The sequence below is a fragment of the Ranitomeya variabilis genome, chromosome 1, assembly GCF_051348905.1.
Source record: "Ranitomeya variabilis isolate aRanVar5 chromosome 1, aRanVar5.hap1, whole genome shotgun sequence".
In the NCBI taxonomy this organism is placed as follows: Eukaryota; Metazoa; Chordata; class Amphibia; order Anura; family Dendrobatidae; genus Ranitomeya; species Ranitomeya variabilis.
The window spans coordinates 383,594,211-383,738,389 of NC_135232.1; the positions used below are offsets into that span (position 1 = coordinate 383,594,211).

General features: G+C 44.4%; 1 protein-coding gene across 1 annotated transcript; it reads right to left on the reverse strand.

Annotated features, from left to right (window-relative positions):
• Positions 1-11,206: 11,206 nt before the first annotated feature.
• Positions 11,207-97,610, reverse strand: LOC143760658 (cytochrome P450 1A3-like). The gene is made up of 7 exons (XM_077249043.1): positions 97,519-97,610; positions 80,575-81,386; positions 77,193-77,316; positions 71,963-72,052; positions 71,296-71,419; positions 52,213-52,299; positions 11,207-12,402 (listed from the first exon to the last, which is right to left on the reverse strand). Exons 2-7 carry the CDS (start codon positions 81,370-81,372, stop codon positions 12,120-12,122), a joined length of 1,506 nt encoding a protein of 501 aa, XP_077105158.1. The 5' UTR covers positions 81,373-81,386; positions 97,519-97,610; the 3' UTR covers positions 11,207-12,119.
• Positions 97,611-144,179: the final 46,569 nt, after the last annotated feature.

Here is a 144,179-nt window from a genome sequence, read left to right on the forward strand (position 1 = left end):
AGGATTCAGACATCAGAATAGGTTGTGTTATTATTGTGGCGACGCTTCTCATGTCATTTCAGTCTGCCCTAAGCGGACAAAAAGGATCGATAGTTCATTTACCATCAGTACTGTACAACCTATATTTCTGTCATCGGTGTCCTTGATCTGCTCATTGTCATCATTTTCTGTCATGGCGTTTGTGGATTCAGGCGCCGCCTTGAACTTAATGGATTTTGAATTTGCCAGGCGTTGTGGTTTTCCCTTGCAGCCTTTGCAGAACCCTATTCCTTTAAGGGGGATTGATGCTACACCTTTGGCTAGAAATAAGCCCCAGTTTTGGACACAGGTGACCATGCACATGGCGCCAGCCCATCAGGAAGATTGTCGATTTCTGGTGTTGCATAATTTGCATGATGTTATCGTGCTGGGTTTTCTGTGGTTGCAGGTACATAATCCTGTGTTGGATTGGAAGTCTATGTCTGTGACTAGTTGGGGTTGTCAGGGGGTTCATAATGATGTTCCTTTGATGTCAATCTCCTCTTCTTCCTCTTCTGAAATTCCAGAGTTTTTGTCTGATTTTCAGGATGTATTCGATGAGCCCAAGTCCAGTTCCCTTCCACCGCACAGGGACTGTGATTGTGCGATTGACTTGATTCCCTGCAGTAAGTTTCCTAAGGGACGACTTTTCAACCTGTCTGTGCCTGAACATACCGACATGCGGAGTTATGTTAAGGAGTCTTTGGAGAAAGGGCATATTCGGCCATCTTCTTCACCGTTGGGAGCAGGTTTTTTTTTGTTGCTAAGAAGGATGGCTCCTTGAGACTTTGTGTTGATTATCGCCTCTTGAATAAGATCACAGTCAAGTTTCAATACCCTTTACCTTTGCTTTCCGATTTGTTTGCTAGGATTAAGGGGGTTAGTTGGTTTACAAAGATTGACCTTCAGGGGGCATATAATCTTGTTTGTATTAAGCAGAATGATGAATGGAAAACTGCGTTTAATATGCCCGAAGGCCATTTTGAATACCTTGTGATGTCATTCGGGCTCACTAATGCTCCATCTGTTTTTCAATCCTTCATGCATGATATCTTCCGGACTTTTATTGATAAATTCTTGATTGTATATTTGGACGATATTTTGATTTTTTCCGATGATTGGGAGTCTCATGTGGAACAGGTCAGGATGGTATTTCAGATCCTTCGTGGCAATGCTTTGTTTGTGAAAGGGTCTAAGTGTCTCTTTGGGGTGCAAAATGTTTCTTTTTTGGGCTTTATTTCTTCTCCCTCATCTATGGAGATGGATCCGGTTAGGGTTCAGGCCATTTATGATTGGATTCAACCCACATCCGTGAAGAGCCTTCAGAAATTTTTGGGTTTTGCAAATTTTTATCGCCGTTTCATTGCTAACTTCTCCAGCGTGGTTAAACCCTTGACCGATTTGACGAAGAAAGGCGCTGATGTGGCGAATTGGTCCTCTGCGGCTGTCTCTGCCTTTCAGGAGCTTAAACGCCGATTTACTTCTGCTCCGGTGTTGCGTCAACCGGATGTTTCTCTTCCGTTTCAGGTTGAGATTGACGCTTCTGAGATTGGGGCAGGGGCCGTTTTGTCTCAGAGGGATTCTGTTGGTTCCTTGATGAAACCGTGTGCCTTCTTCTCCCGCAAGTTTTCGCCTGCTGAACGCAATTATGATGTCGGCAATCGGGAGTTGTTGGCTATGAAGTGGGCGTTTGAGGAGTGGCGACATTGGCTTGAGGGCGCTAAGCACCGTATTGTGGTCCTGACCGATCATAAGAATCTGATTTACCTCGAGTCTGCCAAACGGCTGAGTCCTAGACAGGCTCGATGGTCTTTGTTTTTTTCCCGTTTTGATTTTGTGGTTTCGTATCTTCCGGGTTCTAAGAATATTAAGGCTGATGCCCTTTCTAGGAGTTTTTTGCCTGATTCTCCTGAGGTCCTTGAACCGGTCGGCATTCTGAAAGAAGGGGTGGTCCTTTCTGCCATTTCCCCTGATTTACGGCGGGTTCTTCAGGAATTTCAGGCTGATAGACCTGACCGCTGTCCTGTGGGGAAATTGTTTGTTCCTGACAGATGGACTAGTAGAGTGATTTCTGAGGTTCACTGTTCTGTGTTGGCTGGTCATCCTGGTATTTTTGGTACCAGAGATTTGGTTGGTAGGTCCTTTTGGTGGCCTTCTATGTCACGTGATGTGCTTTCTTTTGTGCAGTCCTGTGGGACTTGTGCGCGGGCCAAACCTTGTTGTTCCCGTGCTAGTGGGTTACTTTTGCCATTGCCAGTCCCTGAGAGGCCCTGGATGCATATTTCTATGGATTTTATTTCTGATCTTCCGGTTTCCCAGAGGATGTCGGTTATCTGGGTTGTTTGTGACCGGTTTTCTAAGATGGTTCATTTGGTGCCTTTGCCTAAATTGCCTTCCTCTTCAGAGTTGGTTCCATTGTTTTTTCAGCATGTGGTTCGTTTGCATGGTATTCCGGAGAATATTGTGTCCGACAGAGGTTCCCAGTTTGTTTCTAGGTTTTGGCGGGCCTTTTGTGCTAGGCTGGGCATTGATTTGTCTTTTTCCTCTGCATTTCATCCTCAGACAAATGGCCAGACCGAGCGAACTAATCAGACTTTGGAGACTTATTTGAGATGCTTTATGTCTGCTGATCAGGATGATTGGGTGTCCTTTTTGCCATTGGCCGAGTTTGCCCTTAATAATCGGGCTAGTTCTGCTACTTTGGTTTCGCCTTTTTTTTTGTAATTTTGGTTTTCATCCTCATTTTTCTTCTGGGCAGGTTGAGCCTTCTGACTGTCCTGGTGTGGATTCTGTGGTTGACAGGTTGCAGCAGATTTGGGCTCATGTGGTGGACAATTTGGTGTTGTCTCAGGAGGAGGCTCAACGTTTTGCTAACCGTCGTCGGTGTGTTGGTTCCCGGCTTCGGGTTGGGGATCTGGTTTGGTTGTCTTCCCGTCATGTTCCAATGAAGGTTTCTTCCCCTAAGTTTAAGCCTCGGTTTATTGGTCCTTATAGGATTTCTGGGATTATTAATCCGGTGTCTTTTCGATTGGCGCTTCCGGCCTCTTTTGCTATCCATAATGTCTTCCATAAATCTTTATTGCGGAAATATGTGGTGCCCATTGTTCCCTCTGTTGATCCTCCGGCCCCTGTGTTGGTTGATGGGGAGTTGGAGTATGTGGTTGAGAAGATTTTGGATTCTCGTTTTTCGAGGCGGAGGCTTCAGTACCTTGTCAAATGCAATGGTTATGGCCAGGAGGATAATTCTTGGGTTTTTGCTTCTGATGTCTATGCTGCTGATTTGGTCCGTGCCTTTCATCTGGCTCATCCTGATCGGCCTGGGGGCGCTGGTGAGGGTTCGGTGACCCCTCCTCAAGGGGGGGTACTGTTGTGAATTCTGCTTTTGGGTTCCCTCTGGTGGTAGTAGGTGGTAATGCAGTGGTCCCTGGGTTGCAGTCCTGGTCAGGTGTGTCTGCTGATTGCAGTTCTGACTGGGGTATTTAGTTGTGCGGGATTCATTTGCCCTTGCCAGTTGTCAATTGTTGTTGGGAGGTGTTGGACCTCTGCCTGGTTCCTCCTGACTTTCTGCCATATCAGCAAAGATAAGTGTCTGGTTTTGTTTCTGTGGCACACATGTTGTGTGCTTCATAATTCAGTGCTATTCTTTTGTGTTTTTTTTGTCCAGCTTAGATTGTGTCAGTATTTTCTCAGTCTTGTTGGATTCTCTGGGGTTGCAGATATTCATTCCACATCTTTAGTTAGATTGTGGAATTTTTTGTATTATCTGCGGTGGATATTTTTGGAAGGGTTTTATTACTGACCGCCTAGTATTCTGTCCTATCCTTTCCTATTTAGCTAGAGTGGCCTCTTTTGCTAAATCCTGTTTTCTACCTGCGTGTGTCTTTTCTTCTCCTACTCACAGTCATTATTCGTGGGGGCTGCCTATCCTTTGGGGTTCTGCTCTGAGGCAAGGTAGTATTCCTATTTCCATCTATATGGGTATTTAGTCCTCCGGCTGTGTCGAAGTGTCTAGGGTTTGTTAGGCACACCCCACTGCTACTTCTAGTTGCGGTGTTAGTTCAGGATTTGCGGTCAGTACAGTTTCCACCTACTCCAGAGAAAGTTTCATGCGGCTCCAAGGTCACCGGATCATAACACCTAACCCTAATTGCAACCCTAACCCTAATTCTAACCCTAACCCTAATTCTAGCCCTAACCCTAAGTGCAACCCTAGCCGTAAGTGCAACCCTAACCCTAAGTGCAACCCTAACCCTAAGTGCAACCCTAACCCTAAGTGCAACCCTGAGTGCAACCCTAGCCCTAAGTGCAACCCTAGCCCTAAGTGCAACCCTAGCCCTAAGTGCAACTCTAACCCTAAGTGCAACCCTAAGTGCAACCCTATCCCTAAGTGCAACCCTAAAAATTCAAAAATTGAAAAGTGGGGCGTGCAATATTATTCGGCCCCTTTAACTTAATACTTTGTTGCGCCACCTTTTGCTGCGATTACACCTGCAAGTCACTTGGGTTATGTCTCTATCAGTTTTGTACATCGAGAGACTGAAATTCTTGCCCATTCTTCCTTGGCAAACAGCTAGAGCTCAGTGAGGTTTGATGGAGATCGTTTGTGAACAGCAGTTTTCAGCTCTTTCCACAGATTCTTGATTGGATTGAGATCTGGACTTTGACTTGGCCATTCTAACACCTGAATACGTTTACTTGTGAACCATTCCATTGTAGATTTTGCTTTATGTTTGGGATCTTTGTCTTGTTGGAAGACAAATCTGGGTCCCAGTCTCAGGTCTTTTCCAGACTACAACAAATTTTCTTTAAGAATGGTCCTGTATTTGGCTCCATACATCTTCTCATCAATTTTAACCATCTTCCCTGTCCCTGCTGAAGAAAAGCAGGCCCAAACTATGATGCTGTCACCACCATGTTTGACAGTGGGGATGGTGTGTCCAGGATGATGAGCTGTGTTGCCTTTACGCCAAACATATCATTTGGCATTGTTGCCAAAAAGTTCGATTTTGTCCTATGGACAAACTGTCCCACCTCAGCTGTAGATCTCTGTAGTTCATCCAGAGTAATCATGGGCCTCTTGGCTGCATCTCTGATCAGTCTTCTCCTTGTTTGAGATGAAAGTTTAGAGGGACGGCCGGGTCTTGGTAGATTTGCAGTGTTATGATACTCCTTCCATTTCAATATGATCGCTTGCACAGTGCTCCTTGGGATGTTTAATGTTTTGGAAATCATTTTGTATCCAAATCCGGGTTTAAACTTCTCCACAACAGTATCACGGACCTGCCTTTTGTGTTCCTTGGTCTTCATGATGCTCTCTGTCCTTCAAACAGAACCCTGAGACTGTCACAGAGCAGGTGGATTTATGCGGAGACTTGATTACAAACAGGTGGATTATATTTATCATCATTAGGCATTTAGGACAACAATGGATCATTCAGAGATCCACAATGAACTTCTGGAGTGAGTTTGCTGCACTGATAGTAACGGGGTCGAATAATCTTGCATGCCCCACTTTTCAGTTTTTGAATTTCCACAAAAATTTAAAATAACCAATAAATTTCATTCATCTTCATAATTGTGTTCCACTTGTTGTTGATTCTTCATCAAAAATTTACATTTGGTATCTTTATGTTTGAAGCATGATATGTGGGAAAAGGTTGAAATGTTCCAGGGAGCCGAATACTTTCGCAAGGCACTGTGTTTTGATGATGGCTGGACCGTACATGGCAAACACTTTCTACCTAATGTGTTCCCCCTGTTTCCTTGTTTCTCCCTGTTTCTCCCTGCCAAAAGTTGCACGAGTATAATGTGAGTGTCATGCAAGTACAATCCGATTTTTCACACCTAGCATCCGATTTATATCTGAATGCTGTGCGATTGCTATCTGATTGCAATGCGATTTTAACATGAGCTTATACATAGACATAATGTCATTTACCAATCGTTTTCAAAGGAAATATTTGTCAAAACACACAAATATATAAAGTGGGGAAAATAAGCATTTGATCCCTTGATGATTTTGTAAGTTTACCCACTGACAAAGACATGAACAGCCTATAATTTTAAGGGTAGGTTAATTTTAACAGTGAGAGATTGACTATCAATCTCAATGACCTCCAGCAGGCTGCAAATCAATCTTAAACACATGTGATAATTAGTTTTTCAGGTGATTCTAATTAAAGGAAAATACTTAAAAATGATGTTCCACATTATTAAGCAGGCCACAGTTTTCAAGTAACATGGGAAAGAAAAAGGATCTCTCTGCTGCCGAAAAGCATCAAATAGTGCAATGCCTTTGTTAAACAGATGATAACATTAGATATTTCCCGAAAACTTAAGCGTGATCATCGTACTGTTAAGAGATATGTGACTGAATCTGAGCACAGACGTGTTTGTGCTGATAAAGGCATAATGAGGAAGGTTTCTGCCAGGCAAGTTCATCGGAATAAGAGAGCAGCTGCTAAAAAGCCATTACAACCCAGCAAACAGATATTTGAAGCTGCTGGTGCCTCTGGAGTCCCTAGAACCTCAAGGTGTAGGATCCTTTAAAGGCTTGCTTTGGTTCATAAACCTACTATTCGGCCACCCCTAAACAGTGTTCACAAGCAGAAACAATAGCAGTGGGCCCAGACATACATGAAGACTAATTTTCAAACAGTCTTGTTTACTGATGAGTGTCGAGCAACCCTGGATGGTCCAGATGGATGGAGTAGCGATTGGTTTGTGGATGGCCCCCATGTCCCAACAATGCTACGACATCAGCAAGGAGGTGGAGGAGTCATGTTTTGGGCCGGAATCATGGGGAAGCAGCTGGAAGGGCCCTTTAAGGTTCCTGAAGGTGTGAAAATGACCTCTGCAAAGTATATAGAGTTTTTGACTGACAACTTTCTTCCATGGTATAAAAAGCAGAAACGTGCCTTCAGGAGCAAAATCATCTTCACACATGACAATGCATCATCTCATGCTACAAAGAATACCTCTGAGTCATTGGCTGCTATGGGCATAAAAGGAGATAAACTCATGGTGTGACCACCATCTTCCTCTGACCTCAACCCTATAGAGAACCTTCGGAGTATCATCAAGCAAAAGATCTATGAGGGTGGGAGGCAGTTCTTATCAAAACAGCAGCTCTGGGAGTCTATTCTGACTTCATGCAAAGAAATACAAGCAGAAACTCTCCAAAAACTCACAAGTTCAGTGGATGCAAGAATTGTGAAGGTGATATCAAGAAGGGGTCCTATGTTAACATGTAACTTGGCCTGATAGGATGTTTTGGAGTTAAATAGCTTTTTTGTTCAGTGAATGTGACCTCCTAATGCTGCAAATTCCAGAAATGAGCATTTTCAGTTCTTTAAAACATATCAAATGTTTAGAAATTCTACTGTGCGTAATAATTTGGAACAGTGCATTTTGAGTTTTTATTCATTTTGGAGATTATACTGTTATCATTGGGAGGTTTCTTCAATAAAATTTGATGTATACTCTAACGTGTGATGACTTTTATTAGACTGACTGTCATTTGCACCGACCATTTAGGAAACTCCGAGAAAGATATCATTTGCATAGTAATTTGGAACATGGTGTAGAAGAAAAGCTGGCAATTCATCTGCTGTGTACTGTAGAATCACTGCAGGAATCGACAGGATTGAAAAGATGGATTACATGCAGTAAACACATATAGAATAGATAAATATATACTGTAGATGTCAGTGACAAATACAATTAGTGCAGTGTGTGCAAATTACTGTACATGTATTTAATTAATAATTGATTATTTTTCTTAAACAAATGGTGTGGGCTCCCGTACAACTTTTGTAACCAGCAGAGGGAAAGCCGAAGGCTGGGGGCTGATATTTATTATCATACCGCTGCTGCCGCCTCCTCCGTCCTGTCATACTTACCTGTCTTCAGCATCCTGGCGCGCCTCTCCTTCTGCAGCGTCTTCCCCTCTGCGCTTGCTCCCGGCCTCTGTTTCTCGTGCGCGCGCGAATACCAGGTTCAGAGCTGCGCGTGCGCACTTCTAATCTTCTGTCGGCGTTCCTTTCCATCCTCTCTATGGTTCTGGAGGACAAGTACCCGGAAGTCGGCGCTCCTTATCGTCCTCTCTATGGCTCTGGAGGACCCAGAAGTGCCACGCTGCTTTAAGGTATTTAAACTGCTTCCTGCCATCCCTCTGTGCCTGGTGATCATTTGTTTCTTCAAGTGCTCCTGGCCGCCCTTGGCCTCTGTGAGTTCGTTATCCTCTGTCTTTGGGTTAATCTTGTCTTTCCAGAACCCTGCCAGTTCCTGTCTTGCTGCAGTACCTCCGTCAGTCCCTGTGTCACTGCAGTACCTTTGTCAGTCCCTGTGCTGCTGCAAAACCTCCGTCAGTCCCTGTACCGCTGCAGTACCTCCATCAGTTCCTGTGCCTCTGCAGTGCTTCGGCATTGTCTGTGTTTCTGCAGTGTTCCCACTATCCTTTTGTCCCTGTCATACCCGCCGGTTCTGTTTCTCTGCAGTACTCTCCTATCCTGTGGTCCTACCGTCTGCGCCACTTCTTGGTCTTCTCCCATCCCGGTCCTTCAGCTTCTGTGGCGATAGTCCCTCATGGGACTGGCCCTAACTCTCCCTGTATAGGGGGCGGTCTATCTGGTCAGCTCATCCATGGGGGGTTCGTCGTTGCGGTCTAGAGGGTCCACTTTCTGTTTTCCCTCTTTGAACCGTCACATTTATAGCCTAGGAAAGGGGTAGTACTCATGGACCTTCCCAGTCTATTCGGATCTGCTCACAACTGTATACTTAGCCTTTACTGGCTTTTAAATTGGGGGACCCTCAAAAACGATATAGGATCCCCCTATAATTAATAACCAGCAAAGGCTATGCAGACAGCTGCGGGCTGATAAAAATAGCTTAGGAAGGGGCCATGGATACTTGCTCCCCCAGGCTGAAAAAAATCAGCTCTCAGCCGCACCAGAAAAGGCACTTAGCCTCTCTCTTCCCACTTGCCCTGTAGCGATGTCAAATGGGGTGATGATTGTTTGGTGGTGTTGATGTCACCTTTGTATTGACAGGTGACATCAAGCTCCGAGGTTACAAATTGAGAGGCGTCAATAAGACGCCCCATTACTAACCTCATAATCTCATTGTATGAAAATACAGACACCCAGAAAAAAGTCATTTAATTGAGAGAATGACACAGAATAATCTTTTTAAGCCATACTTATGACCTCGCCCATTCACCCAATGCCCTTGTTATCTGCAATAGAGTTTTAAAAAAACAACAATATTCCACAACTTTCCACTGAGATGATGCTAATCTATTTGTCCCACAATGTCAGAAAGGTGAAGTGAACTTGCAAGACCTGTCTGAAGGCACGACGAGCAGGAGAACTTTCTCGCAGTGCCGTCACATAGGTAATAAAAGTTTACAGGAAGACACTGAGCACAAGGTGCTCAGTGTCTTTGCTGGATGACAGGCTGTGTGGTGGCATCATGCAACCATGCAGCCTGCTATCTAGATGTAGCAGAGCTAGACCCATCATGGGACAAATGGATTAGCAGCATCTATGCGGAAAGGTGAGGAATATGTTGTTTGCTTTTTTAACTCTTTTGCAATGAAGAAGTCATTGATGGAATGGGCGAGGTCGTAAGTATGGTTTAGTTAAGATTATTAAAGGAGTCTGTGTCATTCTTTCAAATAAAGGACTTTTTTCTGGGTGTCTGAGTTTTCATACAATGTGACTGTGGTTAGTAATGGGGGCATTCTATTGATGCGTCTCCATTACTATTCTCGGGGCTTGATGTCACCTGACAATACAAAGGTGACATTAACCCCTCTAACTATCACCCCACTTGCACGGCTACAGGGCAAGTGGGAAGAGAGAGGCCAGAATTGGCGCATCTTAGAGAAGCGCCTTTTCTGGGGTGGCTGAGAGGTGATGTGTTTAGCCTGGGGGGGCAAGTATCCATGGCCCCTTCCTAGGCTATTAAAATCAGCCCCCAGCTGTATGCATAGCCTTTGCTGGTTATTATAGGAGGAACCTATGTCATTGTTTTTTAGGGTCCCCCATTTTAATAGCCAGTAAAGGCTAAGCATACAGTTGTGAGCTGATATTAATAGCCTGGAAAGCTCCATGGGTATTACCCCTTCCCAGACTATAAACATTGGCCTTCAGCCATCGGCTTTCCTCTGCTCTTTACAAAAATTGCGTTGGAGCCCACACCATTTTTTTCAGAAAAATAATCTTTTATTAATTAAATACATGTACAGTAAATCTGAACACACTGTACTAATTGCATTTGTCACAGACATCATGTGAGTGCTGTGCGATTTCTTTCTCGCACTCATAGGCTTGCATTGGCGAGTCTAGGATGATATATGCATATCAAATACGCCTGCAAAAATATACATTGATGTGAGCTGCCCCATAGATCAACACTGGTCCGAGTGCTATGCAATTTTTTCTCACATAGCACTCGCCCGTATTCTATGATAGTGTGACGCCGGCCTTACTGTTGAACTATGTGTTACTTTGTAATGTCTGTACATGTCCTCACTTAATTTTAAAGTGCTGCATAATATGTTGGTGCTATATAAATAAAATTATTTTATTATTATTATGTAAGTAAAAAACTGTATCATTGAAAATGTCTTCTCGTCTTGAAAAAAACAAGATCTCATATGATTCTGTCAGTGGAAAAATAAAGAAGTTAAAACTCTCAGAATATAGCGATGCATAAACAAATAATACAGTTTTAAAATATTGCTTTCAGTGTTCAAAAGTACTAAAGCATAAAAACACAGTATAACTTGGTTATCACTGTAAGGCCGGGGTCGGGTGCAATGCGAAAAACTCGCGAGAGTTTCTTGCATCAATACCCGGCACTGCCGCCGCCACTCGGGACCAGAGCGTGCCAAGACACTCGCGTGAGTTTCTCGCACTGCACAGGCAAGTGTGACCCCAACCTAATACTACTGTGCCGAAAACAAAGACGGCTTATCGCTTTTCATGCAAAGTAAATGGTAAAATATAAACAGAATTACTGAGTTGCTGAGTTTTGCTCATTCTGTGCCTCAAAAATATTAATACAAAGCAATTATAAAAATGTTAAATAGTCCAAAATGGAAATAATAAAAACTTCAACTTATTCTGCAAAAAACATGCATAATGTTTACCAAAAAAAAGAAAGTTGTAATCCTCAGAATATATTGACAAAAATTTATACAATTTTATTTTGTGAAAGTAACAAAATAATACACTATAGAAATCTGGTATTACAGTAATCACACTGATTTGAAAATAAAGCTGTCTTCTCACATACACAGCATGATGTATGGCATAAAAAAATGTCCTTGAATCCGATAAGAACAAGGAATACCACTGCATGAACAGGTGTGTCCAAACTTTTAATTGGAAGTCTATAAAAAATAAACATGAAAGTATACACTATGATTTATACTCCTCAACCCTAAATTTATAACAACAAAAAGAAAACGTTAAATAATTATGGAAATCAGAAGATTGATAGACATGTTAATGATATACAAATTATGTGAAACTTAAAGCTAAATTTTAGACATCTTGATTCATTAAGTATTGTGCTTCATTTGTTTTTTTTCCTTTGTTTTCTAGAATTCTATGACTTCCTTTTTGGTTTTTATTCAGTGTTCTCATTCCCCTTGTTTGATGCTGTTAAAATAAAAATACCTATACTCTCCCCCGATGCCAGCACCGTTCCATTGGCATTCGCAGTTGCATTCCCGGGGCTCACATGTGGTTGTTATTTCATGTGAGCCCTGCACCTAATCAACGCTATTTTCACTGTCCCCACCTTTGGATAAATAGAAAATTAAGAGGAAGTCAAAGAGCAGCCACAGCCCTGACTTGATGTTGATGTTCAATATGTCTGAAGGCGGAAACAGTGAAGCCAGCATTAATTGGGTACAGGGCTTTTGTGACATAACAGCCCCGGGAACTCGAGTGCTGACATCGGAGGTGAGTATAGGTGTTTTTATTTTAACAGCCCCAAACATTCAGAATATAAAATGGGTGTCCGAGCAGTGGATCACCCATTTAAGAAGTGTATATTTCAAAATTATACTTTGATTAGACTATGTAACGCTAATAACGTTTTACAGCTTTCATTACATATTTTTTTGGCTTGAGATTCATTCCTTTATTTGGTGTGAATGTTATTTCATCTGATGACCTCTTTTCCAGTTGCAGTTTTTGCAAAATAATTGTTAACATTAAAAACAATTCATTTCTTGCAAGTTCTTCTCCCAGACATTTACGGACACCGATTCCAAAAAGAATGACATTTTGAGCAATTACTTTGTCTAGTTTTCCATCTTTATCCAAAAAGCGCTCTGGTGTAAAACATTCTGGATCTGCCCAAAGAGTTCTACAACACAAGTAAAATTCAAACACGGTTTTAGGCTGCTTTCATTAAAACAATTCAAGTCAAAATGAAGTAATTTGCATTATATTAACCCCTTAGTGACAAAGTCAATTTTGACCTTAATGACCTGGCCAAATGTGGTAAAAACTCTGGAGCGCTTCAACATGTGCCAGTGATTTTGTTTTTTTTGTGACACATTGTACTTTATGTTAGTGGTAAAGTTAGGTCGATATCTTTTGGGTTTATGTCTGAAAATTGCAGAATTTTTGGAAAAATTTAGAAAAATTAGCAATTTTAATTTTTTATACTTTCAATCTTTATATCCTTATGCTGCACTAATGAAATAATAAGCAACATTTCTCATATGTCTACTTTACATCTGCATCATTTTTCAAACATAATTCTATTTTGTTAGGATGTTAGAAGGGCTAAAATTTAGTGGCAACTTCTAATTTTTTCATGGAATTTACAAAACCTTTTTCTTTAGAGACCTATTCAGAGTTAAGTGGACTTTGGGGAACCTATGTATTGGAAACTTCCCAGAAGTGAGATCATTTTAAAAACCATACCCCTTAAATACTTCAAAACTTCTGTCAGGAATTTTTTAAACCCTTCAAGTGATACACAGGAATTAATGCAAAATCAAATTTAAAAAAAATGCAATTTATAGTTTTGCTTTAGCCCCAATTTTTTTCAGTTTTATATCAGTTTTATAAGAAACATCGCCAAAATATGTACCACACAATTTTTTACCCAGTTTATTCTGAGCGCACTGATATCTCACATGTGGTCAGAAACGTCTGTTTGGACAAATAGCAGAGCTCAGAAGGGAAGGGAAGGGAATTTTGGAACACACATTTGCATGAAATAGATTACAGGTACCATGTTGTATTTGCACAGTCCTTAAGGCACCCAAACAGATGAATAACCCCACAAGTTACCCCATATTGGAACCTACATCCCTCAAGGATTTTATCCAAGGATATGGAGAGCATTTTGAACACACAGATACTACGCAGAATTTAATAAACTTAGGTAGAAAAATATTTAGAATTGAGAGTCCTCAGTGGTTGATACCTTTTAATGGCTAACTGAAAAGATGGTAACAAATTGCAAGCTTTCGAGACTACATACGTCTCTTCATCAGGCAAAGGCTAAAACAAATTCTGAGGAATCACATATTTATGCACAACATAGTATAGAAAAAAAAAAAAAGGGAGAGGGGAAACAAAAACCATGGATAAGCCAGGTGACATGAAGCAGAATTACCATGGGTGATAAACAGTTACGTCCATAAATATTGGGCCAATTCTTAGATAAGGATTGTTTTATTGTCCTGTGATTAGGGTCTGGTTCTGTTGTGATGACCCCACATGGTCTGATGGGCAAGTTCATTAGTTGATGTAAAAAGACATAAATCCGTGTGACACATTCATTCCTGCATTTAGAGTGTCAAAGGTCGTCATCAGTTTATATTCCCAGACTCTCCTGTCTTTCTGCGATTTGAAGTTACCCTTTAATACCCCTCCGTCACATACAACTGATCTGACAGGCGCTTCTCTTTTACTTTCATTTCTCCTTCCTCACCAGATTGTGAGGAAAGCCCCTCCCTCCAGGTAGTCTCCTGTCTCTTGAAGGTCTGTGAAACCTGATATCACAGTTGGATTTCAGAGCTTCAGGGGAGAGGATATAGCTGCACAGATCTCTCAGGCTCATTGTATGTGAATACGTCACATTCAGTAAGGTTGGTATTTTATGTTTTTATTCATCACAATAGTTTATTTAGCTTGTTTTATGAATGTATAGCACAAAATGTGAGGATATTTCATAGAAATAAGGGAGATTTTATAAAAGAAAGTGTGCTGCTCAAGCATATACAGTAGTTCCCTAACATATTCCTTCTCTTGCTTCAGATTATCTGCTGAAATGGAGAGGAAAATGTACAATTTATCCAAACAACTTGATGTTGAGGAAGTAACAAACATGCTGTTAGATGATAGAGACCTCACACTGAATGAGGATTTAGGAGAGGAAAGTGAGATTGATTCTCATGATGAGGTGGAAGAATGTGTCCTGGATTCTGAAACAGAGCAAGATGGTGACAGTGGTGAGGATGAAGAAGTTGGATCATATTATATTGGAAAAGATAAAAATACTAAATGGAACAAGAAGCCATTCCAGAAAAAACGTAGGGAACCTTTAAACATTATTACTCACCTTCCTGCAGTAATAGGAACTGCACGTAATGCAAAAACTGCAGTTGAATGCTGGAACAGTATATTTACAGATGACATTCTGGACTCTATTGTCACATATACCAACCAATATATAGACATTATAAAGGACAAGTACATCTGCAACAGAACCATCAAGCCCACAGATGAAATAGAACTGCGTGCTTTTTTTGGATTACTGTACCTTGCAGGAGCTTATAGGGCAAATAGACAAAGTTTGGAGGAACTTTGGGGTAAAGATGGGGATGGAGTTGAAAAATTTAGCCTTGTTATGTCCATAAACAGATTCAAGATTCTAATTCGTTGCCTTCGGCTTGACGACAGAACTACCCGAACCGAACGCAAAACACATGACCGACTTGCTCCAATTCGTGATATATTTCAAAGATTTGTTGTAAACTGTAAACAAAGTTATTACCCTGGAGAGAATCTCACTATTGACGAAATGCTCCCTGGTTTTCGTGGTAGATGTGCCTTTCGTCAATATATTCCATCAAAGCCAAACAAATATGGAATAAAAATTTATGCCCTTGTTGATGCCAGTAAGACCTACACTTACAACCTGGAAGTTTATGCAGGAAAACAACCAGAAGGTCCTTACTGTGTGAGCAACAAACCCATTGATGTTGTAAAAAGACTGGCTGAACCATTATTTGGATCGGGTCGCAATATTACAGCTGACAATTGGTTTACAAGTTGTGATCTGATTGATTATCTGAAAATTCAGAAGCTGTCATATGTGGGAACTGTAAGAAAAAACAAAAGGGAATTGCCGCCACAGTTTGTAAGTGTGAAAGAGAGACAACAGTACAGCAGTATGTTTGCATTCCATAATGGAAAGGCTTTAGTTTCCTATGTACCACATGCCAAAAAAATCGTACTTCTTTTATCAACACTTCATGATGATGCTGCCATCGATCCTGGGACTGGGGAAGAAAAAAACCCGGAGATAATTACATTTTACAATGCCACCAAAGGGGGTGTGGATACAGCAGATCAGATGTGCTCCACTTTCAACGTCAGCAGAAACATCAAACGCTGGCCAATGGTCATATTTTTTGCTATGTTGAATTTGGGTGGTATAAATTCACAAGTGATTTATCTTGAAAACAAGCTTGAACCACTCCGTAGACGATTGTATCTGAAAAAATTGGCCCATGAACTAGTACTTGGAGAGCTACGCAGGAGAAGCGTGAAAACAATCGGTATCCCCTCTCGCCTTCAAGTTCAGCTCAAAAGGTTCCGCCCAGAAGATGATGGTGAAAAGTCACCATCTGCACCACCTCACAAAAGAAGGAGACGCACCACCTGCCAAACAGAAAGCGGAACCAGAAGGCTTTCAAATTATGAATGTCTCAAATGTCATAAAGCAATTTGCCTGACACATGCAAAAATGGTGTGTAATTCTTGCTATTTGCTCTGCAAGTGTGACTTTTCTGGGGAAACCTCAGCATCTACTTCTGATTGAATATGTTTTTAATAGTACTTAAGGTACCTTAAAATTAAGTTTGTGTTCAAAAATTTTCTTTGTACATTTTTTTGAGAGAGTCGAACTGGGGACTATGAAAAGTTTGTATTTCATAGTTATTAGTTTTATGTTAAGTAAATGGTTTTTTTTGCAACTGATTATGTGTAGTCTCTTTTATTACATCCCTATGAAGGTCACTGATCACTTTTAGAGCACTGAAATTGCAAACATTAGATATTATAGGTATTTTTCCAGCAGGCGCCTGACAGGCACATTGTATGTGAACTCGTTAGTCCGAATATTGTATGTGACGGAGGGATACAAGTAATTTCATGTCCATAATGTTATGATTTGGGAGACAGAAATGTATTGCCACAAGTATATCCATTCTTTTTTCTCTTATTGTATGGCGGTGAGCGTTGATCCTTGTTCTCAGTTTCTGCCCTGTCTCCCCCACATACAGACCCCCAGTTGGACATTTAGTACAAATAATTAGGTACACCACATTAGAGATGACGCAGCTGAAAGTACCTGGGATCTTGTAGTCCTGATGTGAATTGGGGATCTTTATCTTCTCCGTGGTCATCATAAATGGACAGGTTTTACATTTTTTCTGGTAGCAAGGAAAGGTACCTGCAGCTGTTGGAGAGGACAGGGAGCTCTTGACAATGATGCTTCTTAGATTTGGGGGCTGCCTAAAACACAGTAGTGGGGGGTCTGGAAAAATTGCTTGTAGTCGGGCATCTTTTTGCAGTAAAGGTTGTAATTTCCGTGCAGCTCCCCTTAGCGCCTCCAGATTTGGATTGTAGGTAACTACTAGAGACTTAGGTAGTCATATTGAAAATGTTCATTTTTTTCACAAAAATGTTGCTTTTGCCCGAATTTTTAACTTTTGCAAAAGGTAACATGAAAAAGTGGACCACAAAGATTCTTCTGCCAATACTCCACATGTAGGCCAAACATTCTGTTTGAAAACACATCAGGCCTCGAAAAGAACGAACAACATGGTATTTGGAATGTAAATTTGGTTTGAATAGATTGCAGACAGCATGTTTCATTTGCAGAGCCCCTGAGTTGCCAAAACATCAGAAGCCCTCTACAAGTGACCCTATTTTGGAAAGTACATCCATCAAGGAATTCATTTGTGGGTGTGTTGAGGTTGTTGAACCCATAGATGCTTCACATAACTTTTTAACATGTGGATGTGGAAACGAAAATTTTGAATTTTTTGGCTAAAATGTTGATTTAACCCTAAATAAGTAATTTTCACAATGGATAATAGAAAAAAAACAGACCTCATAGTTTATTACACAATTTCTTCTGAACAAGTAGTTTCCCTGTAAGTGGCCAAAAGCTGCTGTTTGGGCACATTGCATGGCTCGAAAAGGGAAAAGCGCTATTTGAATTTTGTAGCGTTAATTGATGTGGAATAGATTATGAATGCCATGTCGAATTTGCGAAGCCCCCGACATTCCAAAATAGCATAAACCCCCACAATTGAATACATTTTGGCAATTAGACCCATCAAGTAATTTATCTAAGTGTGTATCCAGCATTTTTAACCTACAGGTTATTCACTAAACTTTATAACATTGGACCTAATAATTTGTTATGCAATTTTCACTGAACGTGACAGTGCCCCCTATGTAGTTGTGCACTACTGCTTAAGCACACATCAGTATTCGGATGTGAAGGAGGGATACTTGACTCATAGAGCACAGATTTCATTTGAATAGATTGTGGGCTCCACTAGCTGAGCCCCTGACATGACAGAACAGTAGAAACCCCCACAAGTGACTTCATATTGCAAACTTCACTGCATAAGGGATTCATCAAGAGTTGTAGTGACAATGTTGAACACACATATGCCTCACAGAATTTTATAATATTGGGTGTGAATATATAACATTTTAGTAGTAAAAAGGTATTTTTTTATTTGTTGCAAATTTGTCACTTATACAAGAGTTAATAGATGAGACTGGACCCCAAAAAATACTGCACAATTTCTCACAAACGTGTTGATGCCCGATATGTCACCAGATATTGCTGTTTGACTACACGCCAGGGCTGAGAAGGAAGGCTTTTGGAGTCTTAAAAAAGTTTGCGGACAACGGTTGGTGAGCCTCTAAGGTGCAAGAACAGCAGAAAAAAAAACAAAATTGATCCCGTTGTAGAATTTGCACCTCTCAATTAATTAATGTACGGCTGCAGGGACTATTTTTAACATCCATGTAGTGTTTAATTCTGGAGAATCGCAAGTATGCCAGTTTAGTGACCATACACTGTGCCCCCATAATGTGTAGAGCCCCCATATATTGCAGCATTTTCATACATTGTGCCCAGCTTGTGCATTTGGAGACACACACCCCGTAAATTGCTAATTGGACTTTCCCCGCTGCAATAATGCCAAGCAAATGGCTGCTTACTGCGGTTTAGGTACACTGTGGGGCTCAGAAGGAAAGGGACAATTAATTTTGAGAGCATAGATTTCACTGGATTCTATTTGAGGGGCTGGGAGCTGTGTCGCATTTCCAGAGCCTTTGTTCCACCAGTAACGTGGGAACCCTCTATATTTCCAGAGACAGATGATGGACCTGAGTGGGGGCTGGATTTGTGTAGGATAATTTAGGGGTTTTATTGGTAACATTTTGAGGTACATAACATTTTATGATTGCTTTCAGTTAGAAGCAAGATCATATTCTTGTGTTCAACGCTAAGCACTTAAATCAGGGTTTCTGTGTAAATCCCACAAAAATGTGATTCAGAAAAAACCTCCAATGGAACCACTTACTCTAATGAGGCAGATGGAGACACTTCAAAAACAATATAAGGAAAGAAAAAAATGCCAGATAGGGGAAACATATAAAATACAGTAACTCTTTGTTGAAAAACCCAAACTTAGGAGAGGAAAATTAGAACTTTTTTTAATAAAATGATGGTGCAACTTATAGTCGCCTTCCTGCCAATGTATAAAACAAAGGAGTATGGAGCACAAAATGCATAGTGTGAAGTAGATTTTCCTGGGCCCATTCAGGATGTGGGTTCCAAGGCCTAATGGGGTGCATTTGACTGACTATGCAGTAGGGCTCGCCTTCCTGTCAATGTATAAAACAAAGGAGTATGGAGCACAAAATGCATAGTGTGAAGTGGATTTTCCTGCGCCATTCCACTATGTGGGCTCCAAGGCCTAATGGGGTGCATATGACTGACTATGCAGCAGGGCTCGCCTTCCTGCCAATGTACAAAACAAAGGAGTATGGAGCACAAAATGCATATTGTGAAGTGGATTTTCCTGGGCCCATCCACTATGTGGGTTCCAAGGCCTTATGGGGTGCATATGACTGACTATGCAGCAGGGCTCGCCTTCCTGCCAATGTATAAAACAAAGGAGTAAGGAGCACAAAATGCATATTGTGAAGTGGATTTTCCTGGGCCCATCCAATATGTGGGTTCCAAGGCCTAATGGGGTGCATATGACTGACTATGCAGCAGGGCTGGCCTTGCCGCCAATGTGTAAAACAAAGGAGTAAGGAGTACAAAATGCATATTGTGAAGTCGATTTTCATGGGCCCATCCACTATGTGGGTTCAAAGGCTTATTGGGGTGCATATGAATTGGTAGCAGGGCAGGCCTTGAATTCAATGCATCACTTTTTCAGGAGTCCCCCCTGGACATCTTATGAAAGGGGTATTGTGGTGCGTAGTAATTCTTGGCAGCCCATCCACTCACAGCATAGGCTACAACAGCTTAGGAGACCCACTGTTTCATAATGACCCTTTATAAAGATTAATGCCACCTGATGCACCAGTAAAAATAGCCTCTGTGACTTTAAGAGTCCCCCTTCATAAATGAAACAAGATGGGTCTGCTTATGTGTCACACACCACATGGCCAGCTAGGGGTGTTAAATGTTACAATGACATTTCCCAGTGAATGCATTTGTAGTGGTTGAAAGCAATGTTAAAGTTGAAAAAACGCTTCAAAAATGCTGATTCTGAACTAAGCCTAAATGGGAGAGGAAATTTTCGGTCTGGGGTTAAATATTTGGCCTTACAGGCAAGTTATTAACCTGCAAAGGCTGTACCTTGACATATTTCCAAGCAAAACCCGTTTTGGTTTCGTTTTCATGTGTTTTTTGTGGCACCGGGAGAAATGGCATGAATCTCAGAAAAAAATGATTAAAGCTGTGAACTAGGAGTCAGGAATGCTTCCAGGGGCGATCCCCATGAGGTTCCTGTGTGAGCAGTGTTTCCATCATTTTCAGATATTTTTAGACCTTAAAAGTACCCTTGGAGGGATCGCGGTAAAAATATTCGGGTCTCCCATAGACTTACATTGGCTTGTAGTGCTGGCCGAGTACCCGAGTATTCCAATTTGCTCGACCCGAGCAATGAGCACCCAAGCATCTTAGTTCTCGCCCATCACTAGAAACAGCCTGCTTTATCCCAGGTTGTCATTTTGTGGCAGTGATATGAGTCTTTGTGCAGACCTAACGCGCATTAAAAAAAATTATATTTTCATTTGCTGAATGAGATACAACCCGCCGTATCCCACATTGTCATGTTGTGGTGGTGTTATGAATCTGTCTGCAGACCTAATGGGCATTAAAAAAGTTCTATTTTTTCTGTTGCTGAATATGATACAGACCACCATATACCACATTGTAATTTTGTGGTGGTGATATGAAGCTGTCTGCAGACCTCAAGCACAATAAAATATTTATTTTTTTCCATTGATAAACGTGATACAGCCCTCTATATCCAACCATTTCATTTAGTGGCGCTGAAATTGCTCTGTCTGTAGAGCTGTTGCACATCAAAATTATTTTATTTTAATTTTTTTACAAACATGAAATAGAGGCTGAGATCTCAGTCTGAATTTGTTTTGAGCCTATCTTCTGATTTATGTGCATCATTGGCATCCTATTCCTCACGGGCATCTTTTATACCTAGCTTGAGACGTGCCTCTGTTACACCTTCCTTCTGACGAGCATGAAACGCTCTCTGGTAACTGATGTTAGGTAGATGAGTAATAGTTGTAGGCTGGATTCTGGATCTCAAACTTCCTATAGCCGCCCTATTATTGATCCTGTTGTACGTTCCCATTCCTGCCCCCCAAAAAATTCCTGTCACTAACAATAGGGCACATTTCACTTTTAAATTGTAGCATCTCATCAATGTTATACAGGGCTTATTGACAGGCCCAAAAAAATTCTTCTGTTACTAATGTCATGCAGTAGGGGACATGTCACTTTTAAATTGTTTGGAGCATCTACTCAATCTTATACAGGCCTTATCGACAGGCCCCCAAAAATTCTTCTGTTACTAGCATAATACAGTAGGGGACATGTCACTTAAATTGTTTGGAGCATCTAGTCAATGTTATACAGGCCTTATAGACAGGCACAAAAAAATTATTCTGTTACTAAAGTCATACAGTAGGGGACATGTAATTTTTAAATTGTTTGGAGCATCCACTCAATCTTATACAGGACTTATTGACAGGCCCCCAAAAATTATTCTGTTACTAACGTCATACAGTAGGGGACATATGTCTTTTAAATTGTTTGGCGCATCTACTTAATTTTATACAGGCCTTATCGACAGGCCCCCAAAAATTATTCTGTTACTAATGTCATACAGAAGGGGACATGTCACTTTTAAAATGTTTGGAGCATCTACTCAATCTTATACAGCAAAAACCACAACAGGAGGAAAAAAAAGAGGAAAAAACCTCCACTATTCTAGAAAAAACACCACAGAAAAACAGGCAAAGGTGCTTACCTGTCTAGGCCTCAAATCAAATGCACTCTCATGGTGCAGTGGGCCCCAAGTAAAGATGGCGACTACACAGGTGTGGTAATTAGTGTTGAGCATTCCGATGCTGCAAGTATCGGGTATCGGCCGATACTTGCTGTATCGGAATTCCGATACCGGGATTCCGATACTCTTGTGGTATCGGGTATCGGGTATCGCAACAACATTAATGTTAAAATGTGTAAAAGAGAGAATTAAAATAAAAAATATCGCTATACTCACCTCTCCGACGCAGCCGGGACTTCAGCGAGGGAACCGGCAGCGTTGTTTGTTTAAAATTCGCGCTATTACTTGGTTACGTGAATTCCCGGCTTGTGATTGGTCAGGTCGGCCACGTTGCCGGGACGCGGACCAATCACAGCAAGCCGTGACGAAATTACGTCACGGCTTGCTGTGATTGGTCCGCGTCCCGGCAATATGGCCGCCCTGACCAATCACAAGCCGTGACGTCACGGGAGGCTGGACACGCGCCCATTTTAAAATGAGCGCGTCCAGCCTCCCGGCTTGTGATTGGTTGACCGCGGCGCAACCAATCACAAGCCGTGACGTCACGGGAGGCTGGACACGCGCCCATTTTAAAATGAGCGCGTCCAGCCTCCCGGCTTGTGATTGGTTGACCGCGGCGCAACCAATCACAAGCCGTGACGTCACGGGAGGCTGGACACGCGCCCATTTTAAAATGAGCGCATGTCCAGCCTCCCGTGACGTCACGGCTTGTGATTGGTCAGGGCGGCCATATTGCCGGGACGCGGACCAATCACAGCAAGCCGTGACGTAATTTCGTCACGGCTTGCTGTGATTGGTCCGCGTCCCGGCAACATGGCCGACCTGACCAATCACAAGCCGGGAATTCACGTAACCAAGTAATAGCGCGAATTTTAAACAAACAACGCTGCCGGTTCCCTCGCTGAAGTCCCGGCTGCGTCGGAGAGGTGAGTATAGCGATATTTTTTATTTTAATTCTTTCTTTTACACATTTATATGGTTCCCAGGGCCTGAAGGAGAGTTTCCTCTCCTTCAGACCCTGGGAACCATCAGGAATACCGTCCGATACTTGAGTCCCATTGACTTGTATTGGTATCGGGTATCGGTATCGGATTGGATCCGATACTTTGCCGGTATCGGCCGATACTTTCCGATACCGATACTTTCAAGTATCGGACGGTATCGCTCAACACTAGTGGTAATACCAAATGAGACAGCCAGCCTACAATCAGGGATTGGCCGCTGGGCACACCAGTGCAAATAATAATCTGCAGCAATGTACACACAGAGTATGCACAGCAACTGGATCCTAGCCTATTAGTAACGCCATGTGGCGGGCTGACCAGTGCTAACTGTAATGCGTCCTGTGTGAACAGAGGCCACAACTTACAAAGCCATCAGGGCCCAACTGCACCTCAAAAAGTAAAAGTAAAAAAAGTGCACAAGAACATATCGATATTAACTAATATCTATAATATTAACTAATACCTTACATTTTTCGATATGTTCTTGTGCACTTTTTTTACTTTTACTTTTTGAGGTGCAGTTGGGCCCTGATGGCTTTGTAAGTTGTGGCCTCTGTTCACACAGGACGCATTACAGTTAGCACTGGTCAGCCCGCCACATGGCGTTACTAATAGGCTAGGATCCAGTTGCTGTGCATACTCTGTGTGTACATTGCTGCAGATTATTATTTGCACTGGTGTGCCCAGCGGCCAATCCCTGATTGTAGGCTGGCTGTCTCATTTGGTATTACCACACCTGTGTAGTCGCCATCTTTACTTGGGGCCCACTGCACCATGAGAGTGCATTTGATTTGAGGCCTAGACAGGTAAGCACCTTTGCCTGTTTTTCTGTGGTGTTTTTTCTAGAATAGTGGAGGTTTTTTCCTCTTTTTTTTCCTCCTGTTGTGGTTTTTGCTGTTAGACTAGGACTGGCAAGCGTGAGGACCCGTGACGTGGGTTGCCAGCTTATGTATTGTGGCCATAATATTAACTAATACCTTACATTTTTCGATATGTTCTTGTGCACTTTTTTTACTTTTACTTTTTGAGGTGCAGTTGGGCCCTGATGGCTTTGTAAGTTGTGGCCTCTGTTCACACAGGACGCATTACAGTTAGCACTGGTCAGCCCGCCACATGGCGTTACTAATAGGCTAGGATCCAGTTGCTGTGCATACTCTGTGTGTACATTGCTGCAGATTATTATTTGCACTGGTGTGCCCAGCGGCCAATCCCTGATTGTAGGCTGGCTGTCTCATTTGGTATTACCACACCTGTGTAGTCGCCATCTTTACTTGGGGCCCACTGCACCATGAGAGTGCATTTGATTTGAGGCCTAGACAGGTAAGCACCTTTGCCTGTTTTTCTGTGGTGTTTTTTCAATCTTATACAGGCCTTATTGACATACCCAAAAAAGTTCTTCTGTTACTAACGTCATACAGTAGGTGACATCTCACTTTGATATTTTTTGGAACATATCTTTTATGTCATGCAGGCCTCATCGACACTTAAACAATTCTTTCTGCTGTGAGTAGCGTGATTAACCATGCCATATTTCACCTTCTAATTTTGTGCCGCTGAAATTCAGCTGTGTACAGAGGTTATGCTGAGTAAAAAATCTATTTTTAGTTGCGAATAGTCTGATCCAAGCACACTATCTGAGCAACATGACTGTAAAAAAGCGAGATCGTGGAGGAAGGGGGATTAGGCTTGGTGTTCGAGGTGTATGTGGGGTAGGTGTTACTGTTTCTGAAAGCACTAGTGACCCACTAAAGTGACGTCCTACCAAAGACAACTGACAATTTCTGTTACTGGATGTTGTAGTTTTTAGTGTGCTGCATTGTTCTTGCGTAATTGCAGGTTCTGATATCTTTAGTGGGGCTTATATGAGTGCTGTTGCTGCTGCTGCTGGAGATGTTAAAAATAATTTGTGGAAATGTGAACAGCCCTGCTTGAATGTCCATCTGCTTGGTTGGGTGTAATCAAAGACCTGTTGGTCCCTATAATACTATTTCTACTGTAGTAAAATTGATGCCACTTTGTTAGTGTCTGGCACTAATTTTTGTAAATGTGTAGATTCCGCATTGGGTCTCCTTCTTGTGTGTTGCCTGTAGCAGTAGGCCTCCGATACTGGCAGTTCCCACTGTCTTTGAGTCAACTACCCATGTTACTATCCTTACATTTTTCTGACAATAGTAATCTATGAAACTGATATGTGTGCCTGAGCAACACTTTCAATTTTTGGAGGTTTGAATCACTTATATAGCACCAATAATTCAACATTCGCTTTACAGACATCACTGGCACTGACATCATTGGGACTCACAACATAAATTTACTATCTGTATGTCTTTGTAGTGTGGGTAGAAAAATAGTTGCTGGGAGTAAACCCTCACAAACAAGGGTAGAACATACAAACTTTTTGCAGATGCTGTCCTTGGTGGTGTTATAACACAGGACTACAGCGCTACAAGACTGCTAATGTTTTTGTGTTGACAACTGAAAATTTTTGTGGTTGGAAGGCTATCTCTGTGATTCAAATTGTGCGCCTCACTGCTGTGTTGGGGAAAACCACTGTCAAGATTGTCTTCCAGCATGTTTTAATACTGCAGCATGGGTGCATCCCTTCTAGGGGGGAAGCAACAGGCAAAATGTACTTTTGTATTGTGTCTAGAAAACACTGGCAACCCAGTAGTCAGCATTATTTGGAATCATAACTATACGGGTAACAATCATGTTGCAGATAGTGCTGGAAGAAGGCACTCATGGGTTGGTCTCTTTCATGAGGTCCAACTCCACAGTGTGTTGGTGGTGGTATAACACTCAAGCTTTCTTCATCCATCCCCTCCTGACAACCACAGACATCATAGAGGGAATCATTATCGTCCTCATCTCCTAACTGTTGCTCGTTCATCACCTCTTACTTCTCATCCTTTTCAAGGTCCTTCTCCATTTGTTCCTCCCATGGCAAACGTTTGTGAGATGACAGACCTAAACGTATAGATATTGCTAACCCTAAATGTATCCTCCTCTGCTTCCTCCTCTTCCCGCAGGACCACCACCACTACCTGCTCACCCACACTATTTAAAGTGTGCTCCAGCATGTATAACAGTATTAGGGATGCTGATGACAGCAACTTCACCACTAACCCTCTTAGTAGACATTAAGAAATCATACAGAAGGGTGCAGAGGTCCTTCATCTGTATTCAGTATGCAAGTGTGAATTGCACCACGTCCACTGCGTTGTGTCAGGCTATGAAAAATGTCATCCTGCACCAGGTTTCAGCTCTGCTGCCACAGTCGCTGCAACATGTGCATAGTTTAATTCCATGGTGTAGTCATATCGTATATCAACTGGTTAACCGGTAGTCCGAAACATCTTGCTTCCGACTGAAGTGGAATGGTGGAAGTCAACACGACAGTGGTTTCTGCAGCAGAAAATTCAGGCTAGAACAGTGGCGGAGGAAATGCTGTACCATCAGGTTGAGGATGCAAACCATGCAAGACAAGTGTGTAAGGTTGGCTCAGTGTAGGGCCGCCACCAAGTTTGCACCATTATTGCACAAGGCCTTCCCTAGCTCCAGGTTGAGTGTAGACAGCCAATGCTCAAACTCGGCATGGATAAGCTGTCCAAAACTGTTGATCTGTATGACTGATATCTCCAAGGCATATTATTGTATGCACTGCCTGATTACGGTGATCCCTGGCTGCGCAGTATGGAGGTGGGGAAGGGATTCTCTCTGCAGTGTTGTAACGTGTGCTTAATTAAGTCAGGGGTTGAGGGAGCAGGTGGAGGCCCTAGAGGAGGTGGAGGAGGCAGAAGCACTGCAGGAACTGTTACATACAGAGGTTTGTTCTGCACCCTGGCAGACATGCAGTGCCTTGCAAAAGTATTCGGCTCCCTAGAACTTTTCAACCTTTTCTCACATATCATGCTTCAAACATAAAGATACCTAATGTAAATTTTTGGTAAAGAATCAACAACAAGTAGAACACAATTGTGAAGTTGAATGAAAATTATTGGTTATTTTAAATTTTTGTGGAAATTCAAAAACTGAAAGGTGGGACGTGCAATATTACTTTACTTTACTTTCAGTGCAGCAAACTCACTGCAGAAGTTCATTGTGGATCTCTGAATAATCCAATGTTGTCCTAAATGCCTAATGATGATAAATATAGTCCACCTTTTTGTAATCAGGTCTCCATATAAATGCACCAGCTCTATGATAGTCTCAGGGTTCTGTTTGAAGCACAGAGAGCATGAAGACCTAGGAACACAACAGGCAGGTCCGTAATACTGTTGTGGAGAAGTTTAAAGCCAGATTTGGATACAAAATGATTTCCAAAACTTTAAACATCTCAAGGAGCACTGTGCAAGCGATCATATTGAAAAGGAAGGAGTATGATACCACTGCAAATCTACCAAGACCCGGCAGTCCCTCTAAACCTTCATCTCAAACAAGGAGAAGACTGATCAGAGATGCAGCCAAGAAAGCCATTTCTCAAAAGATATCCAAAAAAATGTGTTGTTTAAAGTTTGCATCAAGCCACCTGGGAGACACATCAAACATGTGGAAGAAGGTGCTGTGGCCAGATGAAACCAAAATTGAACTTTTTGGCAACAATGCCAAACGATATGTTTGGCGTGAAGGCAACACAGCTCATCATCCTGAACACACCATCCCCACTGTCAAACATGGTGGCGGCAGCATCATGGTTTGGGCCTGCTTTTCTTCAGCAGGGACAGTGAAGATGGTTAAAATTGATGGGAAGATGGATGGAACCAAATACAAGACCATTCTTGAAGAAAACCTGTTGGAGTCTGCAAAAGACATGGACTGGGAAGGAGATTTGTCTTCCAACAAGACAATGATTCCAAACATAAAGCAAAATCTACAATGGAATGGTTCACAAATAAATGTATCCAGGTGTTAGAATGGCCAAGTTAAAGTCCAGACCTCAATCCAATCGAGAATCTGTGAAAAGAGCTGAAAACTGCTGTTCACAAACGATCTCCATCAAACCTCACTGAGATCGAGCTGTTTGCCAAGGAAGAATGGGCAAGAATTTCAGTCTTTCGATGTACTCAACTGATGGAGACATACACCAAGTGACTTGCAGCTGTAATCGCAGCAAAAGGTGGCATTACAAAGTATAAAGTTAAAGGGGCCGAATAATATTGCACGCCCCACTTTTCAGTTTTTGAATTTCCACAAAAATTTAAAATAACCAATAAATTTCGTTCAACTTCACAATTCTGTTCCACTTGTTGTTAATTCTTCACCAAAAATTTACATATGGTATCTTTATGTTTGAAGCATGATATGTGGGAAATGGTTGAAAAGTTCCAGGGAGCTGAATACGTTCGCAAGGCACTTTTGCATTTTTCAGGGAACAGGTGATGTGTTTGTGACTTGTTGCTGTAGCGCAGGCACTAGGGTTGAGCGAAACGGATTGGACAAATTAAAAAATCGACGACTTTCGGCAAAGTTGGGTTTCATGAAATCCGACCGGATCCTAGTGTGGGATCGGCCATGAGGTCGCCGATATCTGCGCGCAAAAGTCACGTTTCGTATGACGCTTTCAGCGCCATTTTTCAGCCAATAAAGGAGGACGCAGAGTGTGGGCAGCGTGATGACATAGGTCTCGGTCCCCACCATCTTAGAGAAGGGCATGACAGTAATTGGCTTGCTTCCTGCGGCGTCACAGGGGCTATGAAGGGGTCTGGACGCCGACCGCCATCTTACTACTGCCGATCTTAGCATAGGGAGAGGTTGCTGCAGCTTCATCAGAAGGGATATAGTTAGGGAGGGAAGATTAACCCCCAAACTGCTTGTGCTGTAGCGATTTCCACTGTACAACACCACCTTTTTTTTGCAGGGACAGTGGAGGCTATATTTTTGTGCATCAGCTCTGTAGCTTATTAGGCTGCCTTATAAGGCTCCCTGATAGCTGCATTGCTGTTTGCACGCTGCTGTGCAAACCAACTGCTTTTTTAAAAGCAAAAATCCTGTTGCTCCTTTCTGCACAGTTATCTTGTTTATTTGTCCACACTTTTGTGTGCAGCAGTCCTTTTTATTGCTGCCATACTTGTCCTGAGATCATTGTAGGGAGATTGAAATTGTACTACAGTCCTTGTATTTTTTCATATATACATTCCAGCCACTTTCGGACACTTACATTGTGTTGTTTTATACACTGGGCCTGAGTTTTGGTTCAGTCTCCCAAAAAAATGTGAGATTCAAATTCTCACAAAGTGTATATACTTCAGTCCAGTTAGTTTGTCGTATGTCAGCCAGCCACTTTCTGCCACTTAGATTGCGTTGTTATAAACACTGGGCCTGAGTTTTGGTTCAGTCTCCCCAAAAAAAGTGAGATTCAAATTCTCACAAAGTGGATATACTTCAGTCCTGTTAGTTTGTCGTATATCAGCCAGCCACTTTCTGCCACTTACATTGCGTTGTTATATACACTGGGCCTGAGTTTTGGTTCAGTCTCCCCCCAAAAAAAGTGAGATTCAAATTCTCACAAAGTGAATATACTTCAATCCTGTTAGTTTGTCATATATCAGCCAGCCACTTTCTGCCACTTACATTGCGTTGTTATATACACTGGGCCTGAGTTTTGGTTCAGTCTCCCAAAAAAAAAGGGAGATTTAAATTCTCAACAAGTTTATACACACCTTCTACCTTGTTTTACAGTAACATATAACGGTTGTTATTTTGTTTAGATTTTCCAAAAAATGAGGGAGTCTGGTGGAAGAGCCCATGGGCGGTGGTTGCCAGCTGGTACTGATGGTGGTGGTGGTGGTGGTGCATCTGGTGGTAGTGGCAAAAGCACAATAGCACCTAAGGCTGGAGGTGTTGAGCCAGATTTCAAATTATTTTGCCCCACCTTCCCCTGCTGATATGTAGCTTGCCTGAAAAATGTCTTGCTTTTGGCCTCCTCTTACTGACTTCTCCAATTCCTCCATTTGCAGCTGCTGAATGTCCACCATAGGCCATTTTTATACCTCTCTAAATGGGCTGACTTCCCCCACAGGGCCGTAGTCACCACCTGGCGCAAGCACCTGTGCGAGTGCCGTTTGCCTGGACAGGTGGGTGGGCCCACTCTTGGGCGACGGCACTGGCACAGGGTCCCTCATAGTACAATGAAGTGTCTCTGATGGTGGTGGTGCACAACCAACGTCAGACACACCGTTGTAATATGAGGGGCCCTGTGCCAGTACCGCCGCCCATGAGAGAGTGTTCCCCCCAGCTCGAACAGTGCTCTACCACTTGCAATACTTACCTTTCTCTGCTCCACCACTGTGTAGTCTGTGCTGTTAAATCCTTCAATGGCACTGCCAAAACAAATTTGTTGAAATGATAGATGATAGTTAAAATATACAGGGGCCCTGGCCAATAGACCAGTTAATACTTTGCACCTACTACCACTGTCTGCTACTCAGCAGAGGAGCCCACCCCTGTACCTAGCTATGCCACCTGTTTATTTATGAACAATTTTTTGCCAGACATTTAGCCCACTTTATTTTTTGGGCCTACTACCTGTGTCTGCCACTCATTACAGTTTTCCTCCACTGAACAAAGCAATGCCGCCTGTTTAGTCCTGTTACCACATTTGAACTGCATTTAGCCTACTTTATTATTTGGGCCTACTAACTGTGTCTGCCACTCATTACAGTTTTCCTCCACTGAACAAAGCAATGCCACCTGTTTAGTCTTGTTACCATATTTGAACTGTATTTAGCCTACTTTATTATTTGGGGGTATATCTGTGTTTCCTCCTCATCCTGCCCATTGCCCAGCCACTGCTAGATGAGTCTGCTGGTACATTGACCCAGACCACTACATTCCCCTTGCACTCTACACAGCCAGAATCTGACCCTGCTGAAAGTCACGTTCCCCTTCCCGCATACTATACCACCTTACACGGGGACAAAGAGGAAGGTGCAGATGAAAGTGCAGGTTCCTTCATCAGGTGGGTGGGTCATACTCATTGGTGACATCACTGGCACAGGGCCCCTCATAGTACGCAAAAGTGTCTCTGCCAGTGGGAGGCACCACCCGCCATCAAACACACCGCCGTACTATGAGGGGCCCTGTGCCAGTGCCAATGAGTGGGCCCCCCTGCTTGCTCAGGATCACAGCACTTGCAAAGTTTAAATATTTACTTCTCCCTGCTACACCGCTGTGACGTATTCCGCGTTTCCTGGGCCCACGAAAATCTTGAGCCAGCCCTACCCCCCCCCCCCCCCCCCCACAACTTTAGCCAAATGACCCCCGGTTTTCAATGCCTAACTATTATTATAAATTAAATTAAGATTGACAAGCTTAAGTAATAAGAATTGATGTTTTTGGCATTAAAATGGGCACTGTAGGTGTTTTCCTGTCCTCCACTCACTGCCGACTTTGATTCCCCATTGACTTGCATTGGGTTTCGTGTTTCAGTCAGCCCCCGACTTTTCGCAATAATCGGCCGATTTCACCCGACCCGACTTTTGACAAATATACAAAAAAGGTTGCACTCTATCGTGCCAAAGCATGTCTAATATGAAATACATGAAATATGAATAGCAAAATGGCTTTTGAACATTAGAAAAATATTTGAGAGACGCTTTGCACAGAATTTGATTTAATCAAATAGTGTGAGCCCATCAACCATCGTCAAGGTGGTCTCATTAAACTGATGGGTCCCTGACCTCCCTGTCCAAATGTGAACACTTACCAAAGGCCAATGTCTGTATGCCTGGGTGAATGTGGACACCTCTGTCAGCAAAGCCTACATATGGGTTGGCCAGAACCAAGTGTGATAGGTGTAATTAAAAACCACATGGTGATGGGAGGAGTGCTCAGTCAGTAAGCTAACATAGAAATGACATAAAAACGACTGGCACATCCAAACTAGTGTGACTGGGTGCCCATCAACCATCGTCAAGGTGGTCTCAATCAAATTCTGTGCAAAGTGTCTCTCAAATATTTTTCTAATGTTCAAAAGCCACTTTGCTATTCATATTTCATGTATTTCATATTAGACATGCTTTGACACGATAGAGTGCAACCTCTTTTGTATATTTGTGTATGGAGGTAGCGGCTCCTGGTATGCACCTATTCACATTAGTTTGGATGTGCCAGTCATTTTTCTGTAATTTCTATGTTAGCTTACTGACTGAGCACTCCTCCCATCACCATGTGGTTTTTAATTACACCTATCACACTTGGTTCCGGCCAACCCATTTGTAGGCTTTGCTGACAGAGGTGTCCACATTCACCCAGGCATACAGACATTGGCCTTTGGTAAGTGTTCACATTTGGACAGGGAGGTCAGGGACCCATCAGTTAAAATGAGACCACCTTGATGATGGTTGATGGGCTCACACTATTTGTTTAAATCAAATTCTGTGCAAAGCATCTCTCAAATATTTTTCTAATGTTCAAAAGCCACTTTGCTATTCATATTTCATGTGTTTCATATTAGACATGCTTTGGCACGATAGAGTGCAACCTTTTTTGTATATTTGTGTATGGAGGTAGCGGCTCCTGGTATGCACCTATTCACACTAGTTTGGATGTGCCAGTCATTTTTCTGTCATTCCGACTTTTTAAAAAGTCGGGTTTCGCGAAACCTGACTCGATCCGAAAAAAGTAAAAGTCGCTCAACTCTAGCAGGCACATCTTTCTTATAGACGTAATAGTGGCTGGGCAACTGGTATTGAGGACACTACGACAGCCATCAGCTTTTGGAAACCATCTGTGTCCATAAGGCGGAAAGTCTTTATTTCCATGGTAACAGATTGGGGTGGCCATGCAATAATCACAGAGATCACAGGACATGCAAGCGCTGTGATGTTAGTAGCGAATAGCTCTCAGCTGGCCCCTATCTTCCAGACAATAACACAATTGGGCGATGAATCATCCAAGGAGGCTGCAGGCTGTTCACAATAATTAGTTCTCAGAAAAGTAATATTGAGTATATGGCTTATCCATCTCCAGATTACAACACATGGGATTTGTGTATGTCCCACTGTATGATGACTGCTAACTCCACGATAACCCTACACTCCTCGCTGCCAACAACAATCCTGTTTTAACCCAATAAATAAATGCAGGCTGATTGGACACCATTCTTCTTTTGAGGTTCACTCCATCAGGGTGTTCCATCCCCTCTCCCACAGAGTAGCAGTCATAAATCGGCACCCAGGCTCACCCACCCACTTCCTTGACCACTGTTATGCATTGGGGCCACACTTCAAGTCCTCAGGATTGACAACCCTTTTTCTCATGGCCTTTCACAACTTTCAAATTCTGAGACACACAAAGACAGTAACACCCCTGATCTCGATTTTGTCCAGCTCAGTTCAATCTCCTACCTAGTTGACTCAGCTTTTTGTACCCTATGAAATTAGTAGTATAACCACACCTTAGACATTTTTAGGTGCTCCCTAAAAACACATCTGTTTATGGCTGCCTATCACATTCCCTAATCAAGTCCTTTTTATATATATAGCTTATTCTCTACTTCTCTGAACATTATTCATCATTAAACTCAGCCGTACCATAAAGCTCATGCAGCCTTTATCTACTCCCCATTTTCTCAACATAGTTATACCATCTTTGTAAATAATCACCTGTAATTGGTGTCACCCCTACCTCATTAAAGATAATAAGCTGTGAAGAGCAGGGTCGTCATTATTTTTGCTTTAATTGTTTAATTATCTTAAACTTCGGACTGTTTTATATGGACTGCTGACTCGTAAAGCTATGCGTAATGTGTTTGTGATATATAAATAAAGGTTATTATTATTAGTAGATTGAAGATGGTGAAATTCAAGCTGTTAACTTTGCCCTATGTAGGAGTAAATAATCTTTTACGTGAGCACAATTGCACAAACCAGGGTTTGCTGCTCTATCGACACAGGGTGGAATAGGGTGAACATGACAAGCTGCTGTACTGTGAGAGAGGTACAGGCAGGGATGTTATGGTGGATTGAAAAAGATGGGGTGTGCTTGGTATGTAAGATCAATCAAAAACAGCAGGCATGTACAATTCCCTATCAGCTGACAGACCCTCAAAAACCACAACTCTAGGGGGTAAGCAAGTGGAGGTTCTTTGGCCTGTGTGACAACGCTTGCCATGGTGAGGGAGGAGAAAGAATCAGAAGATGTAGTTGATGGGATGGACAGTAGTTGGCGAGATCTGCTTGTCTGCATTTTAGCACATTGACATTCCCAGACTAACGCATGTGCCAGTTCATGCTTATAGTACTGAAATGATTTCATTTTTTTACTCTACTAGGTCTATTTTTAAAAATTTGACAGCTAACATGATTTTTTAGATTTTTGACAGTCTGAAAAAAAGGCCCAAGATAGCCAACTGCAGAATGATGCTGTCCACTGCCAGAGTTAGGCCACAGGATGAATTGGTTATCGTGGTTGAATAACTCTGTGTCTACTTAACCTCCTCGTCTTCCTCCTCCTCCTCCTCTGCTGAGCTACAGCTGCATGCCTCTGAGTTTACACCAGGTGTGATTTATAACCTCATCATCATCCTCTCTGTTCTCTCACTCTTCACCCTGAAAGTCACCCTGCTCCTCTTCCTGCCTTGACAGCACAGTAAAGTCCACGGGCACCTCAATATCTGACTCTCGTCACAAATGGATCACCTTCACCCAACAGGGTTAACGTCTGTTGACGTGGGTTTGGTTTATGCGTGGACAAAACTTTGTCCGGCCATGGATCAAAGTGAGAAAAAATTTGGCCATCGGTGCAGTGTTATGACCCCAATGGCGAGGGTCTCAGAGGAACGTGGAAGTCTGCAGAATACAAAAATCCAGCTCATAGGGCAGTGGTAACTGGGTTGACCATATATCTACTCCTAACGCCAACACTAGAAGTAGCCGGGGATCATTCCTACGTTGATTCTAGATGACACGCGCCAGCCGGAGAATCTAGCTACCCCTAGTAGAGGAAAACAAAGACCTTTCTTGCCTCCAGAGAAGGGGACCCCAAAGCTGGATAGAAGCCCCCCACAAATAATGACGGTGAGGTAAGAGGAAATGACAAACACAGAAATGAACCAGGTTTAGCACACAGAGAGGCCCGCTTACTGATAGCAGAATAAAGAAAGGTAACTTATATGGTCAACAAAAACCCTATCAAAATCCACACTGGAAATTCAAGAACCCCCGAACCGTCTAACGGTCCGGGGGGAGAACACCAGCCCCCTAGAGCTTCCAGCAAAGGTCACGATATAGATTTGGAACAAGCTGGACAAAAATACAAAACCAAAACAAATATCAAAAAGCAAAAGGCAGACTTAGCTGATATAACTGGAACCAGGATCAGTAGACAAGAGCACAGCAGACTAGCTCTGATAACTACGTTGCCAGGCATAGAACTGAAGGTCCAGGGAGCTTATATAGCAATACCCCTAACTAACGACCCAGGTGCGGATAAAAGGAATGACAGAAAAACAGAGTCAAAAAACTAGTAACCACTAGAGGGAGCAAAAAGCAAATTCACAACAGTACCCCCCCCTTAGTGAGGGGTCACCGAACCCTCACCACGACCACCAGGGCGATCAGGATGAGCGGCATGAAAGGCACGAACTAAATCGGCCGCATGAACATCAGAGGCGACCACCCAGGAATTATCCTCCTGACCATAGCCCTTCCACTTGACCAGGTACTGAAGCCTCCGCCTGGAGAGGCGAGAATCCAAGATCTTCTCCACCACATACTCCAACTCGCCCTCAACCAACACCGGAGCAGGAGGCTCAGCAGAAGGAACTACAGGCACAATGTACCGCCGCAACAAGGACCTATGAAATACATTGTGAATAGCAAACGACACAGGAAGATCCAGACGAAAAGATACAGGATTAAGGATTTCCAATATCTTGTAAGGCCCAATAAAACGAGGTTTAAATTTGGGAGAGGAGACCTTCATAGGAACAAAGCGGGAAGAAAGCCATACCAAATCCCCAACGCGTAGTCGGGGACCCACACCGCGGCGGCGGTTGGCAAAGCGCTGAGCCTTCTCCTATGACAACTTCAAGTTGTCCACCACATGATTCCAGATCTGCTGCAACCTATCCACCACAGAATCCACCCCAGGACAGTCAGAAGGCTCCACATGACCCGAAGAAAAGCGAGGATGGAAACCAGAGTTGCAGAAAAAAGGCGAAACCAAGGTGGCGGAACTAGCCCGATTATTAAGGGCAAACTCAGCCAACGGCAAGAATGTCACCCAATCGTCCTGATCAGCAGAGACAAAACACCTCAAATAAGCCTCCAAGGTCTGATTGGTTCGCTCCGTCTGACCATTAGTCTGAGGATGGAAAGCAGACGAAAACGACAAATCAATGCCCATCCTACTACAAAAGGATCGCCAGAACCTGGAAACGAACTGGGATCCTCTGTCTGACACAATATTCTCAGGGATGCCGTGCAAACGAACCACGTTCTGGAAAAACACAGGAACCAGATCGGAAGAGGAAGGCAGCTTAGGCAAAGGAACCAAATGGACCATCTTGGAGAAGCGATCACATATCACCCAGATAACGGACATGCCCTGAGATAGCGGAAGATCAGAAATGAAATCCATGGAGATATGTGTCCAAGGTCTCTTCGGGACAGGCAAGGGCAAGAGCAAACCTCTGGCACGAGAACAGCAAGGCTTAGCTCGAGCACAAGTCCCACAGGACTGCACAAATGACCGCACATCCCTTGACAAGGAAGGCCACCAAAAGGACCTGGCCACCAGATCTCTGGTGCCAAAAATTCCCGGGTGACCTGCCAACACCGAGGAATGAACCTCGGAAATGACTCTGCTGGTCCACTTATCCGGGACAAACAGTCTGTCAGGTGGACAAGACTCAGGCCTATCAGCCTGAAATCTCTGCAACACACGTCGCAGATCCGGAGAAATAGCTGACAAGATAACTCCATCTTTAAGAATACCAACAGGATCAGCGACTCCAGGAGCATCAGGCACAAAGCTCCTAGAAAGAGCATCGGCCTTCACATTCTTTGAACCTGGTAAATACGAGACAACAAAATCAAAGCGGGAGAAAAACAATGACCAGCGGGCCTGTCTCGGATTAAGGCGTTTAGCAGACTCGAGATACATCAGATTTTTGTGATCAGTCAAGACCACCACACGATGCTTAGCACCCTCGAGCCAATGACGCCACTCCTCAAATGCCCATTTCATGGCCAACAACTCCCGATTGCCCACATCATAATTTCGCTCGGCAGGCGAAAACTTCCTAGAGAAAAAGGCACAAGGTTTCATAACAGAGCAACCAGGGCCTCTCTGCGACAAAACGGCCCCTGCCCCAATCTCCGAAGCATCCACCTCAACCTGAAAGGGAAGTGAGACGTCAGGCTGGCACAAAACAGGCGCCGAAGTAAACCGGCGTTTCAACTCCTGGAAAGCCTCCACGGCAGCAGGAGCCCAGTTAGCTACATCAGAGCCCTTCTTGGTCATATCCGTCAAAGGTTTCACAATGCTAGAAAAATTAGCGATAAAACGACGGTAGAAGTTAGCGAAGCCCAAGAACTTCTGAAGACTCTTAACTGACGAGGGCTGAGTCCAATCAAGAATAGCTCGGACCTTGACTGGGTCCATCTCCACAGCAGAAGGGGAAAAAATGAACCCCAAAAAGGGAACCTTCTGTACACCAAAGAGACACTTTGAGCCCTTGACAAACAAAGAATTTTCACGCAAAATTTTAAAGACCAACCTGACCTGCTCCACATGCGAATCCCAATTATCAGAAAAAACCAAAATATCATCCAGATAAACAATCAAAAATTTATCCAGATACTTCCGGAAAATGTCATGCATAAAGGACTGAAAAACTGAAGGCGCATTGGAGAGCCCAAAAGGCATCACCAAGTACTCAAAATGACCTTCGGGCGTATTGAATGCGGTTTTCCATTCATCACCTTGCTTAATGTGCACAAGGTTGTACGCACCACGAAGGTCTATCTTGGTGAACCACTTGGCACCCTTAATCCGGGCAAACAAGTCAGACAACAGTGGTAAAGGATACTGAAATTTGACAGTGATCTTATTTAAAAGCCGATAATCAATACAAGGTCTCAAAGATCCGTCCTTTTTTGCCACAAAAAAGAATCCCGCACCAAGAGGGGAAGAAGACGGACGAATATGTCCTTTCTCCAGAGACTCCTTGATATATGAACGCATAGCGGTATGTTCAGGTACCGACAGATTAAACAGTCTTCCCTTAGGAAATTTACTGCCTGGGATCAAATCTATAGCACAGTCACAGTCCCTATGAGGAGGCAGTGCACTGGACTCAGACTCACTGAAGACATCCTGATAATCAGACAAATACTCCGGAACTTCCGAAGGCGTAGAAGAAGCAATAGACACAGGCAGGGAATCCCCATGAATACCACGACAGCCCCAACTAGACACTGACATAGTCTTCCAGTCAAGGACTGGATTATGGGTCTGTAACCATGGCAGCCCTAAAACAACCAAATCATGCATTTTATGTAAAACCAGGAAACGTATCACCTCGCGGTGTGCAGGAGTCATGCACATGGTAACCTGTGTCCAATACTGCGGTTTATTTGCTGCCAATGGTGTAGCATCAATACCCCTAAGAGGAATAGGATTTTCTAATGGTTCAAGAGTAAAACCACAGCGCTTAGCAAATGAGAGATCCATGAGACTCAGGGCAGCACCTGAATCTACAAACGCCATGACAGGATAAGATGACAGTGAGCAAATCAAAGTTACAGACAGAATAAATTTAGGTTGCAAATTACCAACGGTGACAGGACTAACAACCTTAGCTATACGTTTAGAGCATGCTGAGATAACATGTGTAGAATCACCACAATAGTAGCACAAGCCATTCCGGCGTCTATGAATTTTCCGCTCATTTCTAGTCAGGATTCTATCACATTGCATTAAATCAGGTGTCTGTTCAGACAACACCATGAGGGAATTTGCGGTTTTTCTATCACATTGCACCGAATTAGGTGTCTGTTCAGACAACACCATGAGGGAATTTGCGGTTTTGCGCTCCCGCAACCGCCGGTCAATTTGAATAGCCAGTGCCATAGTATCATTCAGACCTGTGGGAATGGGAAAACCCACCATAACATTCTTAATGGCTTCAGAAAGGCCATTTCTAAAATTAGCGGCCAGTGCACACTCGTTCCAATGTGTCAGCACGGACCATTTCCGAAATTTTTGGCAATACACTTCAGCCTCGTCCTGCCCCTGAGACATAGCCAGCAAGGCCTTTTCTGCCTGAATCTCAAGATTGGGTTCCTCATAAAGTAAACCGAGCGCCAGAAAAAACGCATCAAGATCAGCCAATGCCGGATCTCCTGGCGCCAGCGAAAAAGCCCAATCCTGAGGGTCGCCCCGTAAGAACGAAATAACAATTTTTACTTGCTGAGCAGAATCTCCAGATGAACAGGGTCTCAGGGACAAAAACAATTTACAATTATTCACGAAATTCCTAAACTTAAACCTGTCTCCGGAAAACAGTTCAGGAATCGGTATTTTAGGTTCTGACCTAGGATTTCTGATAACATAGTCTTGTATGCCCTGCACACGAGTAGCCAGCTGGTCCACACTTGTAATCAAGGTCTGGACATTCATGTCTGCAGCAAGCATAGCCACTCTGAGGTAAAGGGGAAGAAGAAAAAAAAAAACTCAGAATCTTCTTTCTTATAATCCCTCTTCTGCAATGCATTAAACATTTAATACTGGCCTGGCAAACTGTTATGACCCCAATGGCGAGGGTCTCAGAGGAACGTGGAAGTCTGCAGAATACAAAAATCCAGCTCATAGGGCAGTGGTAACTGGGTTGACCATATATCTACTCCTAACGCCAACACTAGAAGTAGCCGGGGATCATTCCTACGTTGATTCTAGATGACACGCGCCAGCCGGAGAATCTAGCTACCCCTAGTAGAGGAAAACAAAGACCTTTCTTGCCTCCAGAGAAGGGGACCCCAAAGCTGGATAGAAGCCCCCCACAAATAATGACGGTGAGGTAAGAGGAAATGACAAACACAGAAATGAACCAGGTTTAGCACAGAGAGGCCCGCTTACTGATAGCAGAATAAAGAAAGGTAACTTATATGGTCAACAAAAACCCTATCAAAATCCACACTGGAAATTCAAGAACCCCCGAACCGTCTAACGGTCCGGGGGGAGAACACCAGCCCCCTAGAGCTTCCAGCAAAGGTCAGGATATAGATTTGGAACAAGCTGGACAAAAATACAAAACCAAAACAAATATCAAAAAGCAAAAGGCAGACTTAGCTGATATAACTGGAACCAGGATCAGTAGACAAGAGCACAGCAGACTAGCTCTGATAACTACGTTGCCAGGCATAGAACTGAAGGTCCAGGGAGCTTATATAGCAACACCCCTAACTAACGACCCAGGTGCGGATAAAAGGAATGACAGAAAAACAGAGTCAAAAAACTAGTAACCACTAGAGGGAGCAAAAAGCAAATTCACAACAGTGCAGATGATTTCCTCTTCTTGGCTCTGTGAATGTTTAGAGTACACTTCCTATGCCCATGGCATACAATGTGTAAAGAGTTCTGCTGACATCTGAGATTCTCAACAGTCAGTTGGGCGCTTGGAGAGTTGTGATGTCAGTGAAAAAAAGTTGAATTAGGGTGCCACCACTGAGGACTGTACTGTGTGATGTTAAAATGAAGGAAGAGGAGCAGAGGCGACTTGATGCAACGCTTGCCATCTACTGGAGCACATGTTCTTTCTGGCCCTTATCTCCAAAGTGTACCGTTGTACGGCTGCCAAAGAAAGTTGTAAAAATTCTGTGCAAATTCTGACAGCAGCAAAACAAACCGACTTCTCGTCTCTCATATCATATCTGTCTCCAGGGCCGTATTTAGAGTTTCTGGTGCCCTAGGCACTTTTAGTGCTGCCTCCCCCTTCGGTAAGTATGACACTATCGGCAATGACTTTGGCAAAAATCGCTGATGTGAAAGTAGCTTTTTGCAGCAGATCGGGCAGTTTTTCCACATCTGCCGCGTAACGGATCACTTACGGCAACACTGCATTCTCTATGGGATTTGTGGACATTTCGGCACTTGCCGCGATCCAGCAAATGTGGTATCATACCTCCCAACATTTGAATTCGGGAAAGAAGGACAAACTTTGAGGTGCACTAAGCGCGCCGCGGCAAATTTTAGGCCACACCTCTGACCACACCCATTTCACAACTAGTCACAACCATATCCATGCCCCAACCACACCCATTTAGTACTGCTGATGACACTGTTTCATAAACAATAATTATAAACCAAAACAAATATGGCCATACAGTGCTCCATACTGTATAATGACCCCACATGATGCTCAATACTGTATAATGGCCACACATGATGCTCCATACTGTATAATGGCCACACATGATGCTCCATACTGTATAATGACCACACAGTGCTCCATACTGTATAATGGCCCCATATGACTCAGTACTGTATAATGGCCACACATGATGCTCCATACAGTATAATGACCCCACATGATGCTCAATACTGTATAATGGCCACACAGTATTCCATACTGTACAATGACTCCACATGATGCTCCATACTGAATAATGGCCACACATGATGCTCCATACTGTGTAATGGCTACACAGTGCTCCATACTGTATAATGGCCCCACATGATGCTTAGTACTGTATAATGGCCACACATGATGCTCCATACTGTACAATGACCCCACATGATGCTCAATCTATATATATAATTGTCTAAGGGTTTTTCCGTCTGTCTGTCTGTCTGTCTGTCTGTCTGTCTGTCTGTCTGTCTGTCTTTCTGTCTGTCTGTCTGTCTGTCTGTCTGTCTGTCCTGGAAATCACTCCATATAAGGTATGGTCTACAAACAGGATACCTTATATGGAGTGGTCGGCGGTTTGTAGACCATACCTTATATGGAGTGGTCGGCGGTTTGTAGACCATACCTTATATGGAGTGGTCGGCGGTTTGTAGACCATACCTTATATGGAGTGGTTGGCGGTTTGTAGACCATACCTTATATGGAGTGGTCGACGGTTTGTCGGGCGGCCTCGACCAATCAGAGATGGGCACAGCATGGCGACGATGATGTCATAATGGTTGCCATGGCGACGATGATGTCATAAAGGTTGCCTCGACCAATCAGCGACGGGCACAGTCTGCCGCGAATCACATACTACGGGGACATGCATATTCTAGAATACCCGATGCATTAGAATCGGGCCACAGTCTAGTACTTTATAATGGCCACACATAATGCTCCATACTGTATAAGAGCCACACATGATGCTACATACTGTGTAATGGCCACATATGATGCTCCATACTGTATAATGGCCACACATGATGCTCCATACTATATAATGACCGCACTGCATAATGGCCCCTCCCTCCCTTCTAGTATTCATGGCTCATCTCCCCCCTCCCGTCTTGTATGCATCTCTCATCTTCCCCCTCCCATCTTGTATGCATGGCTCATCTCCCCCTCCCATGCTGTATGCATGGCTTGGCTCCCCCCTCCCATCCTGTGTGCATGGCTCATCCCCCCCTCCCATCCTGTATGCATGGCTCATATCCCCCCTCCCAACCTGTATGCATGGCTCATCTCCCCCCTCCCATCTTGTATGCATGGCTCATCTCCCCCTCCCATCCTGTATGCATGGCTCATCTCCCCCCTCCCGACCCTTGTGCATGGCTCAGCTCCCCCCTCCCATCCTGTATGCATGCGCATCTCCCCTCCCCCTCCCATCCTGTATGCATGGCTCATCTCCCCCCTCCCATTCTGTATGCATGGCTCATCTCCCCCTCCCATCAAGTATGCATGGCTCATCTCCCCCTCCCATCCTGTATGCATGGCTCATCTCCCCCCTCCCAACCCTTGTGCATGGCTCAGCTCCCCCCTCCCATCCTGTATGCATGCTCATCTCCCCCTCCTCCCATCCTGTATGCATGGCTCATCTCCCCCTCCCATCTTGCATGCATGGCTCATCTCCCCCTCCCACTCCCATCCTGTATGCATGGTTCATCTCCCACTCTCCCATCCGGTATGCATGGCTCATGTCCCCCTCCTATCCTGTATGCATAACTCCTCTCACCCCCCCTCCCATCCTGTATGCGTGGCTCATCTCCCCTCCCCCTCCCATCCTATATGCAGGGCTCATCTCCCCCCTCCTATCCTGTATGCATGGCTCATCTCCCCCTCCCATCAAGTATGCATGGCTCGTCTCCCCCCTCCCACCCTGTATGCATGCTCATCTCCCCCCTCCCATCTTGTATGCATCTCTCATCTCCCCCCTCCCATCTTGTATGCATGGCTCATCTCCCCCCTCCCATGCTGTATGCATGGCTCGACACCCCCTCCCATCCTGTAAGCATGGCTCATCTGCCCCCTTCCCATCCTGTATGTATGGCTCATTTCCCCCTCCCATCCTGTATGCCTGGCTCATCTCCCCCCTCCCATCTTGTATGCATGGCTCATCTCCCCCTCCCATCCTGTATGCATGGCTCATCTCCCCCCTCCCATCTTGTATGCATGGCTCATCTCCCCCTCCCATCCTGTATGCATGGCTCATCTCCCCCCTCCCATCCTGTATGCATGGTTCGGCTCCCCCCTCCCATCCTGTATACATGGCTCCTCTCACCCCCTCCCATCCTGTATGCATGGCTCATCTCTCCACCCTCCCATCCTGTATGCATGGCTCATCTCCCCCTTCCATCCTGTATGCATGGCTCATCTCCCCTTCCCATCTTGCATGCATGACTCATCTCCCCTTCCCATCCTGTATGCATGGCTCACCTCCCCCTCCCCCTCCCATCCTGTAGGCATGGCTCATCTCCCCCCTCCCATCCTGTACGCATGGCTCATCTCCCCCCTCCCATCTTGTATGCATGGCTCATCTCCCCTCCCTTCTTGTATGCATGGCTCATCTCCCCCTCCCCCTCTCATCCTGTATGCATGGCTCATCTCCTCCTCCCACTCCCATCCTGTATGCAAGGCTCATCTCACCCTACCTCCCATCCTGTATGCATGGCTCATCCCCCCTCCCCCTCCCATCCTGTATGCATGGCTCATCTCCCCCTCCCCTCCTGTATGCATGGCTAATCTCACTCCCCCATCCTGTATGTATGGCTTGTCTCACCCCCCTCCTATCCTATATGCATGGCTCATCTCCCCCTCCCCCTCCCATCCTGTATGCATGGCTCAGCTCCCCGCTCCCATCTTGCATGGCTCGGCTCCCCGTCTTCCTTTCCCCCCATCCTCCCTGGCTGTCATACTCACCTTTCCCACACCGCACCGAACATCCCTCCATCTCTGTCCCGGCGCAGCAACTCCTTCCTGCATGGGCAGTCATGTGATACCGCTCATTAAGGTCATGAATATGCGTCCATATTCTTCACCTTAATGAGCGGTACCATGTGAACGCTCGCACAGGACGAGCTGCCGGCACTGAGACAAGGCATTGCTGGAGCAGGGTGAGTATGACATCTTCGAGAAGGCAGGCAGGCGGGTGGGCGGCTGGGGGGGACAGTCAGTCGGGAGGTGAGCCCGGACTTTAATTAAAAAAGAAAACTGAAAAACAAGTTGCTCAGGTGCCGCCCCCCTGGCATTGTCTCGCCCTAGGTACATGTCCTCAAGTGCCTAGTGGCAAAAACGGCCCTGCCTGTCTCACAACCCTAAACAGCTATTCAGTACTTTCAATTCTTTCCTGCGTCTGTCACGGGGAGACTAGGTGGGCGAGAGCTAATAACCCGGGCCCCTGCAATTTCCCTCAGACTAGGGAAATACTGACTGACCCTCTACCTGGAGTTTACACTGATGGTGTGCATGTCCAGGCCTCGACCCTCGCCCTGTCTCCTGTTTCAACCCTAGGCTGAAACCACCTCCCACCACCCAGTGAAAAGATAATACACCAAAACCCACAGTTAGCACAGACAGGGATAACGGAAAATATACACCACGCCGCAGTCACTCAGGAATACACTATAAATGCACAGGGCAAAGTATATACAAATATAGGAAGGAGTAAATAAGACAAAGGGAAATACACCACCAGTAACGATACTCCAACTACTTGCTCACCACTCCAGACCGAGATAACAAACGCACGAGACAGAAGCTATAATCGGCGACGCCCAATGTTCAGGAGAACTATTTAAAGGCAGAGGGCATGGCCCAGCTTCCAATCCGATCACCAGGTAAATTAACCCCGGACCAGCTGGATAAAATCTAGCGGACGCCAATGAGCGCATAGTGGACAAAAGCGGAATTACCGCTGTCTGTCGGACGGCCTGGTCTGAACAGCGTCCGACATGACAGCGTCCACCAGTTATCCCTCCCTCTTCGCTCATCTCAGTTGAATAGTTTGCCTTACCACATGTGAACTTGGCAAAATAACATCCCACCACATTCCAAACTTTACCACAGTCTTCATCCCAAGCATAACCCACATCTTCAACCTGTCCCTAAAAACATGTGTCTTCCATCATGATTGAAACATACCTCGATCACACCCATCCTCTGTGTCTACCTATTGCATCATATAATTTCTCCCCTATGCCACCAAACTACTGGAACAACATGTCCATTTTGAACTGTCCTCCCACCTCTCCTCTTGCTCCCTCTTTGACCGCGCACAATATGACTTCAGACTGCACCATTCCACTGAAAATGCCCTGACTAAAGTCACCAATGACCTACTAACCGCCAAATGAAAGCAACGCAAGTTTTTCCTCCTCCTTCCCCTGGACCTTGCAACTATCTTTGACACAGTGAATCATTCCCTCTTACTACAGACTTTCTGATCTGTTGACATTAAAGTCTTGGCCCTTTGTTGGATCTCTTTATACCTAGCAGACAGGACATTCAGTGTGCCCCACTCACACAACACCTCCTCATCTCACCCCTATGTGTCAGTGTCCACCAAGGTTCAGTTGTAGGACCGGGAACTATGCTTAGAGGGTGCACGTGCATGCTCCCTCCCTCTTAAAGGGACCACCCGCATCAACCTAAGGTATTCCCAACCTACAGCTGGGTGACACTTTCTATTTAACGCTTCTCTGCCATTATGGAGTTTCCAGAGCTACGTTGTTAGTTTGCCTCACTTGCTAGTTGTCAGGTTCCCCAAGTCCACCTGTCTGCTTGTCTTCCCTGTACCCGTCTGCTCTTACCTGTCTGAGACCACCTGCGTGTACCTGTCTGCACTCATCTGTCCATCAACCAGTCCAGATTGCACCTGCCAGCGCCCATCTGTCTAACACAAGGTCCAGCCCGCAAATGCAGTGCTATTCTGTTCCTGCACCTGTGGTTCCAGAGTCCCTGTAGTGCCTGCCTGCATTTTTCAACCCTCCTTTGGGCCTTAGCAGCTAATCTGCTGTAGGGGTTCAGCTGCCACATTCTGTAGGTCAGCCATGGAGTAGCACCTGGTGCCAACTCTTTGTACCTCCTTGGGTTGCAGTTTTTGCCTGCTGCCACCTTTCCAAAAAGGGATTTGGTTGCCCACCTAGCTACACCCCTTCAAGGCTTTCAGATGGATATGTAACAGTGATTCCACCACCTTGCCCGTTACAGTCTACATCTGCTGGGTAGGACTGTAGTGGAAGAGATGTCGGTCCCCGCTATACTAATTCTACTTTATTGCAATTGATGCCACTTTGTTGGTGTCTGCCACTAATTTTTATAAATGTGTAGACTCCTGGTTGGGTCTCCTTCATGCATGTTGCCTGTAGCAGTAGGCCGCCATGACTATCATGCCTCTGCTACCTTGAATTCAACTACCCGTGCTACTATCCTTACATTTTTCTGACAATGGTAGTCTACAAAACTGATATTTGTGCCACCTGAGTGTAGCTCAGCATGAAAGCAGATAGATGTGTTGCATGTGGTATTAGGGCTCACAGTACAGGAGGCCTACACCAATCCCTCACCTACCTCATCTTATTGTGATGTTAAATTGAAATCTGTAAATGCTGTCCCAGACTCCGATACCTCATGCCTGGCTGATTGTTGTAGTGCCATGCTACAATTAGTACTGTGGGTGAATTGAGGTCAATTTCCTGGTGTATGTCCCTCATTTGATTTGTTTTGGCAGCATTTGGTACTGTTATAAGGTGTTGTGCATGCATTTGTTTTTGCCTCCCATTGACCTGAATGGTGTTTGGTTATGTTCAACGAATATTTGACAAATTAATAGGCAAATATTGCGGCAAACGTAATCCGAAGCGAGCATTGCAATGTTCGCTCATCTCTAGTCACCACTAAGTTATGCCCAGCCCATGCTTCTGGAGCCATGCACCCGTAAATTAGGTGGGCTCTCATTGATTCAGAAATGCCAAACGTGGATGCAATATGTGGTTTAGGTACATTGTGAGGCTCAGAAAGGAGGGGGTTATTTTGATTTGGGAGCAGAGAATTTTCAGAATTTTTGGGGGCAGGTGAGGGGTCATTTCGCTTTTCCAGAGCCTTTGTGCTACCAGTTCTATGGAAGCCCCCTGTATTTCCATTAACAGATGACAGACCTGAATGAGGGCTCTCTTTTTCTGTGCATTGAGTTGAAGCTTTTATTGGGAACATTTTACAAAATGTTTGGGATCACACTTATCGGCACCCTACGATGAGTACTTACTTTGGGGTTTCCATCTAAATCTATGAGTCACATCATTCAGATGGAACCCCTGAGGAATCCATTCACTATAAGGAGGCAGCAGAGTTACTCTGGACTCTGTCTGGCCTCTGTTCAAGGGTGTCTTTTTCAGAAATGCACAAAACTGTGGCTGATGGTACTTTAACGCATGCCTAAAAAGACAGACACTGCCAAATCATAAGTCAGACAGTGTCTCCATCTGCCTCAATAAAGGGAATATTCTACCAGGGGTTCCATCTGAATCACATATTTCAGAGATTTACACAGAAACCCGGGTGCAAGCGCTCAGCACAGTGCGCAGGATAAATGTCTGCCGAGCCTTACTGCAATATTTGGGATGCAGAATTAAAAAATCAACAGCAGGTAAAGAATTGGTTTTATTTATTTTATACGCCATTCCTTGTGTGGTACAAGTGATTAGGCGACTTTATTCCTAGGGTCGGTGCTATTACAACGATACCAGATTATCAGGTTTTTATGTTTGGCTGCTGTCACATACTAAAAGACGCTTTTTATGGCAAAAAATAGTTTTTGCATCTCCACATTTGAGAGCTACAATTTTTTCATATTTTGGCCCACACCACAGAGTCATGTGAGGGTTTGTTTTTGTGGAACGAGTTGATGTTTTTATTGGTATCATTTTCGAGATCATGTCATTTTTTTTATCACTTTCTATTACAATTTTTGGGAGGCAGAATGAACAAAAAACAGCAATTCAGGATTTTTTTTATTGGGAGGGGGTTATGCCGTTCCGTGTGTCATAAAGTGGATAAGGCAGCTTTATTCTTCAGTTCAGTACAATGACAGCAATACCTCATTTATATCTTTCTTATGTTTTGGCACTTTTACACAATAAAAACTATTTTATAAAAAAAATTATTATTTTTACATCGCTTTATTCTGAGAGTTATAACTTTTTTTAATTTTCCGCTGAAGGAGCTGTATGGCAACTTATTTTTTGCAGGACAAGATGATGTTTTCAGCTGTACCATGTTTATTTATATACTGTACGTCTTTTTTATCTCGTTTTATTCCTCTTTATTTTCGGCGGTTTGATAATAAAGAATAGTTTTTTGCCTTGTTTTCTATTTATTTTTTTATTATGTTCATTAAAGGGATTATCTAGTGAGACAGTTTTAGGGTATGTGCACACGTCCGGATTTCTTGCAGAAATTTCCTGAAGAAAACCGGAAATTTTCTGCAAGAAATCCGCATTTTTTTTTTGTGTTTTTTTTCCGTTTTTTTCGCGGTTTTTTTAGCATTCTGCAAGCGTAATTAGCTTGCAGAATGCTAAAGTTTTCCAAGCGATCTGTAGCATCGCTTGGAAAACTGACTGACAGGTTGGTCACACTTGTCAAACATAGCGTTTGACAAGTGTGACCATCTTTTTACTATAGATGCAGCCTATGCAGCATCTATAGTAAAAGAGAGAATGTTTAAAAATAATAAAAAAAATAAAAAAATGCTTATACTCACCTGCAGACCTCAGCGGCGTCTGTTCCGTATAGATGGTGTGTGCGCGCAGGACCTTCCATGACGTCGCGGTCACGTGAGCGGTCACATGACCGCTCACGACCAATCACAAGACAGTGACGTCATCACAGGTCCTTCACCGCACACCAGCTACAGAAACCGAAGCGGCAGCATGTAGCGGAGAGGCGGGAAGACATCGAGGGTGAGTATAGGACTATTTTTTATTTTAATTCTTATTTTTTGACCAATTATATGGTGCCCAGTCCGTGAAGGAGAGTCTCCTCTCCTCCACCCTGGGTACCAACCGCACATAATCTGCTTACTTCCCGCATGGTGTGCACAGCCCCGTGCGGGAAGTAAGCAGATCAATGGACTCCTAGGTGTGCGGAATCCCCTGCAATTCCGCATTTTAATGAACATGTTGCTTTTTTTTCCGCGATGCGATTTTTTCGCGGAAAAAAAGGCTACATTTGCACAAAAAATGCGGAATACACTGAAAATAATGGGAGGCATATGTTAGCGTTTTTTTCGCGTTTTTATCACGTTTTTATAGCGAAAAAACGCGAAAAAAATGCGAAAAATACTGAACGTGTGCACATGGCCTCATAGGTAGGGTTGTTGTGGAAGTGGTGATACCAAATATGTGCACTTTTATTGTTTATATTTTTTTCAATACAAATATTTATTTATAGATACAATATCTTTTTATTTTTTTATTATTATTTTTGATTTAAAAAAAATATATTTTACAATTGTTATAAAATGTTTTTTTTTTTGCTTTTTTTACTTTGTCCTACTATGGAACTATCATTTTTTTTGCGGGCTGCAGCAGCAACCCTATGCTGTGCAAACTGTCAGCTCTTCACTGACAGGGAAAATTGCTGATCATGCACTACACATGATCTGCAACTTTCCAAACTCTGGTGACCCGGATGTCATTATGATGACATTGGGTCACCATGGCAATGATAGGGACCCTACCTCATGCCACTGGGTCTCCGATCCAAAGACAGATGGGGCTGTCAGCCCTCTGCCGGCTCCCTTATTGCTGTGATCACGTTCAATCGCAACATCTAGGGAGTTAAAGTGCTGGGAGCGGTGTCAGCTGTCAGAATTAGCTGACACCTGGCGGTGATAGTCCACGCCCATTCTGTGCTTGCGCACGTTCTCCATGCAGTAATAGGCCGGCGTCACACTCAGCGTATGAAATTACGGTCCATTTTTTAAGGCCGTAATATGCAGAAATGTTCCCAAAATAGTGATCCGTATGTCATCCGTATGCAGGGTGTGGCAGCGTATTTTGCGCATGGCATCCTCCGTATGTAATCCGTATGGCATCCGTACTGCAATATTTTCTCGCAGGCTTGCAAAACCGACATCTAATGGATTTATGTGCTCAAATGTTCGTTCAAACATATATACAGTTTATATATATATATATATATATATATATATATATATATATATATATATATATATATGTCATTGAGACACACACACACATATATATATATATATATATATATATATATATATATATATATATATATATATATATATATACTGTATTAATATTTAATTCAGTGCGAGATATGTGAAAAGCCGGTAATTCAATTGCCGGCTTTTCCTCTCTCCTTCACAAACCCGACATGATATGAGACATGGTTTACATACAGTAAACCATCTCATATCCCTTTTTTTTGGCATATTCCACACTACTAATGTTAGTAGTGTGTATGTGCAAAATTTGGGCGCTGTAGCTTGTAAAATAAAGGGTTAAATCGCGTAAAAAATTGGTGTGGGCTCCCACGCAATTTTCTCCGCCAGAGTAGTAAAGCCAGTGACTGAGGGCAGATATTAATAGCCTAGAGAGGGTCCATGGTTATCCTGGCTGTAAAATGATTAACCCCTTCAGATGGATTTACATCGTGGGACTGAAAGAACGACGGAAGGTATGAGATATTGTTGTTTTTTTATTTTACCTTTTTTACAGGACGAGGGTCTGCAGGTGGATTACCAGTATAATAAAATATTACAACACCCTGTGTCTTTATTTCATTAAAATACTTTTAAATAATGTGTGTGTGTTTTACTAACCATTTCGTACTATTGGATTAATAATGGAAAGGTGTCATAATTGACGCCTCTCCATTATTAATCTGGCCTAATGGCACCTTACAATAGCAAGGTGACACTAACCCTTCATTACCCCATATCCCACAGCTACACGGGAGTGGGAAGAGAGTGGCCAAGTGCCAGAATAGGCGCATCTTCCAGATGTGCCTTTTCTGGGGTGGCTGGGGGCAGATGTTTGTAGCCAGGGGGGGCCAATAACCATGGACCCTCTCCTGGCTATTAATATCTGCCCTCAGTTACTGGCTTTACCACTCTGGCGGAGAAAATTGCGTGGGAGCCCACACCAATTTTTTCCGCGATTTAACCCTTTATTTTACAAGCTACAGCGCCCAAATTTTGCACACACACCACTACTTGACATTAGTAGTGTGGAATGTGCAAAAAAAAAAAAAATGGGATATGAGATGGTTTACTGTTTGTAAACCATGTCTCATATCATGTCGGGTTTGTGAAGGAGAAAGAAAAAGCCGGCAATTGAATTACCGGCTTTTCTATAGAACACCGCTGCGTATTTCTCGCAAGTCACACTGCTGGTCCGTGTGTAATCTGTATTTTTCTTGCCCCCATAGACTTTTATTGGCGATTTTTTTTGTGCAATACGGTGACAAACGCAGCATGCTGCGATTTTCTACGGCCGTACAAGACCGTATAATACGGATCAGTAAAATACGGCAGATAAGAGCTGGGACATAAAGAATCATTGTACCGTATGCAATCCGTATTTTCTGCACCTCTCATACATCCGTAATACTCGCTAGTGTGATGCCGGCCATAATACGGCCCTCATCAATAAGGCACAGGGACTTGTTATTATGACATATGACAAAAAAAGCTTAAGGCATTGACATTTGTTAAGGGGTTAAAATTACATAGATTACTGTATACATACATCAGAATATATTTTGCCAAAGAATGAACATGCAATATTAGAAAAAATTTCAAAATGGAAATTAAACTGATACATTTCCTGTATAATATATCTTAATTATACTTATATTTTACTCACGGATCATGATGCACTTGATACAAGTTCACAAGTATACAGGTATTTTTTGGAATAAAGTAGCCATTTAAAATTGTGTCTCTGGTGGCGCTTCAATGAAAAATAAAGTGAAATTAGCAAAATAAGTGATTCTCAATGGCAATTTAGCAGAATAATAAATTATTTTAATTGAGGGCTATGCATAACAGCAATTCTCAGATAAGTTGCATAACCAAAACAACTTGTTGGCGACTTGCTGTCACATGACTAATTTAGAGCTGTGATTTTTTTGGTAAAAGTATGGCCAAATCACAGCTTAGTTGCAGCCAAGTTGATGTCTACAGCAAGTGAGTTGTGCATGATTTATGACAGAAAATTCAACATATTTGGAAATATTTGTCACTCTTTGTCACAGTAACAGGAGGTCGCAAGTCGCAGTGCGACACCATGGGAAACCATTAGAATCAGTAGTGACACTGATTTTAGTATTGTGCGACATATTTTGCTGTGTAGCCCAAGCCTTATGCAAAATCAAAAAATGAGCTGGTACACATGGTGGAAAAAATTCATGTGTAGGTGCACATTCACACTGTGACCATTTAACAGACAAAACCTAAAATAAAAATAAATTAGCAAATACCCTGCAATAAGTAGGAAATAAATAAATAAATAGTAATAGTACATCTAAATCACATAGGTCACTTAACTGATTCTATTTTGAAAAAAAAAATGTAAAAGTCAGGCTTTGTCTGCTAAAATTAATATTTACTACTATTTATTTAATAACTTGCTGCAGGATATTTGCTCATGGATGGAATTCTGACGTATGTGCCAACAGGACCCTAGACTATAATGGTGCCAATAGAGTGAACATGCATATACGCCTATTACACTGTGTTCCAAATTATTATGCAAATAATATTTCCTCATATTTTGTCTAAATTACCTATCTGAATTGCAGTCATTGTTATTTTCCAGTCATCTACTATTCTCGTATAATTGCAATGTTTTGGAACAAACTGCCTATGAAACCAGTATCTTTTAAAAAAAAAATAAACACACAAAATGCATGTTCAAAATTATTATGCACAGCAGAGTTTTCAACCTTTTTTTTTTATTTTGAACAAAAAAATGGTCATTTGTGAAGTTATAAGCATTATCAGTAGTGTTAAGCGATACCTTCCGATATCGGAAAGTATCGGTATCGGAAAGTATCGGCCGATACCGTCAAAGTATCGGATCTTGCCGATTCCGATACCCGATCCCAATGCAAGTCAATGGGATGAAAATATCGGAATTAAAATAAACCCTTTCTTTCCTTGTAGGTTCATTCTACATGAAGGAAAACAACTAAGAATAATGTAGGATGTATTGGGGGAGGTGGCGGAGACATTAAAGGCATAGAGGTTTAGCCCAATCAAATAAAATAGCAGGAATTTTAATTTTTTTTAAAGACGTTCGGAGTTACAAAGATATTGACTATGTTAAGATTTTTTTTATTTTGTCAGATATTGATGTTTCACTACTTCCACGCCCTTCACCCTCTTTTTTACTTCTCCCACACTTTCTTCTTCATCATCATCAGCATCTTTGACATCAACTTCTTCTTCACCTTATTCATCTTCTTCATCTTCTACCTATAATTTTTTTTTTACATTGTTCATATTCTTTTTATTTAACTATTATTCTTCTTCATATTCAACTTCTTCATCATATTCTTATTTGTGACAGGCATTCCCGTAGTTGTTATCTATAAAAGTTTGAAGATTACACCTTCCGTTCTGCCTGTCACAAAAGATTTACATTTGTCCGCGTTCAGTTTGGCCTGCAGCATCAGGCTTTATCCAGGGGCACCACGAGGAGGAACGGACTCACCCCCATACACTGCTTAGTCTTCTTCTGCTTATAATTTAGATATATCTTTTGCTCTGATATTTATTGTTATGCTTAATGTTCTTCTGCTCTTTGTTCTGCAGCCTCTTGTTCTTCTGCTTCTCGGTCTCCCATGTCGTCGTCGTCTCCAGGGTCGTCGTCTCCAGGGTCGTCGTCTCCGGGGTCGACGTCATCGGGGTGGTCTTCAGGGTCATCGTCTCCAGGGTCATCGTCATCTCAGTGGTTGTTGTCTCTGGTGTCGTCATCATCTTAGGGGTGGTCTTCCGGGTCGTCATCTTTAGGGTATTGAACTTGGAAATGTAGCAGAAGGCACAAGAAGGCTGAGAAAATGCAGAGAAACAGCTGATGGAACTGGAACTCGGATGGCTACCCGAAGGTCCAAGAGCCAATGGAACTACCGAGGACCAGCTGACGTTACTGGAACCCGGTTACTAAGCAGGAGGTACCCGTGCCTGAAAGCACTACCAAGGACCACCTGACGTTGGTGGAACTCGGATACCCAGAGGGAGGCACCTAAGCCAAAGGCTCTGCCCGGAACCAGCTGACGGTACTGGAACCCGGATGGGTAGCCGAAGGTCCAAAAGCCAATGGAACTACCGAGGACCAGCTGACGTTACTGGAACCCGGTTACTAAGCAGGAGGTACCCGTGCCTGAAAGCACTACCAAGGACCACCTGATGTTGGTGGAACTCGGATACCCAGAAGGAGGCACCTAAGCCAAAGGCTCTGCCCGGAACCAGCTGATGGTGCTGGAACCAGGATGGGGACCTATTCAAGCTTGTCTTCCTAGAGCCCCAACTAGCGGTGTTGGAGCAAAGGGTCAGCAGGGGGAGCAGAGTGTAGGCCGAAGCCTGCACTGGAGGCATTTGTAGGTCTGTTGTGTCTGCGTGGCTGTTGCAGGACATGTTGCCGGCTACACAGCAGGGGAACAGCTGGCGGTGCTGAACCCCACTGACACATTGGCGGGTGTTTTTCTCTGTGCAGCCAGCACTTCGGGGCACCAACTGGTGGTGTTAGAGCCCAGGCTCTGCAGGGGGAGCAGAGTGTAGGCCGAAGCCTAATTGAACCAATTTTAAAGGTAACCTTTAACCCCCCCTCAGGGTTTACAAACTAGAAGAGCCACGCCTTATGCAGCAGTAGTGCTGCACAAGTCAAAGGTTGCTCTTTTAATTTTGTTCCTTGCACAAGCTGAATGAAACACGTACAACATTTTGGCCCTTATACAGTCAATCTGTCTTGGAGGCGGGAGTTCCCTTCGTAATGAGACGCAGCACAGCTGGCAAAAATACCACCTTGGTGCTTGGCGTGGCCTCCTGAGCATCGCATTTTGATGTACAGGAGTCTGCGTTGTTGCGTTATCCCTTGGCCATGCGCTGCCCCTCTTCTGACATCATTTCATGTCGGCTGGTGCGGTTCGCGATGCCCATGAATCCCAGCCCCGCAGTGTCTTTACAGTGTTTCACACTGCGGAGCTGGGATTCATGGCCTAGCGCAGTACATATGTTCGCCTCTCGCTCGTGTCCTTACACCTGCTACAGACTGTGCGGCGTCAGCTGATCCCTTATCGCATGCCACGGCCATGAAGCCGCACAGTCTGAAGAAGGCGGAAGGAGCTGAGTGACAGCCTGGCGAAGATATGCACTGCTCATGCCCGTCAATCACACCCTCGCAGTCAAAATAAATAAGACACCGAGGGGCGTTGTGTCGGGCAGGGCGGCCGCAGAGGCGCAGCCAGCCAAACAATGATGTCAGAAGAAGGGCTGTGCTACCAAGGGGGTTGTTGCGTGTCATTACAAAGGAAAGTCACACCTGAGGGACGTTTTAATGGTCTCAGGGGACACATTGTAGACGTGTTCTGTTCCACGTGTGCAAGGAGAATAAGTTTATGAGCCACCTTGCACACATGCAGCATTACTGCTGTACAAGGTAGCTGTAAAACATACAAACACCTGGGGGAGGGGCGAGAGGTTCCCTTCAATTTCAGTTCTTGTGTCTGCGTGGCTTTTGCAGGACACGATGCCGGCTACACAGCAGGGGAACAGCTGGCGGTGCTGAACCCCACTGACACATTGGCTGGTGTTTTTCTCTGTGCAGCCAGCACTTCGGGGCACCAACTGGCGGTGTTAGAGCCCAGGCTCTGCAGGGGGAGCAGAGTGTAGGCCGAAGCCTAATTGAACCAATTTTAAAGGTAACCTTTAACCCCCCCTCAGGGGTTACAAACTAGAAGAGCCACACCTTGGGCAGCAGTAATGCTGCACAAGTCAAAGGTTGCTCTTTTAAATTCTGTTCCTTGCATACGCTGAATGAAACACGTATGACATTTAGCCCCTTAAACAATCAAAACTGTCTTGGAGGCGGGAGTTTCCTTCTTAATGAGACGCAGCACAGATGCCAAGAGTCCCACCTTGGTGCTGGGCGCGGCCTCCTGAGCGTCGTTATTTGCTGTACAGGAGTCTGCGCTGTCGTGTTATCCCTTGGCCTTGCGCTGTTAGCGCTGCCCGTCTTCTGACATCATTTAATGTCGGCCGGTGCGGTTCGCGATGACCATGAATCCCAGTCCCGCAGTGCCTTTACAGTGTTTCACACTGCGGGGCTGGGATTCATGGCCTTGCGCAGTACATATGTTTGCCTCTCGCTCGGGTCCTTACACCTGCTTCAGACTGTGCGGCGTCAGCTGATCCCTTATCGCATGCCACGGCCATGAAGCCGCACAGTCTGAAGAAGGCAGAAGGAGCTGAGTGACAGCCTGGCGAAGATATGCACTGCTCATGCCCGTCAATCACACCCTCGCAGTCAAAATAAATAAGACACCGAGGGGCGTTGTGTCGGGCAGGGCGGCCGCAGAGGCGCAGCCAGCCAAACAATGATGTCAGAAGAAGGGCTGTGCTACCAAGGGGGTTGTTGCGTGTCATTACAAAGGAAAGTCACACCTGAGGGACGTTTTAATGGTCTCAGGGGACACATTGTAGACGTGTTCTGTTCCACGTGTGCAAGGAGAATAAGTTTATGAGCCACCTTGCACACATGCAGCATTACTGCTGTACAAGGTGGCTGTAAAACATACAAACACCTGGGGGAGGGGCGAGAGGTTCCCTTCAATTTCAGTTCTTGTGTCTGCGTGGCTATTGCAGGACACGATGCCGGCTACACAGCAGGGGAACAGCTGGCGGTGCTGAACCCCACTGACACATTGGCTGGTGTTTTTCTCTGTGCAGCTAGCAGTACCGGGCACCAACTGGCAGTGTTAGAGCCCAGGGTCAGCAGGAGGAGAGGGAGCAGAGTGTAGGCCGAAGCCTGCACTGGAGGCAGCTTTGTGTCTGCGTGGTTGTTGCAGGACACGTTGCCGGCTACACAGCAGGGGAACAGCTGGCGGTGCTGAACCCCACTGACACATTGGCGGGTGTTTTTCTCTGTGCAGCCAGCACTTCGGGGCACCAACTGGCAGTGTTAGAGCCCAGGCTCTGCAGGGGGAGCAGAGTGTAGGCCGAAGCCTAATTGAACCAATTTTAAAGGTAACCTTTAACCCCCCTCAGGGGTTACAAACTAGACGAGCCACACCTTGGGCAGCAGTAATGCTGCACAAGTCAAAGGTTGCTCTTTTAAATTCTGTTCCTTGCACACGCTGAATGAAACACGTATGACATTTAGCCCCTTAAACAATCAAAACTGTCTTGGAGGCGGGAGTTTCCTTCTTAATGAGACGCAGCACAGATGTCAAGAATCCCACCTTGGTGCTGGGTGCGGCCTCCTGAGCGTCGTTATTTGCTGTACAGGAGTCTGCGCTGTCGTGTTATCCCTTGGCCTTGCGCTGTTAGCGCTGCCCGTCTTCTGACATCATTTAATGTCGGCCGGTGCGGATCGCGATGACCATGAATCCCAGTCCCGCAGTGCCTTTACAGTGTTTCACACTGCGGGGCTGGGATTCATGGCCTTGAGCAGTACATATGTTCGCCTCTCGCTCGGGTCCTTACACCTGCTTCAGACTGTGCGGCGTCAGCTGATCCCTTATCGCATGCCATGGCCATGAAGCCGCACAGTCTGAAGAAGGCGGAAGGAGCTGAGTGACAGCCTGACGAAGATATGCACTGCTCATGCCCGACAATCACACTCTCGCAGTCAAAATAAATAAGACACCGAGGGGCGTTGTGTCGGGCAGGGCGGCCGCAGAGGCGCAGACAGCCAAACAATGATGTCAGAAGACGGGCAGCGCTACCAAGGGGGTTGCAGCGTGTCATTACAAAGGAAAGTCACACCTCAGGGATGGTTTAATGGTCTCAGGGGACACATTTTAGACGTGTTTCGTTCCACGTGTGCAAGGAGAATAACTTAGTGAGCTACCTTGTACAAATGCAGCATTACTGCTGTACAAGGTGGCTGTTATACATACAAACGCCTGGGGGGGGACAGGTTCCCTTCAATTTCAGTTCTTGTGTCTGCGTGGCTTTTGCAGGACACGATGCCGGCTACACAGCAGGGGAACAGCTGGCGGTGCTGAACCCCACTGACACATTGGCGAGGTCTTTGGCTCTGTGCAGCCAGCACTTCTGGGCCCCAACTGGCGGTGTTAGAGCCCAGGGTCAGCAGGAGGAGTAGAGGGAGCAGAGTGGAGGCCGAAGCCTGCACTGGCGGCAGCTTTGTGTCTGCGTGGCTTTTGCAGGACACGTTGCCAGCTACACAGCAGGGGAACAGCTGGCGGTGCTGAACCCCACTGACACATTGGCTGTTGTTTTGCTCTGTGCAGCTAGCAGTACCGGGCGCCAACTGGCGGTGTTAGAACCCAGGGTCAGCAGGAAGAGCAGAGTGTAGGCCGAAGCCTGCACTGGAGCAAGTTGAAAGGGAACCTTTAACCCCCCCCCCCCAAGGCGTTTGTAGCTGAAGGAGCCATCTTGTACAGCACTAATGCTGAAAAAGGTAAACTTAGCACTTTTAATTATGGTCCTTGCAAACGCTGAACTTGACACTTATGAAATGTGTCTCCTCACACCGTTAAACCATCCGGTAGGTGGAACTTTCATTTGTAATGTGACGCAGCACAGCCGTCATTCCTACCCCCTTGGCGCCGTGCGCCGCCTCCTCAGCTTTGTTTGAATCTGTCCCGGAGCCTGCGCTCTTAGGTTAGGGGGAGGTGGAGGAGAGAGGAGGGATTGCCACACACACAGCTGGGGAACAGCTGACGTTACTGAACCCCAATAACAGAGGAGCGACCGTTGACTGTGCGGACAGCACTTCCGGACAACAACTAGCGGTGTTGGAGCCCAGGGACAGAAGGAGGAGGTGGAGGAGAGAGGAGGGATTGCCACACACACAGCTGGGGAACAGCTGATGTTACTGAACCCCAATAACAGAGGAGCGACCGTTGACTGTGCGGACAGCACTTCCGGACAACAACTAGCGTTGTTGGAGCCCAGGGACAGAAGGAGGAGGAGGAGGTGGAGGAGAGAGGAGGGATTGCCACACACACAGCTGGGGAACAGCTGACGTTACTGAACCCCAATAACAGAGGAGCGACCGTTGACTGTGCGGACAGCACTTCCGGACAACAACTAGCAGTGTTGGAGCCCAGGGACAGAAGGAGGAGGAGGAGGTGGAGGAGAGAGGAGGGATTGCCACACACACAGCTGGGGAACAGCTGACGTTACTGAACCCCAATAACAGAGGAGCGACTGTTGACTGTGCGGACAGCACTTCCAGACAACAACTAGCAGTGTTGGAACCCAGGGACAGAAGGAGGAGGAGGTGGAGGAGAGAGGAGGGATTGCCACACACACAGCTGGGGAACAGCTGACATTACTGAACCCCAATAACAGAGGAGCGACTGTTGACTGTACGGACAGCACTTCCGGACAACAACTAGCGGTGTTGGAGCCCAGGGACAGAAGGAGGAGGAGGAGGTGGAGGAGAGAGGAGGGATTGCCACACACACAGCTGGGGAACAGCTGACGTTACTGAACCCCAATAACAGAGGAGCGACTGTTGACTGTGCAGACAGCACTTCCAGACAACAACTAGCGGTGTTGGAGCCCAGGGACAGAAGGAGGAGGAGGTGGAGGAGAGAGGAGGGATTGCCACACACACAGCTGGGGAACAGCTGACGTTACTGAACCCAATAACACGGCAGCAAGTGTTGACTGTGCGGACAGCACTTCCAGGCACCAACTAGCGGTGTTGGAGCCCAGGGACAGCAGGAGGAGCAGAGGAACACAGTGTAGGCCGAAGCCTGATTGGAGAAAGTCGAAAGGGAACCTTTAACCCCCCCTCCCAAGGCGTTTGTAGCTGAAAGAGCCAGCTTGTGCAGCAGAAAGGATGCAAAAGGAAAATGTGGCTCTTTTCATTATGCTCCTTGCAAACACAGAACTAAACACTTATAAAATGTGTCCCCTGATACCGTGAGACCGTCCCGGAGGTGGGACTTTCCTTCGTAATATGACGCAGCACAGCCGTCATTCCTACCCCCTTGGCGCCATGCCCCGGCTCCTCAGCATTGTTTAATTCCGTCCCGGAGCCTGCGCTGTTATGTTATCCCTTGGCCAGGCACACTTAACGCTGCCCATCTTCTGACATCATTTGGTGTCAGTCTGGCTGCACCTGTGCGTCCGTGCTGGCCGAGATCCCGCCTCGCAGTGTCGTCTAATGTAATCCCACCGCGGGCCTGGGATCCGTGGCCATGCGCAGTGCATATCCTCGCCTCTCACTCCCCTCCCTCCGGCTTCTTCAGACTGTGCGGTGTCACGGCCGTGGCATGCTATTAGGGATCAGCTGACGGCGCAGAGTCTGAAGAAGGCGAAGGGAGATGAGTGAGAGGCGGAGGTGAAGATATGCACTGTGCATGCCCATGGATCCCAGGCCCGCAGTGTGATTAAATCAGAAGACACTGCGAGGCGGGATCTCGGCCAGCGCGGACGCACAGGCGCAGTCAGCTTGACACCAAATGATGTCAGAAGAGGGGCAGCGCTAAGTGTGCCTGGCCAAGGGATAACAAAACAGCGCTGGCTTCGGGACAGAATCAAACAACGCTGAGGAGCCGGCGCACGGCGCCAAGGGGGTAGGAATGACGGCTGTGTTGCGTCACATTACGAAGGAAAGTCCCACCTACGGGACGGTTTTACGGTATCAGTGGACACATTTTATAAGTGTTAAGTTCTGCGTGTGCAAGGAAACAAAAATAGCTACCTTTTCCTTGTGCAGCATTACTGCTGCACAAGGTGGCTCTTTCAGTAACAAACGCCTGGGGGGGGACAGGTTCCCTTACATTTCAGTTGTTATGTCAGCGTGGCGGTCGCAGGACACATTGCCGGCTACACAGCTGGGGATCAGCTGACGTTACTGACACCCAATAACACTGGGTCGTTTGTTTTGACTGTGCAGACGGCACTTCTGAGCCTCAACTGGCGGTGTTGGAGCCCAGGAATTTAAGTTCAGGTGGTAGAAAGAAGAACACAACAGGGGACCTGGATACTGTAGACAGTCACCTAATTATTTAATCAGGAAGAGGAGTGGCAAATTCCTGCGAGATCCAGGCCTGGTTCATTTTCAGGAAAGTAAGCCGGTCAACGTTATCGGAGGATAGTCGCATGCGATGATCAGTTAGTACACCACCTGCAGCACTAAAGACGCGTTCCGATAATACACTAGCCGCAGGGCAAGCCAGCACCTCCAATGCATACTGGCTTAGCTCTGGCCATGTATCCAGCTTTGAGACCCAAAACTTGAAAGGGGAAGAGCCATCTGGGAGTACAGCAAGAGGGCAAGACATGTAGTCTGTCACCATCTGACGGTACCGTTGCCTCCTGCTGACTGGAGCCGTCTGTGATGGTGTAGACCTTTGTGGCGGGCACACAAAACTGTGCCACAGTTGGGCCATACTGCTCTTGCCTTGGGCAGAGGCATTGCTTCTGCTCCCTCTTTGTGCAGAGCCTCCTCCACTGCCTGGACGCACTGAGCTGCTTTGTAATGCACTAGCAGCACTTCTCTCAGTTGGACTGGAGAAGATGATGGAATTCACCAGTGTGTCTTGGTACTCCTGCATTTTTCACTCCCGGTTCAACGGTGTGATGAGGCTTTCTACGTTGTCCCGGTAGCGAGGATCGAGGAGGGTGAACACCCAATAATCAGACATGTTGAGAATGTGGGCGATGCGGCGGTCGTTCCTCAGGCACTGCAGCATGTAATCCACCATGTGCTGCAGACTGCCAACTGGCCAAGAAACGCTGTCCCCTGCTTGAGGAGTGATCTCTGCCCGCTCGTCATCACCCCACCCTCGCTGTACACACTGACTACTGGACAATTGTGTAACTCCCTCCTCTGGACGGATGTCTTCCTCCTCCATTGACTCCTCCTCATCCTCCTCACAAAGTGTCCCCTGCCTACGAGTTTGTGAGGAACCACGTGGCACTGACTGTCCAGTAGATGATGGAAATGGTGAATCCTCATCCTCCACCTCTTCCACAACATCATCCCTTAGCCCTTGCAGTGATTTTTCAAGCAGGCAGATAAGGGGGACAGTCATGCTGACTAGAGCATCATCTGCACTCGCCATCCACGTGGAATAATCGAAGGGACGCAAAACCTGGCAGATGTCCTTCATGGTGGCCCACTCTGTGGTTGTGAAGTCTGAACGGCGTGGAGTGCGACTTATTTGCGCCTGATGCAGCTGGTACTCCATTACTGCTTGCTGCTGCTCACACAACCGCTCCAACATATGTAACGTGGAATTCCACCTGGTAGGTAGGTCACATATGATGCGATGTTCCGGAAGGCGGAATCGGCACTGCAGAGCCGCAATGCGCGATTTTGCCGTGCTGGAACGCCGCAATTGAGCACACTGTGCAGCAGTGCATCAAGATTCGGACAGTCCCTCAAAAAACTCTGCACGACCAAATTGAGCACATGTGCCAGACATGGGATGTGAGTGAGGTGCCCAGAGCTGCCACCAGATTTCGGCCATTATCACACACTACCATGTCTGGCTGGAGATTCACTGCCACAAACCACACATCGCTCTCCTGCTTGATGGCATTCCAGAGCTCCTGCGCTGTGTGGCTTCGATTCCCCAAAGAAATTAATTTCAAGACGGCCTGTTGATGTTTGGCCATGGCTGTGCTCATGTCGGTCGTAACAGGTAAACGTTCACGGGTCCATGTGGAGGTGGACTGTGACGGCTCCTGCAGCAACGATTCTGAGGAACTTGTGTAAGAGGAGGAGTCAATGCGTACAGACTGGATTACTGCAATCCTTGGAGTGGGCAGGACACGTCCTGCGCCACTCGCACGATCTGTACCCGGCTCAACAACATTAACCCAATGGGCAGTGAGGGAAAGGTATCGCCCCTGTCCATGTTGACTGGTCCACGCATCGGTGGTGAGGTGGACCTTGCTACTGACGGCGTTCAGTAGCGCGTGTTTTATGTGTCCCTCCACATGCTTGTGCAGGGCAGGGACGGCTTGCCTGCTGAAATAAAAGCGGCTGGGCACAATATACTGTGGGACTGCCAATGACATCAAGTCACGGAAGCTGTCAGTCTCCACCAGCCTGAATGACAGCATTTCCAGTGACAGAAGTTTGGCAATGCCTGCAGTCAGAGCCTGTGCTCGTGGGTGGTTTGCCGAGAAAGGCCGCCTTTTCTCCCATGCCTGTACTACCGATGGCTGTAGACTGGCCTGGGAGTGTGAAGATAACTGGGAACGTGGTGCTGCGGGTGGAATTACAGTGGGTCTCTGGACAACAGTGCCAGAGGTTCTTCCACGGCGATCCTGGGAGGAAGCCGAACCAGCTGCGTGTGAGCTGGAGGAAGAGGCAACACGAGCTGAAGAGGTGGTAGCTGCCGCTGTTGGTTGGCCTAGCTCTTCAGTGCGTTTCTGTAACTCCGCTGCGTGCCTGGTCCGCACATGTTTCCACATGTTGGAGGTATTGAGGTTGCTGACATTTCTCCCTCTTTTGACTTAGTGATGACACACCTTGCATTTGACATAGCAAATGTCATCTGCAACTGTGTCAAAAAAGGACCAGGCACTGCAAGTCTTGGGAGCGCCCTTTTTGGCTGTTGGAAGAGACACGCTCCTAACGGGTGCCAAAGTGGAGGCTACAGGATCCGCAGTCTTCCCCCTCCCTCTCCCTCTTTGGCCCGTTCGGGGAATCTCTTCCTCAGAGCTGCACCCACCACCTTCCTGTCCCTCACACCACGATGGGTCAAGGACCTCATCATCTACACTACCCTCTGCCACCAACTGCTCCTCCTGGGTTGTCTCAGCAGCAGAGCATGCACCAGAAAGTGGCACCTGAGTGTCATCTGCAGATGCGTTCTGCGGTGTGGTGACCGGAGGCACTGGCCCACCCGCCTCTTCAGACTCAGAGAGAAAAAGCTTTTGGGCATCACTGCACACTGCCTCTTCTTCCATTTCTCCAATGCTGCTTGGCTGGCCCCCTGTTTCCAAGCCAAGAGATTCAGAGAACAGAAGTAGAGACAGCTCCTGTCCTGGGCTCTCTGTCTGCCTGGGCAATTTGGCAGGTGGTGAAGAGACAGATGGGTGCTCTCCAGTGCTCTGTGTCTGAGAGGATGTGGCACTAATTGAAGTCGATGCGTTAGCTGCCATCCATCCGACAACGGCTTCAATTTGTTCTTCACGCAGCAGCGGTGTACGGCGCTCTCCGACAAAGCTGCGCATGAAGGACTGTTCCCTGGTGAAACTGGGTGCTGATGAGTCACCGGTGCCCGCAGCAGGCACAGAATCCTCACATCATCTCCCTGCTCCGCGCCCACGTCCACGTGCCTTACTCCCTGCCTTCTTCATCTTGGTTGACTGATAAAGATAAGCAGAAAAGTACTAACGGCTTTGTGTGCTCATTCCTGAACAGCTCCTAACAGGTATAAGAAACAATAATTTTCTAAAGTGTGGACTAGACTTTAATATCAGCTAATGTGGCCTACACAACTGTAAAGTGGTGTGTTTGGTGAACTTTATTATTTATTTATTTTTTGGGGGCTGAACTGACTACAGGGCGAGCTGCAGTCACACGGAGACCGTGCAGACAGCCGTAAACAGCGCTGCAAGGCCCCAAAAACCTCCTCTACGTTATCCTATGTAGTGTTTTTCCACAATTTAGCTGGATATGGGTGGAAAGACACTAATAGGAATTTTTGGAAAAATGTGCAGCAGCCTGCACTACTTAGAAAAAAGGAAATTGGATTTCACGGTATGATGCAGTGATTTACCCTGAGCTGGATAAAACTGGCTATGGCTGCACACAGACTACAGGGCGAGCTGCAGTCACACGGAGATAGTGCAGACAGCCGTAAATGGCGCTGCAAGGCCCAAAAACACTCTACGTTATCCTATCTAGTGTTTTTCCACAATTTAGCTGGATACGGGTGGAAAGACACTAATAGGAATTATTAGAAAAAATGTGCAGCAGCCTGCACTACTTGAAAAAGAAAAAAAAAATAGAACAGTATGATTCAGTGAACCACCCTCCCTGAACTGAATACAACCAGCTATGGCCTATGGCTGCACACAGACTAGAAAGTGGGCTGCACACACACACACACACAGAGACCTTGCAGATCGCTGTGAAAACAGCGCTGCAAGGCAAAAGCAAGGTGATTAGTAGGTGAACACAGCGGTTGCTAAATTAGCCTTGGAAAAGAACAATAAAGCAAATCGCTATCTCAACTGGCCCTCAGTCAGCAAACAGCGTCCTGTCACTAACTGAATTCACAGCAGAGTGAGCGCAAAATGGCGCCAGCGACTTTTAAACTGCAGCATGACATCATTTCAGCAGCCAATCACAGCCTTGCCAGTAGTTTCATGCCCACCATGCTGAACAGGATGTGCCCACACTCAGAATCATTCCTCATTGGCTGAATTCGTGCAGTTTGAATCCAGGGAACTTCCGATTCCGGTATCCGATACGCGGCAAGTATCGGATCTCGGTATCGGAATTCCGATACCGTAGTATCGGCCGATACCCGATACTTGCGGTATCGGAATGCTCAACACTAATTATCAGCTTATTACAAAATGAAATCAAACAGTTTTCAAGTGAAACTTTATTCTAGGTGATGTTACATTTGCACATAGGGCCACTTGTTCGAAGGAAGCTTCTGAACTCTCTTGTCCATTGAATTTGTCAGTTTTTGGATGGTTTCTGCTTCAATTGTTTTGCATGTGGACAGATTACCCTCCCAGAGCTGTTGCTTAGATGTGAACTGCCTCCGGCCATCATAGACACTCCTTTTGATGATGCTCCAGAGGTTCTCAATGGGGTTGAGGTCAGGGGAAGATGGTGGCCACACCATAAGTTTGTCCTCTTTTATGCCCATAGCAGCCAGAGATGCAGATGTGTTTTTTGCAGCATGAGACGGTGCATTATCATGCATGAAAATGATCTTGCTGTGGAATGCACGGTTCTTCCTCTTGAACCATGGTAGGAAGTGTTGTTGTAGAAACTCCACATAGATTACGGAGTTCATCTTTACCCCTTCAGGGATCATAAAGGGGTCTACAATCTCTCTCCCCATGATTCCAGCCCAAAACATAACTCCACCTCCTCCTTGTTGGCGACTTAGCCGTGTTTTCATGGGGTGTCCATCAACCAGCCATCCTCCACTCCATCCATCTGGACCATCGAGTGTTGCACGACACTCATCGGTGAACAAAACAGTTTGGAAGTCAGTCTTCATGTATCGTTTGGCCCACTGGAGCCGTTTCTGCTTGTGTGCAGTGGATAGAGGTGGTCGACAGGATGGCTTACGCACCTCTGAAGGACCCTGCATCTTGTTGTTCTGGGGACGTTGGAGGCACCAGCAGCTTCAAAAACTTGTCTGCTGCTATGACAAGGCATTTTTGCAGCTGCTCTTTTAACCTTACACAATTGCCTGTTGGAAAGAGTCCTCAATTTTTCCTCATCAGCACGCACACGTGTGTGCTGGGAATCAGCTACATACTTCTTGATTGTGCAATGATCACGATGAAGTGTCTTGGCAATGTTGATCGTAGTCATGCCTTGACCTAAATACCCCACAATTTGTTGCTTCTCAGCAGCCGACACATCCTTTTTCTTTCCCATTCTGGCAAAAAATGTAGGCTGCTTAATAATGTGGAACAGCCTTCTTAAGTAGTCTTGCCTTTATTTGGACACACCTGCCAAAGTAATTTGCACAGGTATCTGCAATTGCTTTCAGTGATGTAAAGAGCCCTGACACACATCACCATCAATGAGTTTAAATGACAAACAAAAAAATTCTAACCTTATCACTCCTAAACTCTTTGTGCATAATAATTTGGAACACAGTGTAGAGGTGGACACTCAAATGCAGTCACCTACAGCTGAGTGTCTGACTCCAATAGGCATAAGGGCTCGAAAATGATGCACGGCTGTCACGGGTTTACTGCAGCAGAGAGGAACCAGAAGACCACAGCATCTGATTTCTCCTACTCCTGGACTGATCAGAAGAACTTCATCTTCATATTAAATGGCGCATGTTTCTTTTAACAGTGTAGGGGTTAATCTGCTCAGTTGAGATCTCTTGGAAGCTTTCCTGCATTAAGGCTCTCAGCTGTTCACTGTTAGCCACTGTCCTCTCCTAAATATTCTGGGAGCTGGCAAGCACTCCTTGCCAGAGCTAGCTTCATGCCGCATGGTTAGGAGTTGGTGGTTTGTTTCTGTTTGAGAAGGCGGTGGATTTATCTAAGGCTGTTGCAAGGTGTTGCTTGTGTTCTAATCCCTTCTTCTCCTACTTTGGCTTTTCCCCATCCTCCACTCTCCAGTGTTTACATCTATTGTTTCTGTGAGTATAATTGTATGATTGGTATTTCATTTATCACAGATTTTATTACCTTGTTAGTCTGGTTGTTGCTTTACGGTACACTACTAGTCTCCTCTTCCCTGTGTAGGGGAAGGGTACAGACTGAGGGCTGATTCAGAGGCTAAGGCAAGGTATGTGGCCTGGCATCTTCACCATCGGGGGAACATGGCAAGCACGGGCACCCCTAGCGTAAGGGACAGGGAAGGAGCCCCTTGTCCCAGAATACCCAACAACAGAGTCGTGATATTAGCTCTGGCTAAAAGAATTTTTTGGATCCATTGTGGAGCCTATCTCTGCTTTGACAGGGCAACTGCAGAAACTTGGTCTGGAAGCGGCAGATCCATGCACTGTGTGTGTTTTGCAAAACACTAACTCATTAGGCTAGGAGACCATGACTATAAGGCAATCCTTAGTGCAGCCCAAGACCGATTTGCCTGACAGATTCTCTGGGGGGCATGACAAGTTTGTTGTTTTCAGGGAGGCCTGTAAGCTCTACTTACATCCTTTCTCCTCAGTAATCAATGAGTAATAAGTGGGGATAATAATCTTGTTTCCTCATGGTGACCCCCAAGCATGGACAATGTCTCTCATACTACCAGTGGGGTGTGGGGGCTGTATTGTTGCAGGGTGTGTCTCCTGGTAAATGGTGTCCATGTGCATACTTTTCTAAAAAAAACTGTCATCTGAGAGAAAAATTATGACATGGGTAATAGGGGACTCCTCGTATTCAAGTGGACCTTTCAAGAGTGGTGTTATTTTCTGGAGGGGGCAGTTCATCAGGTTATGGTAATCACGGATCATAAAAATCTGGTATATCTCGAGTTTGCGAAACGTCTAACTCCTAGAGAGGCAAGATGGTTGCTGTTATTCACCAAGTTTAACTTCTTTTTTATATATATGCCGGGAACAAGGGCATGAAGGTGGATGCCTTATCTAATTGTTTTCCTGGAGGTGGAGATAATTGTAAACTGGTTCCTATACTACAAAAGGGTGGTTACTGTGTCTATATGCTTCAATCTTGACAAAGAGCTTGTTTTGAGTCTCAAGGAGATGCCTCTGCTGACTGTCCATTAGGTAAACTGTTTGTACCTGTGATTCTCTGTCTGGGAGTTCTTAGTGAGCATCATGATTTGGTGTTGGCCGGACATCCGGGTAATAAAGCCACCACAGATCTTCTTACTCGGCAATTTAGTGGTCAGGTGTGTATGTAGCCTCCTGCACTGTGTATTTATTTTCTAAAACCTCTCATACTCATCAGTCTGGGTCTCTTTAGCCATTGGCGATTCCCAGGAGACCTTGCACTCATTTATCTGTCAATTTTATCATGTCCTCAGGTAGCACTGTAATTTTGGTGTTGGTGGACCGATTTAGTAAAATGTCACATTTCCTTGCACTACCAGCTTTACCTAACTCCAAGATTTTCATCAGAGAGATTGTAAAATTACATGGGATCATGTTTCTGATCGGAGGTGCAGCTTATTTCCAAATTTTGGAGAGCACTTTGCACTCGTTTGGGGATCCATCTGCCATTCTCTTCAGCATTTCACCTGCAGTATAATAGGCAAACTGAACATGCTAATTAGAATCTTGAGGTGTTTTGTCTCAGAATCAATAGGATTGGGTTATCTACTTACCTGCAGCTGAATTCAAGGTAAATAATTTTTTGTCATTAGTCTACTGGTAAGTCCCCGTTATTCAGGGCATACTGATTTCCTCCAAAGTTCAGCTTATTTAATAGGAATACCTGAAGAAGAATGGTTTTGATCATCAATTATGTCTGTGTGGCAAGGGGTTCTTGATAATTTGAGGAAGATAGGGTCCAAATAAAAGAGTGTGGGTTATCGGAGAGGTTTGGCGGGTTGGGACCTGTGTGCTGGTGACTTGGGGTGGTTGTCCTCAAGGAACATTAAGTTAAAGGTTCCCTCTTGGAAACTGGTTCCCAGGTTCATCGGTCCCTATAAGATTGTGGCCGTTGTCAATCCCGTAGCATTTCTCCTTGCTTTGCCCCCCACCTTTAGGATTCATAATGTGCTTCATAGTTCTCTACTCAAAAAATATGTTGCGTCCTCCATACCACCTCCGCTAGTGGCATCTCCGGTCATTGTGGATGGAAATTTGGAATTTCAAATAGCTAAGATCATTGATTTTTGCTTCATCTTAGAACAGTTTCAGTATCTGGTACACTGGAAGGGTTATTATGGTCCTAAAGAGAGGATGTAGGTACCAGCATCTGACATCCCTAGTGGTACGGACAAGGAAGAAGCCCCTGGTCCCGGAATACCCGACAACATAGTCGTGACACCAGCAGAGAGCACAATCACTCTTTTGGCACCATTATAGTCTATGGCCTCATCAGTACATGAGTCCGAATCCCATTTTCAATTGGTTCAGATGTAAGTCACGATTGGGCAACAAAATGGGTGAAAGAATGCAATGTGAAAGCACCCTTAATTTTTTGCACTTATTACATGCAGGGGTGTGGGTCCTCCCTGTGTGTTGTACATCTTGTCTATATAGCTTTTCATGGGCAGGTGTCTGAAAAGTCAGGTCTAGTTCCTGCTCTGCCCCCGTCTATTTTGAAATCCTCTGACACATAGTGTTGTGAACTTCATGAGATAGGTACCATCCTGATTGGGTACACCTTGTTAAGGTGGGATAGCTTTTACACATTTTTGATCAACTAGGTACCATATATTATTTACATGTACTATTACTAATGTTTGCTTATTTACTGCAGGATAATGGCTCATTTTGATTTTATCCAAGATTTTGTCTGTTAAATGGCCACAGTATGAATATGCACCTACATATTACATTTTTACCAACAGATGTGCCAGCTCCTTTTTGGTTTTGCTTATGATGTTGATGTATAGCAATATCACATTTACACTACTGAATAACCATTACCAATAACCATTACATATATATACAGGTAGTCTATGATTTATGAACATTCGACTTATGCACAACCTCAAGTTAGGAACTTTGGATGCTGAAAAAAATAATAATACTCAATTCATCGCTCTCCTCTCTGGCTGCCCTACTGCTCATTGCCCATCACCCATTCCTCTTCTGACCACCGTCATGTGTCGCATCTCTGGCCTCTTTACTATAGGCCAGCACTTCTGGCCACATCCCGATCCCAAAGGTCTCTGTGCATCATAAGATTGTGATGTTGTATTCCTGGCCCATAGTGAAGAGGCCAACAATGCAGCATGCTATGGTGGAAAGAGGAGGAATGGATGGCTAGTAGGGAGCATGGGAGCAACTGGAGATCTTAGCGTTAAGGTGAGTGCTGTTTTTTTTTTACATACAAAATCAGGTTATTAACAAACCTACAGAACTTATCAAGTTCATAACCCAAAGACTGCATGTGATATACAGAGTTTCTGAATAATTTTTGTAAAATTTACCAATGTGGTAGTGTAAATGGAGAAAATGATGAATGCCTGAAGACCTCATGCATAAACGCTTCTGTATAATGTAGGTTGTGTCGGTCATCAAATGTTGGAACTCTACCAGCTCCAATTAGAGTATCTGCAATTAAGAGAGAATTCATCAATACATGTAGTTGAAATATTAAAAGTAGTGTAGATAGAATAACGCAAATTTGCATAAATACTGATCGCTAGGGTTGCCATTCAGAAGTAACAGAAAAACAGAAACATATCCTCATTAATCAGCTGAAAAAGGGACAGTGGTGTTGCGATGATCAAAAGGTCTCCAGTATAGTTTACCTATGTGCAGCACCATGCAATTCTCTGTGCCTGTGCATATGTTGCGACTTGGCAAATAATAAGGTGGTCTAGTGCTCTCTAGTTTACTGCTTTCAAATCTGTCAACAAATTGATGGGGGAGCTCAGATCCCAACCACTCACTCAAAAATCATAGCCTTTTCAAGGAATAGAGCTTCAATATTACTGCCCGAAAAAGCCCTTGTAGGTGATAGTTATATTCTCCGTACAGCATAGACAAAGTAATTTTGCTTCTGTAATGAATTACTTCTCAGAAACCTTCTTGCAAACATGAACAATTTAGATAACACATATATAGTAAGGAAAATTATGGAATGCAATTTACCTATTTCTTGATAAATTTTGTCTTGGACCTCTGGATATTTAATCAAATATAAGAATGACCATTGTACAGCAGAAGACAAAGTATCAAAGCCTAAAAGTGATAGAAATAAATCATAATGAAAAAATGATAATGATGATGAGATGTGACAGTTCAATTTATTTCAATTGGTTGAATTTAGATGTTTCAGAAATAATACCGACATATTAAGATGAGTACCCTCTCATAAAGAGATGTCCTTAACCTCTTTACAACCAAAGCCTGTTTTCACTTTCATGACCAGGCCAAATATTACAATTCTGACCATTGTCACTTTAAGTGGTAATAACTCTGGAACGCTTCAATGGATGCCACCAATTCTGGGACTGTTTTTTAATGACACATTGTACTTCATGATAGTGGTAAAATTTCTTTGATATGACTTGTAGTTTTCAAACGTTACAGACTGAATTTTTATGCCCTTAAATCAGAGAGATATATCCAACAAAATAGTTAATAAATAACATTTGCCACATGTCTACTTTACATCAGCACAATTTTTTATTTTTCTAAGTGATAAAAGTTCTATGGGATAAAAGTTGACCAATAATTTCTCATTTTTCCATATAAATTTGCAAAACCCTTTTTTTAGGAACCGCATCTCATTTAAAGTGACCTTGAGGGGCCTATAATACAGAAATTGACCAAAAGTGACACCATTCTATAAATTGCACCACTTAAGGTGCTCAAAAGCATATTCAAAATGTTTATTAACCCTTTAACCCCTTTCTGACCTCGGATAGGATAGTACATCCGAGGTCAGGTCCCCTGCTTTGATGTGGGCTCCGGGGGTGAGCCTACATTAAAGCCGCGACATGTCAGCTGTTTTGAACAGCTGACATGTGCGCGCAATAGTGGTGAGTGGAATCACGATCCACCCACCGCTATTAACTAGTTAAATGCCGCTGTCAAACGCTAACAGCGACATTTAACTACTGCTTCCAGCCGCGCGGCCGGAAATGCGCTCATCGCCGACCCCCGTCACATGATCGGGTCCCATCATGGCTATGCCAGCTTCTAGCCTCCCATAGAGGCTATTGAAGCATGGCAAAAGTAAAAAAGAAATGTGAAAAAAAATATGAAATAAATACAAAAAATATAAAAGTTTAAATCACCCCCCTTTCGCTGCATTCAAAATAAAACAATAAAAAGAAAATCAAACCTACATATATTTGGTATCGCCGTGTTTAGAATCGCCCGATCTATCAATAAAAAGAAAAATGATTCACCTGATCGCTAAACGGCGTAGCGAGAAAAAAAATTGAAAAGCCAAAATTATGGTTTTTTTGGTCGCCATGACATTGCATTAAAATGCAATAATGGGCGATCAAAAAAATGTATCTGCACCAAAATGGTATTACTAAAAACGTCAGCTTGGCACGCCAAAAATAAGCCCTCAACCGACCCCACATCATGAAAAATGGAGATGCTACAGGTGTCGGAAAATGGCGCAATTTTTTTAAAAAAAATTTTTTAGCAAAGTTTAGGTTATTTTTTATTTAAGTGGTGAAAAAAAATTCCAGAGATGTTTGCCCTTTTGAACGCAAAATTGGCTGTAATCAAGTGCAGATGCCATGTCGCATTTGGAGAACCCTTGATGTGCCTAAAACAAGGGAAACCCCCCACAAATGAACTAATTTTGGAAACTAGACATCTTAAGGGACTTTTCTAGTTGTAAGCTGAGCACCTTGATTCCCCAAGTTCTTCACAGACATTTCTAACGCTGAAAATAAAAAATAAATTCCCCAAAAATTTGCTTTTGTCCTAAATTTTAGATTGTCACTAGGGTAACAGGAGAAAATGGACTGCAAAAATTGTTATGCAATTTCTCCTGAGTACGCCAATTCCACGTATGTGGCATAAGTCTACTGTCTGGGAACACGGCAGGGTTCAAAAGGGAAGGAGCTCATTTGACTTTTGGAACACAAAATTAATTGGAGTCGAGAGCGGATGCCATGTCGCTTTTGGAGAGCCCCTGATGTGCCTAAACAGTGAACATCCCAAATAAATAACCCCACTTTGGAAAATCAACTTCTCAAGGAACTTATCTAGATGTGTGTTCAGCACCTTGAACCCCCAAGTGCTTCATAGAAATGTATAATATTGAGCCGTGAAAATAAAAAATCACATTCTTTCCACAAAAACATGCTTTTAGCCTCAATTTTTTTATTTTCTCAAGGGTAACAGGTGAAAATGGATCCCAAAAATTGTTGTATTGTTGTGCAATATCTCCTGAATACGCCGATAACCCATATGAGGAGGGAAATCCACTGTTTGGGCGCACGACAGAGTTTGAAAGGGAAGGAGCATTGTTTGACTTTTGAACATGAAATTGACTGGAATCAAGAGCGAACGTCGTGTCGCATTTAGAGAGCCCCTGATGTGCCTACACAGTGGAACCCCCCTTAAGTAACCTTGTTTCCTGAAACACTGAAAATGCTGCGATTAGCTGTTCAGAAATGAACAGCCAATCACAGTGATTATAGTTGCAGGGGGTGTCGCCACTCCCTGGAACAATGTCTCCAGGTGCCCTGCTTTGGGAATCAGTAGGCACTCTAATGTGATCACTGTGACGGCGGTCACAGTGCCGCATTTTAGCAATCACATAACCAGTACGTCCAAGGTCGGAAAGTACCTACCAGCCATGGTGTCCGTGCATGTCCAAGGTTGGGAAGTGGTTAAAGGGGACTTCTCACAAAGAATTTTAAAGATAATTTTAATCAATACATCTTGGAATAATAATAATTTCCATTATAAGATGTGTTTAGATAATCTTATACATGTGCCCCTACTGTGTACCATGTAATGGCTGTGTCTGACTGTACAGTGACATGGTTAGATCATACCACATCTTCTGGGCAGGGGAGGATGTAAAAGACTATACAAACATTACAGCAAGGTATCGCTGCTGATTCTTTTTGTGATGTAATACATTTTACTGCCTGTTTTTTAAAAATGTTTTACCCCCCCAAAAAAAATTATTATTTGTGATCTTGTACTGTCATGTCTGTATACTTTTTTGCTTCCCCCCTGCCCAGAAGCTGTGGTATAATCATGCCACATTCCTGCACAGTCAGACACAGCTAGAACACAGTACATAGCAGGGGCATATTTATATGATTATCTCAGCACATCTAATTGTGGAAATTATTATTATTCCAAGATGCATTGATTAAAATGAACATTGTTCGTGGGAAAACCTCTTTTTAGGTATATTTGCATACACATGTAGCTACATATGCATAGTGTACTCTATGTTGTGGTAATTATATAGAGTTATTTAGAGCTAGTTGAATGTGAATGTTGGGAAGTATGCAATTAAATTTCCACATCAGAAAACTCACATAGAAAAATATTGTGCTCTTTATGTGCTTAGAATTATCTTTAGTGGATATAGTGAAAATTATTTTGATAGTAATTAGAGATGGGTGGACTCCTGGATGTTCGGGTCCAGCGGGTTCGGCCGAACAGTTATAAAAAGTTCTGGTTCGGATACCAGAATAGTATCTGGACCCGGACCCGAACCCAGACCCCATTAACTTGAATGGGGGGTCCGTATTTGTCACGCTGTCAATCACTGCTTCTGAGCGGTGATAAAATCATTACCACTTGTCAGACAGTCGTGGTTCCAATGCTGTCAAATGACAGGATGGGAGTTTTCATCAGCTGTCACCTGCGCTCTAAATAGATAATTAAAAAGAAAAACTAGGGTGGGTTTCCCTGTATTTTTAATAACCAGCCAGGCAAAACTGGCAGCTGGGGGCATGCACATGACAGCAAGACCTGGTGTTTGGGGGCCTAAGGCTACTTTCACACTAGCGTGGTGCACTGCATGTCGCTATGCGTCGTTTTGTAGAAAAAACGCATCCTGCAAAAGTGCTTGCAGGATGCGTTTTTCTCCATAGACTTGCATTAGCGACGCAGTGCGACACATTGCCACACGTCGCAACCGTCGTGCGACGGTTGCGTCGTGTTGCGTCGGACCGTCGGCACAAAAAAACATTGCATATAACGTTTTTTGGTGCGTCGTGTCCAGCATTTCCGACTGCGCATGCGCAGCCGGAACTCCGCACTTCACAATGGGGCAGCGGATGCGTTGAAAGACTGCATCCGCTGCCCCCGTTGTGCGGCGCTTGCACAGTATGCGTCGGTACATCGCAACGTCGCATTGCGACGTGCGTCGTACGATGCTAGTGTGAAAGTAGCCTAACCCGAACAGTAACACGGACTTCCTGGTAAAGTCTGTGATCGGTGTCTGTGCCCAAAAAGCAGATGTTCGGTACAGATGCCGAACTTTACTGTTCGGGTCCGCCCATCTCTAATTGCAATCAATCATCCCTAGCTTAAAGGAAGGGAATTTTGCTCTCGAGGTCCTCCACCTTAAGTCTTCACTAGAGATGAGCAAATAAATTAGAGTGAAATTGAATTCTACTCAAAATTTCCAAAAGTGCACAATCGCCAAAATGCAGATTTTTTTTGTATTTTACTTTCACAGAGATTCCGCAAAATGGCAGCTGCTGGATTCCATTTTTATGAACCATAAGAGGCCGTAAAAATGTAAAAATAAATCCTTAAACTTATCACACAGGCCCAATCACTCCTCACTACCACCCATCCGATCTTCGTATCTTTGGATCACCGTTGGATCCCCAGGCCTTGTTCTCTTTGCTCAGTCCCATTGTCACATATGTATAAAATCCACCCCATAGTCAGTCTGCCTTTACAAACATTTGTGAAAGAATGGGTCACTTCTCCAGTTGATTGACAGGTCTCACCCATATGTGTTCACCTGTCAGTCACCTGGAGCGACTCTGAGAAAAGAGGTTGGAGCCAGACTACTCTAATCTTTGACTATGGTCATCGCCAGCCCTGGAGCTTCATGGCATGGGTTTCCATGGCTAAGCAATTTATGTAAGCTGTAAATCACCAAGCACAATGCCCACTTTTGGATGGAGTGGAGTAAAGCATACAATACCTTCTCTTTGGAATGAACAAAAGTATTACTCATTCGTCAGGTGATCGGTGGCAGTTATATGCCAGACGATAATCAGAAATTAGATTTTTTCAGAACAATTGTCAGGCCTCATAAAAGAGCCTTGAGAACAATGCTTTTTACTTACACACTTTGCAACCAAATACGTGATTATATTCTAAATATGTGGTAAAAGACAAGAGCTGAATTACAATTATTTACCTGCTCCAAATATATCGCTCACAGTGGATAGAATCTGGGCATCTGACAAAGCAGATAACTTATCATCTGATTGTCTCCGTCTACACCAGTAGAGTAACGCATCAGTGATATCTCTTATGCGATCCTGTAGTAAATAAAAAAAAGTAAATGCAAACGCAGAAAAGTAGGTAAAATTTTTGAATAAAGCTGTGATGCATTTAGACTAGCAAAGTTTATAAAAACGAAAACGCAACCTAAATCGTTACTTTTCTTCAGCTAGTTGTCATATTTGGGCCCTTGAACGTCAATACTTTATGCATAGAACAAAGATCATAAACATTCACTTTATAACTTTTACAAAAGGTTCACTTGGATGCATTTGGGGTGCTTCTCTAAATTTGGAGTGGACATCCCTCATTCATTAATAGGCTAATGCTCTTAATGAATCAGTCAAAGCGCATAGTGACATCCACCACTTTGTGCACCTCACCACAAATCTTACTCCAACCTTTGCTGTAGTAAGATTTGAGGTGTAGCGAATAACGAGTTTGATGAGTGGAGGATGCCATGCCCCATAACTCCCCATCCTGCCCCAGCACCTCCCACTTTGTTAGAGTATCCTCCAACTGAGCAAGGAAATTGTGACTTTTCAAAGGTTTTTTTTTTTGTTGAAAAAAGCTTTGATGAATCAAACCCATTATCTGTAGAATTGATGTTAGCAAGAGCTATACAATAATATAGATTTTTTATATGATATATTATTATCCCTAACTAGATTGTTAATACTGCCAATATATTGTGAGTTTAAACCCTTAAGGGTAGAGAGACTTTCCATTTTTTTGTATTCCTTTTTGCTTCCCTTATTCCAAGACCCATAACTTTTTTATTTTTCCATTGATATAGCCGTGTGAGGGCTTGTTGTTTGTGAGATGAGTTGTACTTTTAAATGACATACGATGTACTTGAATGTGGGAAAAATATCAAAGTATGGCAAAATAGCAAAAAAAGTGCAATTCTGCAACTGTTTTTTGTTTTCTTTTTATTTACAGTGTTGATTTTACTGTAAAACTGACTTGGCAATATGATTCTCCAGGTCAGTACGAATACGTAGGTACCAAACTTGTATCATTTTTGTTTTATTTAAGTAGCGAACAAAGAAATTCAGAAATTTGTAGAAACATTTTTTTTTGCCACTTTACAAGAGCCATAGCATTTTCAGTTTTTGGGATATGTAGTATGAGAGCTTGTTTTTTGCACCCCAAACCAATGTTTTTATTGAAACTATTTGGGGGTAGATGCAATGTTTTGATTACCTGTTATTACATTTGTTTTCTGTTGCAGAGGCAAAAAGTTTTGGAGTTTTGATTTTTTTTTCTCGTTACAGTGTTTACGATCAGATTATTTGATATTATATTTTGATAGATTAGACTTTTGCAAATGCAGTTGTACCAAATATGAGTTTTTTTATTTCTTAGATTTTAAGGGGGGGAAAAGATGGGTGATTTGAACTTATTTTTTTCACATTTTTTTAAACTTTTTTTCACATAAACGTGTATTTATTTGTCCCATTAGGGGACTTGATGTTGCGATCATTTGAACACTTGTGCCTTGTGCTATATATGTCTCAGCAATGCAGTATATAGTGGAAATCATGGCCTCCTATGAATGTCACCCCTTGGCTGGTCTTCACAGGAATACTGTGTCATGGTATGGCAACACATTGGCATCCCAAGATCACGTCACAGGAGCGCCAGTGAGGGGATAGAATGGTGCACCCCCTGGCAGCACACTGTTAATTCCGATGTCAAAGGCTGACAGCGGATTTTTTCAGGTTAGCAGCCATGGAAGGTGCTTTTCACCACAGCAGCTTTTAGAGGAAGAGAATGGCTGAATACGTGAGCTGTTATCTGTCAGCAAAAAATGTGGGCTTGGCATGCAAGCCCAAGTTAAAAGAAGGGAGATGACTTATGATGGATATAATATATCACAAGTCATTAAGGGGTTAAAAGTGTGTTAATATCTGAAACATATGCGGCATATTGTGTCTGGTCTGACCTTTGAGACATCTACTGACTAAAGGAACAAACTCAGAATCTGGTAAGGAGCTCTTAGAATTTTAGAACTCTGGCAAAAAATGACAGTTGGGTGTTACCATTCTCTTTTTCTATACAGTTTTTCCAAGCAAAGTTCAATCAGCGCAGATAATGACTGACTGTAGGAACACACACTATTGACAATGGAAATGGTAATATACATAAAAGAGAAAAAAGATATAGGAACAGCAAGACACAGGTTTGTAAGAAAATAATTGCTTTGGGAATCGTTTATGGAGGTTACAAGTATTTAGTTACACTTACTTGCAAGAAGAAAGGACAGTAATTAGTAATTATTTAGCCATCACTGCTGTTCCTTCATTATGAAGATTATTTGTGATTGGGACACCAGTAGTTGGACCACTACAGATCAGTAAGTGATGGCATGTCCTCTAAAGATAGAGATACAAAGCACTAACTTGATTGGTGTTGTTGCCCTCTCCTGTGATAGTGTGACTATACTACATGGGAAGTGTGCCCTCCATAGGGAATACATGTACTATTCAAATAGTGCAAATATTTTAGCGTATTGAATTAATGGCAGTAGCATGCTGAATGAACTACAACTGCCATCTCCTATCTAAGTAATCTAAAAATCTTTCCATACTGAATACAGATCTCACCCTAATTAAGAATGAATTCTCAGTCCTGACGAAGAAGGAAACAGATTTATCTGATAAGATATATTAGAGTTGTTTATTTCCATGTGTTCTTTTGATTTATGAAATAAAAATTACCGTATAATGATGGTTATTCTTCACGTGACAAACTAATTTACAAAGATTACAACAGCACTCTGTACACAGTAAGATGTTTGCAATCATTGACTATGAAAATTAAACTGCATTACTACTATAACGAATATATTTATCAAATGTAGGTACTACGTGCATCCATTGACCAATTCATGTGTGCCCTCCAGCTACGAGAAGGCAACCTGTTCACACAAAGTGAGATCTGTAATTAGAAGAACTGCACTCGAATCAGCTGATGCTGGGTGCTGGTTATTTGGCTAGATTTGGAAGAGTAGTTTGTAAAGAGCTAAGAGGGAGGGAGAAGGAGGTGAGCATCTAACTTCTGTATAGAAATCAATGTGCTGGAGAGTGCTGATTGGGATGTTAGGAGTTAACTCCTCTCCTAGAATGAACCCTCTCTGAACAATTGGATAGCCTAGCTAAATATAAACAAGCTGTACACTATGTAAGATAAAAGCAACTATAGCAGGAGAGCCAGGCAGCCTAATTAACCAAAGCAATATAAAAACATGATAATACTTCTTTAAGAATAATTGACATATGATTATTACAAACCTTGTTATATGTCTCATAATGTTCTTTTACACGATTTTTCGTAAAGTTGTTATATCTTTTAATTGCTTGTAGTAGTGCTTTTATTCCAGGCAACGGAAAGAAACGTAAAATAGGAATAAAGTCTACTGGTGCAGCAGAACCTGAGGCCTTGTGGACTTCTTCATTTATTTGGATGACTCCAAGAAACTCTTCATCATCATGACTGTAGCGCTTTCCATAACATAAAGCACAGACAACACAGGCTACAGCATATGTGATATTGTCTGATGGATCAAAGTAGCCCTTTTCAGAATTCATCAGCAGTGTTTCCACAAGGGCTGCAGATTCTGCAGACACAAACTCTTCAAAAAGACTCTGGGATAATGAAGATCTAGAGGATTTTGAAAATTCTCTTAAAGACATTTTAGCGATCTTTTTATGGAGTTTCCAAGTATCTCCAAAATGTTCTGAGAATGCCAAACTTGTTCCGTCATTATTCAAGCTGAAAGTGTAAAGATTTGGACGACCAGCGAACTGCTCTCCTTGTTTTAGTAAAACCTTTTTGACGGTCTCCAATCCACTCACTACCACCACTGGCACCGAGCCTAGCTTGAGAAGAAATACATCTCCATACTTCTCCTTCATTTTAATGAATGTCAAGTGAGGAAGTTCCTCTATTTGTAACATGTTCCCCAGAATTGGTATTCCCCAAGGGCCAGGAGGAAGCTTTCTTTTTCTCCAGATTTTCTTTGTTATTAAAAGGACAATAAAAAATGTCACTAATGCTAACGTGATTTCCACACTTGTAAGAACAAACATGTTGACTGATCCTCCTAAACAAGTAAATAATGTGAAGACAGGTTAATATGGTAGTATCGACTATGTTTATATTACATTTATTAAACAGAAAATTAATTTAACCAAGATGAGGGGCTCCAAAAATGTCTTCAAAAATATCACAACATGCATATAAATGCTGATGCCCTTATTTATAGCATGTTAGAAAACAGCAAACATGGATTTCTCAAGAGAAAATAGGGAAACACCATAGATTTAATGGAGCTTTCCAGTACTTCTGTGTTCATTCTTAGGATAGGTCATCAATATAAGATCACTGGTTGTCCAACACCTTGTGCCCTCACCGAACAGCTATCATCTTCGACATCCGGATGTATATGGTATGTGAAGCAGAACGCCGCAGCGCCATATGCTGTTAGTAGTTGCTATCAAGTACTGCAAATCAGTTCTTATGAAAAGTATAGCAGCTGAATTGCAGTACTCGGCATCTGCCACAGAACACTGTGCGGAGCTGTGGTGCTCCACTCTGGTATACACTGTTAACTTACCGCTGCCAGAGTTATTAACAGATGATTAATGAGGGTCCGACACCTTGCACCTCTTCAATCTTATACTGGTAACCTCTCTTAAGCATAGGTCATTAATATAAAAGATGCCGTCAACTCCTCAAAAGTAAAGTCCCATGGTGCCGAAGCTTAATTAGACCACAGACCATGCGGGGGTGGCGCCACCTACTGGTGATATATGTGTATATATATATATATATATATATATATATATATATATATATATATATATACTAGATTGTGGCCCGATTCTAACGCATCGGGTATTCTAGAATATGCATGTCCCCGTAGTATATGGACAATGATGATTCTAGAATTCGCGGCAGACTGTGCCCATCGCTGATTGGTCGAGGCGAATTCGCGGCAGACTGTGCCCGTCGCTGATTGGTCGAGGCAACCTTTATGACATCATCGTCGCCATGCTGTGCCCGTCGCTGATTGGTCGAGGCCTAGCGGCCTCGACCAATCAGAGACGCGGGATTTCCAGGACAGACAGACAGAAAAACCCTTAGACAATTATATATATAGATATATATATACAGTACAGACCAAAAGTTTGGACATACCTTCTCATTTAAAGATTTTTCTGTATTTTCATGATTATGAAAATTGTACATTATCACTGAAGGCATCAAAACTATGAATTAACACACGTGGAATTATATACTTAACAAAAAAGTGTGAAACAACTGAAATGATGTCTTATATTCTAGGTTCTTCAAAGTAGCCACCTTTTGCTTTGATGACTGCTTTGCAAACTCTTGGCATTCTCTTGATGAGCTTCAAGAGGTAGTCACTGGGAATGGTCTTCCAACAATCTTGAAGGAGTTCCCAGAGATACTTAGCACTTGTTGGCCCTTTTGCCTTCACTCTGCGGTCCAGCTCACCCCAAACCATCTTGATTGGGTTCAGGTCTGGTGACTGTGGAGGCCAGGTCATCTGGCATAGCACACCATCACTATTCTTCTTGGTCAAATAACCCTTACATAGCCTGGATGTGTGTTTGGGGTCATTGTCCTGTTGAAAAATAAATGATGGTCCAACTAAACGCAAACCGGATGGAATAGCATGCCGCTGCAAGATGCTGTGGTAGCCATGCTGGTTCAGTATGCCTTCAATTTTGAATAAATTCCCAACAGTGTCACCACCAAAGCACCCCCACACATCACACCTCCTCCTCCATGCTTCATGGTGGGAACCAGGCATGTAGAGTCCATCCGTCCACCATTTCTGCGTCGCACAAAGACACGGTGATTGGAACCAAAGATCTCAAATTTGGACTCATCAGACCAAAGCACAGATTTCCACTGGTCTAATGTCCATTCCTTGTGTTCTTTAGCCCAAACAAGTCTCTTCTGCTTGTTGCCTGTCCTTAGCAGTGGTTTCCTAGCAGCTATTATACCATGAAGGCCTGCTGCACAAAGTCTCCTCTTAACAGTTGTTGTAGAGATGTGTCTACTGCTAGAACTCTGTGTGGCATTGACCTGGTCTCTAATCTCAGCTGCTGTTAACCTGCGATTTCTGAGGCTGGTGACTCGGATAAACTTATCCTCAGAAGCAGAGGTGACTCTTGGTCTTCCTTTCCTGGGGCGGTCCTCATGGGAGCCAGTTTCTTTGTAGCGCTTGATGGTTTTTGCCACTGTACTTGGGGACACTTTCAAAGTTTGCCCAATTTTTCAGACTGACTTTCATTTCTTAAAGTAATGATGGCCACTCGTTTTTCTTTACTTAGCTGCTTTTTTCTTGCCATGATACAAATTCTAACAGACTATTCAGTAGGACTATCAGCTGTGTATCCATCAGACTTCTGCACAACACAAATGATGGTCCCAAACCCATTTATAAGGCAAGAAATCCCACTTATTAAACCTGACAGGGCACACCTGCGAAGTGAAAGCCATTCCCGGTGACTACCTCTTGAAGCTCATCAAGAGAATGCCAAGAGTGTGCAAAGCAGTCATCAAAGCAAAAGGTGGCTACTTTGAAGAACCTAGAATATAAGACTTAATTTCATTTGTTTCACACTTTTTTGGTTAAATATATAATTCCACATGTGTTAACTCATAGTTTTGATGCCTTCAGTGCGAATGTACAATTTTCATAGTCATGAAAATACAGAAAAATCTTTAAATAAGAAGGTTTGTCCAAACAGTTGGTCTGTACTGTATATATATATATATATATATATATATATATATATATATATATATATAAATTCCCTGTTTTGTTTCTCGCCTTGTGTTATAAGCTACAAGGGAGGGCAGGGAGAAAATGAAAGTGCATTGCTGATGTATAGAATGAGGGTCAAAAGCTCTGCATAAATACTGCTTGCTGTGCTCCTATTGTGGGGATGGGAGGGCAGGAGGTTTAGAACTAAGAACATTATTTCCCTGGAAATGGGGAGAGAATTGTTTCACATGATGATAGAGGACTGGAGCTCTGGTGTAGATGTCAGGCTCCTTGCATATCCGTAATATAGTACTCCCTTACTACCTGTGTACTGGAGGCAGCAAAGGACAAGGCTCCAGGGTCCTAAAATAAAAGTATACTGTGATCCCTGACCCTGACCTGTCTGGACCTGATTGGCAGGGATGGGGGAAGGGGCAGGGATGTGCAGCTCTGTGACACTGTCCTATTTGCTCCTCCAGCCCAGGCACTGTGCAGAATCTATGTACTGAGACTTGCTGCACTACGCTCCTGTTCTGGTACTGTGAGGCCTCATTCAGATGTCCATGTTGAACGTACATGTACTGTTTTTTTCACAGACAGAACCATTATAATAATAATTTAAATAATAATCTTTATTTTTACATAGCGCTAACATATTCCGCAGCGCTTTACAGTTTGCACACATTATCATAGCTGTTCCCGATGGGGCTCACAATCTAAATTCCCTATCAGTATGTCTTTGGAATGTAGGAGGAAACCGGAGAACCCAGAGGAAACCCACGCAAACACGGGGAGAACATACTAAATCCTTGAAGATGTTGTCCAAGGTGGGATTAGAACCCAGGACTCCAAGGCTGCAGTGCTAACCGCTGGGTCATCGTCCTGCCCAATATAAACTATGGTGCAATTCACACATCTGCGTTTTTTCACAGAAACATATCCGTTATTCTCCTGTATCATATATGAAAAGTACCAATACAGGTCTATGGGTCGATGAAAAACACAGGCAGCATACGAATGACATCAGTGTGCACTCCATGTGCTGTCCGTATTAAAGAAGCACTCCTCCCGTCAATATTCTTCTTAATATATTGCAGTCATCATATTATATAGCACTGTGAACTGTGTACTTACAATTGTTAATTTTGCCATTCTACTCAGTTAATTCTTCTTTTCTCCATTAGGTCTATGACATCATATTATTAAAAACTGACTAGCTGATTCCTTCTCAGCTCTATGTAGAAACAAGAGGTCAATTTTATGACAGGAAGTCTGCAGCATATATGCCACATAGAAATATATCTTATTAGGATGGATAATTGGATGGGGATGATTATGTGTGCACTGACAGGATTGGTATCAGCAATAGAATTTGCTTGTCCATCTGTCCTTTAAGTGTAATTTTACATGTCAGTACTGGACTCTATAGCGAGGCCTTAGACTATGTATATTGTCTGGGTACAGACTTGACTGTTGGGTAGGCTGCGTATTTTTCTAAGGGGGTGACAGAGGCCGCCATGTGCATCTCCCTTCCCTGACCGTGTTGGCATTGCATATATGCTGTTCCATTGAGTTTTGTGTACCTTATTATATTTGCTTGATGTTATTATACTGTCCTGTACTTTATATTTACTTGTCATAGTTTTAGGGAAAGATATGGAAGATAGAATAGAAGGGTAGTAATAGGATGGGACAATGTTGGGAATAGATTAGTGGGGCACAATTAAGATAGTGGATGAGAGTGCCAGACCAAGTATAGCTAGAAGCAGGGGTTTTCCAGTTGGGAGGAGTTAGAGATGGGTGTATTACACATCAGTGGGATATAGTGGTGAGACTGCCTGTTTAGTGAGGAGTAGTGATGAAGCAGTGAGAGAGAGCAGACAGATAGCCGTGGGAGTGAATATTACTGAGGCAATGAGGCTGAGAAGTGTACAAGTGGTCACCATCTAATGAAGTAACCATTTCAAAGAGGATCCGGGGCCTACAGCCGGGACTAGGAAGAGCTGAGCGAGCCTTTTACCTTTTCCAATTGAAACCGGACAAGGGGAATGGGAGGAAGTATATGGATCTAAGGGAACGGATGCCGCAGAAGAGAAAAGGACTGTTTGTGGGACAGAGGCTGTCGGAAGATACAGGGATACAAGTGTCTTCAGGAAGGAAGTTGTCATAGAAGGCAGGGAAAGTTCCAGGAATGTTATTGTATATGAACTGTGCTACCTCTGTATCAAGAACTCTGTTTCCAAGTAAAGTTGAACTGTTGAGAAAGGACATGGAGTCTGGAGTAATTTGGCTGAACTGTGAATGTGGGGTCAAGAAGAGTGCAGAATCAGAAGAAACCCTGGAATCTAAAGTGAGTATTCTGCTTCATATTTGTCACACACAACAGATGGGACTTTGTGCTTCCTTTGTGGGGTGCCAGGGTGTGGCAGTGCAGCAGCTCCTCATCACCACTACCACCCTGGCCTCCTCACATTTTCATTGTGCAAATGACACAGCGTCTTACGGTTCCAGCAATGCGGATGGGATTTACAGAAATCTCACACCCAATGTTTTTATTTCTCTTTACGCACCATAAACTATGGTGCAGTTTTCAAAGCCAAAACATGTCAATTTCTCTTGAGGGTATGCTAAGTTTTAAATGTGGATTTTCCCTGTACATTAGCTGTAGGATATCAGGAAAAACACATATATGTTTTTAGTGCATTTCTGAAGTGGAAACATAAAATGCTTGAAATCTGCACATGACTATATCAATAAAGTTTTATGAAAGACAAATATCAGGAAGTGTACAAACAAAGAAGCTTTATTTAAAATTTGACATACCAAAAAGAGACAAAATCTGCAATATCACAAACGCGATAACAACATAACAAAAGAGTGCATTCAAAAATGCATTGAGAAAAATACAAGTAGCCTAATTTAACTAATAGATGCAGAAATTCTGAAACATCAAAAAAGCATCAAAAGGTCATCATGGGAACATAGCCTTAGAGGTGCAGATTTTACTGCTACGTACCCACAATGAGCTTTTGGTGCATTTTTTACATTGTGTTACCAATCTTTATCCTGGGAGACTTCAACATCCCCATAAACAGCCCCTCCGTGATGCTAATGACTACTCACAGACAGATCGTGAGGCATAAGAGTCTGACTTTCCGGGGTCAATACGAAGAGAGTACATAGATAGCCAAGGGAAAACACAAAGGCGTTAGTCAGGTCACTGTCCAGGGTCAGTAACAAGAAATAGTGAATCAAAAGCCAAAGAATAAGACAAAGGGATAGTCAGAACATGGTCCAAAGGGTCAGGCAGCAGAAGATCCAAACTCAGAGCAACAGAATCAGGCTAACGCTCACCAACAAGGACAAACTAAGTCTGGCAGGGATCAGGGGCAGCCAGCTCAGTTAAGTAGCTGGGCAATCGCCAGAATATCCTGGAGAAAGGTTTGCACCTCCCAGTCACAGATTGGACAGCTGAGCTGTCAATCAAAGCACCGACAGCCCAGCAAGCCTATCCTATGATTTAATAGCCAAGCTGTCAATCAAGACACAGACAACTCACTGAGTGGAGGAATTGTGACACCCACTTCCCCATCTGCATCCCAGCTTCTATCTCTAACCGCTTCTCTTGGCCTCTCACAGCTCTCAACCTCTGAGACACACAAAGATGATAACACCCTTGATCCGTTCTTTGTTTGGCTCTGTTCAATCTCCTACCTAGATTACTCACCTCTTCCTGTCTCTGACCACAACATTCTCTCCTTCACGCTCACAAATTCTCGCCCACCCCAGAACACTGTAACCTACCACACATTCAGACATCTGCAAGACATTAACTCTCATACACCTACAGACCCCCTACACTCATCACTGTCCACAATTTCCTCTTTTTCCTGTCCTGATCTGGCTGTACATCACTACAATGACACTCTCAGAAGCACCCTGGACCAAGTAGCACCCCTCATCCTCAGAACCTACAAACACAGAGTAAAACATATAATTCTGCCCTTCATCTCACCAAGCAGACATACTTCATCACCCTGATGTACTCACTATCAAACATCCCAAAAAACTCTTCAACAACTTTCACTCTCTCCTCAGTCCGAAAGCACAGGCCCCTATCACAGACATCTGTGCTGATGATCTGGCCTCCCTTACTGAGAAAATAGAAAACATCTGCTAGGAAATCAGCTTCTAGGCACCAAGTACCACAACTCCAGTCCTTCCCCACATCTCCTCTGGCTCACTCTCTACCTTGTCACAGAAGAATTCTCCAGGGTCCTCTCTTCTTCTCTTCCTACTACATGCACTACTGACCCCATTCCCTCACACCTACTCCAGTCTCTCTCTCCAGTCTTCACTACTCAGCTAACTAAAATCTTCAATCTCTCCCTCTCTTCTGGTATCTTCCCCTCTTTCAAACACTCTATCATTACTCCATTATTAAAAAACCCTCTCTCGACCCATCCTGCACAAATAACTACAGACCAGTCTCCTATCTCCTTTTCATCTCTAAACTCTTAGAGTGCCTGATTTACTCCCTCCTTACCTGTTACCTCTACACTCATTCTATAGAAACTGCACTCATCAAAGTCAAATGACCTTTTGAAAGCAAAATGTAATGGTGATCACTCTTTGCTCATTCTTCTTGATGTCTCTGCAGCTGTCGACATTGTTGACATTGTTTATCACCATCTACTACTTGCTATGCTCCAATCAATAGGCATAAAGGACACTGCTCTCTCTAGGTTGTCTTCCTATCTTTCTGACCACTCCTTCAGCATATCATTTGCTGGCTCCATTTCCTCTACTTTTCCTCTCACTATTGGGGTCCCTCAGTGTTCAGTCCTGGGCCCTGTTCTCTTCTCTCTCTACATGGCCCCAATTGGACAGACCATCTGCAAATTTTGTTATCAGTACCATCTTTATGCTGATGAAACACAACTATACACATCATCCCCTGACCTTACCTCTGCTGTACTACAGAACACAAGTGACTGTCAATCCGCAGTTTCCAACAATATGTCCGCTCTTTATCTGAAACTCAACCTTTCCAAAACTGAACTTCTTCTGCTCCCACCATCTACTCACCTCACTAAAGCTGACATCTCCCTCTCCTTGTGGCACCACAATAGCACCTAGGCAGCAGGCACGCTGTCTGGGTGTTATGTTTGACAACAATCTTTCTTTCAACTCCTATATACAATCTCTTGCCTGCTCTTGCCACTTACACCTAAAGAACATCTATAGAATCCAACCCTTTCTTACCATGGGAACAATAAAAACCCTCACTGTTGCCCTGATCTACTCCTGCCTTGACTACTGTAATACTCTATTAATTGGCTTCTCCCTCACTCAACTTTCCCTGTTGTGAATTTGCTTTTTGCTCCCTCTAGTGGTTACTAGTTTTTTGACTCTGGTTTTTCTGTCATTCCTTTTATCCGCACCTGGGTCGTTAGTTAGGGGTGTTGCTATATAAGCTCCCTGGACCTTCAGTTCAATGCCTGGCAACGTAGTTATCAGAGCTAGTCTGCTGTGCTCTTGTCTACTGATCCTGGTTCCAGTTATATCAGCTAAGTCTGCCTTTTGCTTTTTGCTATTTGTTTTGGTTTTGTATTTTTGTCCAGCTTGTTCCAAATCTATTTCCTGACCTTTGCTGGAAGCTCTAGGGGGGCTGGTGTTCTCCCCCCGGACCGTTAGACGGTTCGGGGGTTCTTGAATTTCCAGTGTGGATTTTGATAGGGTTTTTGTTGACCATATAAGTTACCTTTCTTTATTCTGCTATCAGTAAGCGGGCCTCTCTGTGCTAAACCTGGTTCATTTCTGTGTTTGTCATTTCCTCTTACCTAACCGTCATTATTTGTAGGGGGCTTCTATCCAGCTTTGGGGTCCCCTTCTCTGGAGGCAAGAAAGGTCTTTGTTTTCCTCTACTAGGGGTAGCTAGATTCTCCGGCTGGCGCGTGTCATCTAGAATCAACGTAGGAATGATCCCCGGCTACTTCTAGTGTTGGCGTTAGGAGTAGATATATGGTCAACCCAGTTACCACTGCCCTATGAGCTGGATTTTTGTACTCTGCAGACTTCCACGTTCCTCTGAGACCCTCGCCATTGGGGTCATAACAGTTTGCCAGGAGTGTATTAAATGTTTAATGCATTGCAGAAGAGGGATTATAAGAAAGAAGATTCTGAGTTTTTTTTTTTTTTTTCTTCCCCTTTACCTCAGAGTGGCTATGCTTGCTGCAGACATGAATGTCCAGACCTTGATTACAAGTGTGGACCAGCTGGCTACTCGTGTGCAGGGCATACAAGACTATGTTATCAGAAATCCTAGGTCAGAACCTAAAATACCGATTCCTGAACTGTTTTCCGGAGACAGGTTTAAGTTTAGGAATTTCGTGAATAATTGTAAATTGTTTTTGTCCCTGAGACCCTGTTCATCTGGAGATTCTGCTCAGCAAGTAAAAATTGTTATTTCGTTCTTACGGGGCGACCCTCAGGATTGGGCTTTTTCGCTGGCGCCAGGAGATCCGGCATTGGCTGATCTTGATGCGTTTTTTCTGGCGCTCGGTTTACTTTATGAGGAACCCAATCTTGAGATTCAGGCAGAAAAGGCCTTGCTGGCTATGTCTCAGGGGCAGGACGAGGCTGAAGTGTATTGCCAAAAATTTCGGAAATGGTCCGTGCTGACACATTGGAACGAGTGTGCACTGGCCGCTAATTTTAGAAATGGCCTTTCTGAAGCCATTAAGAATGTTATGGTGGGTTTTCCCATTCCCACAGGTCTGAATGATACTATGGCAATGGCTATTCAAATTGACCGGCGGTTGCGGGAGCGCAAAACCGCAAATTCCCTCATGGTGTTGTCTGAACAGACACCTAATTCGGTGCAATGTGATAGAAAAACTGCAAATTCCCTCATGGTGTTGTCTGAACAGACACCTGATTTAATGCAATGTGATAGAATCCTGACTAGAAATGAGCGGAAAATTCATAGACGCCGGAATGGCTTGTGCTACTACTGTGGTGATTCTACACATGTTATCTCAGCATGCTCTAAACGTATAGCTAAGGTTGTTAGTCCTGTCACCGTTGGTAATTTGCAACCTAAATTTATTCTGTCTGTAACTTTGATTTGCTCACTGTCATCTTATCCTGTCATGGCGTTTGTAGATTCAGGTGCTGCCCTGAGTCTCATGGATCTCTCATTTGCTAAGCGCTGTGGTTTTACTCTTGAACCATTAGAAAATCCTATTCCTCTTAGGGGTATTGATGCTACACCATTGGCAGCAAATAAACCGCAGTATTGGACACAGGTTACCATGTGCATGACTCCTGAACACCGCGAGGTGATACGTTTCCTGGTTTTACATAAAATGCATGATTTGGTTGTTTTAGGGCTGCCATGGTTACAGACTCATAATCCAGTCCTGGACTGGAAGGCTATGTCAGTCTCAAGTTGGGGCTGTCGTGGTATTCATGGGGATTCCCTGCCTGTGTCTATTGCTTCTTCTACGCCTTCGGAAGTTCCGGAGTATTTGTCTGATTATCAGGATGTCTTCAGTGAGTCTGAGTCCAGTGCACTGCCTCCTCATAGGGACTGTGACTGTGCTATAGATTTGATCCCAGGCAGTAAATTTCCTAAGGGAAGACTGTTTAATCTGTCGGTACCTGAACATACCGCTATGCGTTCATATATCAAGGAGTCTCTGGAGAAAGGACATATTCGTCCGTCTTCTTCTCCTCTTGGTGCGGGATTCTTTTTTGTGGCAAAAAAGGACGGATCTTTGAGACCTTGTATTGATTATCGGCTTTTAAATAAGATCACTGTCAAATTTCAGTATCCTTTGCCGCTGTTGTCTGACTTGTTTGCCCGGATTAAGGGTGCCAAGTGGTTCACCAAGATAGACCTTCGTGGTGCGTACAACCTTGTGCGCATTAAGCAAGGTGATGAATGGAAAACCGCATTCAATACGCCCGAAGGTCATTTTGAGTACTTGGTGATGCCTTTTGGGCTCTCCAATGCGCCTTCAGTTTTTCAGTCCTTTATGCATGACATTTTCCGGAAGTATCTGGATAAATTTTTGATTGTTTATCTGGATGATATTTTGGTTTTTTCTGATAATTGGGATTCGCATGTGGAGCAGGTCAGGTTGGTCTTTAAAATTTTGCGTGAAAATTCTTTGTTTGTCAAGGGCTCTAAGTGTCTCTTTGGTGTACAGAAGGTTCCCTTTTTGGGGTTCATTTTTTCCCCTTCTGCTGTGGAGATGGACCCAGTCAAGGTCCGAGCTATTCTTGATTGGACTCAGCCCTCGTCAGTTAAGAGTCTTCAGAAGTTCTTGGGCTTCGCTAACTTCTACCGTCGTTTTATCGCTAATTTTTCTAGCATTGTGAAACCTTTGACGGATATGACCAAGAAGGGCTCCGATGTAGCTAACTGGGCTCCTGCTGCCGTGGAGGCTTTCCAGGAGTTGAAACGCCGGTTTACTTCGGCGCCTGTTTTGTGCCAGCCTGACGTCTCACTTCCCTTTCAGGTTGAGGTGGATGCTTCGGAGATTGGGGCAGGGGCCGTTTTGTCGCAGAGAGGCCCTGGTTGCTCTGTTATGAAACCTTGTGCCTTTTTCTCTAGGAAGTTTTCGCCTGCCGAGCGAAATTATGATGTGGGCAATCGGGAGTTGTTGGCCATGAAATGGGCATTTGAGGAGTGGCGTCATTGGCTCGAGGGTGCTAAGCATCGTGTGGTGGTCTTGACTGATCACAAAAATCTGATGTATCTCGAGTCTGCTAAACGCCTTAATCCGAGACAGGCCCGCTGGTCATTGTTTTTCTCCCGCTTTGATTTTGTTGTCTCGTATTTACCAGGTTCAAAGAATGTGAAGGCCGATGCTCTTTCTAGGAGCTTTGTGCCTGATGCTCCTGGAGTCGCTGATCCTGTTGGTATTCTTAAAGATGGAGTTATCTTGTCAGCTATTTCTCCGGATCTGCGACGTGTGTTGCAGAGATTTCAGGCTGATAGGCCTGAGTCTTGTCCACCTGACAGACTGTTTGTCCCGGATAAGTGGACCAGCAGAGTCATTTCCGAGATTCATTCCTCGGTGTTGGCAGGTCACCCGGGAATTTTTGGCACCAGAGATCTGGTGGCCAGGTCCTTTTGGTGGCCTTCCTTGTCAAGGGATGTGCGGTCATTTGTGCAGTCCTGTGGGACTTGTGCTCGAGCTAAGCCTTGCTGTTCTCGTGCCAGCGGTTTGCTCTTGCCCTTGCCTGTCCCGAAGAGACCTTGGACACATATCTCCATGGATTTCATTTCTGATCTTCCGCTATCTCAGGGCATGTCCGTTATCTGGGTGATATGTGATCGCTTCTCCAAGATGGTCCATTTGGTTCCTTTGCCTAAGCTGCCTTCCTCTTCCGATCTGGTTCCTGTGTTTTTCCAGAACGTGGTTCGTTTGCACGGCATCCCTGAGAATATTGTGTCAGACAGAGGATCCCAGTTCGTTTCCAGGTTCTGGCGATCCTTTTGTAGTAGGATGGGCATTGATTTGTCGTTTTCGTCTGCTTTCCATCCTCAGACTAATGGACAGACGGAGCGAACCAATCAGACTTTGGAGGCTTATTTGAGGTGTTTTGTCTCTGCTGATCAGGACGATTGGGTGACATTCTTGCCGTTGGCTGAGTTTGCCCTTAATAATCGGGCTAGTTCCGCCACCTTGGTTTCGCCTTTTTTCTGCAACTCTGGTTTCCATCCTCGCTTTTCTTCGGGTCATGTGGAGCCTTCTGACTGTCCTGGGGTGGATTCTGTGGTGGATAGGTTGCAGCAGATCTGGAATCATGTGGTGGACAACTTGAAGTTGTCACAGGAGAAGGCTCAGCGCTTTGCCAACCGCCGCCGCGGTGTGGGTCCCCGACTACGCGTTGGGGATTTGGTATGGCTTTCTTCCCGCTTTGTTCCTATGAAGGTCTCCTCTCCCAAATTTAAACCTCGTTTTATTGGGCCTTACAAGATATTGGAAATCCTTAATCCTGTATCTTTTCGTCTGGATCTTCCTGTGTCGTTTGCTATTCACAATGTATTTCATAGGTCCTTGTTGCGGCGGTACATTGTGCCTGTAGTTCCTTCTGCTGAGCCTCCTGCTCCGGTGTTGGTTGAGGGCGAGTTGGAGTACGTGGTGGAGAAGATCTTGGATTCTCGCCTCTCCAGGCGGAGGCTTCAGTACCTGGTCAAGTGGAAGGGCTATGGTCAGGAGGATAATTCCTGGGTGGTCGCCTCTGATGTTCATGCGGCCGATTTAGTTCGTGCCTTTCATGCCGCTCATCCTGATCGCCCTGGTGGTCGTGGTGAGGGTTCGGTGACCCCTCACTAAGGGGGGGGTACTGTTGTGAATTTGCTTTTTGCTCCCTCTAGTGGTTACTAGTTTTTTGACTCTGGTTTTTCTGTCATTCCTTTTATCCGCACCTGGGTCGTTAGTTAGGGGTGTTGCTATATAAGCTCCCTGGACCTTCAGTTCAATGCCTGGCAACGTAGTTATCAGAGCTAGTCTGCTGTGCTCTTGTCTACTGATCCTGGTTCCAGTTATATCAGCTAAGTCTGCCTTTTGCTTTTTGCTATTTGTTTTGGTTTTGTATTTTTGTCCAGCTTGTTCCAAATCTATTTCCTGACTTTTGCTGGAAGCTCTAGGGGGGCTGGTGTTCTCCCCCCGGACCGTTAGACGGTTCGGGGGTTCTTGAATTTCCAGTGTGGATTTTGATAGGGTTTTTGTTGACCATATAAGTTACCTTTCTTTATTCTGCTATCAGTAAGCGGGCCTCTCTGTGCTAAACCTGGTTCATTTCTGTGTTTGTCATTTCCTCTTACCTAACCGTTATTATTTGTGGGGGGCTTCTATCCAGCTTTGGGGTCCCCTTCTCTGGAGGCAAGAAAGGTCTTTGTTTTCCTCTACTAGGGGTAGCTAGATTCTCCGGCTGGCGCGTGTCATCTAGAATCAACGTAGGAATGATCCCCGGCTACTTCTAGTGTTGGCGTTAGGAGTAGATATATGGTCAACCCAGTTACCACTGCCCTATGAGCTGGATTTTTGTACTCTGCAGACTTCCACGTTCCTCTGAGACCCTCGCCATTGGGGTCATAACATTTCCCCTCTCCAATCCATCCTTAATGCAGCAGCCAGGGTCATCTATTGGTACTTGGATGCCTCTGCTCTGTGCCAGTCATTGCACTGGCTGCCCAGACATTCTAGGATATAATTTAAATTGCTTGTTCTCACCCACAAAGCTTTCCAAAGTGTGGCACCCCCCACATTTCCTCTCTCATTTCTGTTTACAAGCCTACCCACTCATTACTCTACATAAGTGACCTTCGACTAACATCCACATTAATCCGTACTTCACACTCTCGGCTCCAAGACTTCTCCCAAGTTGCACTAATCCTCTGGAATGCTCTACCTCAAGAAATTAGGACTAACCACAACTTATACAGTTTTAGTCGCTCCCTAAAAACACATCTATTTAGGGTGGCCTATCACATCCCCTAATCAAAGTTCTTTTATATCTAGTCCATACTCTACTTCACTGATCATAACCATCCATTGCTCCAAAGAGCAATACATATATTGGCTGGCGACTTGCTGCTGCAGCCTTTATCTACCCCCACTACCTCAAGATGGCTGGACCATCATTGCAATTAAGCACCTGTACTTTGTCGCCCCCACCTCATTATAGATTGCAAGCTCTTACGTGTAGGGTCGTCAATGTTTTTGTATTTTTAATTATATTATCATTAACTTTGTTATGACTGTTGTACATGAACTATTGAATTGTAAAGCGCTGCGGAATATGTTGGGCTATAAAAATAAAGATTATTATTATTATGGAAATCTCCTTCCCAGTGTGTCCTTTTTATTCAGCATAAACTGACCTGTGGTTGCGTGTTTCAAATCAGCAACATACCAATTTCTCTTCTGGGTATGCCGAGTTTTATGTGTGGATTTTCTCCTTAGACTTACAGTACATGCAGAAAATCAGCACATGTGTTTTTAGTGCATTTTCAAGGCGGAAACACATAAAAAAACACATGTAATCAGCCCCTAATTAAATTAATAAAGTCAAAGCCAAATGCCAGTATGTATGAAAAACAAAGAATTGTATGTGATCATCTAGTCTCACACCATCCCTAAATTGTGCAAAATGCACAAATGTCATGTATAGTGTTGAGCATTCCGATACCGCAAGTATCGGGTATCGGCCGATACTTGCGATATCGGAATTCCGATACCGAGATCCGATACTTTTGTGGTATTGGGAATCGGTATCGGATCCATATTACTGTGTAAAATAAAGAATTAAAATAAAAAATATTGATATACTCACCTCTCCGGAGGCCCCTGGACATCACCGCTGGTAACCGGCAGCCTTCTTTGCTTAAAATGAGCGCGTTTAGGGCCTTCCATGACGTCATGGCTTCTGATTGGTCGCGTGCCGCTCATGTGACCGCCACGCGACCAATCACAAGCCGTGACGTCATTCTCAGGCCCTAAACTCCTCATTCTAGGAATTTAGGACCTGAGAATGACGTCGCGGCTTGTGATTGGTCGCGTGGCGGTCACATGAGCGGCACGCGACCAATCAGAAGCTGTGACGTCATGGAAGGCCCTAAACGCGCTCAATTTTAAGCAAAGAAGGCTGCCGGTTACCAGCGGTGATGTCCAGGGGCCTCCGGAGAGGTGAGTATATCAATATTTTTTATTTGAATTCTTTATTTTACACAATAATATGGATCCCAGGGCCTGAAGGAGAGTTTCCTCTCCTTCAGACCCTGGGAACCATCAGGATACCTTCCGATACTTGGTGTCCCATTGACTTGTATTGGTATCGGGTATCGGTATCGGCGATATCCGATACTTTTCGGGTATCGGCCGATACTATCCGATACCGATACTTTCAAGTATCGGACGGTATCGCTCAACACTAGTCATGTATGATTAAAAATTCATAACATTTGTATAGCAAAAACTCTTGTTACAGAGGTTGTCCCATGAACAAATGTTAATTATAATCAATAGATCTTGGAATAATAAGATGTGGTATGATCAGACCATGATCCTGCACGGTCACACACAGACATTACACCGTACACAGCAGGGACACATTTATAAGATTATCTCAGCACAGGAACATTTTATTAAACACATCCAATTGTGGAAATTATTATTATTACAAGATCTGTTGATTAAAATGAATTTTGTTCATGGGAAAACCCCTTTAACTCTCCCATTTGAAAACTTAAAACAAACGTTTTATTTGTGAATACATTGTAATTTGCATTCTTAATATATTATATTATAAAAATAAGACTGTAATATTTGATTTAAAATGTCTAATCTCTGTTGTCTTAACAGAGTTCACCTTTTCTAATTCTAGTGACCTAAAATTCAGGTTACATTACCTTGGTTGCTTCACAGGCTCGGGTAAATTCCAAAGTGCTTAGATTTGCCAGTGAACATGCAATATGAAGACTGATATTGGCAGCATTTCAGCAAAGACTGTGGGCAGAGTTGGCGTATCAGTTTATACTTAATATTTTCCTCTGCCAATGAATACTGGTCTTTGTTGAAGCTAAGTTACAAGTTAACTAGCGCGTTATCACTTAATTCATGTCTAGAATTTCTCACTTCACTGAAACAATGGATTTTGAGATTGTTTACAAATAAAGATGAGTTAGGAATCTTACGACAAGTCTTCATAAGGCTAGGTTCACATTAGCGTATGAGTCCGCAGCGTATCATCAGCATGCACAAACGCATGTAAAAATGTATGCAAACGCATTCTAACGCAGCATTTTTTAACAGCAACATCTTACACATGACGAAAAAAAACAGCTGCGTTTGCATGCGTTTTTACATGTGTTTGCATTATTTATGTGTATGCGTTCGATAGGACAATGCTTTTCCAGGAGAATTTCCCTGACACAAGCCATGTCCAATGGGCGTGTCTCATGGAAATTCTCTATATAGACCCTTGTACAGAAGAAATCCTCATCTTTTGCTGATGTATCCTGCTGTAAGATGGATCTTCGCATTGTGAGCTTATATCATAATCTGGATTTGGATTTGAACTTAGCTCATGCCTATGCTGTTGCTTGTTATGAAGAAAATAAAAGAGAAAGACAGAGAAGACGTCGTCGCCGCTACTGGCAACTCCCCATTTTTGAAGTCCGAGAGAGCAGTGGAGCCTACCACACGTTGTACACTGAGCTGCGTGAAAACCCTCAGAAATTTTTCGGCCTACACCAGGATGTCGGAACAGAGCTTCAATGAATTGCTGCAACATGTGCGAGAATCCATAACCAGGCACGACACACAGCTACGGCGAGCAATTCCTGCTGAGGAATGTCTGTTGGTGACCCTAAGTTATGTAATTTTGAAAAAGAAACCCCTGTCATTAATAATATTATTGTTCTAAAAGCCATGTACTGACTCTCTTTTCATTTTTTTTCTAAAAGCCATGTACTGAATTTTTTTCCCATTTTCTGTTACGCAGATTCCTGGCTACTGGAGAGACATTATCATCTCTCCATTTCCAATTCTGGATTGGACTGTTCACCCTTTCTGGGATTGTTGGAGAAACCTGCAGGGCTTCGTTCAGAATTTCTCCCCCAACCAACAACTTAACTGTGGCTGGAAAATGCTGGAAACTTTATGGACATTTGCAATTTTCCTAACTGTTTGGGGGCTGTGGACAGCAAACACATTCGCATTAGGAAACCAGTTGGAAGTGGATCCAAGTTTTTCAATTATGAATAATACTTTTCTATCGTTCTCATGGCGATTGTAGATGCTGACTGTAGATTTGTTACCATTGACATTGGCTCTTTTAGACGAGGAAATGGCTCACAGACTTTTAAAAACTCTGACATGGGCCAATGATTGTATGCTAATGATTTTAATTTTCCACCGCCACAACCTCTTCCCAACACTGAAGGACCGCCAATGCTGTTTGATGTTGTTGGGGATGAAGCGTTCTGTACTCAATTCGGGACTTAAATCACACAAAAAAGATTTACAACTACTGACTGACAAGGGCACGAAGAACTGTGGAATGTGCCTTTGGATTATGGCATCAAATTGGCGTGTTTTGGGAACAGCCATTAATCTAAAAATTTATACTATTGATGAGGTTGTGAAATCATCTGTTGTTCTGCATAAATACATCCTGGCTAAAGAGCAACCAAACTTAGAACTAGAGGAATATGTCTAGTACCACATTGCATGATTGCCAAGATCACCCTCTGAGGACTTCAGTGGAAGTTGCCCAAATGAGGGATACATTTGCTGCCTTCTTTGCTTCTCATAATGTACGTCTGGCATGGCAAGACGAAATGGTTTAGCTGCTAAAATGTACCTGTAATGTTAAAATGTTAAAATGTACCTGTAATGTTTTAATTTTCATGTAATGTTTGCTGACTGAAATTATGAAAAACCTCTAGTTAAACACCTGTTCCAATTTCCCTCAACAATACAATACACATAAGTGTGTGTTTGTGGTGATGGCGCATAAGTGTGGTGACGGTGCATAAGTGTGGCAACGGCGCATACAGAGATAGATATCACCATGAATGTGCAAACAAAAGCAAAATTTTATTTAACAATAAAAAATTAGAAAGAAAATTAGCTTTGGGGAATGTTGGAGGGTGAAATAGGATGGACTGGGGGGGTGGAGCTGGGATGATTGGCTAGCATGTGTGAATGATGAAGGGGTTCAAGGGGAAGGGCCTACAAAATGTGTGGGGTCTGGGAGCTCAAGAATGGAAGAAGACACACTAGAAGAGGAAGCATGGCAAGGGAGAGACAAATTAGAAAACAGACACATTGGAAGGTGAGGGTGGAGGTGGTAGGAGAGTTTTGGTGGTACGTTTGCTGGTCCTTGACTTCTTCTTGGTTTGCTGTGCTGAACTGGTACTATCCTTCTGTTTGCTTCTTTTTATTTCTTTGGGAGGGTGGGAGTGGTGGCTTGAGGCTGGTGTGCAGCAGGGGTCGGCAAGGTGGAGAAGGTAGACAGTTGCGCAGCAGGACTCGGCATGGTGGTGGAGGTAGACAGGTGCGTAGCAGGACTCAGCATGGTGGTGGAGGTAGACAGGGGCGCAGCAGGACTTGGCATGGTGGTGGAGGTAGACAGGCATGCAGCAGGACTCGGCATGGTGGTGGCTTGAGGCAGGTGTGCAGCAGGACTCGGCATGATGGTGAATCTGGTTAGTGGCTGAACAGCCAGAAATGCCATGTGTGGCTGCTGGAAGTACCAAGTCTGCTGCATAGCCTGGCTGTAAGCAGCATGGCAGGCTTGCATGACATTCAGCTGGAGATCAGGCATAAGTTTTTCTGACATGCCCAGCTCTATAGCATTAAAAAATTGCTGTGCCAGTCTCTGAAGGTCGGCATCCAGGCGGTCAAGGCGTAGGTTGGCTTCCTGGAAAAGTGAGTTCACATGCGCAAACCCACTTTCCATTCTGTCTCCAATGGCCTTTAGGCCATTGTGGAAGACCGAGCCTATGTGAACAAACTCGAGCATGAGTGGCCTGTTCCAGGCCTATTGCTGCTGGTAGAGGACTGGGACATGGGAAAACCTGATGGACCAGCTGCATGTTCTCCAGCCTGTGAAGCCTGCCCACTTACTGCATCACTGGTGGATGACTGGGACTATTCGGTGGCTGTTCAATGAGGGGCCGCTCCAACAGAGGACGATCTAGGTTCAGCGGTGCTGCTCCAGGTTCTGTTTGAAAAAGATATGAAAAACATTACTACAAAAAAATAACAATTTTTAAAGCGCCAACATATCCTGTTGAAAAGAAAAATTCAGATGTTATACCATGTAATACAACACAAAAATACTTACGTTTGATGACCAACGACAGGTCTCAGGAAGGAGAGCCTACAATGGTACTTGTATTTGGAAATCTTTCGAGCAGCACCACTTTGAACCCAACTCTCCTTACTCATGTCCTTATTGAAGCGATCCTTCATTGAACACCACCGGACTTTGACTCTTTTCACTGTGAAGGGGGAAAAAAAAGAAATTGTAAAACAATGCACCACAGGTTCATTGCCACGTCAGACCACATTTTACACTTTCAAAAATCCTTTCTGACTTGTGGCGTGGCATGGTCCCAATCATCCAACAGCGATCTGGCCACTTCATCCCATATCCGCCGAATGACCACAGTGTCCAAGTGCCACTGATCCCAGGTGTCTCACAACGGTACTCGCTCCTGCACCACTGATATTAGGAGGTCGTTGTCAATGGTGGCTTCACGATGTGGAACCTAGAAATCAAAGAAACACATTAATATAGTTGTAAAGATAAAACAAAACAAAAACAGTCAAGAATACTTACCCGCTGTCTTTCCACCTAAACTTGGGCTTGAATCTGATCCTACTCTGATGCACTGGAACTGTTCTGGAAAGAAAATACATGATTTTACCCCATGTGTCATATTGACAGTCAATACTTACCAATCAATAGCAAATGTACTCACTTCAGTCTTCTGTCCACTCTGGGAGATATGCTCTTCACTGGAAGACATCTTTGATGAATAATGCTGCAAGAGAGACAGAAGTGAGTACAGACTGCAATGAGAGAAACAGACAGGCAGACATATAGCTTCTATACTCACATCCTGAGTGAAATCCAGTGTTTTCAGATCAGCAAAGCAGTCTTCACAGCAGCTAACAATCGCTTCCAGAGTCTTGAAAGTAATGGACTATCTGTCTCCACACCCTCTTTTATACATCAGTGATTTTTCAGGTGGTAATATCGCTTCCAGGACATGATTAGTGTGAAGTACGCATGAGTATTGAATGAATGCATACGCATGTACTTGCATACCAATGCGTTCCCATAGACAGTAATGCGTTTACTGTCCTCCACAGTCACCAGGCCTGAACCCAATTGAGATGGTTTGGGGTGAGCTGGACCGCAGAGTGAAGGCAAAAGGGCCAACAAGTGCTAAGCATCTCTGGGAACTCCTTCAAGATTGTTGGAAGACCATTCCCGGTCACTACCTCTTGAAGCTCAAGAGAATGCCAAGAGTGTGCAAAGCAGTCATCAAAGCAAAAGGTAGCTACTTTGAAGAACCTAGAATATAAGACATATTTGCAGTTGTTTCACACTTTTTTGTTAAGTATATAATTCCACATGTGTTAATTCATAGTTTTGATGCCTTCAGTGTGAATGTACAATATTCATAGTCATGAAAATGCAGAAAAATCTTTAAATGAGAAGGTGTGTCCAAACTTTTGGTCTGTATATATATATATTTATACACTGCTCAAAAAAATAAAGGGAACACTTAAACAACAGAATATAACTTCGAGTAAATCAAGCTTCTGTGAAATCAAACTGTCCACTTAGGAAGCATCACTGTTTCACAATCAATTTCACATGCTGGTGTGCAGATGGAATAGTCAACAGATTGAAATTATTGGCAATTATCAAGACACACACAATAAAGGAGTGGTTCTGCTGGTGGGGATCACAGACCACATCTCAGTACCAATGCTTTCTGGCTGATGTTTTGGTCACTTTTGAATGTTGCTTGTGCTTTCACACTAGTGGAAGCATGAGACTCTACAATCCACACAAGTGGCTCAGGTAGTGCAGCTCATCCAGGATGGCACACCAATGCGAGTTGTGGCAAGAAGGTTTGCTGTGTCTGTCAGAGTAGTGTCCTGAGGCTGGAGGCCCTACCAGGAGACAGGTCAGTACACCAGGAGACGTGGAGGGGCCGTAGGAGGTCAACAACCACGCAGCAGCACCGCTACCTCAGTCTTTGTGCAAGGAGGAATTGGAGGAGCACTGCTAGAGCCCTGCAAAATGACTTCCAGATGGCCGCAAATGTGCATGTGTCTGCACAAATGGTTAGAAACTGACTCCATGAGTATGGTCTGAGTGCCCAACGTCCACAGATGAGGGTTGTGCTCACAGCCCAACACCATGCAGGAAGCTTGGCATTTGCCACAGAACACCAGGATTGGCAAATTCGCCACTCTTCACAGATGAAAGCAGGTTCACACTGAGCACATGTGACAGACGGGACAGAGTTTGGAGATGCCGAGGAGAGCAATTTGCTGCTTACAACATCCTTCAGCATGACCGGTTTGGCAGTTGGTCAGTAATGGTGTGGGGTGACATTTCTTTGGAGGGCCGCACAGCCCTCCATGTGCCCGCCAGAGGTAGCCTGACTGCCATTAGGTACTGAGATAAGATACTCAGATCCTTTGTGAGACTGTATGCTGGTGCAGTTGGCCCTGGGTTCCTTCTAGTGCAGGACAATGCCAGACCTCCTGTGGCTGGAGTGTGTCAGCATTTCCTGCAAGATGAAAGCATTGAAGCTATGGACTGGCCCGCCCATTCCACCGACCTGAATCCGATTGAACACATCTGGGACATCATGTCTCACATCATCCACCAATGTCACACTGCACCACAGACCATCCAGGAGTTGACTGATGCTTTATTGCAAGTTTGAGAGGGGATCCCTCAGAATTAGTGTTGAGCGATACCTTCCGATATCCATAAGTATCAGTATCGGATTGGATCGGGCGATATCCAAAAAATATTGGATATCGCCGATACCGATACCCGATACCAATGCAAGTCAATGGGACACAAATATCGGAATGTAAAAAAGCCCTTTCTGTGCTTCTACATCCTGTTTCGGAGGGGGGAAGAGTGTGGGCGGTGCATGGGTGGACACTGTGCGTGTCTGTGTGTGCGGGTGGGGTCTGTGTGGGCCTCCCGGGGATCTGTACGGGGGTCTGTGCCGGCTTCCGGGGGTCTGTATGTGCCTGCCAGGGCTCTGTGCGTGCCTGCTCGGGCTCTGTGCGGCCTGCCAGAGCTCTGTGCGTGCCTGCCGGAGCTCTGTGCGGGCTGCCGGGGCTCTGTGTGGTGTGCCGGGGCTCTGTGCGGCGTGCCGGGGCTCTGTGCGGGCCTCTGTGCTTCGTGCCGGGGCTCAGTGCGGGGCTCCATGCGGCATGCCAGGGCTCTGTGAGGCGTGCCGGGGCTCTGTGCGGCGTGCTGGGGCTCTGTGCGGGCTGCCGGGGGTCTGTGCGTGTGTGCACGCATCCTCCGATGGGACTACAAGTCCCATCGGACGATGCCTGCAACAGTGACAGTGATTGACACATTAGCCAATGATGGGACAATAGTAGTCCCATCATCCGGCTAATGTGTTGAATGTAAAAAAAAAAGAAAAAAACATACATACTACATACATACTACATACATACTACATACAATACATTCATACATTACATACAATACATACATTCAGACATACAGTACATTAAACATAGATTGCATACTCACCATTACTTGTCACTTTGTTCCCCAAAGCCAGTGTCATCTGTAAAAAAGATTAAAATAACAAATAACCAATATACTCCCTGTCCGCAGAAATCCACGAGTGTCCCATGACGATCTCCCGTGGAGAACGGCTGCATCAGCTGATGCGACCGCCATTAGATACCGAGATGAGATCCTCAGACCCTTTGTGAGACCGTATGCTGGTGCAGTTGGCCCTGGGTTCCTTCTAATGCAGGACAATGCCAGACCTCATGTGGCTGGAGTGTGTCAGCATTTCCTGCAAGATGAAGGTACTGAAGCTATGGACTGGCCCGCCCGTTCCCCAGACCTGAATCCGATTGAACACATCTGGGACATCATGTCTCACATCATCCACCAATGTCACGCTGCACCACAGACCATCCAGGAGTTGACTGATGCTTTATTGCAAGTTTGAGAGGGGATCCCTCAGAATTAGTGTTGAGTGATACCTTCCGATATCCATAAGTATCAGTATCGGATTGGATCGGCCGATATCCAAAAAATGTTGGATATCGCCGATACTGATACCGATACCAATACAAGTCAATGGGACAAAAATATCAGAATGCAAATAAGCCCTTTCTGTGCTTCTACATCCTGTTCCGGAGGGGGGAAGAGTGTGGGCGGTGCGTGGGCGGACACTGTGTTTGTCTGTGTGTGTGGGTGGGGCCTGCCGGGGATCTGTACGGGGGTCTGTGCGGGCTGCCGGGGGTCTGTACGTGCCTGCCAGGGCTCTGTGCGTGCCTGCTTGGGCTCTGTGCGGCCTGCCGGGGCTCTGTGCGTGCCTGCCGGAGCTTTGTGCGGGCTGCCGGGGCTCTGTGCAGCATGCCAGGGCTCTGAGCGGTCTGTGTGGAGCTCTGTGCGGCATGCCGGGGCTTTGTGCGGCGTGCTGGGACTCTGTGCGGGCCTCTGTGCTGTGTGCCGGGGCTTTGTGCGGCGTGCCGGGGCTCTGTGTGGGCCTATGTGCAGCGTGTCGGGGCTCTGTGTGGCGTGCCGGGGCTCTGTGCCATGTGCCGGTGCTCTGTGCGGTGTGCCGGGACTCTGTGCGGGGCTCTGTGCGGCATGCCGGGGCTCTGTGCGGGGCTCTGTGTGGCGTGCCGGGGCTCTGTGCGTGCCTGCTTGGGCTCTGTGCAGCCTGCCGGGGATCTGTGCGTGCCTGCCGGAGCTTTGTGCGGGCTGCCGGGGCTCTGTGCAGCATGCCAGGGCTCTGTGCGGTCTGTGTGGGGCTCTGTGCGGCATGCCGGGGCTTTGTGCGGCGTGCTGGGACTCTGTGCGGGCCTCTGTGCTGCGTGCTGGGGCTTTGTGCGGCGTGCCGGGGCTCTGTGTGGGCCTATGTGCAGCGTGCCGGGGCTCTGTGTGGCGTGCCGGGGCTCTGTGCCATGTGCCGGGGCTCTGTGCAGTGTGCCGGGACTCTGTGCGGCATGCCGGGGCTCTGTGCGGGGCTCTGTGTGGCGTGCCGGGGCTCTGTGCGGGGCTCTGTGCGGCGTGCCGGAGCTCTGTGCGAGCCTCTGTGCGGCATGCCGGGGCTCTGTGCGGGCCTCTGTGCGGTGTGCCGGGGCTCTGTGTGGCGTGCTGGGGCTCTGTGCGGGGCTATGTGCGGCGTGCCGGGGCTGTGTGGCATGCCGGGGCTCTGTGCGCGGCTCTGTGCAGCGTGCCGGGGCTCTGTGCGACATGCCGGGGCTCTGTGTGGGGCTTTGTGTGGCGTGCCGGGGCTCTGTGCGGCATGCTGAGGCTCTGTGTGGGACTCTGTGCGGTGTGCCGAGGCTCTGTGCAGGGCTCTGTGTGGCGTGCTGGGGCTCTGTGCGGCATGCCGGGGCTCTGTGCGTGTGTGCAGGCATCCTCCGATGGGACTACAAGTCACATTGGACGATGCCTGCCACAGTGACAGAGATTGTCACATTAGTCAATGATGGGACAGTAGTAGTCCCATCATCCGACTAATGTGTTGAATGTAAAAAAAACAAACAAATATACATACTACATACATACTACATACATGCTACATACTACATACATATTACATACATACTACATACATGCATACATACAACATACATACATACTACATACATACTACATGCATACTACATACAATACATTCATACATTACATACAATACATACATACAGACATACAGTACATTGAACATAGATTACATACTCACAATTACTTGTCACTTTATTCCCCAAAGCCAGTGTCATCTGTAAAAAAGATTAAAATAACAAACAATCAATATACTCCCTGTCCGCAGAAATCCACGAGTGTCCCACGACGATCTCCCGTGGAGAACGGCAGCATCAGCTGATGCGACCGCTCTCCAGGGGCTTCAGGAACACAATGACGGGAGGAAGGTATCCTTCTGCACTGTATTCCTCCGCCACTGAAAAAAAATAGTCCCTAGTCTCACTTTATGTATTGCTGTGTGAGAAATTTTCCCACACAGCAATTGCCATAAAGTAAGACTTTGTCCTAAGGTAACCTCTCAGTGATGCACTGCAGGAGCCATTGTCTCCTGTCAGTGTGTCACTGAAGGTCCTATAGAGCAGTGACATCACCGGATGTCACTGTTCTATAGGGGAGATCGTCGTGGGACACTCGTTATTAATTGGACTACGGCGGACAGGTAGAATATGGTTTATTAGTTTACGTTTTTTGCAGGCGCTGAAGTATGGTAAGTATGGTTAAATGAAAAATATTAAAATACTTTTTTCCTAATGTGTGTGTGTTTTATTAACACTTTATTACTAATAGATTAATAATCGATAGGCGTCTTATTGACTTATTAACCCGGCTTAATGTCACCTTACAATAGCAAGGTGACGTTAACCCCTTATTACCCCATATCCCACCGCTACACGGAGAGAGTGGCTAAGTGCTGGAATTGGCGCATCTTACAGATGCGCCATTTCTGGGGTGGCTGCGGACTGGTATTTGAAGCCAGGGGGCCAATATCCATGGCCCCTCTCTAGGCTATGAATATCAGCCAGCAGCTGTCTGCATAGCCTTTCTGGCTATAAAATATAGGGGGACCCCACGTCATTTTTTTGGGGTAGTCCCTCTATTTTAATAGCCCGTAAAGGCTAAGCAGACAGCTGCGGGCTGATATTCATAGCAGGCTACAAATATTGGCCCCCGGCCGTCGGCTTTCCTCGTCTGGCGCAGAAAATTGCGCTTGAGTCCACGCAGCTTTTTTCCGTTTTTTTTTTTAATTAAATGCTCATTAAGGCCTGTTTCACACTTGTGTCAGTACAGGTCCTTCGCTATGCGTTGGGCCGACGTACCGACCCACGTTGTGAAATTTGTGCACGTGGGCAGTGGATGCAGTTTTTCAATGCATCCGCTGCCCATTCTGAAGTCCGGGGAGGAGGGGGCGGAGTTTCAGCTGCGCATGCGTGGTAGAAAATGGCGGACGCGACGGACAAAAAACATTCACTTGAACGTTTTTTTTGTGCCGACGGTCCACCAAAACACGACGGATCCGTTGCACGACGGACGCGACAAGTGGCCATCCGTTACGATCCGTCGCTAATACAAGTCTATGGGTAAAAAACTTATCCTGCGAGCACATTTGCAGGATCCGTTTTTTTCCCAAAATGACGGATTGCGATGGATTGCTAAAAATGCAAGTGTGAAAGTAGCCTTAGAAACATCGGCCTTTCTATTATATATCTCTGGATATATCTATCTATAGAAATATTTATATATAGATATATCTATAGATACATAGATGTATCTATCCATATATCTAGCTGCTTTCACACATCTGGATTTGCCATCAGGCACAATCCGGTGAGTCTTGAAAAAAACGGATCCGGTGGAAAAAACGGATCCGGCGGAAAAAAACAGATCCGGGGGAAAAAACAGATCCGGTGGAAAAAAACAGATCCGGTGGAAAAAAACAGATCCGGCGGAAAAAAACGGATCCAGCGGAAAAAAACAGATCCTGCGGCAAAAACGGATTCGGCGGAAAAAACATATCATGCGGAAAAAAATGGATCCAGTGGAAAAAAACGGATCCTGCGGAAAAAAACCGGATCCGGCAGAAAAAAAAAACAGATCCAGCGGAAAAAAACGGATCCTGTGGAAAAAAACGGATCCTGCAAATGTGCTTGCAGGATGCGTTTTTTACCCACAGACATGTATTAGGGACGGATCGCGATGGATGGCCACACGTCGCCAGAAAGGCTACGCAGACAGCTGCAGGCTGATATTCATAGCCTAGAGAGGGGACATGGATATTGCCCCCCCCGGCTACAAATTCCAGTCTGCAGCCACTCCAGAAATGGCGCATCTGTAAAATGCGCCTATTCCAGCACTTAGCCACTCTCTTCCCACTCCCGTGTAGTGTTGGGATATGGAGTAATAAGGGGTTAATGTCACCTTGCTAATGTAAGGTGACATTAAGCCGAGTTAATAACGGAGAGGCGTCAATAAGACGCCTATCCATTATTAATCCAATAGTAGGAAAGGGTTAATAAAACACACACATTAGAAAAAAGTATTTTAATATTCTTCATATAACCATACTTACCATACTTCAGCGCCTGCAAAAAAATGTAAACTAATAAATCATATACTACCTGTCCGCCATAGTCCAATTAATATCGAGTGTCCCACGACGATCTCCCCTATAGAACATTGACATCGGGTGATGTCACTGCACTATAGGACCTTCAGTGACACACTGACAGGAGACAATGGCTCCTGCAGTGCACCACTAAGAGGTTACCTTAGGACAAAGTCTTACTTTATGTTAATTGCTGCGTGGGAAAATTTCTCATACAGCAATGCCAAAAGTGAGACTAGGGACTATTTTTTTTACAGCGGCGGAGGAATACAGTGCGGATGGATACCTTGCTCCCATCATTGTGTTACTGGAGCCCCTAGAGAGCTGATGCTGCCGTTCTCCACAGGAGATTGTCGTGGGACACTCGTGCATTTCTGCGGACAGGAAGTATATTGGTTGTTTGTTATTTTAATCTTTTTTACAGATGACACTGGCTTCGGGGAACAAAGTGACAAGTAATGGTGAGTATGAAATCTATGTTTAATGTACTGTATGTCTGTATGTATGTATTGTATGTAATGTATGAATGTACTGTATGTAGTATGTAGTGTGTATGTAGTATGCATGTTATATGTATGTAGTATGTATGTAGCATGCATGTTGTATGTATGTAGTATGTATGTATGTAGTATGCATGTAGTATGTATGTGGTATGTAGTATGTATATATGTAGTATATATGTAGTATGTATGTTGTATGTATGTAGTATGTATGTTGTATATATGTAGTATGTATATAGTATATAGTATGTATGTAGTATGTATGTAGTATGTATATAGTATGTATATAGTATGTAGTATGTATGTAGTATGTATGTATGTAGTATGTATGTAGCATGTATGTTGTATGTATGTAGTATGTATGTTGTATGTATGTTGTATGCATGTAGTATGCATGTACCGTATATACTCGAGTATAAGCCGACCCGAGTATAAGCCGACCCCCCCTAATTTTGCCACAAAAAACTGGGAAAACTTATTGACTCGAGTATAAGCCTAGGGTGGAAAATGCAGCAGCTACCAGTGAATTTCAAAATTAAAAATAGATGCTCCATACTGTTCATTATGGCCCCATAGATGCTCCACATAAAGCTGTGCCACATATAATGCTCTGCACTGTTCATTATGGCCCCATTGATGCTCCACGTAAAGCTGTGCCATATATATAATGCTCTGCACCGTTGCCCCATAGATACTCCACATAAATCTGTGCAATATACAATGCTGCTGCTGCTGCAATAAAAAAAAAACAAACACATACTCACCTCTCTTGCTTGCAGCTCCTCAGCGTCCCGTCTCGGCGTCTCTCCGCACTGACTGTTCAGGCAGAGGGCGGCGCGCACACTATATGCGTCATCGCGCCCTCTGACCTGCACAGTCAGAACAAGAGGACGCGAAGACAGAGCGGCGCTCGGCGTGTGGAACGCGGACAGGTGAATATGTAATACTTACCTGCTCCCGGCGTCCCTGGCTCCTTCTCCTGGACAGCTGTTCTCCGGGTTCCACAGCCTCTTCCTCTGTCAGTGGTCACCGTTACCGCTGATTAGAGGAATGAATTTGCGGCTCCACCCCTATGGGAGTGGTCCATATTCATTTCTCTAATGAGCGGTACCATGTGACCGCTGAACAGGGGACGAGCTGCGGCACCGAAGACCGTGGGACGGGTAGGGGGAGCGCCAGGAGCGCCGGGACTAGGTGAGTATGCCTCAGCGCCCTCTCCCCCTCACCCGCCGACCCCACTGCTGACCGTGACTCGAGTATAAGCCGAGAGGGGCACTTTCAGCCCAAAAATTTGGGCCGAAAATCTCGGCTTATACTCGAGTATATACGGTAGTTTGAATGTTGTATGTATGTAGTATTTTTTTTTTTACATTCAACACATTAGCCGGATTATGGGACTACTACTGTCCCATCATTGGCTAATGTGTCAATCACTGTCACTGTTGCAGACATCGTCCGATGGGACTTGTAGTCCCATCGGGCGATGCCGGCACACACGCACAGACCCCTGGCAGCCCGCACAGAGCCCCGGCACGCCACACAGAGCCCCGGCACGCCACACAGAGCCCAGCACAGAGCCCCGGCACACCGCACAGAGCCCCGGCACGCTGCACAGAGCCCCGGCATGCCGCACAGAGCCCCAGCACACTGCACAGAGCCCCGGCACGCCGCACAGAGCCTTAGGACGCTGCACAGAGCCCCGGGACGCCGCACAGAGCCCCGGCACGCCGCACAGAGCCCAGGGATGCCGCACAGAGCCCTGGCACATGGCACAGAGCTCCGGCACACCCGCACAGAGCCCTGGCACACCCGCACAGAGCCCCGGCAGGCCGCACAGAGCCCCGGGACCCCGCACAGAGCCCCGGAAGGCACACAAACACGCAGTCTCCACCCACGCACCGCCCACACTCCATTATAGTGCATAATTGCACTATGGTAACTTCCAATTCCGGTATCCGATATCGCAAAAATATCGGAACTCAGTATCGGAATTCCGATACAGTGAATATCGTCCGATACCCGATATTTGCAGTATCGGAATGCTCAACACTACTCAGAATAACATCCACCACCTCATTAGGAGCATGCCCAGACATTGTAGGGAGATCATACAGGCACGCGGAGGCCACACACACTACTGAGCATAATTTCCTTGTCCTGAGGCATTTCCACTAAAGTTGGATCAGCCTGTAACTTCATTTTCCACTTTGATTTTGAGCATCATTCGAACTCCAGACCTCCGTGGGATATTAGTTGTGATTTGCATTGAACATTTTTAGGTTTTAGATTTACAACTGGAATATTTCATTCAGTGATATGTTGGATGTGGGATTTTAGTGTCCCCTTTATCTTTTTGGGAAGTGTTTATATGTCTGTATATATATATACCGCGACGTCATCTAAGGTCTTTCAAGCGCTTGAAAGTCTTTAGATGACGTCGCGGCTTGTCATTGGTCGTGTGGCGGTCACGTGACCGCTCACGCGACCAATCACAGGCCGCGACGTCATCTAAGGTCTTTCAAGCGCTCATTCTTAGGAACGGAAGCTGCCGGTTACATCGGTAAGGTCCAGGCTGCGTCGGAGAGGTGAGTATATCAATATTTTTTATTTTTATTCTTTATTTTACACATTAATATGGATCCCAGGGCCTGAAGGAGAGTTTCCTCTCCTTCAGACCCTGGGAACCATACAGGATACCTTCCGATACTTGGTGTCCCATTGACTTGTATTGGTATCGGGTATCGGTATCGGCGATATCCGATACTTTTTGGGTATCGGCCGATACTATCCGATACCGATACTTTCAAGTATCGGACGGTATCGCTCAACACTAGTAAAAATAAGTCGCTATGTAATGAGGACATGCTGCTTGCCAAATTTCGAGACAATTGGCCCTATACAATTCGTTTGTACTGTACCAAAAAACTGAGAACCAAGGATCTTACCTTGAGTTCCAGTAAAAAGCAATAAAACATTTGATATTTAGAGATCAAGTGAGGGTAGGGGGAGATTTTTCTGGCGAGGCCAGTAGAATAATACCCAGTCATTTTCCTTCACAAGTTCCACTGACAGACAAAAAAGGCTGACCCCAAAAGATATGCAGGGGGTGTTATAAAGATGGAGTTAGGAGGGAAACCAGTTACCAGTGTGACACATGTACTGATAAACCTGGCCTCTGCCAACAGGGAATGTTTCTGTCACTATCTTACATCCCTAGAATAAATGGATTTATTGTTTTGTTTTTACCCTTGCCATCTTCTGCCATTTTCTTTCAACTCACTTTTTATTTCTTCATCATCACCCATTAATAAATTGGAATACAACCACCCCATCCCCCAAAAAATGAAAACGTTAATGCTCACTATAGCCCTAGATCAGTGTTTCTCAACTCCAGTCCTCAAGACCCCACAACAGGTCATGTTTTCAGGATTTCCTTAGTATTGCACAGGTGATAATTTCATCATCTGCTCAAGCATTAATTCCATCACCTATACCATACTAAGGAATTCCCGAAAACATGACCTGTTGTGTGGTCTTGAGGACTGGAGTTGAGAAACACTGCCCTAGATGAATACCATGAGGGGAATTTGCTGAAATATTATACTTTTTTTCCCACCAGTTTGACTATGTCCTGCCATCTAAAGCAGTCATTCTGAACCTTTCTACTGTTTGGTGTTATAGTCTAGACATGGCGGTTTTTAATGGAGGATACCTGGTACACGAGCCGTTCGTAATCTATAAAGATTGGGCTTTCTTATTGTTTTATTGTTATAAAACCCGTTTTACCTGCTAAAACTGTCCACATGTACTGTGGCATACTGCCTCTATATATATTTTGTAAAAAGCTGGGTTGCTCTGCACACATGGCAGTTCCTACCTTGCCGGGCAGGGACCTGTTATAGTGTGCCAACGTCACATGTCACATCCATCCCTCATATAGGAATTAATTGTGCTATAGAGACGTTGTACAACTAGTCCTTTTTCTTATAAAAAAAAAAAAAAAGGAGAAAGAGTAGCAGTCGCTTTGGATGATCTTTTATCCTGTGAACATTCTCAGCTTTGCAACATTGTTATACTCCTCCATTATAAAGCCTGTCGCCTTTCATTTCAATGCAGTTTTTTCCAGCTCTAATGAAATAACAGTGGCATTCTTTGTGAGCAAAGTAAAGTCGTATTTACTGGCAAATGTGATGCTGGGGACATTGTACCCTATATACAGTTGATACCAGAAGTTTACATACACTATATAAAAAGACACATATGCATGTTTTTTCTCAATATCTGACATTAAATCAATATAAACTTTCCCTTTTAGGTTCATTAGGATTACCATAATTATTAATATTTGCCAAATGCCAGAATAATGAGAAAGAGGGAATGTTTTAAGGCATTTTTAGTACTTACTGCAAAGTCAACAGTTTACATACACTAATATTACTATGCCTTTAAACAATTCTGGACTGCCAAATTTGTGTTCCAAACTTCAAATAGTGCTTCTTTCATGTTTTCTGCAACATGTCGAGTATCGCCATGCTCAGAAGAAAGTGGGCAACAAACTGAGTGGTCCATTTTTCATGTTACCTCTTACAAAAGTGAAAAAATTTGGGCTAAAACAACATTTTTGTGAAAAAATCACATTGTGTGTAATACCTGTGAGTTTAAAATCCTCACTATACTCCTGGATAAAATCTTTGAGGAGTGTAGTTTGTAAAATGTTGTCTCTTGTGGGCAGGTCCGTATTTGCCACTAGGCACTTGAGGGCACGTGCCTAGGGACAATGCAGGGGGCGGCACCTGAGCAAGGTTTTTTTTTTTTTTTTAATTTAAGTCCTGGGTCACCTCCTGACCGACCGTATGAGGGACGGGAGAAAGGAGATGGGGAGCATGAAGGAGGACAGTAAGCCACGCCACGCAAGATGGGAGCAGGAGCAGGGGGTGGAGAGATGAGCCATGCATACAGAGGGGGAATATGAGCCATGCATACAGGGGGAATATGAGCCATGCACACAGGGGGGAATATGAGCCATGCATACAGGGGGGAATATGAGCCATGCATACAGGGGGGAATATGAGCCATGCATACAGGGGGGGAATATGAGCCATGCATACAGGGGGGAATATGAGCCATGCATACAGGGAGGAATATGAGCCATGCATACAGGGGGGAATATGAGCCATGAATACAGGAGGGGGGATATGAGCCATGCATATGGGATGGGAGGGAGATGAGCCATGCATACAGGAGGGGGGTCATTATACAGTAAGGAGCATTATGTATGGCCATTATACAGTACTGAGCATCATGTGGGATCATTATACAGTATGGAGAACTGTGTGGCCATTATACAGTAAGGAGCATCATGTGTGGCCATTATACAGTATTGAGCATCATGTGGGATCATTATACAGTATGGAGAACTGTGTGTGGTCATTATACAGTATCGAGCATCATGTGTGGCCGTTATACAGTATTGAGCATCATGTGTGGCCGTTATACTGTATGGAGCATCATGTGTGGCCATTATACAGCATCGAGCATCACGTGGGATCATTATACAGTATGGAGAACTGTTTGTGGCCATTATACATTATGGAGCATCATGTGTGGCCATTATACACTATGGAGCATCATGTGTGGCCATTATACAGTATTGAGCATCATGTGTGGCCATTATACAGTATGGAGAACTGTGTGTGGCCATTACACAGCATGGAGCATCATGTGTGGTGGCCGTTATACAGTATTGAGCATCATGTATGGCCACTATACAGTATGGAGCATCATGTGTGGCCATTATACAGTATTGAGCATAATGTGTGGCCATTATACAGTATGGAGCACTGTGTGGCCATATTTTTTTTTGTTTATAATTATTGTATATGATACAGTGTGATCAGCAGTGCTAAATGGCTGTGTTTGGGACGTGGATATGGGTGTGACTAGTTGTGAAATGGGTGTGGTCAGAGGCGTGGCCTAAAATTTGCCGCAGTGCACTACGCGCGCCGCAAACTTTATTCCTCTTTCCCTTCTTCAAAAGTTGGGAGGTATGGTACCGCATTTGCCAGATCACGGCAAGTGCCGCAAATCCCATAGGGAATGAATGTTGCCGTAAGTGATCCGTTATGCGGCAGATGCAGAAAAACTGCCCAATCTGCAGCAAAAGGCGACTTTTACATCAGCGATTCTTGCCAAAGTCACTGCCGATAGTGTCGTACTCACCAAAGGGGGAGGCAGCATTTAAAGTGCCTAGGGCAGCAGAAACTCTAAATACGGCCCTGCTTGTGGGGGATTTCAACTGTTTAGACACATCAGGGGCTCTCCAAACATGACATGGCATCCGCTACTGTTACCTGTCAATTTTGCATTCAAAAGTCAAATGGTGCTCCATCCCCTCCAAGCCCTGCCATGCACCCAAATAAATATTTTCTACCACATATGTGATATTGAGTCATATTCATGAGAAATTGCAGTACAAATCATATAGTGAATTTTCTGTTTTATCTTTCTGAAAATGCAAAATTTGGGCATAAAACACAAGTTTTGTGGTAAAAACTTGATTTTTTATTTTCTCAGCTCAATGTCATAAACTTTTGTGAAGCATCTGGAGGTTCAAGGTGCTCACCAGTCACCACATATCTACATAAATTCATGGAGGTTTCTAGTTTCCAAAATGGTGTCACTTGTGGGGGCTTTACACTGTTTAGGCACATCAAGGGGCTTTTCAAATGCAACATGGCATTCACTACTGATTTCAGCCAATTTTGCGTTGCAAAAATCGAAAGGTGGTCGTTCTCTTCTAAGCCTTATCGTTCATCCAAATAGTTGTATTTGCGTATTCAGCAGAAATTGCACAACAAATTGAAGGGTGAATTTTCTCTATTTATCCATCTGAAAGTGCTAAATTTGGGCATAAAACACAAGTTTTGTGGTAACAAAAGGGATTTTTTATTTTTGTGGCTCAATAACATAAACTTCTGTGAAGCACCTGGAGATTCAAAGTGCTCATCATCACATATTTAGACAAATTCCTTGAGGTGTCTACTTTTCAAAATGGGGTCACTTATAGGGGGCTTCCATTGTTTAGGCACATCACGGGCTCTTCAAATGCAACATGGCGTCCACTACAAATTTCAGCCAATTTTGCGTTGCAAAAGTCAAATGGCTCTCCTTCCCTTCCGAGCCCTATTGTGCACCCAAATAGTAGTTTTCATACCATTATCATAAAGTACAATATGTCTTGAAAATAACAGTCTCAGAATCAGTGGAGTCCGTTGAAGCATTCCAGAGTTATTACCTCACAAAAGTTACAATGGTCAGATTTAAAAAAACGAGGCCTGGTCATTAACCTACAAAGTGGCTTGGTCCTTAAGAGGTTAAATAACTCGAGTGTTGCTTTAGTAGTATGCTTTGGATCATTGTCCTGTTGGAAGTGAACCTCCCCCAGTCTCAAATCACTGACAGACTGAAACAGGTTTTGATCAAGAATATACCAGTATTTTACTCCATCCATCTTCCCCTTGACTCGGACCATTATCGTTGTCCCTGCTGCCAAAAGCATCCCCACAGCATGATGCTGCCACCATCATGTTACACTGCGGGGATGGTGTTCTTGGAGTAGGGAGCTGTGTTAGTTTGGCATCAGATATAGCATTTACCTTGGTGACCAAAAAGTTAAATAAATATGTATGAAAATTCAAAGTATATGGCATGCAATCTACTACAAGCTATATCATATTGTATCACCTAACATACCCAGCTCTGCTGCTCTGTTGGGCTTTGCTACTTATGAATCTCCTGACATACCCAGCTCTGTTGTTCCAGTGGGCACTGTTACATCACTTTTAGTGGTTTCCTTAAATAGATAGTTCTGCTGTTCCTCTGGGCTCTACTGCATTGTTAACAGTGAGTCCCCTGACAGATGAAGCTCTGCTATTCCACTGGGTTTTATTACTCAAGCTCCAGTCCAGCTTCTACAGCCTCCATCCTTCCAGCTGCCATTCAGCCTCTATAATCTCTGTTACTTTTACAGATTCATGTCAGGGCATGAATGCCTTATGTCAATGCAGCACATACATAACTTTGGCTTCATGAATCCATTTCACCAGGTGTGCCATTGCACAGTTGCAGAAGAGGTTTTAAATACGAATTCACTGTTTTGTAGAAATGGAAAAGATTTGTAAATTGTATATTTACAGCTAAACATGTCCTGACATGCACCCAATATGCCTGCTATAAAATAATAACTCCATTCTAGCTGCAAATCATTTACTACCATAAGGAAACACAAGATCTGAACACACTTTGCTCTTTCAAATTGGCCACAGTGAATAAGTGAATTGGTGAAAGTGATAATGCTGAAAACAGATCTGTCACAAGATTTCATAATACAAACTACCAAGATTATTAAATAGATCTAATAGGTCTGATAAGGCTTGAGTATCTACTTTGAAAATTCTTGTCAAAATGACTGTATTATCGTGATATGAAAAAACAATATTTTATAAATCCAGCTTTAGAATACGTGATCTCATGAGTACAAGTGTATTCTGGCTTTGTCCATGAACTTTCAAAAAGGATTCTTCCACCATGGATTTTCAAAGTAAGTACATCAGCCTTATCAGGTTTACCACAAATATTCAATATTGTATGCAATTTTTATTGTGGAAACTGGTGATATATCTGTTTTAACCTCTTTACACACAATGCTGTGCATCGTAGTTGAAGTGTTATTTACTGCATAGCTCCCAACCATCGCAGAATCAGCAGGACTGTTCCGATTTGATGGCTCAGTGTCATGAATTAAATTATAATATTCACTTCTTCTGAGATCTGGTCTCCATAGGACTCAAAGTCACATGTTCCCAGGCAGCAGCTAAAGCTAGAAACCACACCCATTAAGGAAAAACAGGAGAATTTGGTAATCTTGGGCTGTATTGCAGACAGTGAATACAGAATCAGATTAAACCTGTACATTGTATATAGCAGTATATTTCTTTCTACTTGTATACCAAGGTGAAGAAAAAGTCAGCTTTTTTTGTTCCTATAACACTACTAAAAATAATAAAAAGCAATTGAAAAATGTATTTTTTTATGAGTCTCCTCTGGTTTCAAACCGACAATCTTCAAAATTACAGGCAAGATCTAAAGCCAGTGAGCCACAGGTTCTAATGATGTCCCTGGCAGAATTTTGTTTACTTGATTTGTATTGGAGGCTCTGACTCCACATGCAGATTACATAGAGACACCTCTGTACAAGTGCATTTTTATGTCTCTGTATTCTAAAGCGTAATCAGATTATTTAAAGGAATCAGTAAATAGTGTAAAAAAACTGGCATGGTTGACATTTTTCTTTATTAAACTCATAAAAAAGTAATAAAAATGTAACTCTGAGGCTGTGTTCACAAGTAGCAAAAATGCTTTGTTTTTTTCTACTGCTTTTTTCCCCGCAAGTTTTCTGCAGATGTCCGCATCACATGACGCAATAACTATTTTGTCTGATTATTATCAACACGGACAGCACCACCGCTTTCTATAACACCACCCTCATATCAGCCATAGACTCAGTCACCACTCTCACGCATGGAAAGTGTGACGAATCAATAGGCAACCCTGGCATAACAATCTCATCAAAAAACTTCGACAAGCATCCATGGTCGCGGAGTGGCGCTGGAAGAAAACACGCCTGCCAGACGACTTCACTGCTTTCAAACAAGCTGCTATGCCCAGCTATCGCCCCATATCATTGCTCCCGTTTGCTTCCAAACTCATTGAACAGCATGTCCATGCTCAGCTTTCCTCCCACCTCTCATCTAACTCTCTCCTTGACAACCTCCAATCTGGCTTCCACACCCACCACTCCACCGAAACTGCCCTGACCAAAATTGCTAATGACTTACTCACAGCCAACGCTAACAGTCAGCTCTCCATCCTCCTCCTTCCTGTCCTCTGCCTTCATCACAGTCGACCACTGCCCACTGCTACAGATTCTTTCTTCCCCTGGCATCAAAGACGTTGCCCTGTCCTGGATTGCCTCATACCTTTCTGACTGCACATTTAGCATTTCTCACTCCCACACTACCTCCTCATCCCGCCCTCTCTCTGTTGGACTCCCTCAAGGCTCTGTCCTGGGGCCCCTACTTATTACATCTATACCCTTGGCCTAGGACAACTCATAAAGTCCCATAGCTTCCAGTATCACCTGTTTGCTAACAAAACACTCAGATCTACCTCTCTGGCCCGGATGTCACATCTCTGCTGTCCAGAATCCCGGAGTGTCTATCAGCCATATCCTCCTTCTTCACCTCTCGCTTCCTAAAGCTCAATGTAGACAAAACTGAACTCATCATCTTTCCTCCATCTTGCGTATCTCCCCTACCCGATCTATCTATTATGGTAAACAGCATCACACTCTCTCCCATACCTGAAATCCACTGCCTCGGAGTAACTCTTGACTCTGCCTTGTCTTTCAAATCACACATCCAAACTCTTGCCACCTCCTGTCGCCTCCAACTCAAAAATATTGCCAGAATCCATCTCTTCCTCAGCCCTCAATCTACTAAAACTCTTCTGCATGCCCTCCTCTGTGGCCTTCCCGCTAACTCTCTTGCACCACTCCAGTCTGTCCTCAACACTGCTGCCTGTCTAATCCACCTCTCTCCTTGCTACTCCCATTTCTCCCCTCTGTAAATCCCTCCACTGGCTCCCAATTCCCCAACGAATCCAGTTCAGACTACTAACACTGACCTACAAAGCCATCCACAACCTGTCCCCTCCCTATATCTCTGAACTAATCTCCCAATATCTTCCCCCACGTAATGTAATCTTTGATCCTCCCAATACCTCCTACTCTCCTCCACATTTATTCATTCCTCACACAACCTCCTCCAAGATTTCTCCCAATATCCCCCATCATCTTCAATTCCACACCTCAACACGTTCCGGTTACCCACCACCCTCGGATCCTTCAGATGGAACCTGAAAACCCATCTCTTCAGGAAAGCCTACAGCCTACAATAACCATTCTGCCGCCTCACCACCACCTGAGCTGCCGCCTCACCACCACCAGAGCTGATGCACCCCCGACCTTCTCTCCATTATCCCGTAGAATGTAAGTCCGCAAGGACAGGGTCCTCTACCCTCTGTACCAGTCTGTCATTGTAAATTTGTTTACTGTAAGGCTGTGTGCACACATTGCAGATTTTTCGCTTTTTTTCGCCTTTTTTTGCTATAAAAATGCGAAAGAAATGCATACATTATGCATCCCATCATTTAGAACGCAATTTTTGTGCACATGATGCATTTTTTTCCACGAAAAAAACGCATTGCGGTAAAAAACACAGCATGTTCATTAATTTTGCGGATTTTTTGTGGATTCCCCACTATATTATTGCACTGGGAACCTCCGGAAAAATCCGCCAAAAAAACGCACCAAAAATGCGGTAAAAACGCAAGAAAAATGCATGTGGATTTCTTGCAGAAAATGTCCTGTTTTGCTCAGGAAATTTCTGCAAGAAATCCTGAACGTGTGCACATAGCATAAAGGATATCTATAACTCTGTATATAACCCCATTCACATGTACAGCACCATGGAATTAATAGTGCTATATGAATAAATAATAATAATTATTATTATTATTACATGCTTGCTGTGTTTCTTTCATGCATGTTCCTCCATAAATGATGCATTTTTGTAAGGTTTTGGTGCACGTTTTTAATGCTTTTTTATTAGTATAGAAAAAATGTAATTCATTCTGGGCTTAAAAATGCAAGGTCGTCAATTTTTTTCCTTGCATTTTTTTCAGGTTCCACATAGAAGCTTAAAAAACACCAAAACCACAGAGGACAACAGCATCTTTAGATTCCCAGAGGGCGGAGATTTCATGAAATCACATCAATTTTGCTTAGACATTTAAATCGTGTTCACATGTAGCGTAAATGCTACGGGTTTTTTTTACATAAATTCTGTTGTGTTTAACTGTTCAAGCAAAATGGATGTGATTTCATGAAAAAAGCACTCCTTGTGCATCTTAAATACGCTGCTGAACTGTGCAGTTTTGCTGCAAATCAAATCAAATCTTTTCTGTACTATAAAAAGCACGTAAAGTCGCGACTTCACATCTGCACCAAAAACTAGTGATGATCGAATAGTGAAATATTCGGATTCAGGAAAATCAGCATGAAAAATGTCTAATATCCATGTATTTGTACCAAATAACTAATCCAATGCAAGTAAATGGGAAAGCCGAATATTTTTCTGCTGGAACAAATAAACAGGTCTGGGGGCATGAGAACAAAGCTGAAATGGATGGGAAATAGCTAAAACTAAATGGGAACAGCATGGAGAAGATGCCTGCATGCCTTTCTGACTCACATATGGTATCTGGGAATAACATTGTCAGAGTATTGCGCCGGTTTAACGGATTTTTAAAAAGTCCTATCAAAGCAAATAAAAAAAAAAAATTAAGGGAAAAATGCTAAGAAACATGTTTTCATAATTACATGTGGAGCAGCCCCCAGACGCAGGACAGTGGGGTACTCGGATCCGGGTCTCTCAGTTCTGGGGATGTCACGGTGGCCCGACCCGGTCCATGGCCCTGCTAAGGGGCGTCCAATAAAAGGTGTAGGTGGTGGTGTAGGTCGCAGTAAATAACGAGGACACAGGGTTGCAGTCTCTTTACCTCTTTACTGAAGGCTTCGGCATCCGCAATCCAGAGCACTGTTAACAGGGCTGGCTGAGACCAGCCGGTCCGAAGGCACATCCAGAGTTCCCTTTGCAGGTGGAAATCAGTGCCTACCTACTAGCGCCTGGGTGTTGTAGTACTTCCCTGCTGAGCACCACGGGATAGTCCTCACAACTGTCGTGTATGTTTCTGTTCTTTCTCTCTCCGTCCCCCAGATGATATGGATAGGACGCACCCGTATGACGGGGTAGGCCTGGAGTTATTTTATAGGGACCCTAGAGACGCCCCTCTCCCACAATTGCCTCCGTTGTCTTCATTAGGTGATTTAGGTGAGGCAGCCAACCTGAAATTAACTGCCCTGCCGTTGGTTTGAAGTAAAGCGTAGAGCCCAATACTTCCTCGGCGTTCCCGCCACCGGCTACGCGCCTCAGTAGGATGTTGCCAATCTCGGGGCACGACTCCTACTGGTTCTATCGCCTTTGTGCTGTGATCTCGTTTCTCACTTCTCCACAATATACTTCGCTTCGTGTCCTTTCTTAAGATGCCGCCGCAATGAAGTGCAGGCGCGGCTCCATAACGATCTGTCCTTTTTTGCTAGGCCTCTGCCAGGATCCTACCCCTGACAGGGACCCCCCTGAATCTTCCCAAGCAACGCTCTTCTCTCACTAGATGTTACCTGGGCAAAACCCAGTCAGCTTCTCTCTAACTTCCTATCCAACCCCCAGTTTTACCAGAGTGTGAGTAGTTGCCTAATACATAGAACCCTTTGCTCCCCCTGGTGGCCGGAGTGTAAAGTGTAATGTGTGACTGTGATACCTGGTCAGGTGAACTCCTTTAGTGCCATCAGACATACCATCACTCTCCTTAGTGGTGGAGTGTCAGTACTGCAACGACCAGGACTCGTACAATAATAATTGTATTTCTATAGCGCCAACTTATTCCGCAGCACTTTAGATTTTAGAGGGAACTTAAACAAATAAAATAAATACAAATAAATTTTAAAATATATATATATCTCCCCTTTAGCAAATGATCACAAGCAGCGTTTTGGCTTTAGTTTTCCCTTTAACATTTGTGAGGGCTCTCACTCCTACATTTGAGAGGTCCCTCCCTCATGCCAAATAGTTAGCAAAACAGTGGATTTCATGTTCTCCATCCATTTACAATGCCATTTCAAACATGCCATTTAAATTTTGGGCTTTGCCAGCCACCACCACCATGTTCTCCGTAATATCATTATGCGGCCCTCACAATTTGCAGAGTGTCTGTAGGTGCCGTGAAACCTGAGTTTGGTAAGGGCCCTCAGGTGGCCCTGTATCATACATTTGGGAGAGCTCTCACTCTTACATTTGGGAGGTCCCTCCCTCATGCCAAATAGTTAGCAAGGTAGTGGAATACATATTCCCCATCCCTTTACAATACCATTTCAACCATGCCCATGGGAATTTTGGGCTTTGCCCACCATCACCACTATGTCCACCGCCATGTTACTATACGGCCCTCACTTTTAACTTTCAGAGGGTCACCAGGTGCTTTGAAACCTGCATTTTGTAAGGTCCACAGTTCATTTTTGCCACTGGATCCAAATGAAACCACTGTCATAGGAGGTGAAACCGCTGTAAGGTGAATATAATACAGGAGTTTGGTGAGCTGCATGATCAATGTCAGTAAATTGGATTTTACCAGTTAAATATGCTTAATTTGCACTTTTAATTAAATAAGGACTCTTTACCAGGTGCATTACTCTTAAAGAAAAATGTCATGATATTTTCATAAAAATTGTAGTGGTTTATTGGATTGTCCACAGAAAAAACACATTGCAGCAAAACATAAAATAGGTAAAATAGTTATGAACAGATTGTCCATTTGTTCCTCATTTTTCTTGAAATGGTAAAAAGCATCTGTCTTTCTGTCATGGAATATAAGTCATCATGGCTACCAGTTGTTCATTTCTTCTGTGTTGTCTGAAGTCCATGGAGAATGATGGAGAAGCATGCAAGAGGTGACCCCCACGTGACAGCCTCCTCCTTCTCCTAAGAGCTGTGATTATAAATGTGTCCCACACACCACGTATTTTCTCTATATGGTGTTAACTTATACTCTGAGCTACATATACAGAAATAGCTTTTTGTAATGTCAGCAAGAGGCAATGTGCTCAGTACGTAATTGAGAATAAGAATAATTCAAGTAATAATTAATATTTAACAATTCTCCCTTTTGAGGGTGACAGACATTGATTGGAACCCTCAAAATAAATATAATAATGAAGAGCGAGAGGATGAACGCAGCACTCACCGGCACTATGGTACGAAAGTGTTCTTTATTGCAGCATATAAAATGACATCTTCATGGCACGGGGGAGTATATCAGGTGAGGAGCGTGCAGGACGGGACAACAGCCGTTTCGCGCTGAACAATAGCGCTTCTACGGGTAATGGACCCGTATCATAGTGCCGGTGAGTGCTGCATTCATCCTCTCGCTCTTCATCTATGAAAGACTGTTTTTTCCTTACGCCAGCACCGCCGTTCCAGACGTCTGTGGATCTGCCCCATTCTGATGGTACACCTCGATATATATCCTCCGAAAGTGAGTTGTGCCACTTTACTTTTTTCTCCTTGGTTTATAAATATAATAATAATAAGATTTTCTTTCCTCTTTTCTTCTTCTTTGGCAAAATAATTTAATGCCCAAAATAATAATAATATTATTGTTATACGTATTCAATAATGTAATGAAACGTAAATTCATGTTATGTTAAGCCGTATTAAACCAATATTCATATAAAATATATAATTATATTAAACCAATTGTATTAAACCAATATTCATATAAAATATATAATTATACTTCCCTATACATAATTGAAGCATCTCAGGTCTGATGTCATCTGGTCCTCTTCTTGATGTCTTTTTCTTGGTTCTTTTAAAACAATATTTATTATAATTCTTTTGAAATAGATGATAGCATGTAGATATTGTAGAAACCATGTGTCATGTGTCAATCAAAGTCCATAAATTCAAATGTTGATAAGAAAACAAATTCCATAGATGAAATGTAGTTTTAATATCTGTGCAGTGTCACCTTTAAAGACCTGGACTTACATTGGCTCGCCTTGGAAATCATCTGGAATCTTCCACATCATCAGCACTTGTCTTGGAACAGATGTGACATCTTTGGTCAGCACAGCAAAGTTTAAATTGACTTTTCCTTGCTAAACATAGCACCATAACAAGTCCTTAGTGCACAGGACACATGTCAAGATTGTTAGTGTCCTGACAATTACGTTATTGCTCACCAGCTTTCATGGAAGTCTTATAGGTGATAGGAAACCACTGGAACATGATATAACGTAATAACACAGTTCATAATAGTATGACAGGATCCAATTGTGGTTGACAGTTTAGATACTGCAATCATTGTTGTCAGTGATGGCTACTGCAGTTGTGGTTGTCAGTGGTGACATGTACTGTATTTGAAACAGTCATTTATTACTCAGAAATCATAGCATTGTTACCTTGCGGAACTTCTGGACAGCAGCTTTTTCTTCTTGCAACTTTTAAGAATCAATTGAATTTAGAAATATGAAAAGTCTTTATTAACGTAACTCCAGTATCTTGATTGAAGTCTTCATTCCCTATTCTATACAAAATCTGGTAATTTTCCTAACCTATAATATCACAGCATACCATAGCAATCAATAATATCCATATAATTATCAGAATATTAATATGGAATTCATATTTGGAAAAATAAAATAATAATGAATAATAATACATTATTAACCATATTCTTCATGTGATAGAACATTTTTATGTTATAGATGTAATTTCTTTTTTAACCCATAGATGTCAGTGTGTTTATTATGTAACAAGTGTTTCCATCTTTATTACTAAAACTTTATTAATAAATTATATTTATTATACCAATAATAAGTAAGAATGTATATCCATGAACCAAAATAAGAATATTTATGAATGAATGAGTGAAAGAATTGTTAAAACATTTTTCTTAGAATTAAACCATATGATCACTATATTTAATGAAGCAATATTCTTGTACTAGACATTACTTTATTAAATATTGATTTTTTCCCTTCTTGAGATAAAAAATAAAAATTAAGAATAAGAATGGAGTTAGAATAAAAATGAAAAATGAAAAATAAAAATTAGAATAAAAATAAAAATAAGGCCTTTATATGTTGATGATAAATGCAGAGGTTATGTCTCAGTAACACATTCCCTTTAATATTTCCATTGTCTAGATGTTTTTGTATTTGTCATAACCTTGTATTACCAAAATATTGAAATTATGCAACTTTGCATATAATACCCTTCATTAGAGTAAAAAAAGAAAGACTTTTATAATACTTAATGTTATTATACCCAAAAATACCTTATAAATATTTCTTCTTTATTAAAATGTGTGAAGAAGAGGTATTGATGAAATGTGATGATGTAATCAGGATCAAAAACACATTTCCCCTTATTACCCAAAAAATATTATTTTATGAAAAAAATTCATTTGTAAAAACCAAAATAAAAAAATAATTATTTTATAACTGTCATATCAGCTTGTGCCATATATTTGTTTGAAGATGTGTACTCTAGGGTTGAGCGACTTTCATTTTTTTAAGATCGAGTAGGGTTTTGGGAAACCCGATTTTGTCCAGAGTCGAGTCGAGTGCAGTCGGCCGATTATCGCTAAAAGTCGGGGATCGACCGAAACACGAAACCCAATGCAAGTCAATGGGGAAGCATAGTCGGCAGTGAGTGGAGGCCAGGAAAACACCTACAGTGCCCATTTTAATGCCAAAAACATCCATTCTTGTTTCTGAAGCTTGTCAATCTTAATTAACTTTATAATAATAGTTGGGCATAGGGAATTGGGGGTCATTTGGCAAAAGTTGTGGGGGGAGTAGGGCCGGCTCAAGTTTTTCGTGGGCCCAGGAAATGCGGACTACGTCACGGCGGTGTTGCAGGGAAAGGTAATTATTTAAAAGTTGCAAGTGCTGTGATCCTGAGCAAGCAGGGGGGGGGCCCACTCGTTCGCATTGCCACTGGCACAGGGCCCCTCAAAGTACGGCGGTGTGTTTGCATGGCGGGGGCGCCTCCCACCAGCAGCGACACTTTTGCGTACTCTGAGGGGCCCTGTGCCAGTGACGTCGCCAACGAGTATGCCCCCCCACCTGATGAAGGAACCTGCACTTTCATCTGCACCTTCCTCTTTGTCCCTGTGTAAGGTGGTATAACATGCGGGAAGGGGAACCTTACTTTCAGCAGGGACAGATTCTGGCTGTGTAGAGTACAAGGGGAATGTAGTGGTCTCGGTCAATGTACCAGCAGACTCATTTAGCAGTGGCTGGGCAATGGGCAGGATGAGGAGGAAACAGATATAGGGCCAAAGAATAAAGTAGGCTACATGCAGTTCAAAATTGGTAACAGGACTAAACAGGCGGCATTGCTTTGTTCAGTGGAGTAGCAAACCCAAGAGCAGCAGACACTGTTTCAAGGGCCTAACCACACTAGTAGGCCAAATGCAGTTTAATATCTGATAGTATAGGGCGAAAGCCAGAATGTGGAAGCTCAGCTTTGTTCAGTTGAGGACAACACCAGGGAGGGGCAGACACCTTTAGTAGGCCGGAAAAGCCTATTGCATTTTTTAAAATGGTAATTTGGAGCAGAAGGTTGAAGCTCAGCTTTATTTAGTTGAGGGCAACACCAGGGAGGGGCAGAAGCCGTTAGTAGGCCCTAACCACCATTTTTTTTTTAAAACCACTTAATGAGAGCCGGAAGGTTGAAGCTCAGCTTTATTTAGTTGAGGACAACACCAGGGAGGGGCAGAAGCCGTTAGTAGGCCCTAACCACCATTTTTTTTTTTAAAACCACATAATGAGAGCCGGAAGGTTGAAGCTCAGCTTTATTTAGTTGAGGACAACACCAGGGAGGGGCAGAAGCCGTTAGTAGGCCCTAACCACCTTTTTTTTTTTTAAAACCACATAATGAGAGCCGGAAGGTTGAAGCTCAGCTTTATTTAGTTGAGGACAACACCAGGGAGGGGCAGAAGCCGTTAGTAGGCCCTAACCACCTTTTTTTTTTTTAAAACCACATAATGAGAGCCGGAAGGTTGAAGCTCAGCTTTATTTAGTTGAGGACAACACCAGGGAGGGGCAGAAGCCGTTAGTAGGCCCTAACCACCTTTTTTTTTTTTAAAACCACATAATGAGAGCCGGAAGGTTGAAGCTCAGCTTTATTTAGTTGAGGACAACACCAGGGAGGGGCAGAAGCCGTTAGTAGGCCCTAACCACCATTTTTTTTTTTAAAACCACATAATGAGAGCCGGAAGGTTGAAGCTCAGCTTTATTTAGTTGAGGACAACACCAGGGAGGGGCAGAAGCCGTTAGTAGGCCCTAACCACCTTTTTTTTTTTTAAAACCACATAATGAGAGCCGGAAGGTTGAAGCTCAGCTTTATTTAGTTGAGGACAACACCAGGGAGGGGCAGAAGCCGTTAGTAGGCCCTAACCACCTTTTTTTTTTTTAAAACCACATAATGAGAGCCGGAAGGTTGAAGCTCAGCTTTATTTAGTTGAGGACAACACCAGGGAGGGGCAGAAGCCGTTAGTAGGCCCTAACCACCTTTTTTTTTTTTAAAACCACATAATGAGAGCCGGAAGGTTGAAGCTCAGCTTTATTTAGTTGAGGACAACACCAGGGAGGGGCAGAAGCCGTTAGTAGGCCCTAACCACCTTTTTTTTTTTTAAAACCACATAATGAGAGCCGGAAGGTTGAAGCTCAGCTTTATTTAGTTGAGGACAACACCAGGGAGGGGCAGAAGCCGTTAGTAGGCCCTAACCACCATTTTTTTTTTTAAAACCACATAATGAGAGCCGGAAGGTTGAAGCTCAGCTTTATTTAGTTGAGGACAACACCAGGGAGGGGCAGAAGCCGTTAGTAGGCCCTAACCACCTTTTTTTTTTTTAAAACCACATAATGAGAGCCGGAAGGTTGAAGCTCAGCTTTATTTAGTTGAGGACAACACCAGGGAGGGGCACACAGACAGACTCCTTTAGTAGGCCTGAAAAGCCTATTGCATTTTTCAAAATGGTAATTTGGAGCAGAAGGTTGAAGCTCAGCTTTATTTAGTTGAGGGCAACACCAGGGAGGGGCAGAAGCCGTTAGTAGGCCCTAACCAAAGTTGAAGGCCAAATGCAGTTTAATTTCTGATACTATAGGCCGAAAGCCAGAAGGTGGAAGTTCCGATTTAGACAGTGGAGCACAATTTGAATTAGGGACTGCAGACAGACTTAGTAGGCTGTCCCCTGTGGACCATGCATCCACCACATTAACCCATTGCGCCGTAATGGACACGTAATCTTCCGTGGCCATGCCTACAGGTCCATGCGTCTGTTGTCAGGTGCACCTTTGTACTCACAGATTGCCAGAGTGCATGGACAATGCGGTCTTCTACATGCTGGTGGAGGGTTGGGATGGCTTTTCTCGCAAAAGAAGTGTCGACTGGTTAGCTTGTAGCGTGGTACAGCGTAGTCCATCATGGCCTTATTAATAGTAAATAAAATATATAACTAGGCTCTATGAACTTTTAAATAGGTTCCAGGGGTACACGGGCAGCATTGGTGTGGTCAGTGGAGGAGTATTGCAAGTAGGGGCTGCAGACAGGCTATCAAAGGCCTAAAATAACAAACAGTAGGCAGTCATGGCAGTTTTACATCGGTTACATGGATACACAGGCAGGCACTCCAGGCAGCATTGTGGTCAGTGGAGGAGTATTGCAAGTAGGGGCCGCAGACAGGCTATCAAAGGCCTAAAATAACAAACAATAGGCTCATTGCAGTTTTACAGCGGTTACATGGATACACGGGCAGGCAGCTTGGTGGTGGTGAGTGGAGGAGTATTTAAAGTAGGGACCGCAGACAGGCTATCAAAGGCCTAACATAAGAAAATGGGCTGGCTGTAGGCACTTTATAATTGGTTCCAGGGGTACACGGGCAGCAGTGGTCTGGTCAGTGGAGGAGTATTTAAAGTAGGGACCGCAGACAGGCTATCAAAGGCCTAACATAACAAACAATAGGCTCATGATGGCAGTTTCACAGCGGTTACATGGATACACGGGCAGGCAGCTTGGTGGTGAGTGGAGGAGTATTTAAAGTAGGGACCGCAGACAGGCTATCAAAGGCCTAAAATAACAAACAATAGGCTCATGGCAGTTTCACAGCGGTTACATGGATACACGGGCAGGCAGCTTGGTGGTGGTGAGTGGAGGAGTATTTAAAGTAGGGACCGCAGAAAGGCTTCAAAGGCCTAACATAAGAAAATGGGCTGGCTGTAGGCACTTTATAATTGGTTCCAGGGGTACACGGGCAGCAGTGGTCTGGTCAGTGGAGGAGTATTTAAAGTAGGGACCGCAGACAGGCTTCAAAGGCCTAACATAAGAAAATGGGCTGGCTGTAGGCACTTTATAATTGGTTCCAGGGGTACACGGGCAGCAGTGGTCTGGTCAGTGGAGGAGTATTTAAAGTAGGGACCGCAGACAGGCTATCAAAGGCCTAACATAACAAACAATAGGCTCATGGCAGTTTCACAGCGGTTACATGGATACACGGGCAGGCAGCTTGGTGGTGAGTGGAGGAGTATTTAAAGTAGGGACCGCACACAGGCTATCAAAGGCCTAAAATAACAAACAATAGGCTCATGGCAGTTTCACAGCGGTTACATGGATACACGGGCAGGCAGCTTGGTGGTGAGTGGAGGAGTATTTAAAGTAGGGACCGCACACAGGCTATCAAAGGCCTAAAATAACAAACAATAGGCTCATGGCAGTTTCACAGCGGTTACATGGATACACGGGCAGGCAGCTTGGTGGTGGTGAGTGGAGGAGTATTTAAAGTAGGGACCGCAGACAGGCTTCAAAGGCCTAACATAAGAAAATGGGCTGGCTGTAGGCACTTTATAATTGGTTCCAGGGGTACACGGGCAGCAGTGGTCTGGTCAGTGGAGGAGTATTTAAAGTAGGGACCGCAGACAGGCTATCAAAGGCCTAACATAACAAACAATAGGCTCATGATGGCAGTTTCACAGCGGTTACATGGATACACGGGCAGGCAGCTTGGTGGTGAGTGGAGGAGTATTTAAAGTAGGGACCGCAGACAGGCTATCAAAGGCCTAACATAAGAAAATGGGCTGGCTGTAGGCACTTTATAATTGGTTCCAGGGGTACACGGGCAGCAGTGGTCTGGTCAGTGGAGGAGTATTTAAAGTAGGGACCGCAGACAGGCTATCAAAGGCCTAACATAACAAACAATAGGCTCATGATGGCAGTTTCACAGCGGTTACATGGATACACGGGCAGGCAGCTTGGTGGTGAGTGGAGGAGTATTTAAAGTAGGGACCGCAGACAGGCTATCAAAGGCCTAAAATAACAAACAATAGGCTCATGGCAGTTTTACAGCGGTTACATGGATACACAGGCAGCTTGGTGGTGAGTGGAGGAGTAGTGCAAGGAGTGTCTGTCCCAGTACTCCCAAAATATAAATAGATGTTAATGTCTCGCAAAACAACCAAAACAAAAAAAAAAGGTGGCATACTTAGGTACAGGGGTGGGCTCATCTACTGAGTTTCTGACATTGTAATTTGGCAGTAACTATTTAATGGTGCCAATATAGGACACAGACACAGACTACTTTAAGTTGCATCATAGATGTCTACAAATTTGTATTGTCAGTGCCAGACATTGAATGATGTCAGCGAATAGACTAAAGATTGGTGGAGCTGTGCGACATAATTTTGCACGTGGTAGAGCACATTTTGAGCTGGGGTAGGGGGGAACTCTCTTGAGGCCGGCGGGACCGCCCCAGGGCCCCTCATGTTACAACGGTGTGTCTGACGTTGGGTGCGCACCACCACCGCCAGAGACACTACATTGTACTATGAGGGACCCAGTAGCAATGCCGTCAACCAAAAGCGAGCACACCCACCTCTTCAGACAAACAGCAGTCTCACGGGTGCTTGCGCCAAGTCGCGATACCACGGCCCCGTGTGGGGAGTTTTGCCATTTAGGGAGGTGTAAACATGTCGTATGCTGTACAATCAGCTGCAGCAAATTAGACATTAGAAAAGTAATTCACAGGCAAGAGCTTTTCATAGGAAAGCTAGGTGTCGGCCGGGCAAGGTGGGGCAAAAGATTTCGAAATCCAGTTGTGGTTCATTTTAATGAATGTTAGATCGTCAACATTTTGGGTAGCCAGACGAGTCCTTTTTTCGGTTAATATTGAACCTGCAGCACTGAATACTCTTTCTGATAGGACACTTGCTGCCGGGCAAGCAAGCTCCTGCAATGCATATTCTGCCAATTCTGGCCAGGTGTCTAATTTGGAGGCCCAGTAATCAAATGGGAAGGACGGTTGAGGGAGAACATCGATAAGGGATGAAAAATAGTTAGTAACCATACTGGACAAATGTTGTCTCCTGTCACTTTCAATTGATGCAGCAGTACCTGTCCTGTCTGCGGTCATAGCAAAATCACTCCACAACCTGGTCAGAAAACCCCTCTGTCCAACGCCACTTCTGATGTGTGCACCCCTAACACTCCTAGTCTGCTGCCCCCTGGAGCTTGTGTGAGAACGATCACGTGCGCTGTGTGCTGGGAATGCCTGAAGCAAACGGTCAACAAGAGTTGATTGTTTGGTTGCTAATATTAGTTCCAAGTTCTCATGTGGCATAATATTTTGCAATTTGCCTTTATAGCGTGGATCAAGGAGGCAGGCCAACCAGTAATCGTCATCGTTCATCATTTTCGTAATGCGTGTGTCCCTTTTTAGGATACGTAAGGCATAATCCGCCATGTGGGCCAAAGTTCCAGTTGTCAAATCTCCGGTTGTGATTGGTTGAGGGGCAGTTGCAGGCAAATCTACGTCACTTGTGTCCCTCAAAAAACCAGAACCCGGCCGTGACACGCAACCAATTTCCTGTGCCCCCGTGAAAGTTTCCGCATTAAAAATATACTCATCCCCATCATCCTCCTCGTCCTCCACCTCCTCTTCGCCCGCTACCTCGTCCTGTACACTGCCCTGACCAGACAATGGCTGACTGTCATCAAGGCTTCCCTCTTCCTCTGGTGCAGACGCCTGCTCCTTTATGTGCGTCAAACTTTGCATCAGCAGACGCATTAGGGGGATGCTCATGCTTATTACGGCGTTGTCTGCACTAACCAGCCGTGTGCATTCCTCAAAACACTGAAGGACTTGACACATGTCTTGTATCTTCGACCACTGCACACCTGACAACTCCATGTCTGCCATCCTACTGCCTGCCCGTGTATCCTCCCACAAATAAATAACAGCACGCCTCTGTTCGCACAGTCTCTGAAGCATGTGCAGTGTTGAGTTCCACCTTGTTGCAACGTCTATGATTAGGCGATGCTGGGGAAGGTTCAAAGACCGCTGATAGGTCTGCATACGGCTGGCGTGTACAGGCGAACGTCGGATATGTGAGCAAAGTGCACGCACTTTGAGGAGCAGGTCGGAGAACCCAGGATAAGTTTTCAATAAGCACTGCACCACCAGGTTTAAGGTGTGAGCCAGGCAAGGAATGTGTTTCAGTTGGGAAAGGGAGATGGCAGCCATGAAATTCCTTCCGTTATCACTCACTACCTTGCCTGCCTCAAGATCTACTGTGCCCAGCCACGACTGCGTTTCTTGTTGCAAGAACTCGGACAGAACTTCCGCGGTGTGTCTGTTGTCGCCCAAACACTTCATAGCCAATACAGCCTGCTGACGCTTGGCAGTAGCTGGCCCATAATGGGACAACTGGTGTGCAACAGTGTCATCTGCCGATGGAGTGGTTGGCCGACTGCGTTCTGTGGAAGAGCTGTAGCTTCTGCAGGAGGACGAGGAGGAGGAGGAGGGGGTGCGAACGCCTACAGCCAACTGTTTCCTAGACCGTGGGCTAGGCACAACTGTCCCTAAATTGATGTCGCCTGTGGACCCTGCATCCACCACATTCACCCAGTGTGCCGTGATGGACACATAACGTCCCTGGCCATGCCTACTGGTCCATGCATCTGTAGTCAGGTGCACCTTTGTACTCACAGATTGCCTAAGTGCATGGACGATGCGCTGTTTAACATGCTGGTGCAGGGCTGGGATGGCTTTTCTGGAAAAAAAGTGTCGACTAGGTAGCTCGTATCGTGGTTCAGCGTACTCCATCAGGGCTTTAAAAGCTTCGCTTTCAACTAAACGGTAGGGCATCATCTCTAACGAGATTAGTCTAGCTATGTGGGCGTTAAAACCCTGTGTACGCGGATGCGAGGATAAGTACTTCCTTTTTCTAACCAGAGTCTCATGTAGGGTGAGCTGGACTGGAGAGCAGGAGATCGTGGAACTTTCGGGTGTGCCGGTGTACATGGCAGACTGAGAGACGGTTGGAGACGGTATTGTTTCCGCCGGTGCCCTAGATGCAATATTTCCTCCTACTAAACTGGTGATTCCCTGACCCTGACTGCTTTTGGCTGGCAAAGAAACCTGCACAGATACTGCCGGTGGTGCGGAAAATGGTGGCCTTACAGTGACGGAAGGGATGTTGCGTTGCTGACTAGCTTCATTGGCCGAGGGTGCTACAACCTTAAGGGACGTTTGGTAGTTAGTCCAGGCTTGAAAATGCATGGTGGTTAAGTGTCTATGCATGCAACTAGTATTTAGACTTTTCAGATTCTGACCTCTGCTTAAGCTAGTTGAACATTTTTGACAGATGACTTTGCGCTGATCAGTTGGATGTTGTTTAAAAAAATGCCAGACTGCACTCTTCCTAGACTCGGATCCCTTTTCAGGGATTGCAGACTGAGCTTTAACCGGATGGCCACGCTGTCCTCCAACAGGTTTTGGCTTTGACACGCGTTTTGGGCCAGATACGGGCCCGGCAGATGGAACCTGTTGCGATGTTGATGCCTGCTGCGGCCCCTCCTCCACCTCCGCTTCTGAACTACTGCCGCCTGCACCCTGTTCCCCCAATGGCTGCCAATCGGGGTCAATAACTGGGTCATCTATTACCTCCTCTTCGAGCTCGTGTGCAACTTCGTCTGTGTCACTGTGTCGGTCGGTGGTATAGCGTTCGTGGCGGGGCAACATAGTCTCATCAGGGTCTGATTGTGGATCTGTACCCTGAGAGGGCAATGTGGTGGTCTGAGTCAAAGGAGCAGCATAGTACTCTGGCTGTGGCTGTGCATCAGTGCACTCCATGTCAGAATCTACTTGTAATGGGCATGGCCTGTTAAATGTTTCACTTTCTAAGCCAGGGACGGTATGTGTAAAGAGCTCCATGGAGTGACCCGTTGTGTCGCCTGCTGCATCCTTCTCTCTTGTTGTAGTTTTTGCTGAGGAGGACAAGGAAGCGACTTGTCCCTGACCGTGAACATCCACAAGCGACGCGCTGCTTTTACATTTACCAGTTTCGGAAGAGGAGGCAAAAGAGCTAGAGGCTGAGTCTGCAATGTAAGCCAAAACTTGCTGTTGCTGCTCAGCCTTTAAAAGCGGTTTTCCTACTCCCAGAAAAGAGAGCGTTCGAGGCCTTGTGTAGCCTGACGACGAAACTGGCTCCACAGCTCCAGACTTAGGTGGAATATTTTTATCCCCACGACCACCTGATGCTCCACTACCACTACCATCATTACCAGCTGACAATGAACGCCCACGACGACCTCTTGCACCAGACTTCCTCATTGTTTAAAAATCGTAACCAAACTAACTTTATTTGTTGCTGTCAAACAACTTACACGGTGAGCTATAACTTCAGTATGATTTCAATATCCCTTAACAGGTTGGTGAGACCACAAGGAAAATCAGGCACAATGTTACACACTCTGTTTTCTGTGACACCAAATCACAGAGATGACACACACGCAGGACTGTCACTCAAGCACTAATGTCAATATTAATCTCCCACCTAATTTATTTTTTTTTTTTTCTCTGTGAGACTTTAGAAACCAAATAATATTTAAAAAAAAAACAAAAAAACAAGGCTTTCTATGGCCCACTGAATGAGAGATGGCACGCACAGGAGTGGCACACAAGCCCTGACTGAGGCCAATATTTTTCTCCCACTGATTGATGTAGTGTTTTTGTGTTGAGGTTGATTTTAAAACACAAATGAAGGAAAAAAATAAAAAGGCTTTCTATGGCCCACAATTAGAGAGAGAGGTGGCACACCCAGGAGTCAAGACTGGCACACAAGCTGAAATGGCAATATTACTCTCCCACTGTTTTTTTATGTTTTTTTTTTTTATTTTCAGGGAGACTTTAGAAACCAAATAATATTAAAAAAAAAACAAAAAAACAAGGCTTTCTATGGCCCACTGAATGAGAGGGAGAGAGGTGGCACACCCAGGAGTCAAGACTGGCACACAAGCTGAAATGGCAATATTACTCTCCCACTGTTTTTTTATGTATTTTTTTTTTTTATTTTCAGGGAGACTTTAGAAACCAAATAATATTAAAAAAACCAAAAAATAAATAGGCTTTCTATGGCCCACTGAATGAAAGGGAGAGAGGTGGCACACCCAGGAGTCAAGACTGGCACACAAGCTGAAAGGGCAATATTACTCTCCCACTGTTTTTTTATGTATTTTTTTTTTTTATTTTCAGGGAGACTTTAGAAACCAAATAATATTAAAAAAACCAAAAAATAAATAGGCTTTCTATGGCCCACAATTAGAGAGAGAGGTGGCACACCCAGGAGTCAAGACTGGCACACAAGCTGAAATGGCAATATTACTCTCCCACTGTTTTTTTATGTTTTTTTTTTTTATTTTCAGGGAGACTTTAGAAACCAAATAATATTAAAAAAAAAACAAAAAAACAAGGCTTTCTATGGCCCACTGAATGAGAGGGAGAGAGGTGGCACACCCAGGAGTCAAGACTGGCACACAAGCTGAAATGGCAATATTACTCTCCCACTGTTTTTTTATGTATTTTTTTTTTTTATTTTCAGGGAGACTTTAGAAACCAAATAATATTAAAAAACCCAAAAAATAAATAGGCTTTCTATGGCCCACTGAATGAAAGGGAGAGAGGTGGCACACCCAGGAGTCAAGACTGGCACACAAGCTGAAAGGGCAATATTACTCTCCCACTGTTTTTTTATGTTTTTTTTTTTTTTATTTTCAGGGAGACTTTAGAAACCAAATAATATTAAAAAAACCAAAAAATAAATAGGCTTTCTATGGCCCACAATTAGAGAGAGAGGTGGCACACCCAGGAGTCAAGACTGGCACACAAGCTGAAATGGCAATATTACTCTCCCACTGTTTTTTTATGTTTTTTTTTTTTATTTTCAGGGAGACTTTAGAAACCAAATAATATTAAAAAAAAAACAAAAAAACAAGGCTTTCTATGGCCCACTGAATGAGAGGGAGAGAGGTGGCACACCCAGGAGTCAAGACTGGCACACAAGCTGAAATGGCAATATTACTCTCCCACTGTTTTTTTATGTATTTTTTTTTTTTATTTTCAGGGAGACTTTAGAAACCAAATAATATTAAAAAAACCAAAAAATAAATAGGCTTTCTATGGCCCACTGAATGAAAGGGAGAGAGGTGGCACACCCAGGAGTCAAGACTGGCACACAAGCTGAAAGGGCAATATTACTCTCCCACTGTTTTTTTATGTTTTTTTTTTTTTTTCAGGGAGACTTTAGAAACCAAATAATATTAAAAAAAAAAAAAAAAAAAAAAATAGGCTTGCTATAGCCCACTGAATGAGAGATAGCACACACAGCAGTGGCACACAAGCCCTGACTGAGGCCAATATTTTTCTCCCACTGATTGATGTAGTGTTTTTGTGTTGAGGTAGATTTTAGAACACAAAACACGGAAAAAATAAATAGGCTTTCTATGGCCCACTGAATGAAAGGGAGAGAGGTGGCACACCCAGGAGTCAAGACTGGCACACAAGCTGAAAGGGCAATATTACTCTCCCACTGTTTTTTTATGTATTTTTTGTTTTTTCAGGGAGACTTTAGAAACCCAATAATATTTAAAAAAATAAATAAATAGGCTTTCTATGGCCCACTGAATGAGAGGGAGAGAGGTGGCACACCCAGGAGTCAAGACTGGCACACAAGCTGAAAGGGCAATATTATTCTCCCACTGTTTTTTTAGGTTTTTTTTTTTTTTTTCAGGGAGAATTAGAAACCAAATAATATTAAAAAAAAAAAAAAAAAATAGGCTTGCTATAGCCCACTGAATGAGAGATAGCACACACAGCAGTGGCACACAAGCCCTGACTGAGGCCAATATTTTTCTCCCACTGATTGATGTACTGTTTTTGTGTTGAGGTAGATTTTAGAACACAAATCACGGAAAAAATAAATAGGCTTTCTATGGCCCACTCAGTGAGAGATGGCACACACAGGGATGGCACTGTAGCAGAAATGCCAATCTTAATCTCCCACAAAAAAAAAAAACAAAAAAAAAAAAAAAACTGTCCTACAATTACTATCTCCCTGCAGTAATGTAAGCCAGGTATGGCAGGCAGCAATAGGAGTGGACTGATGCACAAATTAAATAAAAAGTGTGGAAAAACAGAAAAGATAGCTGTGCAGAAAGGAAGGAACAAGAGGATATGTGCTTTGAAAAAAGCAGTTGGTTTCCACAGTGGCGTACACACAGCAATACAGCTATCACGGAGCCTTCTAGGGCAGCCCAATGAGCTACAGCGCTGAGGGGAAAAAAAAAAAAAAATAGCTTCCACAGTCCCTGCACACCGAAGGTGGTGTTGGACAGTGGAAATCGCTGCAGCACAAGCGGTTTGGTGGTTAGTGGACCCTGCCTAACGCTCTCCCTGCTTCTGATGAAGCGGCAGCAACCTGTCCCTAAGCTCAGATCAGCAGCAGTAAGATGGCGGTCGGCGGGAACGCCCCTTTATAGCCCCTGTGACGCCGCAGACAGCAAGCCAATCACTGCAATGCCCTTCTCTAAGATGGTGGGGACCAGGATCTATGTCATCACGCTGCCCACACTCTGCGTTCACCTTCATTGGCTGAGAAATGGCGCTTTTCGCGTCATTGAAACGCGACTTTGGCGCGAAAGTCGCGTACCGCATGGCCGACAAGCACAGGGGTCGGATCGGGTTTCATGAGACGCCGACTTAGCCAAAAGTCGGCGACTTTTGAAAATGATCGACCCGTTTCGCTCAACCCTAGTGTACTCATCTATATAACCATTTTAAAAAAAACACTGAATACCATAAAATTATCATTTGGAAAAAATGTTCTAGATGTAGGTTTTCTTGATAAACCATATTGATGTGTGATTGCACTTATTCACTATTAACTAAATCAAAAAATAATAATTACTAAAGAAAAATAGAAATATATGTTTAGTAAATAATATTTCATAGAATGCCATGAGGCCTCTCTCATACTGCACATGCGCATTCCACGTTATAGTCACTCTTAGCAGCTGCTCATACGCTCATCAGTAGTGTTGCGCGATACCTTCCGATATCGGAAAGTATCGGTATCGGATTGGATCGGCCGATATTCAAAAAATATCGGATATCGCCGATACCAATACCCGATACCAATGCAAGTCAATGGGACCAAAATATCGGAATTAAAATAAACCTTTTCTTTCCTTGTAGGTTCTTTCTACATGAAGGAAAACAACTAAGAATAATGTAGGATGTATTGGGGGAGGTGGCGGAGACATTAAAGGCATAGAGGTTTAGCCCAATCAAATAGAATAGCAGGAATTTTTTTTTTTTTTTTTTTTAAACGTTCGGAGTTACAAAGATATTGACTATGTTAAGATTTGTTTTATTTTGTCAGATATTGATGTTTCACTACTTCCATGCCCTTCACCTTCTTTTTTACTTCTCCGACACTTTCTTCTTCATCATCCTCAGCAGCAGCATCTTTGACATCAACTTCTTCTTCACCTTATTCATCTTCTTCTTCATCTTCTACCTATTATTTTTTTTTGTTACATTCTTCATATTCTTTTTATTAAACTATTATTCTTTTTCATATTCTACTTCTTCATCATATTCTTATTTGTCACAGGCATTCCTGTAGTTGTTATCTATAACAGTTTGAAGATTACACCTTCCGTTCTGCCTGTCACAAAAGAGTTACAACAGGATTTGCCCGCGTTCAGTTAGGCCTGCAGGAGCAGGCTTTTTCCAGGGGCACCACGAGGAGGAATGGACTCACCCCCATACACTGCTTAGTCTTCTTCTGCTTATAATTTAGATAATATCTTTTGCTCTGATGTTTAGTCTTCTGCTTAATGTTCTTCTGCTCTTTGTTCTGCAGCCTCTTGTTCTTCTGCTTCTCGGTCTTCCGTGTCATCGTCTTTAGGGTCTTGAACTTGGAAATGTAGCAGAAGGTACAAGAAGGCTGAGAAAATGCTGAGAACCAGCTGATGGAACTGGAACTCGGATGGCTACCCGAAGGTCCAAGAGTAAATGGATCTACCGAGGACCAGCTGACGTTACTGGAACCCGGTTACTAAGCAGGAGGTACCCATGCCAGAAAGCACTACCAAGGACCACCTGACGTTGGTGGAACTTGGATACCCAGAAGGAGGCACATAAGCCAAAGGCTCTGCCCGGAACCAGCTGACGGTACTGGAACCAGGGGGACCTATTCAAGATTGTCTTCCTAGAGCCCCAACTAGCGGTGTTGGAGCCAAGGGTCAGCAGGGGGAGTAGAGTGTAGTCTGAAGCCAGCACTGGAGGCAGCTTAGTGTCTTTTGTTTCTGCGTGGCGTTTGCAGGACACGTTGCCAGCTACACAGCAGGGGAACAGCTGACGTTACTGAACCCCACTGACACAGTGGCGAGTGTTTTTCTCTGTGCAGCCAGCACTTCTGGGCACCAACTGGCGGTGTTAGAGCCCAGGGAATCAAGGAGGAGCAAAGGAGCAGAGTGTAGGCCGAAGCCTGCACTGGAGGCAGTTTCATATCTGTTGTGTCTGCGTGGCATTTGCAGGACACGTTGCCGGCTACACAGCAGGGAAACAGCTGACGTTACTGAACCCCACTGACACAGTGGCGAGTGTTTTTCTCTATGCAGCCAGCACTTCCGGGCACCAACTGGTGGTGTTAGAGCCCAGGGAATCAAGGAGGAGCAGAGGAGCAGAGTGTAGGCCGAAGCCTGCACTGGAGGCAGTTTAATATCTGTTGTATCTGCATGGCGTTTGCAGGACACGTTGCCCGCTACACAGCAGGGGAACAGCTGACGTTACTGAACCCCACTGACAAAGTGGCGAGTGTTTTTCTCTGTGCAGCCAGCACTTCCAAGCACCAACTGGCAGTGTTAGAGCCCAGGGAATCAAGGAGGAGCAGAGTGAAGGCCGAAGCCTGATTGGAGGAAGTTGAAAGGGAACCTTTAACACCCCCCCCAAGGCGTTTGTAGCTGAAAGAGCCATCTTGAGCAGCACTAAGGATGCAAAAGGAAAAGGTGGCTTTTTTAATTATGCTCCTTGCAAACGCAGAACTAAACACTTATAAAATGTGTCCCCTGATACCGTGAAACCATCCCGGAGGTGGGACTTTCCTTCAAAATGGGACGCAGCACAGCCGTCATTCCTACCCCCTTGGCGCCGTGCGCCGCCTCCTCAGCATTGTTTGAATCTGTCCCCTAGCCTGCGCTGTTATGTTCAACCTTGGCCATGCGCAGTTAGCGCAGCCCGTCTTCTGACATCATTTGGTGTCAGGCTGGCTGCGCCTGTGCGGACGCGCTGCCCGAGATCCCGCCTGGCAGTGTCGTCTAATGTAATCACACTGCGGGCCTGGGATCCATGGGCATGCGCAGTGCATATCTTCGGCTGTCACTCCCCTCCTTCCGGCTTCTTCAGACTGTGCGGCGTCACGGCCGTGGCATGCTATTAGGGATCAGCTGACGGCGCACAGTCTGAAGAAGGCGGAGGGAGAAGAGTGAGAGCCTGAGGTGAAGATATGCACTGCGCATGCCCATGAATCCCAGGCCCGCAGTGTGATTAAATCAGAAGAGACTGCGAGGCGGGATCTCGGGCTGCGCGGCCGCGCAGGCAGCCTGACAACAAATGATGTCAGAAGACAGGCAGCGCTAAATGCACATGGCCAAGGTTGAACATAACAGCGCAGGCTACGGGACAGTATCAAACAACGCTGAGGAGGCGGTGCATGGGTGAAGGGGGTAGGAATGACGGCTGTGCTGCGTCCCATTACGAAGGAAAGTCCCACCTCCGGGACGGTCTCACGGTATCAGGGGACACATTTTATAAGTGTTAAGTTCTGCGTGTGCAAGGAGCTAAACTAAAAGAGCTACCTTTTCCTTGTGCCGCATTACTGCTGCACAAGGTGGCTCTTTCAGTAACAAATGCCTGGGGGGGCACAGTTTCCCTTAAATTTCAGTTGTGGTGTCAGCGCGGCGTTCGCAGGACACATTGCCGCAACACAATGTGCTGAACCCCAATAACAGAGGAGCAACTGTTGACTGTGTAGACAGCACTTCCAAACAGCAACTGGCGGTGTTGGAGCCCAGGGAATGCAGGAGGAGCAGGCTAGAGTTATTGCCGCAACACAGCAGGGGAGCAGCTGGCGTTACTGAACCCCAATAACAGAGGAGCAACTGTTGACTGTGCAGACAGCACTTCCGGACAGCAACTGGCGGTGTTGGAGCCCAGGGAATGCAGGAGGAGCAGGCTAGAGTTATTGCCGCAACATAGCAGGGGAGCAACTGGCGTTACAGAACCCCAATAACAGAGGAGCAACTGTTGACTGTGCAGACAGCACTTCCGGGCAGCAACTGGCAGTGTTGGAGCCCAGGGAATGCAGGAGGAGCAGGCTAGAGTTATTGCCGCAACACAGCAGGGGAGCAGCTGGCGTTACTGAACCCCAATAACAGAGGAGCAACTGTTGACTGTGCAGACAGCACTTCCGGGCAGCAACTGGCAGTGTTGGAGCCCAGGGAATGCAGGAGGATCAGGCTAGAGTTATTGCCGCAACACAGCAGGGGAGCAGCTGGCGTTACTGAACCCCAATAACAGAGGAGCAACTGTTGACTGTGCAGACAGCACTACCGGACAGCAACTGGCGGTGTTGGAGCCCAGGGAATGCAGGAGGAGCAGGATAGAGTTATTTCTGCGACACAGCAGGGGAGCAGCTGGCATTACTGAACCCCAATAACAGAGGAGCAACTGTTGACTGTGCAGACAGCACTTCCGGACAGCAACTGGCGGTGTTGGAGCCCAGGGAATGCAGGAGGAGCAGGCTAGAGTTATTGCCGCAACACAGCAGGGGAGCAGTTGGTGTTACTGAACCCCAATAACAGAGGAGCAACTGTTGACTGTGCAGACAGCACTTCCGGACAGCAACTGGCGGTGTTGGAGCCCAGGGAATGCAGGAGGAGCAGGCTAGAGTTATTGCCGCAACACAGCAGGGGACCAGCTGGCGGTACTGAACTCCATTAACAGAGGAGCAACTGTTGACTGTGCAGACAGCACTTCCGGACAGCAACTGGCGGTATTGGAGCCCAGGGAATGCAGGAGGAGCAGAGTGTAGGCCGAGACTTAATTGGAGCAAGTTGAAAGGGAGCCTTTAATCCCCCCAGGCGTTTGTAGCTGAAAGAGCCACCTTGTGCAGCACAAATGATGCAAAAGGAAAAGGTGGCTCTTTTAATTATGCTCCTTGCAAACGCAGAACTAAACACTTATAAATTGTGTCCCCTGATACCGTGAAACCATCCCGGAGGTGGGACTTTACTTTGTAATGGGACGCAGCACAGCCATCATTCCTACCCCCTTGGTGCTGTGCGCCGCCTCCTCAGCTTTGTTTGAATCTGTCCCGTAGCCTGCGCTGTTATGTTATCCATTGGCCATGCGCAGTTAGCGCTGCCTGTCTTCTGACATTATTTGTTGTCAGGCTGGCTGCGCCTGTGCAGACACGCTGCCCAAGATCCCACCTTGCAGTGTTGTCTAATGTAATCAAACTGC

Bases quoted from the DNA above. Each gene is read 5' to 3' on its own strand.
- LOC143760658 (XM_077249043.1), bottom strand. From the start codon at position 81,372: ATGTTTGTTCTTACAAGTGTGGAAATCACGTTAGCATTAGTGACATTT. The intron at 77,317-80,574 runs GTTTGTAATAAT...TATTTACTACAG, and splicing joins ATTATGAGACATATAACAAG to GATCGCATAAGAGATATCAC. The intron at 72,053-77,192 runs GTAAATAATTGT...TATCACTTTTAG, and splicing joins GAGCGATATATTTGGAGCAG to GCTTTGATACTTTGTCTTCT.